A 134,749-nucleotide genomic window follows, 5' to 3' on the forward strand; every position below is an offset into this window, starting at 1 on the left:
GCCAGCAGCTTGTGAGGAGGATCTCAGGCAGTGCAGAGGAGCTGCCCCTGCCCGGCTGCCTCAGTTAATTAGCAGTGCACAGAACGGACCTGAGAGATAATTAGATTACCTGAGGGGTCAAAGCATTCCCACATCGCCCAGTGCTTCACAGCCTGCCCAGAGAAATGAGCCCAGATTCCTGGGGACTTAGGCAGAGCTTAAAAGGAGATAAAATGTGGCACAAGTTCAATTCAGGGTGCAGGACCAGCCTGGCTGAGAGCAGGGGTTGACTGTTCCCTGTTTTCAGCTGGCACAAGTGGCACAAATGAACAGGTACAGATCAGCTCCTCATCCATCTCGAAGGGAAATCAAGAGTCAGAAAAGGCTTTTTGCTTGGAACTCTTTGATCTTTGTTCCCTGGCCTCCTCTGAGGGGAGACCTCCTACCAGGGATATCCAACAACAGCAGTGAGGGCTCCCTGCTGAAAGAACAAGCAAAAATTCCTAAAAGGGGTTTTATATTCTCTTAAATCTGCATTTCTTTATCCCAGAATGGTTGAGAGGGACCTTAAAGCCCATCTCATTCCATCCCTTCTATGGACAGCAACACCTTCCACTACCCCACGTTGCTCCAAGCCACTAAAAATCTAAATTATTTCCATCTCCTGTGTAACTTTGTGAACTCCACAAACATCTAAATCCCAGGGTGAACAAAAACTCCCCCAAAGCAAACAGAACAATATTTCCCAAACTTTACTTAAGCAGCAAGGTCAAAATCTGGACGTGGCCTCGGTGGTGTCACTTGGAAAGAATGGATTTTGACATCCCAATGTGAGGATTCGTTTCCTAACCTGGAAAACCCCACGTGGCACCCGACATGAGTAGTTAATTAAAACAGGGGTCATTAAAAATGCAAACAAATAAAACAAGGAACCCTGAGAATCAGACAAAGGTGTGCTGAGAATATAAAAATAGCAGCTATAAAACCACTCATAAAAACACACACAAATAGCCTGTGACTTAACTTTCTACATCTATAATATACAAATAATAAGGGTTTTAAATTCACTCATGGCTGAGCAATCAAGGAGAAAGCAGCTCCTGAAGACTCTGAACCACCAGAACTCCCTGCTACACATTTTAAAAGCAAGCAGCAATTATGAAGTTGCCCAATCAAAGCTTCTAATGCTGACTTTTCAAAGCAATTTGTAACCATTAAGCAAATGTTTCAGCTCATGGGCAAGGCAAACATCGCTGTGCAGCTTCACTGAAGAGTTAAATTTGAGTAAAAGAGAAAAATGGAACTTTTCCAGGGTTATGCAAAGAATTTGTATCATCTGAACCGGAGAGTAAAGCCCCGATTCCGCCTCCTCTGCCTTAAAAAGGAAGATGCAGAAGCTCCCACCCTCCTTGTAATTGTTTTTGAGATAATATTTGCATTATTTTATTGAGCAGGAGAAGAGTCACACTCTGAAATATCAGCAGCAGTCCAGAAAGCCATTATGAGAAGCAATTACTGCAGGTTACTGATTTGGAGCATCTGGGGAGATGGATTAAGCTTGGGCTTGGATTTAAATTTAAAACAAGAATTCTCTTAGACCCTGCACGTCAGATTAATGCTGATAAAGCCCTGGAGGGGTTTGGTACCTCTGGGCTGGACTGGAGGGTAAAACCCAGAGTTGTGCTGGCTGCTGAGGGGGTGGGCTTGGCCCTCCAGACAGCACCTTATGGAATGCCTGCAGCTCCTCATACCCCGGGAACACCCTGGATTTGCAGGTGTAGTGAATGAAAAGCTGTGGGAAAGGCTTAGGAGCAGCACCCACTCCTAACAGGAAAAATTCCAGTTTACCCAGTGTCGAAGTGCAGGTGACAAAGGGCAGAACTGTTCCAGGGAACTGGGGTTATCTGCAGCCATGGGGTATGTGGGAACAAGCACAGCTCCTTCATCCCCAAACCCTGCTTCAGCCCGAGGATTTGCCATTGTCCTACCCGAATCCAAGGCCAAACCCCGGGAGCTGGGATGTGCCTGCAGGGCTCTCCAAAGCTCCAGGAACCCATTCCCCAGTTCTTGCAGGGGCCGCGGTGTCCCTGCCCTTAGGGAGGGGAAACTGGGCATTTCTACTGGGAACGCTGTCCAGGATCTTGCTGGGGGTGCTGGTACCTGAGGGAGGCAGTGCCAGTGTCCCTGCTGCCCCGAGGGGACACTGCCAGAGCTGTGGGACAGCCCCGCCCGCTCCTGGCACATCTGCGTGGAGCTGCAGGAGATGCTTCAGTGAATCAACGAAATCTGTGAATTATGGAATCATGGAGGCTGGGAAATCCCTCTGGGAACAGCCACTCCAACCATCCCAGCACTGCTAACCCGCCCCTGCCCCACGTCCCCAGGTGCCACATCCACAGGGCCTTCAAATCCCTCCAGGGATGGGGACTCACCCCTGGACAGCCCTTTCCATGGAGGAATATTCCTTAATATCCATCTAAAAGGACACCTTAACCCAGGGTCTGTGTTTTTGGTGAACTTCCAGCAATAACAACCAAAAAAAGAGCTGAGTTTTGGAATAAGGGCTGGAGTGGGAGGGATGTGCCCACATCAGTCTGGAGCTGGGCCTGAGTAACTCCCTGATTTATTAAATTCTGAAATAAGTTATCTTTATCTGAGGAGAACCACGTCCAGATTCAAAGGAAGGTTCTCAGTCACCACAGAGAGGAGAATTCCAGAGGTGGGAACAGCCCTGTCCCAGAGGTGCCCACAGGTCTGTTCCTTGGAAAAGGGGGGAGAATCCCTGGGCTGGCAATCCCACCACGCTCACCAGGAGCCACTTCCAGCATCCATTTATCTGCGAGGATTTTCCTCCTTGTGCTGGGTCCCACAGTGGGAGGAGTAACAACCACCAGGAGTAAAGAGTTATGTGTAGATCACTCCAGAAAATAACGGAATTCCACCTAAATTGAGGGGTGTAACTCGTAAACTCAGGCGTGAGGAGGTGGAGAGATCAGGTTTCTTTAGGTGATACTTCAGGTGTGAACACGTTCAGCTGGAAAAAACAGTGAAAATGAAAAAAAAAAAATTAAAACACTTGGATTTCAGAGAATCCCAGACTGGTTTGGGTGGGAAGGGACCTTAAATCCCACCCAGTGCCACCCCTGCTGTGGCAGGGACACCTCCCACTGTCCCAGGCTGCTCCCAGCCCCATCCAGCCCCTTTCCAGGTCTGGCTGGGTATGAATTTCACAGCAGAAATGCTCCCCTTTTACACTGAGCACACAAAAATAAAAAGGATTAGTGCTTAATGCGTGATCTTTCTCATCATCTGAATTTTAAACGAATTTTAGAGCAGCTTCATTATCTGCTCAGTGGAGCTTTATTTGTAGCAGTGCTTCTCCCAGCAGCCAGGCAAGGGGGGCAGCACGGAGAAAAGGGGCTCAGGTGGAGTTTAATTGCCCGGGAAAGCCAAACAAAGGGAACTGCTGGGGCTGGTTGTGGGGTTTGAGGGATTGGCACCAGCCTCAGAGCAGCCACCACAGAGGGGATGTGGGGAGGGCCAGGGATGGAGGCCCAGCATTCCCAGGGGGAGAATTCCTTTGGGGTGGGGGTCCAGCATACCCAGGAAAGAATTCCTGTGGGATGGAAGTCCAGCATTCCTGGGGGAGAATTGCTGTGGGATGGAGGTCCAGCATTCCCAGGGGGAGAGCAGAGTTCCCCATGCTCCCTGTTGGGAACACAGCAGTGCCCAAATGAACCCACTGGAATAGAGAGGGAAGGGAAAGCAGGGAGGTGGAAAAGCAGCACTGAAACGTGGGCTGGGAGAAGGGAACAGCAGGAGTCTGCACCTCCAGAGTTCGTCTTGGAGGGTAAGTCAGGATCACAGTAAAGAAATACAGAACTGCAGGAATCTCCCCTTTGGAATACACAGGGTTTGATGTTCTTGCAGGATTTCTGTGAATCCAATAAAAGGAATAATGTATGGATACCTATGGCCTACCAGGCCTGCCCTAAACCACGTATGTGCTTTAGATTCTCAGTTTACTGCACACATTGTTTCTCGTTTGCTTTGTTCGGGGTATTCTGAGGTTGTTTTGGGGTGTTTTGGGGTTTTTTTACTAATAAGGGTGATACAGGAGGTGATCACCCCTCCAGCCCCAGCTCCTGCAGCATTCCCAGTCTCCAGGTGGACATATCCACTCATCACATCCCAAAAAAGCCCAATATTCCCCTCAGGTGCCTCCCAAGGGTGCTGGGCACAGCGAGTTCCCCTCGTTTGTGCCCCCAGAGGAGCTGCCATGGGAACACCTCTGCTCAGCCCTGGTTAATTTTGGGAATGGAGCACGTGGAATATCCAATCCCACAGCCTTTGAATCCATCCATTAACAGCCTGCCTGGATTTATTTAACATTTCCCCAGCCACAGGCAATTTCCAGGACGCCTCACTCAGCAGAGCTGATAAGAGGCGCAGTAACCAGGTGTGACAGGGAACAACGGAGCCATAAATGAGGGAACAGCTTTGGGAATTGTAACGCCCGGATCCCAACACAAGTGCTGTTCCTGGACCCTGTGGTGCCCAGGCATCATCCGCTGTTTACAGGCCGGGTGGCAAAATAAATATTGCAACAGATCTCCTCCTCTGTGCCACAAAACTTCGTTGTCTCTGCCTTTCCTGGAGGTTTTATTCCTCCTTTTCCCAGGAAGCTGGAAAAGAGCCCCCTCGAATGAGCAATCAGCCTCATCTCCTGCCCGGTCTGCGATCACACCGGGACTGTTCTCACCATCAAACACTTTGACTGCTCAAAACTTTCCAGCCAGGTCCATTGGTTTGGTTTCTGCCATAAAACCCAGGCTGGAATGAGGGGGAGGGCGCTGACAGTGAGGAGCTGAAATCACTGCAGGGTTTTTTACACTTTTCTCTGGAATTATTCCCGCTCTGTAAAATGAAGCAAGTTTTGCCATCTGCCCACAAACCTCTCTCCATTTCCAGCCTTGACTTTGCTGCTGGTCTCCATAAATCTCAAATTCTGTGGAAATCACAAGGATCCAAAGGATTAAATAAGGGTGGATGAGGGCTGGTGTGGGCTGGGCACTGTCCACCTGCTTCCCGAGCAGCCCTTGGCACATGGATACCCATGGGTGGAGGACATTCCCTACACTGGAGAGTCTTTTTCCTCTTAATGTTCTCTATTTTTCATGGAATCTCAGACTGATTTGGGTGGGAAGGGACCTCAAAGCCCATCCAGTGCCACCCCTGCCATGGCAGGGACACCTCCCAGTGTCCCAGGCTGCTCCCAGCCCCAATGTCCAGCCTGGCCTTGGGCACTGCCAGGGATCCAGGGGTAGCCCCAGCTGCTCTGGGCACCCTGTGCCAGGGCCTGCCCACCCTCCCAGGGAACAATTCCTGCCCAATCTCCCATCCAGCCCTGCCCTCTGGAAGAGACAATGTGGAATGTCCCCTCTCTGCTCACACCTGGAACATGGACTGGGAGAAGAGACAGCAGAGAATGGAGAGAGGAGAAAATTCCTGCTGGAAAAGTGCTCCCAATGACCTGGAAAACAAGACTTCCTTTTGGTTTTTCCCCCTTTGGAGAGGAGGGATGGCTGCAGCTGATAGATGGTGGAGGAAATTGCCTGGAGTTAATTACTTATCCTGTTTATTGCTGCGCTGCAATCAGACAGAGCTGGTTTCTAGACATCCTCTTAAATCCAAGGAAACAAATGGCAACAGCAATTTGGGAAATGAAAATATCCCCAAAATGCACCCAGAGCATCCTGCAAACAGCACAAGGACATGCCCATGGGACACCTGCTCCAAAGTCCTCCTCCCCAGTGAGGAATGCCTGGATACTGATGTGCAATTCCACCCAGCCACGGAATTTTGTCACATTTGGAAAATAAGAAGAAATTGGGGTGGGTTATTTTTCTCTGGCTGTTTTCCTCTGGTTGCCAAGGTCACTCTGTGGTGGATTTAACTTCCTGCAGATACTGTGGTGAAGGCTCATCCACATGTCAGGGAATCTTGGAATGAACTGATGCTAAAACCAAAGCATTTCTTCTTTATTGTGTCCCCTTCTCCACAAACCACCCCACAATTACTCCATTATTGTTTGTCCTGTTTCTCCAACACCAGGAATTTTTCTCTCCTGTTTAGTGCCTCTGTCCCTTGCACACCCTGGAATTATGGCCATTTTCTCTGTCGATCTTTTGTCAAGTGGCTTCTCTCCCCCATTTTGGAGCTGGACTAAGCAGAGCCTGGGCATTGCAGCAATTCCAGAGCAGGAAAATCCCACACCAAGAACCAGGCGTTATCCAGGTTCTTGGAGAAGTGTTTCCATGGCTGTGGCTAAGGAGTCCTGTAGGGCACATTGAGCTGTGGAGGCTGAAATTCCTGCTCCACAACCCTAAATAATAATAATAATAAAAACATTTTACAAACACCCCAAAACCCATCAAAAACCCCTAAAATTTCCAAACAATTTTGTTCTTCCATCAGTTAAACCCCAGATTTCTTTACCCCAGTCTCTCACTTCTGATCCAGGCACTGGTATCAATTTACTCCTAAAAATTAAAAGAACAAACATTTGGGGAAGCCTGACCCCTCCCGGGCACCCCAGTGGCCCCATTTCATCTGCTGCATTATCGAACTCCATTGCAATTATTGGTCTTATTTCATATTTTAATGTAATTACACTTGGCCTTTGCTCTAATAAATACCTGAACCAGGAATTCCGACAAGAAATTCAAACACCCTGAGCCTGCTAAGGAGAAAATGCTGAGAGAAAGGTGATGCTGCTTAAACAGCTCTGCTCCCAAATCAATACAGAATACATTCATAAATTAACAATCACTCCAGACTTAAACATCTATTGCTGGGGGAACACTGCATAATTAAACCATGGGAGTGAATAACTAATTAAAATTTAATTTTCATTTTTGGTTCTTTTTTAAGCTTTTGGTTGAAAAATTAACTTGGCTACCTGGCTTTATTTCTGCTGGAGGTTATGGTGGTCATGACTCCAAACACTGCAGGGTTTTTAACTGGATTTGGGCCATAAATTGGAGGTGCACAGGGCCAGGGGAAAGGAAAGGAATGGAAAAAGGAATGGAATGGGAAAAGGAATGGAAAGGAGAAGTAGAAGGAAGAAGGGAAGGGAAGAAGGGAAAGGAAGAAGGAACCCCAGAGCAAATATTGCATTTGAAATTCCCAAAGGCAAAACTCAGAAAACACCTCCAAGATCGAGTCCAACCTTTGACCAATCACCACCTTGTCAACTAAACCAAACCAGCTTCTCTAAAATCATCAAATAACTCCTCACAAATCTCTTGGCTGTTCTGCTGTTTCCTGGCATAAATTCCAAGCCAAGCCCCTTGCCTTCAAACACCAGACTTTAAATCTCTCTCTTAGCACTCGTGCAGGGATGAAAGGAACAAGGAACAGCCACACAGAGATAAATTTGAAGAAATTAGTTCCATTAGCAGCCCTTCCAGGGAGCTGTAATACAGGAATTCATCCTTTTGGGAAATATCTCAGAGCTATACACTGAATTTGGAGCTATTTTGGCTGGGATTGATCTGGGTGCAGAAGAATGGAAACGGGCCTCTGGTTGAGTTTGGGGAGGTATCAGCAAAGGACATAAATGTCTGTATCAGGAAGGTCACTTTAAAGAGCATCATTATTGGCTCACTTGGCCTTTGCTTCGCAGGTCAATGCTGGGAATCGAATTTCCTTCAGTTCTGCTCGCTGCAGTTAAAAATATCTTTTCACCAGAGAAAGGGAAAGAAGCAAAGCAAGGCAGGCCTTTCCTCACACTGCAGCAGCGTGACAAAACCTCACAGCTCATTTGGGGGCTCCTCCTGTCCTGTGAAAGATTGATTCCAGGTAGGGGAAGAGCAGAGAGAAGTGTCTTGCTCCAGACCAGAAGGTCTGGGGGAGTCTGACCCCATAAACAAGGGACAACCCCATTTGTACAGTCCTCCCCTAATTGTTAGTGATGGCCAACCTCAGAGTGGTTTTGGGGGCTCCCCAAAATCCTCCCATCCCCTGGGTGCCCCCAGCTCTGCTCTCTGCCCAAGCAGAAGGGAAGAAGTTGAAATATTTTGAGAAGTTGAAATCTTTATTCCAACCAATAAGGTTGGAAGTTCCTCAGAGAAATTCCCACCACAATTCCTGACACTGCTCCGACCCAACGTCCCCATTCTGTTCTGACTTATCCCCACAGAATGCTGAATCCAAGTGGAATCCTCAGGGCACTTTCCCACTTTTTAAATGAGATGAGATTGTCACAGATTCCCTTTGGAGCCAGCAGAGACCATTTTGGGCTGTTTGAACTGGGGCACCACACGGGCTCCAAGTTCCAGCGAGCGATTCCCTCATGCAAATCAGGACTCGGAACTGACAGTGTGGAAGAAGGCATTCCAAAGGAAGAAGTCCACATTGTCCATAAAAAGGTCACTTACTCCATGATGGGGGAACCTGGCAGGATAAACACACACAGCACCTCGGTGGTGCCACAACACTCCTCGGGATGTGGGGTTGGTTAAACATTGATTTTGCCCATTGGAAGATTGGGCAGGACAAGGGGGAACCACTTCCCACTGCCAGAGGGCAGGGATAGATGGAACAGTGGGAACGAATTGTTCCCTGGGAGGGTGGTGAAGGTCTGGGATGGAATTCCCAGAGCAGCTGGGGCTGCCCCTGGATCCCTGGCAGTGTCCAAGGCCAGGCTGGACATTGGGGCTGGGAGCAGCCTGGGACAGTGGGAGGTGTCCCTGCTCCAGGAGCATTTGGACAACGCTCTCAGCCACAGGGGGGGATTGTTGGGTGCCCTTTGCAGGGTCTGGAATTGGACTCCATGACCCCTGTGGGTCCCTTCCAGCTCAGGATATTCTGTGATTCCGGGATTAATGAAAAACCCAAAGGAATAAAAATTATCAGTAAAACTCTCCATGGAAGGGCCCTGACAAAGAGAGGTGAAGGATGGCTCCTGCCAGGGTGAGATGTGGACACCAGGAGCACCCAGTACAACCACTCCAGGAGCACCCAGTGAAACCACTCCAGGAGCACCCAGTGAAACCACTCCAGGAGCACCCAGTATAACCACTGCAGGAGCACCCAGTATAACCACTCCTGGCACAGTCTAGGCACCATTTCAGTGTGACTTGGAACATAAGGAGCCTCAGTTCCCTAAAAGGATCTGGTGAAATAGGGAGATGGGCTCAAAAATACCTAAATTAGCTGCTTCAGAGGAGGCTGAGAACTCTTTTTCTTTCCTCGCCTTGTCTCAGATGTGAAATGCACATTTTTAGGGCCAAGGCCAGCCCTTCAGAAGGTCTCCTTTGTGCCATGGGGCCCATCACAAGTCCAGCATTACTTATTTAGATTGTGCTGAGGCTGAGTGGGCTTTTAGCACTTATCCCTCCATGAGGCAATTCCTGGGGAATGTTTCTCGGAGCAGGAGCTGGGAGAGAATCACATAAAGGAGAAGAAGGGAGAGAGAAGGGAAAGGGAAAGGGAAAGGGAAAGGGAAAGGAAAAGGAAAAGGAAAAGGAAAAGGAAAAGGAAAAGGAAAAGGAAAAGGAAAGATATCCCACAGATAATTATCCAGGGTGAAAATGAGTTGGAAAACCTCAAAGCAAAGCCCCCAACCTGCTGTGCACGGGGCCAAAAGCAGGACAGGCCTGGAGCCAGATGTGGATGTTGTTATCCAGATCCAAGAGAAGAAGTTCATGGTGTTCCTTACGCCAAATGTGCTTTATCATAACCCTGGCTGAGTTTGCACAGGTACAAAAAGAGTTTGCTCAATTGAGCTGACACGGGAGGTTTTACTGAGATAGTAAAAGGAACTATCAGGAAAAATAAAAGATAGATCCTTGCTGGAATCAATCAAAAAGCCTTGAAGAGACTGAAAGAGAAGCCAAGCGAGTCTGCCCACCAATTCAGGAGTTTAAAGGAGGCAGAAAAATACATTTCAATTCTGCAATCAAAGATCAGCAAACAATCCAAAGGCTGTAAAAACGGGCTGAAATATGAAAGCAGATAAATCTGAACTAACCCCAAAGACAGGCAGCTCGATGAAGACAACGCCAGTGAGGAGTAATTACAGGGGGAGCACTGAGCACTTTGTGAATGAGTTCTGTGGGCCTCAGTAGCCGGGTTTGTGCAGGGGCACTTTCTTCTGGAGGAATAAAAAGTGCAAGAAAGGAAAAGGCAGTGGAATAACAAGGAAGTTATTACGGATTTAGAAGGAATATTGGTAACCTGTGAATGGGAGGTGTGCCCGATGGGAAGGAGCTTGGAGCATGAAGAGGAAAAGGGAAAGGGCAGGTGAGGTTAAAAGTCATCTCGGGAATTAATGGGAATTAAGGGAGCCCCTTTTCCCTTCATGCAACACACGGAGCCACTGCTGAACAGTCCCAGCCCTGCACACGAGGTTTTCCATCCCACAGAAGCTCAGCAACCTCCTCTTTATCCCACAGGTCCCCTCCTAAGCCCAGCCTACATTTCCCAGCTCAGCCTGTGGTCTCAGCGTTATTCCACCCCAGCCCTGCTCCATGTGAGTGAGGCAGGAATTTAATTCTCCCATAATCAGATGTCAGAACAAGAAAGACAAGTTATCCATGAAATTCCAGCCCAAATGATGTCACATTGGGATAAAAAGGCAGGAAAAGGAAAAACCCTAGGAACGTGAAGTCACTGACTTACGAATAGTGGTGCATCAGCCCAGCTCAGAGACAAGTGTCAGAGACACAGAACCCAGGTTTTCCAAGTTTGTTCCATGACATTACATCTCTGGAAGGCTTTTAAAATAGAAAACAGATTTGTTTTGTCCATGAAGGAAAATCCAGCCGGTGGTTGGAGCTGTTGTGATCCAAAATCCCCTTTTCCAGGCCGGAACCCGGGGCTGTACCGCCCGAGCTGAAGGGAATCCACTAAAGCAGAAACTCCTCACATTTGGAGTAATGAAAATCTGGCTACACTGACTTAAGGCAATTCGCAGTTGTTAAATTTAATTTCCCATCAATAAATATAATTACCTAATTCAATTTCTGCCTCTTAATAAAAACGGTTTCCAATGTCGTTAGAGCCTCGATCCCCAATATCTGAGACTGCTCAGGATTATGGGCTGTGTAAATACCATTTCTGCAAGCAGATGGATTTTCATGCAGATGGAGAAACACAAATTGGAATCAGCGGCTCTGGCAGCTCCCGACACCTCCAACCTGAAAAAAGGAGAAACAATAAAATTACTGAGGGTTTTTTTCCTCTGTCACACTGAGAAAGGAAAAGCTGTGCTTGTGCCTTCTTTAATTTGACCGGGCTTAAGAGGTTCCTTTCCAGGAATTTAATTAGCTGAAATATATCCCCAGCAGAAAAATCAGGAGTGTCCTCAAGGTTTATCTGACACTCTGCAAACACTGGAGCTTCCTCTTCAAAGGGACCATTCCTGCCTGGAATGCTGGTGCAGGTTTTAATGAAGCCACTTGACCCCAGCTCTGACAGCCGGGAGAGGATTCCTCATCACGATCTGTGTGTCACAATCTTGTTGTGATAAAGGGCCTCGAGCTGCACCAGGGGAAGGTTAGAAGGGATAACAGGGAAATTTCTTCTTGGAAAGGGTTGTCAGGCATTGGAAGGGGCTGCCCAGGCCAGTGGTGGAGTCACATCCCTGGAGGTGTCCAAGGAATGCGTGGATGTGGCACTTGGGGACATGGAGAATGCTGACTGTGGTGGGGTGGGTTGGGAGCCCATCCAGTGGGTTGGGAAACCTTCCACTGTCCCAGGCTGCTCCCAGCCCCATCCAACATCCCTTGGGCACTGCCAGGGATCCAGGGGCAGCCCCAGCTGCTCTGGGCACCCTGTGCCAGGGCCTGCCCACCCTCCCAGGGAACAATTCCTTCCCAAGATCCCATCCAGCCCTGCCCTCTGGCACTGGGAAGCCATTCCCTGGGTCCTGGCCCTCCAGCCCTTGTCCAAAGTCTCTCTCCATGTTTCTTGTTGGCCCATTCAGGCCCTGTGAGGCCACAGTGGGGTCACCCCAAAGCTTCTCCTCTCCAGGCTGAGCACCCCCAGCTCTCGCAGCCTTCCCTCCCAGCAGAGCTGCTCCATCCCTCTGCTCATTTGGTGCCTGGCTCCAGCAGCTCCAGGTCCTTCCTGTGCTGGGCCAGGGCTGGGGCAGCTCTGCAGGTGGGGGCTCACCTGGGCACAGGGGCGGAATTCCCCCTCTCCTGCTGCCCACGGGGATACCTGGACTGACAGATCCCTCCTTGGCCAGTTTCCTCCCTGCATCCCATGTCCAAGCCTGTGCAGAAGTTACCACTTCAGGGATTGATTTTGAACCTCAGCTTGGGAAATGCACAAAAATTCCAGCAGAGAATGACTGAAAGGCCTTGATCCAGGCATGAGGTAACAATCCATCACTGCCACCGGCTGCCACCCACGATCCAACCACTCCTGTGCACCAGGAGAGTGGGAGAAGAGGGAAAGAAGGGAATGAAGGCAGCCTTAAAAAAACTAAACCAGAGAAAACTGCAGAATACAAATCAGAGCTCAGCCACAGCTGGTGTGGAGCTTTTAATTGTTTTTAAGGGAAGCAAATCCCCGTGGGCTGGGAAGATGGGACAGCTTGAGGTCTGAAGTCATTTACCAAATCTGTTGTTCTGAGGTGCCTCCAGGCAGAATCACTTCTCTCTCTGCTGGGCTTTTTTTCTTTTTTTTAATATTCTTTAGCTGTGGGAAGCATCATTACAGCCTGCCATGTTCAGATTTGTCTGTGTTCTCCTGGCAATTAGGCCGGTTCTGATGGAATGGGGAGGAAGCTCCCAGCAGGGCAGGGACCTGATGGCACCAGGCTGGGCTGGCCAGGGCAGGGACACCTCCAAACCCCACCTGCAGCTTCCCAGCCTCCAGTTCCACGTTCTGGGAATGCATTTTCCAGCTCAGCAAAAATAGCATTTGCCCCTTTTCCATCACAGGAAGCTCCATGGGGAGTTCCAGCAGGGAGGAAAAGGAAAAATGCACATTTTGCCACCCAAATTCCAAAGAGGATCTTTTTATCCCATTTCTCTCTGTGCACAAACGTTGTTCCCTTCATGCTCTCCCTTCCCATTCCCAGTCACTGGACCCGTATCTCAAATTTTCACTTGGAAAATCAGACTCCAGACTCAGCCTCAAGCACAATCTGGATAAAAATGGTGAAAGTGATCCCAAAAGTCCCAGGAAGCTGGGGAAACAAGGTAGGAGTCCCTCCTAGGGAAGGCTTGGGAATGTGGTGAAGTTATTTTAAACCCTCAGCACCCGGGATGGATTCCTGGAGATCAGAGCCAAGAGAAAACAGCGAGAGCTCCTGAGTTTGTGGGACATTTTCTCTCTGTACTTGGATTATTGGCACTTTCTGCTTTTGTTATTTACTGGCGGAGGTGACCTCTGGAATAAAGATGAGTTCTGTAGGAAGCAGGGTATTTTTCCTGGAATTCATTCTGAAATCATGGAATCAAGGAACGATTACGGTTGGAAAAGGCCTTTTAGATCATCAAGTCCAGCCATCCCTGAGTTCACCACTGAGCCATGTCCTCAGGTGACATCTCTGTGGTTTTTACACACTTCCAGGGATGACTCCTCCCCCACTGCCCTGAGCTGCCTGCTCAACCCTTTCCTTGAAGGGTTTTTCCTAAAATATCCAATCTAATCCTGCCCTGACCCAAACACAACCCTGACGTCTCCTGTCTCCTTCCCAAGGTCTTCCCCTCCTCATGAATATGTAAATGAGGGACTAATTTGCTCTCTCTGGACAGTGAAGAAATTTCAAATAATTCCTCATTTGTGATCACTCTGCAATTAATGGGAAGAGTGTAGGGATAACCCTCGGTGTCCTATTGACCAGGATTAGTGGGAAATGCAGGAAAACCAGGAGTGAACCCCTGCATGTGAATGGTGGAGCTTTGGAAAGGGAGAAATCTCCTTTACAAACCTGCAGCTGCCAACAGCAGCATGGAAAAGGCTGATCCAGGGAAAGGATGAGCAGGAGAACTTTTCCTGAAGTTTTTCATCAGAGGCAGGCGTTCCAAGGAATGGTCACAGGCGAGGAAGGCAGGAACAAAGCACCCATTGTCCCCATGGAGGGCCACCTCTGCATGGAGCTGGGCTTCTGCAGGGCTGGGGACATCAGTTCTTCCTGGGAATGCCCATCCCTGGCAGTGCCCAAGGCCAGGCTGGACATTGGGGCTGGGAGCAGCCTGGGACAGTGGGAGGTGTCCCTGCCATGGCAGGGCTGGCACTGGGTGGGCTTTGGGGTCCCTTCCCACCCAAACCAGTCTGGAAATGCCATGACTCTGTAACAAATCCATCCCAGATGTCCATCGAGGTGCAGAGGGAATTCCCTGCCAGGATGGGCTGGGCACGGGAAGGTTCCTCAGCCAGGAACAAAGCGATTGTAGAGTTTGGCCACGTTCCCCATGGAAGCCCAAAGTGCCTCCTCTCCTGGGAATCTCAGAAGCCAAGGGAGAGCTCTGTGGTATTTTTGCTCTTATGAAGAGCCCGTTCCCAGCTCGCTCCTTCCTGCAGCCCCTCTGGAGGAGCACAGGAGCAATTCCACCACAGCTGGGCAGCTGCTGTCAGCCCTGGGCTCCAGTGGGGCTCTGTGCCCACTGCCACTAAGAAAACAAGCGAAAGAGAACAAAAATAACTGGGAGAATCATGGATCCAGCACTTCTTCTGGCTCTGACACAGTGCATACACAGATTTTTCTCTCTTTTATCACCATTTTCATTACTGATGAGGGCTCACTGCAGCTGGGATCATCAATTAATACACATTAATCAAAATATGCCAAAACTCACATTTTCTGGAAAGTTTTTGTAACAAGGACACCCCTTCCATCTTCCCTTCACTCATCCTTCGTATGAAGGGAACAAACAGTGGCTCAGGATGAGGTGTGTCCATCAATCCCTGAGTCTGAGGACCAGCTGTACAATCCTCCTGCAAATCCTTCCCTCACCAGTCCCAGTTTTCCCCACTCCTCCCTTTTATGCTGTGCTCCCTTTACCTGGGACTGTTTGTCATGGCAAAGCTGATGGACTTCTTCACTCTTCCCTTTTCTTCTTTTTGTCTTTCCCTTTTCCACAATTTATTCTTTAAAGATAACACCACTGAAAATGAAGAGCTGCATCTGAGCTCTGACAAACTTCCCAAAAGCTCCTCAGCTGCTCCGAGGAGTCTGTGATAAATCAGGTGTTTCACCCAGCCTGAACAGACAGGTTGGAAACCAGGCAGAAATAACTGCAAATGAAGTGGCTTTGCTTTAAATGCAGCCGGGTCTGGGCCTGCTGATACCGTAGAAATACTGTTCTCTGAATTTCCTTACTCTCCATAAGTTTCTTCCTCATAACACTCCTGACTCAGTCGGCATTATCTCAGAAAATGGAAATACCTCCTTAATTTGGCTTGGCTGCAGCTCTGCTGTGAGTTTGCCTGGTTTTAGGGAAAACATTGGATTATTCACCTCAGAAGAGAGTGAGGTAAGGGATGAGGCTGTGGTTTTGGTGGGAGAACATTCTCAGCAGCAACCTCTCTGAAGTGGTGGGTGTTAAAGGACATCAGCCCCATCCCCTGAGCAGTGGGGGGGGTTAGATGGTGAGGGTGGGAGGATCTGGGAACTCTGTGCTGCTTAGAGAAGGGAAATGGGAGAAGGGAGGGATTAAACAGCAGCCCAGATGGAGTCAGGGCTCCACCACAGGACCCTCCTGAAGTGTCATGATCTCGTTCCTCACTGCCCCAAACAAAGGCTGGCCCTGAGCCCTGTCCAAGCCAGCGTTTTATCTCAGCATGGCCACAAAGGGGTGACCCAGGGGAAACCAGAGCACAAAACCTTCCCTCAAAACCCAGCTCCCTGCAAGGGCAGTTCGATGGAGATGGGACAGCAGCACCTCCCTGTGCTTCACTAGCCAGGGATGAGCTGATTCTCCATGATTTTATTAATTACCTCTTCACTCTTCCACTTGAGGTATCCTCCAGCAGCTCTACAGTTTAATTAAACGCTCAAATTGCTTTTCTTCTGGGGGTGCTGGGCTGGGCTTTTTCTTTTCCTCCCAGGAATGTCACTGCACAAAGCACAGCATCCCTGCAGGGTTCCTCTCTGAGAGAGAAATTGTCATTCCAAATCCACCTCTTTGCACCCATCCCAGCACAAGAAAGACCTGGTGGAGAGAGTCCAGAGGATTCCTCTGCTCTGGAGCCAGGCTGGGAGAGCTGGGGGTGTTCACCTGGAGAGGAGAAAGATCCTGGGAGACCTTAGAGCCCCTTCCAGACTAACTCCAGCCATAAATACCCAATCTTCATTTTCCTCTCTATCCAGCATTTCACCACTGACCTCCTGTTTCTTCTGAGCAGAGAAAACTCTTTGCAGTTAACCATGGGAACGAGCCAGGTTGTTCCAGGGCTGTCCTTGGATACAATAAGACCATAAATGCAAACGCTGAAGTGGTCAGAATCTGCCCCTTCCACACTTCGAATACAAAGGAACACCAGAAAAAAAGAAAACAGGGATGACAAACTCTTCTTCTCAGAGGGTCTCCGAGAGCCTCTCAGCATTCAGAGAATTCCTGGTATTTCTCCTCTCTCAGGCTGATGTTTTATCCCACACAACCTCCTGCCTGTGCCTTGGCAGGAAGGTGCCCTCACTGAACTGCCCCTGGAGAAGCTGGGCTCAGAAATGCCCCTCAGGAGAGTTTATTGTTATTTACAATAACTGTTATGAACCATCTCGTGGAGCAGATCTGTTTTATCCTGACAGCCCCTCCAGCTGATGGCTCCAATAAAGGATTTCTGTATGAGCTGGGTACTGTGAAATGCACGACAGATTGGGTTGGGTTGGAAGGGACTCCAGCTCCCAGAATTCAAATCTCATTTTCGGGGGGTATTTGATCCCAGCAAGGGCCAGCTAAACAAGGTAATTTGGTCCAAAGCCTGGGAATGCAGCACAGAAAAGATAACAGCAGCCGATTTACTCCCACAGCCTCAGAAATGTTTTTCACTCCAACCGTGCCAGACAAATGGAGACCTCAGCCCAGGATCTCCAGCAGAGCTGTAGAAACAATTGATTTTTCAGTTCAGTAGCCAAATTGGAAAAGTAAATAGTTTGAAATTACCCAGAATGGGGTTTTTTGTTGGTTTTCTGTTGTGAATTGAAACACAGGCTGAGGAGCTGCAGCTTCTCCAGCTGCTGGCCAGGGGGATTTTCCAGCCAACACGGGAATGGTCAGGACTGATTCCTCCAAAAAAGGGTTCCTGTCATCACCCTACAACCTGTGTGGGAGGAGGGTGGTTTCTCTCTCCCTGCTCTTGCTCCCATGGGTTCCATCACCTGAGAAAAGCCAGGACTGGGTGTCCTCCCACCAACCCTCCCTCACACCAGGTGATGGAATTATTCCTGATGGAATTATGGAATTATTCCTGGCACCCAAAACTGTGCCAGGTGGGAGCTGCCAACTGCAGATGAGCATGGGGAGAAGGGCTGGGATGCCCCTGGGAGTGCAGGGAAAGCTCCAAATCCCTGGACACTGAACCTGTCTTTCCCAAATGGAAACAGGAGCTGCTCTTGTCTGGGGCTGAGGCCAGCACTGGATCCCTCCAGAAAGGATCAGCACAGGGAAAGCACGTGCCAGTGTTTGTCTGGAATACTCTCCCAGACTCCAGCCATTGCCAGACATAGTCAGTGCCTATTTAGCAGCCGTGGAGGGATAATTTTCCCAGTGCCTGAGCTCTTCCAGGACGCCTTAACCAGTTATTGGCCATCAGCTAAGGGGGCAGCCTTCCCCTCCTGGGCCTGGAGTGCAGCCACTGGAAGCACAAAACAAAACAGCACAGAAGAACACCCAAATAAATCCCACAGAGAAAACCCAAACAAAACACAACAAAAATTAAAACTTTGCCAGCGTTTCTGATGAGTTGCAGGAAACCAACAGCCATTCAGAGCTCAAACTGCACCTCTGCAGCTGGAGCTGCACCGCAGCATTGCTGAGGCTGGAGAGACCTGCAAGCCCAACCAGCTGGTGACACTCCCCACCTTGTCCCCAGCCCAGAGCCCTGAGTGCCACCTCCAGGAATTCCTGGGTGCCACCTCCAGGGATGGGCACTCCAAACCTCCCTGGGCAGCCCCTGCCAAGGCCTGAGCACCCTTTCCATGGGGAAATTCCTGCTGCTGTCCACCCTGAGCCTGCCCTGGCCCAGCCTGAGGCCGTTCCCTCTCCTCCTGTCCCTGTTCCCTGCCAGCAGAGCCCGACCCCCCCGGCTGCCCCCTCCTGTCAGGGACTTGTGCAGAGCCACAAGGTCCCCCCGGAGCCTCCTTTGCCCAGGTTTTGGTGGGGTGGTGCAGAAGGAAACTGGGCACAGATTCCAATCCCTGGCACCGTCAGATTCAGGAACAGCTGCAGGGATTGGCATCCACACAGATCCAGGACATTTTGCAGGCAGGCTGGAAAACCCAGCAGGAAGGAACTGTGGACAGGGAGTGTTTTTTCCCTGCACAAGCCAACCAGACAGGCAGCTGAAGTGAGACGTCTCAGCCAAAGGCAGTCACAACAATTAACCACAAGTTGCAAGTTATTACTAGAAGTTACTGAAAAAATTCTCTCTGTTTTGAATTAGAAATGCAAAATCTGTAAGTTCTGCTTTATACTTATTTAGAAAGATAATAATCTAAAGATAATAAGAAATGCTTTACCAAACGCTTGGAGATGCTCTTTCCAGTATTTTCTTAAAACTAATCAAGTTCGAAATCCCAAGTTTCCTTTTATAAACAAGGTCATAAAATGCCTTAAAAATCTCCCAGGAAATCCATGGAAATTTATTCAGTCTGGTATGAGAGAGTAAATCTCTGTTATGCTTGTGGATCCTTCCCCAATCCATGTACATTTTAATTAAGCCCATTAATTTTACAGGATTGCTGCTTGTTTGTTGCTGGATTGTTGCTCTGAAGAAAGCAGCTTTTTTAAATGGAAATTAAATTACAAGAGCTTCAAAATAAGTTTTTCTACCAACCAGCACTGAAACCAGCACTGAGAAACACAAAATATTTCCTGCTGCATGGAAAGCTTGGTTTGGTTTTCTTACATATAAAATATTATTCAGGAGATGAAAAAGAATTATTTATTTTATTATGGGCTGAGAAAATCCATGTGCTTCCCCAAACTCTGTGTCATTCCAAAGGATCCTGATCCATTAACTAATATCTAAGATTATTGGAGGAATTTCCATCTGTCATTGTGGCTTCCAGGCCAAATTTCCTACATCTCTGATCATACCCCGACCTGGGTTGATTATTGGCAGCAACTCTTCCACCTCTGACATTTGATTTTATCTCAAGCTTTATCAGCACTCAAAAATCCAAAGCCAATTAAAACATCCTCGGGGAAAAACGTGGTTTTAGTTTGACAAATAGTCCAGAAAACCACTCAGGACTGGGAATGAATGCTTAGAATCCTAAAAACAGGGAATGGTTTGGGCTGGAAAGGATTTTAAGGATCATCCAGTCCCATCCCTTGGGCAGGGACACCTTCCACTATCCCAGGTTGCTCCAAGCCCTGTCCAGCCTGGCCTTGGACACTGCCAGGGATGGATATCCACAATTTTCCTTGGATATTATTCTCACTATTGACACAAAATCCAGGCAAAACCCCTCACACAACAAGTTCAGTGAAGCAGAGTTGAAAATCTTGGTGTTTTTTGTCTAAATTACTGTCAGCCCAGGAAAAAAACCCCAAAACCAACTTGCTTCAGTGAAGGGACTTTTAATTGTCAAAAGAATTCCTTGTGTCTCCATAAAGGTAACATAAATCCTGGCAAAATCCATTCTATATCCAAAACAACTCAGTCTCCAGGTTGTGTTTTCCCAGGCTGCCTCGGGAACCTGTCTGTGAGGAAAATGAAGAACGAGTACATGAAGGAAATTGTAATTTACAATATGTTCCGAAGCCAGGCTGCATTTACAGCTACTGGAATTCGAGATTTGCTTGTCAGGGAAAAAAACCGAACAAGGAAACCTGGTAAATGCTGTGCCTTTGCTTTGTTCCTGCTAAATATGCTGGAAGTGTCTGACAAATCCCCATAATGAGCTCCCATCTCCAAGTGGAAGGAAAGGGAGACTTGTTCAAGGCTGCAGGGAGTGAAGAACAGGGAAAACATGGAAAAGGAGAGGCAGCACCAACAGGAGCTAGGAGTCACTGCCTGTGTTTCCTTTGGAATCCAAGGAATAAACTGATTTTTGTTGGGAAAAGAAATTCATTGTCAAGAGTGGTAAAGTCTTGTGAGTGGTGAGGTTTATGTCCTCTGGCAATAGCATTGCTCCAAGGGAAGCAGATCCCAGAATCCCAGACTGGTTTGGGTTGGAAGGGACATTAAAGCCCAACCCATCCCACCCCTGCCATGGGCAGGGACACCTCCCACTGTCCAAGGCTGCTCCCAGCCCCAATGTCCAGCCTGGCCTTGGGCACTGCCAGGGATCCAGGGGCAGCCCCAGCTGCTCTGGGCACCCTGTGCCAGTGACACAGAACACGGTAAAAGACCCAAAGTAGCAAAGCTGAAGAAAAATGTTTTGAAATATCATTCAAAATAAAAATAAAATTAAAATTCCTGCCAACTAAGAGCAAAGCCAAGCTCCAAAGCCTTGGAGCTCTCCATGGGTGCAGAGGGAGAGCATCCCAAAGTAGATCCAGGCTTGATCCACACAGGAGCTGGACTCGGTGATCCATGTGGGGCTCTTCCAGCTCAGGATATTCCAGGAGTTCTCCTGCGTGGCACTGCCACGTTCACCTCCCACGCTGCACACACCACCCGTGGCTGTTGGCCATCCAGTCCCACTTCCAAAGTGCTTTCTTGTGGCATTTGGATATCCAAGGTCCCTTTCTTGGCTCTCCCCTTTCCTTCACCAGAAAAGAATTTTTTCTCTCAATCTGCATGAGAACAAAAAAAAATATTAAACTGAAACTCACAGAATCATGGAAAATCTTGGACTGGGACCCACAGGGATCATCCAGTCCAGCTCCTGACTCTGCACGGGACACCCCAAAAATCCCACCCTGTGCCTGATAGTGTTGTTCAAACTCAGCATAGTCTTGTCCCCTGGTGAATTAATTAAATGTTTGGAAGACAAAATCTCAGTCCCACACAATTTCCTCTCTCCCACTGCCAGTCCAGGCCTTAGAAATTATGGGAAAATCCCAACTCCTCCTTCCAGCGTCACTCCAAACCCTCCCAAAAATTGCTACTCTCCGTTTTCAGCTCTTTGCCCAAGGCTCCTAAAACATCATGTGGGGATTTGGGAGCCCCATTTGAAACAAATTGTTTTAATTAAAATAGTAATTTCCAGCCTCGAGAGATGTAAACTATTAAAGAGTTGCCAGGAGGGAGAGCCTTTAATGGAGAGCAGTGAGCAATTACAGCCAAGCTGCTGCTGCTGCTGCTCCGGGAAAAGGGGCTGGGAAAGCAGAGCCAAGTGTTGTTTATCAGCACCGACAGCTTTCCCAGAGCCCAGGATTCTCCTTCCAGAAAGACTCAGAGTTCCTTTTCTCAGGTGTCCTCGAGTCCTTGGGATACAAGGGGAGGGATCAGGAATGGAAGGACCAGATCTCCCCTCCATTAAACAGCTCCTCAGAACAACAGGCAGAGGAAGATGTTTTTCCTTGTGGAAGTGAACGCTCTGTCTCAGACAACTCAACTGAGCTTCTTCCACACAGCCAGGATCTCGGGAATGTTCGTTTGGGATGGACCACAGCTCGGGAGAATTCAGAAATGTCAGGTTCATGCGCTCTTTTTCCCATAAAAATGGATCTTAGCCTACCCCAAATCAAATTCTTGGGGGCTTCACCGGAAACGTCAGTGTCAGCCAAAAGAAGAAAAGAAAAGTATTTTTTTCCAAGTTGTAAATGGAAGGAAAACAGGAAGAGTATCCAACAACAATCAGCAATAACAATTTGAACAATTTATCCAAGAAGCACCTGTCTTCTTTCAAAATGAACCTTCCCTATTATCAGTTCTAATTCTGGACTATTCCCAAATTCAAACCGCAGAAGGCAAAATTTGCTTCTTGTTACAAAGGTCAATATGTCTAATCTACACGTGTCCCATGTTTCAGGGCTGAATCCATGCCATAAATGTGGCTGACAGGAATTTTACTCCTGTTCTGAGCTATGGAATGGTTCCTGTTCCAAGGAAGAGTTGCTTTGGGTTCAGAGCTCCAGGCACTCTGCTGTCCCAGAGCCAGTGCCTAAAAGGAATATGTTCAGCTGGAAATCAACCAGAGAGTGGCATCCAAAAATAAATATTTGTATTTTTCTAGTCTGATCTGCTGAAGTACAGAACCAGAGAATCCCAGACTGGTTTGGGTTGGAGGGGCCCCAAAGCCCACCCAGTGCCACCCCTGCCATGGGCAGGGACACCTCCCACTGTCCCAGGCTGCTCCCAGCCCCAGTGTCCAGCCTGGCCTTGGGCACTGCCAGGGATCCAGGGGCAGCCCCAGCTGCTCTGGGCACCCTGTGCCAGGGCCTGCCCACCCTCCCAGGGAACAATTCCTGCCCAATATTCCATCTAAATCTACCCTTTTTCCATTTAGCTGTATTTCAGCATTTCAGGGACTTACCATTCTCAAGAAAACCACCCTACTCCAGAAACCAGGAGAAGAGGTTTTCACTTTTGGGTGCCATCATCTCTCCTGAAATAGTTCAAAATTATCTATAGTTGGCAATACACACACACACAAATTAATTAAAAGCCGTTTTTGCAATGTGGATCGCTAGTGTGGAAAACAATTCAGTGTCAGAGTGAAGAGGAAAGCATGGGAGCAAAATTCCTGAGGGGAAAAAGTAAGAAAAAAACCCACAAAACTTTTTCCAAATGAAATCTCCATCTATTTTCTGTCAATAACATCCATTTTCCCCTGGGTTTCTCTTCAGGAAGCCCAGAGCAGCTGCCTCTGCCACCCTCAGCCCCAGCGGAGCAGCTCATTCCTCCCAGGAATTCCTGTCAGTGCCGCGACCTCCTGGAGACAGCCCGGAGATGAAAAGTGGGATTGTTTTTAGTAATTCCTTCCTTGCTTGACTCGGAGCTCATTAAGTCCCGAGGAATATTAAGCACCCATTTCAGGGAGCGTGTGTGAGGCCCTTTCTCCGTGGCCGATTAATGCCGATGCCAGCCTCAGGTAAGGGACACGAGCAGATAGCGCCGTGTGTCACTGCTGGCTCTGCTGTAAGAGCTAAAGAACATCAAACTGAATTACTGGGGGTGGAATCACAGGCAAATCAGGGCTCTTAAATTCCACGGAAGGATGTTTAACCAGACATCCCGCAAGGGCAAACAGATAAATTAAGGTTTCCTGTTGCAATCCCGAGGACAACGGGAGAATGCTAAACAGCGAGCATGAGGGACATGTCGGAGCAAAATGCTTTGCCTTATTTTTAATTTAAATGTAGTTATAGAGATGAAGAGCCTGGAGGCAGCCACCATTGCCAGTCAAAGCTCACAGAATGATTAAGTCTTCTGAGCACACCGAAATCACCACTGCCCGGCACCGCTTGAGTCATCTGAGGAGGAATTTTTGCAGTACAAAGTTGCTTTTTGCCTTTCATTTTTTAAAACAGTATTTTCAAAAAACATGATTTCTCTTTGGCAAAGGAACCCTTTGAAGCAGCCCAAGTAGCCTTTGAAGTGAAAATAGAGGAGTCATTTCGTATTCATGCACCCATTTTCCCTCCCCCTCCCAAAAAACGAAGGCATAGAACTTGGTGAAAAATTTATATCCTGGAATAGGCGGCCTCAGCTCGTGACAACAGAGGCATTCAAGGGAACAAAATGGCACTAAAATGGAAGTGATCTTTGGGTGCAAATCAAAGACACTGGATAGAAATGCTGCTTAATTAGTGCAGGTGAAGAAGGCAGAAGGTTGCAATGTAGAAAATCCAGGAGGCATTAATGGGCTGGTAAAATGTTGCTGTTTGGAGCTGTCAGCCCCACTTAGAAACCTAAAAAATTTATTAAACCTCAGTGAATGTTGCTTTTCTTAGTCACAAAGGCCATTAAGAACTCCTGGAAGTGGTGGATGCCACACAGTCCATTAGCAGCTGGATCGTAACGCTGTTCTCTCCCTCTTTCCATCCCCATAAATGTATTTCTCTCCTCAAATATTTCCTAAGAGGCTCCTGTGGCACAAATTTTCCCTTGTACATCTTTCCTCAGCCTCAGAAAAAATGAGACTGGCTGGTCTCGCTAAGAAACTAAAAGTTTTCAGGTAGTTCTCTGCGGAATGATGAAAAATCCCACAGGTTCCAGAAAGCAATTGGTAAATACAGGCTTCTGCTTCCATAAAAAGCAATTTATTAAACACAAATGTTCGGCCATGTGAAGTGTTTTACTGCTGCAAATTCAATACTGCTCGAAACACACTCTGAAGTCAATAACCCAGCAGTAAAAGCAGCAGCACACACACAAATGTCTCATCTTATTCCACAATCCACCATTTTCTCCCACGCAAAACTCCCATCAAAACATCAGCTTCGAATCCTTGCCTGAGCTGTCCAGTTGAAGAAACAGCAACCTGCTTTTTTTATTTTTACTTTTTTTTTTTTTAATAATTCCTCAGAACTTAAATCCCTTTTCATGTATATTGGATGTTTAGGAAGAGGGAGATAGTCTTCCTGGGAAAGAAAAAAAAAAAGGGAAATAAATCATGCAACAGGAAAGCTCATAAATCTGCATTTATATTGGAAGTAAAACTGAACTCACCAGAGGTGATTTACTGCCTCTAATAATGAATGTGACTATTGGGTCCTTAGATTTTCATTAGCGCGGTGAAAGAATTTATTTTATGTGCAAATATTTAAATACTCGTAGAAAGCTAATGTAAAAATATTGCAAATATTAAGCCTCCAATTACTTCAAGTTATGTGAAAATTCATTGAAAAATAATTTCCCACCCACAGAAAAATAGATTGTCAAAATCTGGGGTTTCTGCTTTGCCAGGGAATCCGAGGAATTTGATGGCTTTGTTTGGAGACCAAGTGAGGAAATCTGAGCATTTCCCACAGGAACGGGCAGGGAGCAGGTGACACTTTGGACAGGACGAGTTTGGGGATTCCTAATGAATCATGGAATCCTTAAGGCTGGAAAAGATCTCATCGAGTCCAACCATCCCAGCAGTGCCAAGGCCACCCCTGCCCCAGGTCCCCAAGTGCCACATCCACACAGCTTTGAAACCCCTCCAGGGATGGGGACTCACCCCTGCCCTGGGCAGCTCTGCCAGGGCTTAACCACACTTCCAGGGAAAAATTCTTCCTAATATCCAACCTGAACCTCCTGTGGAGAATCTTGACCAACTCTTTCCTCAAAACAAGCAGAACCTTGGACTTGGTGATGGTTTGGAGCAATGTGGAGAGGAAAGGTGACGAGTCCTTGCTCTCACTAAGGGATCATGGCTTTGTCCTTTCCCGATGGATGCCAGGGTAAGGAGGACATGGAACTGTTGGAGTGAGTCCAGAGGAGGCCACGAGGTTGATAAGAGAACTGGAGGACCATCCTCATGGAGATAGACTGGGAAAGTTGGGAATATTCAGCCTGGAGAGGAGAAGGTTGTGTGGAGCCCTCCCAGCACCTTCCAGGGTCTGAAGGGATCACAGGGAACTGGAGAGGGACCCTGCAGCAGGAACTGATGGGACAAGGAGCAATGGGTGGTACAAAGTGAAAGAGGGGAGATTTAGCTGGATATTGGGCAGGAATTGTTCCCTGGGAGGGTGGGCAGGCCCTGGCACAGGGTGCCCAGAGCAGCTGGGGCTGCCCCTGGATCCCTGGCAGTGCCCAAGGCCAGGCTGGACATTGGGGCTGGGAGCAGCCTGGGACAGTGGGAGGTGTCCCTGCCCATGGCAGGGGTGGCACTGGATGGGCTTTGAGGTCCCTCCCAGCTCAAACCATTCTGTGATTCTGTGATGGTGGAAGGTGAAGGAGAACCACAAACACCCTGAGCTACTTCACAAAATGACCAACAGCCGTGCCAAGGGTCCTGCAGGCAGAAGATCCAAGTTCAGACAATTCCCTGCAAGACAAAGCAGAAAACCCTAGAAGTGTTCTCCTATCACATCTCCTGTGGTCACACCAAAACTACCAGGACACAAAAGCCCTTTTTGTCCTCCAGATGCAGAGTTCTGCTGATCTGGAACCTTTCAAGTTCAGCTCAAACTAAAAAAAATCTTAATGGCAATAAAAGTTCAGCTCTTCCCTCTCAGCACAGGAGGATGGGAGAGAATTCCTGTTGGGTTGATGTGATTTGAGTTGATCACTCTGTGCCTACTTACCTTAAACAACCAGCTGTGATGCTGCTTTATTTTTCAGAGCTTCAATAAAGAAAGTGCTGCAATTTTGTAAATTATAGCCCCACCATCGATAGCTCCATTTTCAACGTGCTTATCTTATCTCTCGCTTAAATCAAATCAAACACTTCCTTCACAGCAAACCCTGCAAAAACCTGACAGGACAAAATGCAGAGGGAAATCTGAGATGTGATTTAACCTGATTGCAAAAGGCACTTGCCAACAGAGGATACGAGTACAAGGCTACGAGGGGTTTGTTGCACAGAACTCCATTAGTTCAGCAATCAGGGAGGCAGATTTCCACACCCATCATTTCCCTACATTTGGATATATGACCAAATGGTTTGGGTGGGAAGGGACCTCAAAGCCCATCCCATTCCAGCCCCTGCCATGGCAGGGACACCTCCCACTGTCCCAGGCTGCTCCAAGCCCCAATGTCCAGCCTGGCCTTGGACACATAACATAATGTTATGCTCTGAAATATGATTTTAGAAGCCTCCAATTAACTCCCCAAAGAATTTCCCAGTGAGTGGGGAGTGCACCAGGCACCTGACCAGCCTGTTCCTCTCCTTAAAATGCTGCCTGGTCACAGACTTGTATCTAAAATAAATGTTGGATTTTATGCTCGCCTTCCCATTAACTGCTGTGAGCACCTTAACTCAGATGAATGCCTGTTTATCCATTTTAATGGGATATTAAAGTGTGTTTTGTGGCTACATCCCAAACATCAGTGGCATATTAACTTACATTAGCTTTAACAACTACAAGAAACCCAACCCACCATGGGCACATGGGCAATTATTCTGCAATTATCCAGAAACTACATTACCCACTAATTGCTCTGACAGGTGCCTAATTGCTTCTCTAAATAGGGGGTGAGGCTTTACCCCCGGGGTTTCCCTATTGTTTTGCTTGACCACCTTTGCTTCAGGCACTGAAAATATGAAGCAGCAAGAACCAGTTTCTGTTCTGCTGGGGGATTTTTCCCAAATCCATGTGCTCCTTCCCCCAGCCCTATCCTGTGCGTCCCCCAGCTCAGTACCACTCACCGGGGGACAACCTCCTCCAGCTGAGATCCAAAGGCTTTTCCAAGTTTGATCCTGAGGCATCCGTTGTCAAATTCCAGCAGGTTTTTAAGGAAATGGGGGCTGGGAAGGGGACTTGGATGTGTCTTGGTGTTCTTGGAGGTCTTTTCCAACCTTAATGATTCCATGCCTGGCACATTCCCAACCCTCCCTGTGACCATGTGGGCAGAGCTGTCACTGAGTAAAACCTCCCACACCTACTCCAGGTGTAAATGGTCCCATTCCAAGCACAGATAAATAAATATCTTTGTGTGCGTGTACGTGTGTACTTTATCTCCTCTAATTTGAAGAGTCTCCTTTTCCATGAGGAAAGAGCTACATTAGGAAGACACACATGAGGAAGAGGAGGAATCTGGTATCTCTGAGGGGTCCTGGACACTGAGTGATGGGTGTTGGAGATAATTGGCTGTAGAAATTAAGGCACTGGTGGAAAACGCTGCCCAGAGAGATGACAAAAAGAGATTAAATAGAATTCCATCCTCTGCCATAGGTCTGTCTAGGACAGGACAAACTCATTTCATAGGATCATGGAATCAGTAAGATTGGAAAATGCTCTGAGATCATCCAGTCCAACCATCAGCCACGATCACCACTGACCATGTCCTCAGGTGCCACATCCATAGATTTTTGGAACACTTCCAGGGACGATGACTCCCCCCTGCCCTGGGGAGGCTGTTCTTCCCTCATTCCCCATCCCAGCAGCAGCTCCACAACCTCCCTGAGCAGGTTTGGGGACACCTGCAGGGTCGGCTCCTGGGGCTGCAGCCAAAGCACCCCTGGGGTCTGAAGGCCGGGAGTGACCAGGCAGGGGCAGGAGCACCAGGGGTTCCCATGCTGGGGGAGAGGGAGCTGCTGCAAACCGTGACAAACACCAGGAGAAGCACCAGCCCCTGTGGGTCTAAAGCTCCTCACTGCGAGAACCTTTGTGTAGACTCACGGAGCTTGGAAAAGCCCTCCAGGAGCATCGAGTCCCACTTGTGACTCATCCCTGCCTTGTCCCCAGCCCAGAGCACTGAACTGAGGATATTTTGCACGGCTGGGATCCTCTCCTGTCCTTGCAGAGCCCCCGCTCCAGCCCTAGCCATGGAACGGGGCTGCACACCCTGCAGTACATCCATCCCCCATATGTTCCCACCGTGGAAACGGTTCCCAGGCTTGTTTGCAAACACGAGAACGCTGCAAAAACAACGCCAGCTCCTGCATGCAAACGAGAGCCTTGCTGGGACACGGTGACCTTTGTTTTGCAGGCAGGCGTCCCCAGCTGGTGCCGGGGATTATCTATACATCCTAAGGTGTGTTTCATCTGAAATGCAAAGCGCTCCTTTCTTGCGAGGATGGTGGCTGGGAACAAAAGGAGTTTGTTTCGCTGTGCCTCAGAGCTGTTTGCACGACTTTGAGATCTTTAGAGGTGATTTACAACTCCTGCGTTCGCATCCTGAGGAGAAAACCAGGGATCCTGTACTCGGAATGGCAGTCATTATCCTCACCAGCTGTTTTATCGTGGAATCACAGCCTGGTTTGGGTGGGAAGGGACCTTAAATTCATCTTGTTCCAATCCTGACACCTTCCCAGGCTGCTCCCAGCCCCAATGTCCAACCTCCCTTGGACACTGCCAGGGATCCAGGGGCAGCCCCAGCTGCTCTGGGCACCCTGTGCCAGGGCCTGCCCACCCTCCCAGGGAACAATTCCTGCCCAATCTCCCATCCAGCCCTGCCCTCTGGCAGTGGGAAGCCATTCCCTGTGTCCTGGCCCTCCAGCCCTTGTCCCAGTTTCTCCCCATGTTTCTTGTTGGCTCCTTCAGGTGCTGCAAGGCCACAATTTGCTCGGAGCTCCTCCAGTTGAACAATCCCAATTCTCCCACCTTTTCCTCACAACAGAGGTACTCCCGCCCTCGGATCAACTTGTCACGTTGAAGGCAAAAATTTAGAAAAGCCTTAATGTGAGGAAATCAGAGGACTTGCAGGAATTAGCTGAAGGGCACCCGGATTTCTTGTTAAGAGCAGCAGCTTTGTGGGAATGTCACAGAGTAAGCAGCACAGCAAAGCATCATTACAGCAAAATTAATTCAATGCTACATTACAGCACATCTCATTTGACTACTGTAAATCTCCTTCTGTGCCTCCCAGTAGTTATTTAATGAAAAACAAGCAAAAAATGGTGTATTCCTTTCAGAGCTGTCCCTCCACCTCCCAGAAATCCAAGTGCCACGGCAGCAAGTCTCATTCAAACACCACAAAAACACCATTTCTGCATCAAAGCGGGAATGATCTTCATCAGTCCTCCTGCAGCCACTGCAAGCAGAGAGTTTGTGCTTCTTATGACACATAAATCTTAAATATTCCTGTTCTGGCAAAAATACTCTTCTTAAACACAAAATTAACTCCCCGAGCCCACCCCCATTCAGACAATTGACACCTTCTGTGATTGAGGCCAAACAAATCATCGAGGTAAATAAAGACTTAATTTCCTGGAAAAGCTGTCTAGAAACAGCTTTTGATAAATCTGGAGTTTTCTAGGACAATCCCTCAGAATTTTAAGAGCGGGAAACACAAGTGAGATTATTTTGCCTGCACCTCCTTACTGTTGTATTTTAATGCTTATCTGAGCCCATTTGTAGCTTTGCACTGTGCAGTGGTTACAGTTCCCCCGATGTGGGGATGAACTGCCTGAAAGGAATCCTGTCCTTTGTGGTTAAACCTCAGTCCTTCCGGGCTGTTCAATGACCCCGTTTTATGCACAGGGTACCTGGTGTGTTCATGGCAAATCAAGCATTACCAAGGCACACTCAGCCTCTCACACAGCAGCAGGAGCAGTGTTTATCCTGAGCTAGCAGCCCATCCATTACTGGATTCTTCCCTCCTGTACAGTTTGTCAAGTCTCTCAAATTAGATTTTACACAAGATGCTCAATTTTTGCACAGCAGACCAAAGAACTTGTCTGGAACAAGGCTTTAATTACAGCACTCCAGGATTTCCTCCCCGTGAATGAGGAGTTCTTTTAATGAAAGACTAAGATAGGAGGGGCTGGACACCTGATCCAGGACACTGGGGCTGGAAAAGGGTCACACAACCAGCAAGGAAATAAGGAAAAGTGCAGAGCCCAGCCACAGCCATCCAAAGGGAATCCCTCTTTCTTATGGGATCACCCTTCACTTCCCAAGTGAATAAAAACCCAGCCATACTTGGGAGACCATAGTTGCCTTCAGACTCTGGGAAGATGGAAAACTCCCCAGAGGAACAGCCTAGATCATGACAGGAAAAGGGGACGTGGGATTAGCCCTTGCTTGGATGCACATGTGTGTAACTGGAGCTGGAGAGGGACTGGGGACAAGGCATGGAGGGACAGGACCCAGGGAATGGCTTCCCAGTGCCAGAGGGCAGGGCTGGATGGGAGATTGGGCAGGAATTGTTCCCTGGGAGGGTGGGCAGGCCCTGGCACAGGGTGCCCAGAGCAGCTGGGGCTGCCCCTGGATCCCTGGCAGTGCCCAAGGCCAGGCTGGACATTGGGGCTGGGAGCAGCCTGGCACAGTGGGAGGTGTCCCTGCCCATGGCAGGGGTGGCACTGGGTGGGCTTTGAGGTCCCTTCCCACCCTTTGGAGTCACTCAGCTCAGACTGGAACGAGCCTTCCCAGAAGTTTGTCCATCTGCATTTGGAGAAGTTTATTTACATGTAAATTATCCACAAATTCAAAATGTGTCACTGATTTCATCTGAGACAAAGACAAAAATATTTCTTCTAAACGTTAAAAGTATTTGTGTCAAAACTCTTCAATATCCAAACTGGAGTGAACTGTGAGCTCCCTGACACGTGCCTGAGCTACAGGAAAATCGCTGTCCTCTGCAGAAGGATGAAAAGCATTTAAATTTTGGTGGAAAGTCCTTCACCAAAGGAGTGCCAGGCCAAGAAGAGAAAAACAAAATGAGCAGTTCTTCACCTTCCATGGCTGAAGACAGTGAAGGGTCTGGACAGTTCTCAGGCCTTAAACCCCCAGCCCTTTAAAAGATTTCTCTGAGCAGTGCTCCGTAATTCCAAACTGGAGAGTGGTGAGGGGAAAGCTACAAAACCAGATTAAGGGATTAGAAAAGAACCACAGAGCAAGATCTGCAGAGGTCAAAGCACTTGGTTTATCAAAGAGGGGTGAAAGGGGCACTTTGATCACAGTTTAAGAAGCCAAAAAGGATAACAAAAACCTGCTGGAGCAAGCACTTCATCCAGACAAGAACATCTATCAATTTCCAGGGGTTACGAGAGGAGAAGTGCCAGAACCGCAGAGGAAAAAGCAACTCTTGAAGCAAAGCTGTGAATAATTAATGACTGAAGAAGTTACCAAAGGTTCTCGTGGCTGCTCCACTGCCAGAGGTCTTTAACACAAAGCTGTGTTTCTTTACAAGAAATGTTCCAGTTCAGCCAGAGCTGCTGGACTGGAATTAGCTCAGGGAAATCCCACAGTGCTGGGTACCGATCAAATCCTGACTGGGATGGGCCTCAACTCCAAACAAAAACCAAATTTTTACTAATTTTTTTTCATATACTATTCGAAAATACAAAGAAACACTCCAGGGTAGGGAATATGTCCATTAAAAAATGTTATAGCTGATGGCACAAAGAGCCAGGGAACTTCTTTGCTGCTGCCACAGGAGCCGTATTCCCCTTTTTTTTGTACAAATTCCTACTCCTCCAACTCCACCTCTGCTCTTTCCCAAAGGCCAAAGACCAGAGCTGATCCAACCTGAGTAAGAAAGATAATTAAACCTAAGTAACAAAGATAATTACCATGGGCAGAACCACCCAGGTTGTCAAATTCTCTCCTCTTCCAGCAGCTGCTTCCGTGTCTCTCCCAGAGCTCCTCTGCTGCCCCAGCAGCCTGGCCAGGCTCTTACTGGTTTGTGAGCCCCTCTCCCAGTGGGGGCTGCACAATTGGGCAGCCCCAGCCAGCCCAAATTGCCTTGCCCTTAATTGATTCATTAAGGTAATCACTGCTGTCATCTCCAGCGCTCGTTACAAACAACAACAAATTATTCTGAGCTCGTTCTCCCTCCTGAGCGAGCCTTTCAAGTCCATTAATCAGAGGTTCCTCGGCTGTTTGGGGTGCTCGTTATCCACATGGAATTTCTGGAATAAAAAGCAGAGGAACAAGTGCCTTGCCATCAGTCAGTGACTTCATTTTCCCCCAGTGAGTTCTAAAATTTGTCAATTAAACAAGCACTGGTGCTCCTGATTTATAGGAGGGAGGGTTTGGCCACGAAGATATTTCATCTGTGGGCAAATCTGTTTTACAGCCAACAATTTGTCAGGTTTCTAAACCTCTGCCAAGAGCTGTTATTGATGGGAGAAGGCAAAACCAGCAAGGAGAAGCCAAAATTTTGGCATTGCACACCAGAAAAATCACAGCAGCTATAAGAAAATTGTTGCCTGAGAGGGGAAAAATGCTTGGATATAGATTTGATCAAAATTCAAAAGCAGCTTTTGCCCAAAAAGGGGTTTCATACACCACATCTTCCCAGGCAGGTACAAAATTACCATGTAAATTCATCAGATCATGGAATCATGCGGGGTTTTGTAACTCTCAAAGCCACAGAAATCTATCTCTAAATATATATAAATATTTTATACTATACCTCAAATTTTGTATCCTCAGCCTCTGCCGAGGCCTGCAGACCGCAGAGCAAAGCACTGAGGTGCTGCCACAGCAGCTGAAACCAGAGCAGCTGCGAACAACCCCCAGCCCCGGGTGTGGGGCATCTTCAGGTCCCCAGTTTTGTGTCAGAGCCCTCCTCTGAACCCCCAGGAGGGATTCAGCCCCTCCCAGCAAGGTCTGCAGTGACACCCTGAAAATGAGCCAATTCAACAATGCCGTGAGGGACTGCTCCCCCTAAAGAGGAAACGTTAAAGAGGAAACGTTAATTCTTCACAGGATTAAATCAATGCATTGTTTATTTCTTGCCGTGGCTCTGTTTGTGTTTTCTCCAGGTAGCATTCCGGGCTAGGAACCCTCCTAGAATCCCATCAGGACACTGGGATTTGCTGCAGGTGCTCCTTGTTTTACACAGCTCCTTTTACACCACGCTTTGATGAGTGGTGACGAGTCACCTCCAGCGCACAAGGTGACATCCTCTGGTTCCTTGGGAAGCACTGGAGTGCAAATTCCCAGTTCCTTTGCGCCTTGCAGGTGACAGAAGCAGCTGCACCGGGAAGCAGCGTGTTGGATCATGTCGGGAACACCAGTGGGGATCCTGGGGGCTGTGGGGGCTCTTCTGGATGTGTCAGGGAGCAAAACAGTGGGAATGCCACATTCCATGCCTGGATGTGCCTCCAGGGCTGCTCCTGCTGACCAGGAGAGCTCTGCAGGTGACAGCAGCACAGTGAGGCCTGGCCTGCTCTGAGAAGGAGGAAGTTTGGGGCAGGGAGGGTGGGAAAGCCCTGGCACAGAGGAGCTGTGGCTGCCCCATCCCTGGAGAGGCACCAAGGGCATCAGAGGGATGGAGCAGCTCTGCTGGGAGGGAAGGCTGCGAGAGCTGGGGGTGCTCAGCCTGGAGAGGAGAAGCTTTGGGGTGACCTCACTGTGGCCTCACAGGGCCTGAAGGGGCCAACAAGAAACATGGAGAGAGACTTGGGACAAAGGATGGAGGGACAGGACCCAGGGAATGGCTTCCCAGTGCCAGAGGGCAGGGCTGGATGGGAGATTGGGCAGGAATTGTTCCCTGGGAGGGTGGGCAGGCCCTGGCACAGGGTGCCCAGAGCAGCTGGGGCTGCCCCTGGATCCCTGGCAGTGCCCAAGGCCAGGCTGGACATTGGGGCTGGGAGCAGCCTGGGACAGTGGGAGGTGCCCATGGCAGGGGTGGCACTGGATGGTTTTAATTCCCTTCCCACCCATCCAGGCTGGGATTCCCTGGTCCTGCTGGGCTGTGGGGCTGACAGCCAAGACCCAGCCCATCCTGTGCCTGCCCACAGGGCAGGGCTGGGCTCCTCCTTTCAATGTTATGTTTCCCTTTTCCCAATTTTTGAGGCAATCTGTGGAGCAGCAGAGTTTGAGTGAGGGAGAGAAGAGTCCAGAGGGTGAGTGGGGAAGTTCTGCAGTAAAGAGGGACAAAAGGACACCCTGGGTGACAGATTTGCTGTCCTATCACTGGTGATGGTTTTCCTGCAAATCACCAGAGCTCCTGCCCTGAGTGGGAATAACAGCTCAGCCCTGCTGGCACCCACGATGGCACCCAACCACGCTGGCAAATTGGTGTTGTCTACTGCCAGGTTGTCATCCCCTCTCATCAATTAAGCCGACAATTTGAGGGGAATGAATTACAGAAGCAGCAGGGCAGTGCTGACAGATCATCCCAGTGCTGCTGGGAGCGGCAGCCTGGCTTGGCCCTCAGCTGGCCCTTCCTAGTGCAACATTCCTTTGCCTTGTGAATCAAATTCTTGGGTTTTTGGAGTTACCTGTGAAGCAACCAGATCTAAACTCTATTAACTCCACACCTGACACGTTGTTTATAAAAGATCCTGAAAGCTTCATCCTTTATTGAAAGCTTCCTGGAGAAATAAATACCCCACGAGCTGTAAATCATGTCGTTATAAATGAAAATATCAGGAAATGAAGGATGTTCTAACCCTGTTCACACCATTCAAAGGGAGAACAAAGCAGCACAGATTTGTTTAGAATTTCTTTCCCAGGATAATCCAAAGAAACCCCACACCACCAGCAGGGCCAGGATATTATTACGGAACAGCAGCACCAATAAGCGAAGGCAGATTTACCCCCACACCCTCTTAGACAATTAGGGAAGTAAGAACAGGGGAAATTAGCACAGAGATTCCCTAGGGAATTCTTCAGCATCCTAATTTTTGCAGCAAAGAGATGAGAAGTGGTTCTTTAATTGTCTTTAATAACTCTGTTTTCTTTGCCCTTTAAAAACTGTAATCCTTTGGTGAAAATCATCCTGGGTGAGCAATGGATTAAGTTTCCCCTCCTTACGCAGAATCAGGAATTAAGCAGAAGGTTCACAGTCATTGTGGCCCTTCCTTGGAATAATTAAAAAAAAAAGTCTAATGCCACTTTAGGAATTAGAGCTTAACAGATTCTTACTGTAGGAAAACAGCTGAAACCTTAATTTAAATAGTGAAAACGAGGCAGGGTCTGAAACGAGGAGATTTGCTACAAGAATTAGACAATACAGATCAAGCCTCTTCTACAGAGCACCGGAGAAAGCACCACAAAAGCAGAGTTTCAGAGGGCAAAACGAGGCTGTGCTGGGCTTGGAATCCACTTAAGGCAGAAAACTGAGGAGGAGCGAGCAGCTGAGATCCAAGCAGGACAGCGGGGCTGTTCTCCAGCACAAGGACTCCATTTCATCCACAACTGGCTTGGAAAAGCCCTCTGGAGGTAACTGCACGTGTGAGCAGAGGCAGTCCATCTGTTTTCCTTGTCAAATCCACACCGCAGGCAGGAACTTTTCCGTTTGCTCTGGATGAAGGCAGGTCTTTCACCCTTTGGACCACTGAGAGAAGAATTTCTCTGTTTTTACCAAGTTTTCCATTTTTGTATCATTTTCTAAGCCCAAGAAGCCCCACAAAGAGCATTTACCTGTGACTGCAGGCAGCAAACACTCCCTGGCACAGGTTTGTGTGGTAATTCCAAGCCTAAGCAGAAAATTCCAAGCCTAAGCAGAAAGGCCACACTGGAACAGCCCCAAAATTCTGCCCCCTGTCCCCCCCAGACATTCCCAGCCTGTTCCATGGAAAAAATCAGCCAAGCAAGGATGTAATGATGCAGTTTTGCATTGCTCTCAACAATGCAAGGTCAGTTTGTAGCATCTAAAATGGCAAAAATAACAATAATAACCCAGGAAGCAACACAATTGACATTTAAAAGGATTTGATTGATGCTAAAGCCCATGGGGAAAAAACATGGGGATTCAGATAGGGTAGGAATGCTGCTCACTGAAATAAAGACTTTGAGACTGAAAGGTCTTAATCCTGGAAAATAAAAGGGTGGGGGGGGGGGGAGGGTGGGAAGGAAAGAAATAGATGAAAATAATTCCTTGGACTTTTGTTCCCACAGAACAAAAATAGCCCGACCCAATGACAAAAAAATAAATGTAATGCTATTGAGGATGCAGTTTCCAAGTCCTAAAAGCCATAATGCATCCTGGCTGGAAAACAAATTTTCTCCACAGTATTACAGGATTTGAGAGCAGCAGATTTTGTCAGTGGATTTCGCATGATGAATCAGGTAAATTGGAGACTGAATCATCATTACATCCCCAGGCATCTGCAGGGAAATAGGAAGGAAAGGAGAAATAAAAAATTAGAGAAGCACCTCAAGAATGTTCAGGAAATCACAGGCATGTGGAGTGAAAATCTCACTGGGTTTTAGGGCTGGGGGTATTTGGGAGCTAAACAGAGACACCGAGGGGTTTCTGAGCCTCCCCCAGAGCTGAGGGGAAACCCAGCAGCAGTCAGACACCACAAAGAAAACACAAGGAAAAATGGAATCAAAGAAAAGACCTCTGGGTGTTTAGATGGATGTAACAAACTGAAATCTCCAGAAATTACTGAGAATGAATCTGAAATAACTCCACAAGCAACTGGAACACTGCACCACATCCCCAAGTGCCACATCCACAGGGCTGTTAAATCCCTCCAGGGATGGGCACTCCAAACCTCCCTGGGCAGCTGTGCCAGGGCTGGACAGCCCTTTTTGGATAGAAAATTTCCCCAGTATCCACCCTGAGCCTGCCCTGGCCCAGCCTGAGGCCGTTCCCTCTCCTCCTGTCCCTGTTCCCTGCCAGCAGAGCCCGACCCCCCCGGCTGCCCCCTCCTGTCAGGGACTTGTGCAGAGCCACAAGGTCCCCCCTGAGCCTCCTTTGCTCCAGCCTGAGCCCCTTTCCAGCTCCCTCAGCCGCTCCTGGGGCTCCAGCCCCTTCCCAGCTCCGTTCCCTGCCCAGTTCCTCTCAGAGTGTCCGAACGCTGCGAGTGCTGGGTGGCCCCGGGTAGATCCCGTTTTAGTCCCGGCTCCCCTCGGAAGCGCCTCGTCACTTACCTGGCGCTTCAAGGACTTGCCTTTGGAATTCGCCATCTGCATTTTAGATCTGGATGTCCCCGGCTTACCCCAGGTCTTGTGCAGGGAGTGGCACACGAGGGAGTGCCGGAGCTGGGCTGCTCCTTGCGGCCGCCTGGCCCTGGCGAGCACCGGGAGCCGCGGCTCCAAAGGGGCCGAGCCCAACCCCACAGACCTGAGAGCCCCAACACCACAGACCTGAGAGCCCCAACCCCACAGACCTGAGAGCCCCAACACAGCTACCCCGAGGCTTAAAACAGGGGAACGTGGGGCAAGTGTGCATTTACATAACACAGAGAGAGCGGGAAGGAGACTTGCTCAGATCCTGTCCTTTTAAACACAGCCTTCAGTGCCTCTCCGAAAACGTGATCTGAGGCTGCGGCGCTGTTATGAATGTACTGTGGTATTGGCTTTTCGCAGGATTACAAAATTGTTATGAATGTATTGTGATGTTGGGTTTTGCATGTTACTTATTTTTGGGGGGGGTTTTGCCTAAGTTCTGTAATGTAATGCTGTAGAATGTCTGTAGTTGGGGTGCTCAGTTTGGGAAGGATGGGAGGGGTCTTCACATTCCTGGAAAATCTTATCAGAAGAAAAAAAAAAAAAAAAACGAAACCAGACGGAATGGAGCCAAGGAGGAAGATGAGACTGATGGGATGATACTCCAAAGTATTAATGAATTATGCATGATGGTGATGAACACGAAATAAGCGATGTACTTTTAAAGCCGATCTTTTGGATGTACAGGTGCGCCTTTGGCTCTCTGCCGAAGCACCCGGCCGTACCGCCCCTTTTGCTGTTGTCTCCTAATTGTCCCTTTTCTTCAACTTTCCTTCAAATTTTCCTAAGAGTGAACCTCGTTTTTCACAGGCGCCATCAAAGGGAGCGAAGCACAAGCAGAGCTCCCTCCGTTTGGCACCAACCAGGGTGACACAAGGGGACATCCCCAGCCCCCAGCCTCTGCCCAGGGACATGTTGTGTCCACAGCCAAGCAGCAAAAACAGCGAATCACTTTGGTTTGCAACTTCTCCTGAGCGGCCTCTCAACCTTCAACCAAGGCCCGGCTCATTAGCGCTAGGTCAGAGCCAGGTGGTATTTAACTCTGGATTAAACATCACTCTCATCCTCAGCAGGGAGCCAGGGCATTAACAGATGTCTTGTCATGTATTTCCCCCCCCCCCCCCCCCGCCCCCAGTTACAGCCAATTAATTATGCCTCTTGCCAGAGTCTTTGTGAGGTTTTAGGGAAATGCAAACCCGTGTCAGCGGGGAGGGGATGAGCCTGGGGAGAAAGACAGCGGCAGGGGGAAAACAATTCCTGCCTCTGCCCAGAGCCCTGCCCTCTGTTAGGCTGCAGAGAAACCAAGGGAAGGATTGTCTCTCATTTGAATATACCTTTAACTTTCCTAAACGTTGCACTGATGGCAGGACTTCATTAACGTTAATTAATACAGGCTGAAAACCGCAGGTCATTTCCATATGGGCTGGGCCTGGTCCCAGTCACAGACTGACGAAACACAGAACAGAGCCAGAGAATCCCGGAATGGTTTGGGTGGGAAGGGACCTCAAATCCCATCCAGTGCCACCCCTGCCATGGCAGGGACACCTCCCACTGTGCCAGGCTGCTCCCAGCCCCAATGTCCAGCCTGGCCTTGGGCACTGCCAGGGATCCAGGGGCAGCCCCAGCTGCTCTGGGAATTCCATCTCATCCCTTCTCCACCCTCCCAGGGAACAATTCCTTCCCAATCTCCCATCCAGCCCTGCCCTCTGGCACTGGGAAGCCATTCCCTGTGTCCTGTCCCTCCATCCTTTGTCCCATGTCTCTCTCCATCTTTCCTGTCAGCTCCTTCAGGCCCTGTGAGGCCACAGTGGGGTCACCCCAAAGCTTCTCCTCTCCAGGCTGAGCACCCCCAGCTCTCGCAGCCTTCCCTCCCAGCAGAGCTGCTCCATCCCTCTGCTCATTTGGTGCCTGGCTCCAGCAGCTCCAGGTCCTTCCTGTGCTGGGCCAGGGCTGGGGCAGCTCTGCAGGTGGGGGCTCACCTGGGCACAGGGGCAGAATTCCGCTTTCCTGCTGGGGCTCAGCCCACAATAGTGAGGTTTTTATATTGGGACAGTGAGAACAGAACACTGCAGGCACTTCCCCTTGTGCCTGGCAAATGCAGTTCCCTAAATTTCCCAGTTTCTTGTCTTTGCCCCTTCTCTTTACATTTTGCAATAAATATCGCTTAGCCTGGCGACCGGATATTCCAAAGCTTTTAAAGGAAAACAAACTGCCCGACCATTCCTGTAGCACAGGAACATTCCATTTCTTTCACGTTTCACTGAAAGCGTTTGGGCCAATATTTTGATGGTGAAAACATTGATTTTTGTCTGGAAAGGCGGAGCTGTGGTGGCTGCAGCAGCTGCTGCTCACACAGCACTGTTAGCAGTGACTGGAGCAGAAGTTACAACCTCGGCTTTAAGGTGCAACAGCTTCTTAATGAGGACATCTTCAATGACACAAAATTATTATTTATTTTCATTATACCTACAGAGACAGATTTGTGTGTTCAGTGACAGCTGAGGGAGCTTTGTAGGGCAGACATAAACATTCCCTACATTACCCAAAAAGCATTTGGAGCTGGAGATGTTTGTTTTCATGTTGGTGTGATAAATACAGAGAGAGAGAGGTCAAACTGCTTCTGTGAGACACAAAAAAGGCATTTCAAACAAACCTTTAAGGTCCCTTCCAACCCAAACCGCTCTGGGATCCTGTAATTCTATTGCAGGAGGGTTTCAGGGAGCCACAGCAATTCCCAGCCTCGCACAAATCCAGGTACAAATTCCTTGTGCATTCCTCAGGGAGGCTTTAAGGGACCTTAAAGCTCACCCATGGGCAGGGACACCTCCCACTGTGCCAGGCTGCTCCCAGCCCCAATGTCCAGCCTGGCCTTGGGCACTGCCAGGGATCCAGGGGCAGCCCCAGCTGTTCTGGGCACCCTGTGCCAGGGCCTGCCCACCCTCCCAGGGAACAATTCCTGCCCAATCTCCCATCCAGCCCTGCCCTCTGGCACTGGGAAGCCATTCCCTGTGTCCTGTCCCTCCAGCCCTTGTCCCCAGTCCCTCTCCAGCCCCCCTGGAGCCCCCACACAACCATTTCCTGTGCATAACCAGGATTTCACCCAGGAGTTTTCTGGAAACAGGGTTTGTGCAGTTTGCTTTATACTCCTGTAAAGTGCCAAATGCCAGAGGGAGACAAGGGAGGTTTGTGTCATCAGGATGTTATTCCAGGATTTTTCTAAAGGCCTTTGACAAAGCCAAGATGTGCTCACAGGTGAACAGAGGAGTAAGAGGGGAATTTCTAACCTTACACCATCAAAATAATAACTATAAGGAAATTATTCATGAATAATAATGCAATTCATGGCTGTGAGAGGCTGTATTTTACACCAACCCCACCAAAACACCCAGCCAACTCTCCAGGCTTCCCAACTATCCAGGACTGGTAAAATCCCCTTTTAATTTTGGCTACAAGCAGCCTGGGAAGCACTCTGGCTCTATTAATGGCTCTCATCTATCACTTAAGCCCAGAGCCACTTTCCATCAGCCCTGTGATCAGGGAGGAAATGATCCTGACAAAACAACTTTGTTTTTTATGGCTTTCTAATCATTTTGTGATTATGGAGTTCTGGCTGCAGTGAGGACTCTGTGATGTACAAGTGATTGCTGGGGCTGGGGGATGTTCCATCGAGTGGCACCTACACAATTTCATAGTTATGGGGGTGTTCATATATATCACACATCCTTTTAGGAAGGTGCACGTGGTTGATGAATGAATATTGCCTGCTAAAAATGGGCTTTTCCTTAAGGATCACAGAATTACTGAGGTTGGAAAAGCCCTTCAGGAGCAGTGTCCAACCTTGGATGCCCACCCTGTCCCCAGCCCAGAGCTCTGAGTGCCATGTCCAGGCCTTCCTTGGACACCTTCAGGGATGGGGACTCCAAGCCTCCCTGGGCAGCCCCTGCCAAGGCCTTTCCAGAAGGAAATCCTTCCTGAATTAATTAGTGAACAAGACATTAATTCCTCTGGGAAAACAAGCTTTCCTTACCCAGTGGAGCCCCAGGATCAAGGACACGCAGTCATGTTTTACATACAAATGTGTCTCCTGCCCATTTCAGGAGAACCAAAATATGAACCAAAATGAAATTATTACTAATCATGGAAAAGTCTAAATTCCAGAGGAGAAACTTTAGGGGTTGGATCAAAGCAGCCAAAGGCAGCTGAGGACACAGTGGTGACCATGGTGGTGGTGCTGGTTGATGGCTGGACTTGATGATCACAGAGGGCTTTTCTACCCGGAAGGACTATAATTAAGGATCCCATAATCAGAATTGATTTCCCCCTGTGCACCCAGCAAAGGGGCAGGGGCTGCTGGTGGTGCACAGACCTGGAGAACTTGGGAGGAAGGCAGTGAGAAAGCCAGCAGGGGGGTCAGACACGTGCCCAGCCTCGCGTCAGATCCTGCTGGACCAGACATCCAAGAGGCACCAGTGGCGTCCACAGGAGCTGTGCCAGCTCTGAGAGCTGCCAAGATAAATAATCTCCTCTCAAAATGAGTGACTTCCAGAGGCAGATATTCCAGAGGAGGGCACAGTGAGTTTGGGTTTGTGGCAGGACTATTTTAGGGGTCACTGATCCAATTCTCTAACACTGAACTGAAAGTTTCATTGAATAAATTCCCAAACCCATCAAGCCCTGCACTCCTGAAAATATTAAATTATCCTGCATTTCATTGATTATCCCTACACTGCAGACAGCACAGAGCCCTTTTATCCCTTCTTTAGTGGCAGTACAATTTTAGGACTATCCCTAGCCCTGGGAATGCTCCTGCCTGGCACAGAGGGATCCGTGGCTCTCGCACCCCTTCTCCTGGGGGTTCCTCCACTCACTGGTGCCAGGGAAATGGGAATAACCAGGATCTCAGACAGTCCAGCCGCTCCATGGCTTCACTGGATCCTGGCTTCTGCTCAGCTCCCTGCTGGAAAGAAGATGAGGTCTTTGCTAATGTGCTCAGATGTTGCAGATTTCAAGAGATTTTGGGCCATGTGGCACCTCCGGGCCCCTAAAAAGAGTTTCTCTCATTAAACCTCTGCCTGCAGTGAGCTCTTCCCCTCTTCCCTCTTTTCCACACTGACTTCCAAGAGCTCTTCTGTGCTTTTCCATTCCCATCGCTGCCCCAACGGCTTATCCTGGACCAGGGAACCTTTTCCCTAAGCTCCTGCTCCATCTTTTCCAGACAGCAGTTTTATTTTTCACTTGTGCCTCCTGATTTTCCTCTGTATCCCCTTGAAGTCCAGTTGTGCTACATCCATGGCTTCTGATTTTAAATAATCCCTTCTCCAACTCAATCTAGAGAGGAAACTCCTGGGAGCAGCCGTTTCCATAGCAGCTCCAGAGCAGAGGGGCTGAAGACAGAGACAAAACTGCTGCTGGAACTTCTTTGGTGTCAATACTCCAGCTCCCACTTTTTTTTTCCGGTTCTAAAAAAGGAGAAATTCTGTTGTGATCCCAACACCGATTCCTTCCGTGGTTCTTTTCTGAGGGAGATGAATGTGGATGCTCAGCCAGCTCTGCTGCTGTCAGAAAGTCAGGATTAATTACTCCTCTCAGGCAAAACCATGGAGAAGTCCGTCAGCATCGACGCTCCAGCGGCTGCGACACTTGGGTGGGGAGACACTGATGGATGTCCCTGGATATTCTCTGTTTAATGGCTTAAGGAGCAGCAAACACTCAGAATTATGTAGATTTATGATGGATTTTGCCACAAATCCAGGCTGGGTAAAGCAGCTCTGAAATCCCCGAGCCTCCTGGTGCTGCCTGCTCAGCAGCAGCAGCCACTGGGGTGGGACAGGTGAATGGAAATAAACCTCACACCTGAAAACTGGGTTAAAAGTTAATCAATAGTTACAGGAGAGGGATAAAAATAGAATTAAACTGATCAGTTCAGTGGTTTTGATGATATTGGATCACTCACAGCCCACGGTGCCTCCGAACTGCTCTTCAGCACATCCAAGGATGAGGCTCCTCTGGTGAGGGAATTCCAGCTCTGGGCATCCTTCAGCTCTCCTGGAACTTCCAGGGACACACCTGCATGAGGTTTGAGGATCTCTGATCCCACAAAAATTCCTGATGCTCCCGGAGCAGCACAGGCTCATCCCAGGTGTGGGTGTTACAGGGGGACACCAACCAGAGTTTGAACAGCCAGATGGGTTTGAACTGCTGCTATTGGAAATTTATTTCCATCGATTTTCCTGAAATTAGAAAATTTAGGAAATTAGGGGGAAAAAAGACTCTGTCCCAGGAAATAAATCTCTTATAGAAAAAAGAAGCAAAAAAAAGTTATCTCTTAATGAAGAGGGAAGTCTTATTATTGCAGCATGTTATGACTTGCAGGTCTCCAGCAGAAACTTCTCCCAAGGAGATAAATATCCCATTAAACCAGCCCTGCATCCCAGAGCTCCTGCATTTTAAAAGCACCCCGAAGGCCAGAACTTGCACAGTTCTCTCTGCAACTCCTGCTCTCCTCTGAAGCTCTGTCTCAAAATGAAAGAGTCTTTCTAGTCAGGGTTGCTGTGGCTTCAACACAGGCTCCAAATTTTGGCAGAAAGGGCCCTGCAAAGGAAATTCTGAGGGGTGGGGGTGGGGGTTTGCGGAGAAAGGGAACATTGGATTTTTTAATGTGAATCCTGTTGTAGTTTCATGTTTATCTTAAAATCACAGAATCCCAGACTGGTTTGGGTGGGAAGGGACCTTACAGCTCATCCAGTGCCACCCCTGCCATGGGCTGGGACAGCTCCCACCATCCTGGGGTGCTCCAAGCCCTGTCCAGCCTGGCCTGGGACACTCCAGGGACACTTGGACACTTCCCTGCAGTCCTGGACAGCTGCCCTGGACTCGATGCCCCATCAGCATCCCAGAGAAGATAAATGGGACAGCCCAGCCAGGGATGGGCAGTGACACCACAAAAACTCTGCTGTTACCGTCAGAACTCCTTGGATTCTGCAGGAACCCAGATTTTCATCTGCTTTTATCAACCAGGATCCCAGAAGTGCCTCTTGTTTACAGACACTGCTTTTCTTCAAAGAGCTGCAGAGCTTAATTTTGCTTTTCATCCCAAGGCACACAGACAGGGTCCCCAGACATTCATTAGTGGCACCGAGGAGGCTCTTCCAGCACCCAGTGCTGCTGAAAGAGGGTGGGGAATTTATTTTCCAGTCCTTCCCAGGATCCAGGATCACTGGCACCACCTCAGAGATGCTGAGCTGCAGTTCTAAGGATTAAATTCTGGAGATTTGACTCTGCTTTGTTTACTCTTACTTTATAAATTCCACAAGTCATTTGAAATCTTAACATGGTTCACTATTAATCCCTGTTTAAGTTTTTCTGCCACCAGGTGGGAAATTTCTTATCACCAGATGACACCTTTCCCTGCTTTTTTAAAAAAAATCTGGTGCGTTTCCAGGATTAGTTTCTCATGGAGTTTACAGAGGCAGTGTCACACCACAAATTTTTGGGAGCACCATGGGTGCCTCTGGCACCAGTGCTGGCCACACACAGAGCAAAGCTTTCCCACCTCATCCTTGTTCAGCCCCAAATCCCAGAATCCCAGACTGGTTTGGGTTGGAGGGACCTCAAAGCCCATCCAGTGCCAGCCCTGCCATGGCAGGGACACCTCCCACTGTCCCAGGCTGCTCCCAGCCCCAATGTCCAGCCTGGCCTTGGGCACTGCCAGGGATCCAGGGGCAGCCCCAGCTGCTCTGGGCACCCTGTGCCAGGGCCTGCCCACTTTCCATAAGTGCCTCTGGGTTTGGGGTGAGGAGCATTTAGACCCCACATCAGCAGCAGAAAAGCTGAGTAACAGAACATCTCAGCCATAATTAACCTTTTAATTAACACATCCACAGCAAATCTGCTGCAAACTTGAAGGCATCTAAAGCACAGCTGCGCTGGTTGGGAGCTGGATGTGATTAGTTTGGAGAACAGAGAGCTCAGCTTCCACTCAACAGATTTGCAGCAATTAAATCTCCACCACTGGCACTTATTTTACATTTCTTATCTCAGGAAATGTTTTTTTTGACCAATCGAGCACCTGCTGCTTCTCTGCTGGCCCTGGAATGAAAGTGCAGAAATGCTGTTTGAGTCATAAAGTTAGAAACCATGATCTGGGTTGAGTATTTTGAGAGAGATTGAGTTCCCCAGATCCCCAGAGCTCAGGGATATTCCAGGGGGCTGGAGCAACTGCAAGGATGGATACCCCACAAGCTCTCAGTGTCCATCCCTGGATTTGTGAGCCAAAGATCCTTAGAGAAATCCCAGGTGACTCCAAGCACTGAATGGATTCACCCTCAACAGCAAATTCTGGGATGTGGCAGCTCCCCACAACATCCTAGCCCCACAACAGCTCCACTCCCAACAGAAGCTAATCTCCAGTTTTGCATGAAATACCCCAAAGTAGTGAAATCCTGACATTTCTGTGCCTCCATCCCGACTTTTTCCCATCCCTGGACGCAGGCTCTGCCTTTCCAACCTAAATTAAACCAAGATCTGACAAGTTTTCTTGTTTAAGTAGATGTTTACCCCAAATTTCCTGTCCTCCCTTCACCTCTTCCCCATGACCACCACTGAGCATCCCCTCCGTGCACAGACTCTGATGTTCCTCTTTTCCTTCCCTTTTCACTCTAAATCATTCCCTCTGTACTTCCACAACTCAGAAATGACAGGAACCAGATGCTGCTTTCTAGTTTTCCCTTCAATTTTCAAATTACTTCTAAATTGTGACCTTGCCTACCAAGCTTTTGCCTAAAGCAAGGTTTTACTGCTGTGTTATCAACTGCGGAAAATAAACCCCTCACATTAGAAAAAAGAAACAGACCTTTAATTAACTGTAATGATAGTTCTGGGGGCCATTATCACACATTCCAGCTCCAATAAAAAGCTTTTAAGAGAGTTGACAGCAAGTTCAGCCCTTATTCCTCCCTCCGTCCCAGCACCCAGACTGAAGGAAGGAGGAAAACTCCCAGCTCTCTCTAAAAGGGAAATTTGGAATAGCTCAGACACTTGAGCAGTTGGTTGTACCACAGAAATGTCCTCCAAGTTCTTCCTGCAGCTTTTATCCACTTTAAAAGGAAAGAATACCCAATTATTATTAATTTAGGTTACATCCCAGAGTTTGGTACCATCTACCTCCTATTCCCACCTCCATTGCTTTTCCAGGCACTGAGCAGCAGGAGTTAAGCACAGGAAAATCCAAATTTCCTCCTGGTGGCAAAGCATTCTCTGAATTTTCTATTCCATCCTCAAGTATGGAAATCAGAATTGGTGCCAGTATTCTTCCAGGCTACAATTCCATGGCAGGAAATGGATTTAAATGCTGCATCTGGGAATTTGGTTTTTGCGCATTTAAAGAATCTGTGGCTTGGAATATTGATGTATTTCTACAGTTTCCCTTTGTTTTCCCATGTAATAACTGTTCCTCATGTACTTTTCTGATCAACTGATCAAATAATCGCCACAGTCATTCCAGGTGGGAATGGTGGGATCGATCCTGAATTGCCCTGGTGAGCCCCAGATGTCCCAGCAACACCTTCCAGCACAGGGCAGGACGTGTGACATTATTGCTGCCATCCCAGTAAAAAATTCCAGTCTCAACTCTTCTTAATTTGCATCCAAGCCTTCCAAAACAGAGGGAAAGAAATGAGATTTTTAGCGCTGCGATTGGGCTCTGACGTCGATAAGGAGCAAACCCCTGCTACTCTGGAAATTAATGTTTTCATTCTCCAGCAGCCCCGGCAGCCCAGCTGGGAAAAATAACAGAGAATGAATCTAAACCACACTGCTTGACCAGAAGGAAAGCCTCTCAGCGTTCTGCAGGAAAAGGCACCCAGGGATAGAGCAGAGAAATGGGTACAGAGGAATTGTGCTTTAATGTGTTAACCAGCGCCACAAAAATCAATGGCAGCAATTGCAGCTCGCAGCCAGCGGAGAGGGGCTGGGCTGGGAGAGGGGCCCGGGTGCCCACGGAGCTCAGCAGGGATCCTTGTGGGCTGGATCTGAGGGGATCCAACAAGATCCAGGATTTCAAAAGAGGGGGAGAAGCCAGAGCTGTGCTGGCTCTTTGATCAACCTCGCTTTGCCCGCAGCTGCTCCACGGCATTTTAAAGGTAAGCACCACACCAGGCCACAAAGGCTTTTTTTGTCAACTTTTCAGCTTCATGCCACCTCATTTCACCTCTTTTTACAACTGGACACGTCAAGAAATTATTTTTCACCTCTTGAACTCAATGATCTCAGAGGTCTTTCCCAACCTAAACCATTCTGTGATTACCTTTTCTTGATTATCCAGTTAGAGGGTTTATAAATATTTCTGTTTGAAATTCAGAAGGGCAAAAGATTTTCTTTCTCTCGGGTGCATTTCATTGGGACACGGAAATTATCATTTGCCTTCGATCATTTCGAGATGTTCTCCATGGGAACCACTGATTGTCCTCCTGCTGGCATAAAATCAGACAATCCCAGACTGGGTTGGGTTGGGAGGGGCCTTAAACCCATCCAGTGCCATGGGCAGGGACACCTTCCACTATCTCAGGGTGCTCCAAGCCCCGTCCAGCCTGGCCTTGGGCACTGCCAGGGATGGGGCAGCCACAGAAACAAAGAACAAAACCAAAAAGATGAACTTCCACAGCAAGAGGTGCCACAGCTCCTGTGCTTTTCACCAGCATCACTCACCAGAGGTTTTCGCTGCACACATCTGGGTACTAAAGCCATGAATCAAATCTAATCAGCTTTATTTCAAAATGAAACAGGTGCTTCCCAGTTTATCCCTTCCTGGCCTCCCACACGATGGACTCTGAGCAGGAGCAGTTGGATTTATTCCATGCTCAGGAATTATTGCCCTGCAAGAACCCCCAGTGTGGAGTGATCCTGTTGGAGCCCACATCCCCAGGCAGCCCCTCCAGCATCTGCCCGGTGCAACACAGCCAGGAGAGGTAAATAACTGGTAGAAAGAGCTCATTTGTCATCCTCACAGCTCCCTTAAATCCTTTCTAATGTGCAGCAGAGCATTCCTGGGACACCACAGTGCCAAAGGAGGGGAGTTTTGTTCAGGCAACTCAATAATCAGTGATTAAAAAGTGGATGTTTGAGGGCACTTAGCAACGTGGGCAAAGCTTTGTGTTAATACAGGATCTGGGCAAAGCTTTGTGGCATTTTCCAGAATTACCGTGGGTTTAACAAGCAGGAAGTTGGATCTTGGATCCATGTGCCAAATCAGGAAATTCCTTGCCAAGCTCTTTGTTGAGGGGAAGTTCACTCTCAGCTGGGGCACAGCACGAGGAGCAAGACACAAATACAGCAAAAGCAGTTCCTCTGCTCGGGGGCAAGATTTGGGCTCTGGGAGACACTTGAAAACTTGTGGATAGTGGGAAAAAAAATAAGAACATGGTAAAATATTCTTTTGCTGCTTTTCTATTCCCTTTCTCCTTTGCTGCTTTGATCTCTGGTTAGTGTGTAGTATTACAAAAAGCCACGAAAACCCCCCATCGACAGCAAAAACAATGAAAAATAGGTTAGAAAGGTAAAAGAGGTGAGGGAAGCGTGAAGGCCACACAGAGAGAATCAGGAAGAAGTGACTCAGCAGTGGCAGTTTCAGGAGGGAAAAGAAAAAGGATCAGCCAGACTCTCTGCACCTCTGATCAGCCTCCCCTTCAGAGAGACTCTGGAACAGCTCCTGCATCAGGAATTCCCTCTGCTCTGGAAGGGAGAGGGCTTCGTCCTTCTGAGCAGGAATGAAAAATAAGTACAGCTGAAATGAAATCTCTGAGACTTTTAGACAAGTGAGCTTTCTCTCCCTGCTCCAGCTTTCCTGGCCTGGCAATGCCAGCAGCATTCCCTGCATGCCTGAGGCAAATGCCTCCTGCTGCAAGCAAACCATGGAGAGGTCTAGTGTGCAGTATTCCCGGGATTTCTACACTCCTCCATGAGGCCTGGTCACATGTTTGCCCCCAAACTGAGAAATTCCACCTTTATCAGCTCTGTGAATCAGAGCTCCCATGGATAATCTATTTTGTGCCCACCACACATCTTCCTTCTAAATGAGAAACTGCTCATCAGCCGAGCTCCAAAATCAGATCTGCTGCTCCCAGGGCTGAGGGAAGGAGACAGATCACTCCTAATGGTGCCTTGGATCCTGTTACAAGAGCCCTGGAGATGGGAAATGGATGGAGAGATGTGTAACCAAAGAACACATGGAGGAGTTCACGGAGTTGGAAAGAATTACAGAGAGACTTCAGGATTTATGAGTGTGGGGAGGAGGAGGAAGTCTAAGCCATGAAGCAAAGACACATCAAGTTCAGAGAAATTTAATTTCATTTTCCTGTCTTTGAATGATTGGGAATACCTAAAGAGCCTTTATATGGGTCCCTCCAGCTAAAAACAAAGGATGGGAAGGAAATAGAAAAGAGTTGAAATCTAAACACGGGGGGGTCAAGCACTGGGGGACAAGAGATCACCTGCCCCACAGGGAACACCAGTTAAACCAGTGGTACCAGTTACAGGCACAGAGCAAGGCTGGCGCTGACATTTCCAGATTTACTCACCTGCTTATATAAGTGTGAATCCAAGCAAAGAAGATGAACTCAGGCCTCCAAAAGCCAGAAGTAAAACTACTCAGTTTAGTGACAATTCCAACATTCCTGTTAGGTTCAGAACTGACGAGATTGGGATTATTTCCCCATATTTTCCTTTTCAGATACAGCTTGTCCTTTGTTCCAGCGTTTTGCCTGCAGTTGAAACCATCCTCTTGCCTTTGGCTGCTCCTGCAAGGTGAAAAACAAAGGTGAAAAATCCTTTGGATCTCACCTTTGGATCCCAGCTGAGCCTGGAACTGGGAACAGCAGCAGGGGCAGTGCTCAGGGAAGGGTCCCTGCCCAGGGGGGGCCCAGTGGGACCTCGTGGCCAAGGGAGAGCTGCACTTGAAGGCAGCCAGAACTGAGAGCAGAAACAAAGGGAAACACAAAGCTGCCCCTCAAGAATCAGGCCTGGAAAAAAATAGGTGCTTTCAAGCCTGACTAAAAATAGCTTGCTCAAATTTCTTTGTAATGCCTTCAAAGATAGGAAATGACAGGAGAAATGAGAAATCAGCCTGGCTGTGCTCAAACCACAGCCTGGGAGGTCAAGGGGACCGTGGAGATCACCCCAAACAAATCACCAGCACAGCAATATTTCCTGCCACACCTCGGGTGCACAGGTAGTTACTCTTTCCCTTACAATAACACCTCCAGATCTGGACTATAACCACAAACTGATTATTCCCCTCCTCAATCCCCAATCCAGGCACAAGCTGACTCTTTTTTCATGTTCCCCATGGATGATGGGAGCTCTGTTTGCTGTGGCAATTTAACTTCTGCAGTTCTATTTAGAGTTTTAAAACCTGTGCACTTCTTTGAAGCCTCTCCTTTCTTTTATTCACTGTGCTTTGTTGTCCGTTTATTATTGCAGGTTCAGCCTTGGCATATACACCTCTTATTCCTCTATTTCATAAAGTTTGGATTGTGCCACTGTATCTAAAAACTTTTCTTCCCTCATGCTTTAGAAAACTGCATTTCAGAGAGCTTGCTCAATATAGGATGTGATACAATCACTCCTGCCAAGGCCCCCACTAACCCATGTCCCCAGGGCCACACCTACATGGCTTTTAAATCCCTCCAGGGATGGGGACATCCAACCCTTCCCATGAAGGAATTTGCCCTAATGTCCAACCTAAACCTGCTGTGATAGAAGAATTTCTCTGTGGAAAGGGTGGTGAGGTATTGGAAGGGGATGTTTGGAGTGCCCACCCCTGGAGGTGTCCACAGAATTCCTGGAGGTGGCACTCAGGGCTCTGGGCTGGGGACAAGGTGGGGATGGGGCACAGCTCGGACCTGGTGATCCTGGAATTGTTTTCCAACCTCAATAATTCCATGATTCTGTGATTCTGACACCTCCTGTGTCCTTCCCAGTGAATATTCCCTCACAGCAGCCGTGAATGCTCAGTGACACAAATTCCCTGAGGTCACTGCATCTCCCAGGGCACTCTCACTGAGTCACTGCCCATCCTCCCTCCTCCAAACATCTCTCCATTGTCACTCTGGCACCTCCTCATCCCTGCAGCCCTGTCTCACCCTCCTGCCTTGTGCTCCTCTGCACATTTGCATCCCTGCTAATCAGCCCAGCCTGTTCTCCTCGAGGCTGGCGGGAGATGTACGACATTAATCAGTTGATTGTTATTAACCCAGTTGCATTGTAGCTGTGCATTAATGCTGCTCCAGCCCTAAATTCATGCTCTAATCAGGCATTACAACACACAGCTCATTATGCTGCTTGTGTACTTGGCAATAATCCTGTTATTAAGGGATCGGGGCCTCGGCATCGGAGCTTTGTGGGATTTCAGCAAACCAGGGGTGGGGAGAGGGGTCTGGGTCAGGATTGGGTATCTAATGGGAAAGGCTGCTCAGGATTTAACACCTCCCCAAAAAATCCCCCCAAACCCCCAACAAACCTCATACAGCACATTCCCAGAGGACAGAAAATCACCGTTCCCTGAGCTCTTCCATATCCAGGCCACAGCCAGCACATCCCAGACTGGGTCAGGTTGGAAGGGACCCCAGTGGGTCCAGCCTCCCTCAGAGCACTGGCACAGCATTGTGTCCAGATCCTCTGGAATATTCCCACTGAGGGAGGCTCCACAGCCTCTCATGGAAGGTGTCCCAGGGCTGTCCCAGGGCTGCAGGATGAGGTGGTCTTGGAGGTTCCTTCCAACCCAAACCCTTCTGGGGTTCTGTGCTGACTGTGGCCTGCAGGACAAAAAAAAAGGAGTTTAAAGGGTGGGGAAACCCACCTCTCCCTGTGCTCTTTCCTTATTCGCAGCAGGATTTACGTCTCTATTTATCCATCATTTTAGTGACTTCCCTGGGTTCCTTCACCCTGCAGCAGTCCAGGTCTAGCAGGAATCCCACAGGGAAATATTTCACTTTCCATGCTCACCTGCCCAGGTATTTGTGTGGAATCCCCTCACTTTCCAGGCACTGGAATGCTGCAAACGTGGGACATGAAGCTCACCAATAATTTAAAGCTGGGATGAACCACTGGACCATCAGTTAAAATTAAATCCACTCAATCCTGGCAGAAAATCAATAGTCCACAAAAATAAACAGCACCGTGGGAAGCAGAGCCTTGGACACGGCATTTTCCAGGATTGCCTGGGAGCACAGCCCTGCTCCGAGCATGCCCAGCTGGAAAATACATAATTGTGGTGATTAGCCCATTATTTGCAAAATTGTCGTAAACATGTAAATAATTAATCAGTATCTACAGCATGCCCACATCAGTGTGGTGGTTATTAACATCCATTAATGATTCCAAGACATTCATGGGGATATTTTGCAAATCCTTTTTCCAAGTGCACCAGTTGTTTTTTGTATTTTCGTGGCTTCACAGCAACTGTATTTTTTACCAAAAAAAAAAAAAAAAAAAAAAAGAAGAAGACAAAGCATATAAAGATAATTTCTCTGTAAAATGCATTTTAATGCATCACTGCACATTTTCTTAAAGTCGTTTTTTTGGGACTAAAGATGTGTGGTAGCAAAGTTATTTGTGATCAGACTCGGCACGGTGCAAAGCCTGAGTAGACCTGCAGGTAATAAAACAGAAACAAAAATATTTAAAGCAGACGCTCCCAAACCAGGCTGCTCCCAGAAATGAGCTTTGTGGGATGTCTACAGGAAAGAAAAAAAAATAAAAAACAAATTAAAACTTGGGATGACAGTTTAAATGTATTCTCCCTTCACCCTGTGGTACGAGGGATGAAATCCAACAATACATCCCTGTGCTACAGCTGGAGGTGCCCAAATCTGCCCCCAGCTGTGCAGGCTTGGACCAGGCCCTGCTGAACCACTGAACACGCTCAAATTTCATTTGGGCTGGGCACAAGGATGAACACAAAGTTAATTTGGGCTGAACACCCTGGAAAGGGGCAGGGAATCGCCAGGAGGCCAAACCAGGCAGCGGGAAGAGAGGGATGCCCAGGAAAACCCACCTGAGCATGAGGAAAAACTTCTTTATTTGTGGGCAGCCTGTGCCAGGGCCTGCCCACCCTCCCAGGGAACAATTCCTTCCCAAAATCCCATCCAGCCCTGCCCTCTGACCTGGCAGCCCTGCACCAATTCATTCCCAAGGCCCTGGGAAAGACAAGTGTCCTGACCTGGGAGAACACAAAGAAAGCCTCCCATGGAAAACTGAGATTTTCCTCTCAGCACTGAGCCCAGCCCAGCCTGACAACTCTATCAGATCCCATTCCTGCTGGAAATCTTATTCCAGAGATAGAAATCGGGATTTTGCAAAGCTCTTGGGAAGGAAAAATTGGGAGATGCTGGAACTTAAAATGCTGCCCATAAAAGGGGGGAAAATAAGTTTGGAGCTGGGAGATGCTCTAAGCCCAGCCTGGCTTTCTGAGGGAAGCAAGGAAATAAAAAGCTGGATGGAATAAACAGCTTCTGGGCTTGGAACAGGGAATTATTTTGAGGAAAAGCATGGGTAAGGCTGGAAGTTATGTTTTCCTCTGGAAACATCAGGCAGCAGCTGCTGCTGTGGAAGGATGAAGGGTCCAGGAGTGGAGCAGCCTCAGCTTCCCGTGGTGGGACTTGTGTGTCACTGCTGTGGAACAGGAGTCTGGGAAAATGGGATAAGGGAAAATGTGGGGAACTGGGAGAAAGTGGGGGAAAAGGGGATGGAAATAGGGAAATAAAGGTGGGGGAATAAAGGAAGTAAATAATGAGAGAGAAAAGGGGAAAAGGGGGAGGAATGGGGAAATAAAGGAGGGGGAAGGGAGATAAAGGGAGGAAGGGAAAAAGGGGGGGAAGGGGGAAAAAGAAAGGAAAAGAGGAGGGAAAGAGGAAGGAAAGAGGAGGGAAATAATTTCATATTGATCCAAGGAATTAATAGAAAAGTAGATCTTAAAAATTTGGGAGGGAAAAAATACATCAGTGGTAACTCATCAAATTCAGGGATTAAATTAAAAGGGGACAGGGGCTCTGGTCTGTGTCACTCAGCTCCTGTCCCCAGGGCTGGGTGCCAGAGGTATGGAATTTTTGGTGAAACAGGACTTCAGCCTCCCTGGGGAAATCCAGGCTCCACAGGAACATTTTGTGAAGGGGCTGCAGCCCAGGGGGAGTTGTCAGCACCATGAGGTGAGGTAGGAAAAGGTTGGGATCTGAGCATGAGCAATATCCCTACACACAACTGAGGGTAATGACCCCAAACTCCAGCCCCAGGAAGCGCCTTTATTTCCCAAGGAATTTTTGTATTGTTTTTGTTGTTATTATGAAGCTGCAGCAGGGAAAATAGAGTTCCATCCAAAGCAGGATTTTCATTAAATTCACTGGTGCAATTCCTTTGTAGTGCTTGGAGCTAAACCCAGCAAATAGCCAGGGAGGGAAGGACTTTAAAGACATTAAAGGCATTTCCATGAATTCCAGAATCCTACAATTGCTGGGGTTGGAAAACCCCTCCAAAATCATCGAGCCCAACCCTTCCAGGGCACTGCCAAGGCCACATCCAAAGGCTTTTGAATCCCCCAGGGATGGGGATCCCAGCACTGCCCTGGGCAGCTGTGCCAGGGCTGGAAGACCCTTTCCAGGAGGAAGTTTTCCAGGCTGATCCATGGGCAGGAGGTGGAAGGTCTGCACCCGGATTCTGACAGAATCCCTGGGAATACTGAGGCCTGCGCTGGGTGTCACCGAGCACTCCGCAAGCCCCACGTTTATTACAAGCCCTGTAATTTCCTGGGATATTGTGTTTTCCTCTGGCTACAGCCAGGCCTGCTACATGAACCAATTTGTCCCTCGGAGCATTAATTGTTTAACATCAGATCTTAACGAGCTTTCAGCATCAAACCCAGCAGAGTTCTGCCCCCAGCAGAAATATCATTTACAGGAAATGCTCAGTGCCAGGAGCCAACTCTGAGGACTGAAATTGTGTTTCCTTCAGCCAGTAATTTCCTGAGCTCTCTGAACACGGGGCACGAGGGGATTTTTGTCATTTTCTGCTGCTTTTTGCTGTGCTTGGCCAAAGCCCTGACATCTCCCACCTGGGCAGAGACGTGGCCCTGCTCCCTGCACCAACAGCACCTCCAAGCTGGAATTACATCCCAACTGCTCCTCTGCACATGCACCAAACTCTTTCAGGCATTTCAAGTCATCTAAAATCTGAATTAAACCCTCTGCTTCACCTGGAAGTTCTCCTGGCTGGGCAAGGGCAGGTCACCGCACAGGATTGCAGCCAAGTGTTGGATTGGTGAAATACAGCTCCACATTCCTTAGAGGGGAAAACCAAACAATGCACAGCAACATTTTAAAGGTCTTTTCCAACCCTAAAGACTCCGTGATTCTAACACCTTTTGAGGTGTCAAGCTACTGAAACAGCAGCTTTCATAGAATTCCAAATGGTTTGGGTGGAAGGGACCTCAAAGCCCACCCAGTGCCAGCCCTGCCATGGCAGGGACACCTCCCACTGTGCCAGGCTGCTCCCAGCCCCAATGTCCAGCCTGGCCTTGGGCACTGCCAGGGATCCAGGGGCAGCCCCAGCTGCTCTGGGCACCCTGTGCCAGGGCCTGCCCACCCTCCCAGGGAACAATTCCTTCCCAATATCCCATCTAAACTTACTCAGTTTGAAGCTCTCCCCCTTTCCATCCAAAAGCCCTGGAAAGCCCAAGGTGACCCAGGAATGGCCACGGCATTGGAGGTCTGGGATAAACCCTGATTTAATCCCAGAGGGAATCAGGATACTGGTGTCACACGACAGCAATCCCTGTGTTCCAGCCTCATGCTCCTATTCCACATTTTGCTGCCCCCAAAGGACTGTTGTGGCTTATTTACACTTTCAAAATGAAGGTGGAGGTTTCACTAATAGAAACCACATCCTTCCCTCCCATCTTGATGTTTCTCTTTCCCTGTTCTCCCTCAGCATTCCAGCTGCTTCCACATGCAGACCCAGATCTTCCCTGGAGCTGGGAAAAACTTTTCAGGTGCAGCTCTTTCATTTGGCAAAAACCATTTGGGGCAGGCAAAGCTGTTTAAAAATTCAAATGAGGTTTTCAAATGGTTTTTAGCTCAGGAATTCAGAAACATTTCCTGAAACACAGAAGTTGGTTCTCAGAGAGACTGGAAATGAATTCCAGATGAAAGTAAAACGAGGAGAAAAAAGACCCCTTTTAACACAAAACATGTTTTGAAAATTACCATTTCAGGGCATGAATTTGTGTTGTATTTGATCTGAAGTTAATGAGGTCGGCTCAGGTATCCAGCTGTCACAGAGTCATGGAATCCCAGGATCATTCAGGCTGGAAAACAATTCCAGGGTCACCGAGTCCAAGCTGTGCCCCATCCCCACCTTGTCCCCAGCCCAGAGCCCTGAGTGCCACCTCCAGGAATTCCCTGGACACCTCCAGGGATGGGCACTCCAAACCTCCCTGGGCAGCTGGGCCAGGCCTGGACAGCCCTTTTTGGATAGAAATTTGCCCCAATATCCACCCTGAGCCTCCCCTGGCCCAGCCTGAGGCCGTTCCCTCTCCTCCTGGCCCTGTTCCCTGCCAGCAGAGCCCGACCCCCCCGGCTGCCCCCTCCTGTCAGGGACTTGTGCAGAGCCACAAGGTCCCCCCTGAGCCTCCTTTGCTCCAGGCTGAGCCCCTTTCCAGCTCCCTCAGCCGCTCCTGGGGCTCCGGCCCCTTCCCAGCTCCGTTCCCTTCCCTGGACATGCTCCAGCCCCTCCAGGGCTCTCTGGCCATGAGGGGCCAGAGCTGGACACAGCCCTGGGGGGCCTCAGCACAGGGGACGGGCCGTGCCCTGCTCCTGGCACCAGGGGATTTTTGATACAAACCAAAACACTCCTGAACAAAGCCCCCAGTTCTGTCTCTGCACCATCCCCACTGAGCAGCTGCTTTATCACAGCAAGGTGGGGACAGAAGAGATGTCAAGGAGCTGGTGGAGGTTTCTCACCCAGATTTTCACCCTGTCAGCACATCAGCCACAGGGAGCCCAGAATAGCTCAGGGAGCTGCTCTCCCTCAGGAACAGCCACCCCTGCACATGGGCTCCTGCTGTGTTTTCCAGCAGCACCTTTGAAAGATTCCAAAGACCCCAAAAATGCATTCCATGCTCATGCTGCCAGCCTCTGCAGTGCCCATACACCAGCTAAAGACACGGATCTGTTTTAGACAATTCCTGCACTGTTCAGCATCAGGAATATTGCCCAAATCTCTGTTCAATTCTTTCAGGCATCATCCACATTTCACAGAATCCCAGAATGGTTTGGGGTGGAAGGGACCTTAGAGATCATCCCACTCCAGCCCTTGCCACGGCAGGGACACCTCCCACTGCCCCAGGGTTCCAGCATTTGGAGCTCCTGGCACCATCCCCTGGATCTGCATTGGTGGTGTCACTGTAAATAAAGGCAGAATGTTCTTCATGGGCAGAGAAAGTGCAAAGAATATTCCATGACAGAGCATTCCCTGCTGCTCTCCGAGCCTTGGATCCAGGGAAGGAGCCTCTCTCAGGAACAAACAGTGGGAACAAAGCCATCCCACGGAGCCGAGAATGGGCATTCGCTGCTGGGATCACCCCATGCCATACACGTCCCTGTGCCTAAATCACAGAATCCCAGGATCACTGGGGTTGGAAAAGCCCTCCCAGCCCATGGAGTCCAGGCTGTGCCCCATCCCCACCTTGTCCCCAGCCCAGAGCCCTGAGTGCCACCTCCAGGAATTCCCTGGACCCCGCCAGGGATGGGCACTCCACCAGCTGGACAGCAGGGACAGCAAACACGGCTGCAAACACAGCCCAGCCCCGGCAGCGGGAAAAGATCCCAAAAAAGATGCCGAAGGGAGATGGCTCGAGGAGCTCCCTCCCTGCTGGAGGCTGGGGCTGGTTCAGCGCTGCTCCAGCTCCAGCCCATTCCCTGCTCTCCCTGTGCATGGACAGCATTCCCAGCGTCGGGAACACGCCCCGTGTCCCGGCAGAACCGCGGCTGACGCGGCTTTTGGAACAAGGACAATGCCAATTCCCGGAGCTGCCTGTGCCACCCCTGTGCCGGCACCGGGAGCGGTTTAGGGCACAGGGGATCAGTGCCAGCCCTGAGGGACCGCTCTGCCAGCCTGGACATCCTTTACGAGGCCCCTGACAAGCCCTGAGCAGCCCGGACACGCAGGCAGAGCCACTCGAGGCAAGGAGCGGCAGAGCTCAGGGCCGATCCCATCCCAAACACCCAATCCCAAGGAAAGGCGGAGGTGAGCTCCGGTGCTTTGGGAGAAGCGTCACTGGTCTAAAGTGCCGGAATTCTCCGGGAGCTCAACACCCTCTGGGCAGCCGGAGGGATTTAGAAGACAAAGCGTTTCAGCGTGGCCGATCCTGTCGTTTTCAGCTCGTTTCGATGGAATCCATCAAGCCAAAGCTTCTGAAGCGGTCGGGGCTGCCTGGTGAGCAGGGGCTGCGGGCTGGGGTTGTTCCTCCCTGCAGAGACCATCGGCCCATTCCAGGGACAGATCGGCGGCTTCTCCTGCTCCATCCCTTGCCACAATAACGCGTTTGAACCGCACACAAGCAAAGCACTGAAGGTAGAAAAAAAACTTTTAAGACGAAAATGTCAATTTTTTTTTCTTCTTCTAAACAGTGAATCTTAAATCTCATCATTTTACAATCTGTCCTGACACGCTGGAGGGTGAAGGATTGAATTCACTTTCAGTTCTCCCACTGAAGAGACCAGAATAAAGGGATTCTATCAAACCCACCCCTCTCCCACCTTCCACTGCCCCAGGCTGCCACAAGCCCCTCCAGCCTGGCCTTGGACACTGCCAGGGATGGGGCAGATCCCTTTCTGCACAGTTTGAAAACCCTGGCAGCCCCTTGGGGCAGAGGATCTCCCTTCCATGGGCCCCCTGCATCCCTCTCTTGGAGTTTCCTACAAGAACTCCCCTCTCAGTTCTCATCCTCAGTAAAAACAGAGATATTATTCCCCAAAGTTGTTTGATAATTGCATTTTCTCATTATCCTCCCATCATCCTGGATGCCAGCACAGTGTCCAAGTTGTTTACACTCGGTGTAAAATTGGCAGAGAATAATCGAGATGCCGTGGCTCATCCCAGAACGAAGCTGCAATTCCATCTCCTGTGACACCGGTATTCCATAATCTGCTTTTTTGGGTGCTCTCAGAGGCTGAGGATGTGCTCAGAATGGTGACACCACTCTGCTGCTGCAAGGATAACACTGGCAAGGGCTTCTCACCACAGCAGCACCACCACAGCACTGCCAGCACAGCCACAGTATCGCATAATTATCGTATTTTGAACAGTCTTCCCAAGAAAGACGGCTACAAACAGCCAGACATTTGACGGACAGGAAATCCTGTGCATCCCTGCATGTTCCCAAAGCCACGAGCACAACTCTTCCTCTGCGCATCCTTCAAAATCATGGAATGCCAGACTGGCTTGGGTTGGAAGGAACCTTCCAGCTCATCACATTCCACCCCCTGCCACAGGCAGGGAGTCTTAAAAAACCACTTTAAAAATGATGTGTACAATCGAATCTCTCCGTTCAGATGTGGAAGGGAAACCCCAGGTGACTTTTTCCCTCTGCAGGTGTAAGAAATCCTTCCCCACCGTGTTCTCCCACACTGTCTCCGGTGGTGATGGCATTAACACGATTTACACGGCGCTGCTGGAAGCTCCCGGACTCCTCTGCTCCTGCCGTGCACAGAAGGCTCCATCTAGCGTCACGCAGGCACATTCCCGGGAAAAGGGAGGAAAGGGGAGGAAAAGGCAGTTGCTAATAATTGCTATGGGTTTTTAAGCTGCCCTGGAAAAACACCTGGATTTTCCTGCCGTGCTTTGCTGTCCACAGCAAGTCCAAAGCTGGTGAAGACCAGATCTTCTATCCTGGCTTGGGACAAGGGCTGGAGGGACAGGACCCAGGGAATGGCTTCCCAGTGCCAGAGGGCAGGGATGGATGGGAGATTGGGCAGGAATTGTTCCCTGGGAGGGTGGGCAGGCCCTGGCACAGGGTGCCCAGAGCAGCTGGGGCTGCCGCTGGATCCCTGGCAGTGCCCAAGGCCAGGCTGGACATTGGGGCTGGGAGCAGCCTGGGACAGTGGGAGGTGTCCCTGCCATGGCAGGGCTGGCACTGGATGGGCTTTGGGGTCCCTCCCACCCAGACCAGTCTGGGATCTTGGGATGGCTCACACATGATCCATGAATTCTGCTGCCATCACTTAATTACCCCAAGATCTGTCACCAACAGTGAACCCAAATGGGAGAGGATTCTGTGCCAGCCTCGGGGTGCAGAGCTGGGCAGCCAGACTGGCACCCCGGCAGTGCCGGGCTCAGCACCCAGCAGAGGGATCGGCCCAGACGCTGAGCAGGCAGAAGTGCCAGGCTGCTTCTGCCAGGGCCCCGAACATCCCCGAGAGCTTGAGTCTTCCTGACAGCTCCAGTCTGCCCAGCAGGAGGATTCCCAGTTTAACCCAAGCCTTTCCAGTGCCAGCAAAGCCTTGGCTCCTGCCCTTCCTTCAGAGGCACCTGGGGCACCCCCGGGGCTTCGGAGCCGCTCCCGGGGAACACTCAGACCAAACAGGAATCAGAGCTGCGATTTGCATTATTGTTATTATTATTATTATTATTATTATTATTATTATTATTCCCAAGCATTTGATCTGAGAAACAGCTGAAAAGTCCAGGTTTGCCTTGTCAACAGCAACCAATGAATTTAAGCGGAAAGTTGAAAAAGAATCCCCAACAAAGCCACATGGGCCAGCTCGCAGTGAGAGCAGGGGGTGCTGAGCCCAGGAGCCCCCTGCCCTGAGACCCCACTCTTGTCCCCCTGTTTTCCACCCATCCCACAGCATTTCCTGCCCCGTGCCCCCCGTTATCCTCCTGTTATCCCACTCTGCAGCATTCCCAGCCTGCATATCCCTCATTATCCCACCCCTCAGCCCCCGTTATCCCCCCATCATCCTGTCCTGCAGCATTCCCAGCTCTCCCCCGTGCCTCGACGCTATCCCATTATCCCACTATCCCTGAGCTGCATCCCCAGCCTCACTATCCCGTTATCCCGGAGCAGCATCCCAGCCCCGCTATCCTGTTATCCCGGAGCAGCATTCCCAGCCCCGTTATCCCGGAGCAGCATTCCCAGCCCCGCTATCCCGTTATCCCGTTATCCCGGAGCAGCATTCCCAGCCCCGTTATCCCGGAGCAGCATTCCCAGCCCCGCTATCCCGTTATCCCGGAGCAGCATTCCCAGCCCCGTTATCCCGGAGCAGCATTCCCAGCCCTGCTATCCCGTTATCCCGGAGCAGCATTCCCAGCCCCGTTATCCCAGAGCAGCATTCCCAGCCCTGCTATCCCGTTATCCCGGAGCAGCATTCCCAGCCCCGTTATCCCAGAGCAGCATTCCCAGCCCTGCTATCCCGTTATCCCGGAGCAGCATTCCCAGCCCCGTTATCCCGGAGCAGCATTCCCAGCCCCGTTATCCCGTTATCCCGGAGCAGCATTCCCAGCCCCGTTATCCCAGAGCAGCATTCCCAGCCCCGCTATCCCGTTATCCCGGAGCAGCATTCCCAGCCCCGTTATCCCGGAGCAGCATTCCCAGCCCCGTTATCCCGTTATCCCGGAGCAGCATCCCAGCCCCGCTATCCCGTTATCCCGTTATCCCGGAGCAGCATTCCCAGCCCCGTTATCCCGGAGCAGCATTCCCAGCCCCGCTATCCCGTTATCCCGGAGCAGCATCCCAGCCCCGTTATCCCGTTATCCCAGAGCAGCATTCCCAGCCCCGCTATCCCGTTATCCCGTTATCCCGGAGCAGCATTCCCAGCCCCGCTATCCCGTTATCCCGGAGCAGCATTCCCAGCCCCGTTATCCCGGAGCAGCATTCCCAGCCCCGCTATCCCGTTATCCCGGAGCAGCATCCCAGCCCCGCTATCCCGTTATCCCGGAGCAGCATTCCCAGCCCCGCTATCCCGGAGCAGCATTCCCAGCCCCGCTATCCCGTTATCCCGGAGCAGCATCCCAGCCCCGCTATCCCGTTATCCCGGAGCAGCATTCCCAGCCCCGCTATCCCGTTATCCCGTTATCCCGGAGCAGCATTCCCAGCCCCGCTATCCCGTTATCCCGGAGCAGCATCCCAGCCCCGTTATCCCGTTATCCCGGAGCAGCATTCCCAGCCCCGCTATCCCGTTATCCCAGAGCAGCATTCCCAGCCCCGCTATCCCGTTATCCCGGAGCAGCATTCCCAGCCCCGCTATCCCGTTATCCCGTTATCCCGGAGCAGCATCCCAGCCCCGTTATCCCGTTATCCCGGAGCAGCATTCCCAGCCCCGCTATCCCGTTATCCCGGAGCAGCATCCCAGCCCCGTTATCCCGTTATCCCGGAGCAGCATTCCCAGCCCCGCTATCCCGTTATCCCAGAGCAGCATTCCCAGCCCCGCTATCCCGCTCCGCGGTGCGCAGCGCCGCCCCGTGGCCATCCCGGTACTGCGGCCGGCAGGAAAAACCCCAGGACTGAGGTTTTTCCCCCAATCCCGGACTCTGCACCCAAACCCTGATGTCCAGCACACTCCAGCAAAAAAGGAACATCTTCAGCACCGTGAAAGCTCAGGATCTCACTCACATCTCCTGCAGAACTCCAGCTCCAGTGCCTTTTTTCCCTTTGGAGCAAAACACTTTCCCTGGGATGTGCCCCAGCACAGCTCCCCAGGGACAGCCCCTGCCCGCGATGCCCAAACTGTTCCATTTGCCAGAGCAGCCCAGAGCTCAGCCTGCAGGGCTGGGCCATGGGCAGGGACTGGGAGAGCTCCAAGGATTGGCAGGAGCCAAGGACACCTGGAAAGGCGAGAGGAGAAGCAGCTCCTGCCCTGGAACAGGGACCAAGCACGGAATTCCCACCTCAGCATCCCTCAGCCCACGAATCTCCTCATCACCCCACCAGAGGTGCCAGCAAACCACACCCCACTGCCTCTTCCAGCCAAACTGATCCTCCTGCTGCTCCAATCCCTGCCAGAGGCAGTGGGAAAACCTCTTCCTGTAGAAATTTATCCCAGGCTGCTCCAAGCCTCATCCAGCCTGGCCTTGGGCACTGCCAGGGATCCAGGGGCAGCCCCAGCTGCTCTGGGCACCCTGTGCCAGGGCCTGCCCACCCTCCCAGCCAGGAATTTCCTCCCAGTATCCAATATTGGAATAAATAAAAACGTAAATTGTCAGGAATCAACTGTTATTCCCTGCTGCTCTGCTGCACGTCTATAAATCCATTAACAGGACTCCATAAACCCCAACCAAATTCCACTACACTGAATTCTGAAGGAAAACTAAATAGCATTTGGTATTTAGGATTTAATTAAAGCTTCTAACTCCTAATTTCACCACAGGGATGCTATGCTTTGCTATAATAAATTATTTTTTTCCTACTGACAACTACCTGAATGCATTTGCAATTCACTTAAGAGGATTAATTAAGGCTTGTTTTCATGACAAGGATATTTTTTTTTAGAGCAATTAAAATTGGGTTTAAAGTTATAATATGTATTTGATAGCAATTACTAAAACTAATCCTAGAAAATTAAATATCCATCACCAGGAATCCTCTGACACATGTAGAACCTGCTTCCCTGCAACCAACCTTTCCCAGGCTGGGATAAGCCTCAGCACCAGTTTTGGTTCAGGCTTTAAGACTTGGATCATATTTAGAATTTAAAGAACAAAGCCCCAGATTTGCTCCCCAAACCTCCTAAAGCTGCTGCCTAAAGGTCTGCACCTCGCTCAGGCCTCTTTTTCCAGGCACACTTGGAAAAGTCAGTCCTGGCCCCTCCTAACAAGGATCAACTCCTTCCAGGAGTTTCTGGCCTTGGAATTAACCCAGACTCAGGTGCTGAAACCACGACTGAACCCAAATAAAATCCCCTGGATCTGGGAGTGAAGGGTCCCTGGATCAGGCCAGAAAACCCTTCCAAGTCCCTGAAGGATCCCTGAGGATTCACCAGCACTGCTGGCTGCACTTGCACCACCACGTAAACATTCCCAAAGCCCTGCTCAGACAGGCTGAACAGCCCAAAGCAGCAATTACTGCACCCACTAACGAGGCTGCCGAGGCCAGAGCTGCAGCTCATTGAAAGCTCCCGAGAGCTGCGCTGGCTGAAGCTTTCAGAAGTGCTTTTCTTGTTCACTAGCCATGGAAACAATTAAGAGGGGCAGGAAATGACGATGCTCCGTTAATATTCCCTTAATGAGCCCAAAAAACCCAAGGTGCAATTTAGCCTTAAATAATTCTGGGGTGGACAGGGGTGCAAATAATGAAGTCCCAACACCCAAAATCCTGGAGCACCGAATTTTAATTGACCTTTTTGTGTCTCCAGTGAAACTTCTTTTCATACAGGTAAAATACACAGAATATTGATCATTTCCTGTCTATTTTCACTCCTGATGCTCCTCAGGGCTGAAGCTGTCTGTGGCTCCAGGAGAATCTCTAACTGGATGTTGTTCCAGGGATTTCTCTTCTCACTGATGTCCTTCCCATTAATTCTCTCCCTTCAGCACAGGCAGCAATTCCCCACTTTCCTTCAGCTCCTGAAAGACAGAAACGTGGCAGTTATGGACTTTTTGGGATTATCCAACGGGATTCCACCAGGGAATGCTGGCGGATAAGGGAATACTCCCTGGCAGGCATGGAATGCATTGATGCCTCACTAGGGGTCCCTCTTGGCCAACACACTGAGGTTTGTTTTGTATTTAAATTCTGGTTTGGGTGCATTTAGTAAAAGGGACAAAATGTTTAAGGGACAAACACACGTGGGAAGCACTGGTTGGTACCAGCCTGGAGCTCCTCCCAGGTGTAACTCCGTATTTCAGGCACCCACCAAACTTTCCAGCACCCAAAAGGCCTCCCCCAAAGGACAAAACGCCACCCATGGATGGATTTTGTTCCTCCCTCCCATTAAACCCAACAAGACAATAAAATGTCCTCGGGATTCTGAGCAGGAGGTGCCTGCCCAGTGATCCTGGAGACTGAAATTCAAATTACAGGGCTGGTAACTTGTGAAGAACACCCGGAAACACTGGGAAACCAACATGGAATATTCTGCTTTTCCCACATCTCAGGAGAAACAACTCTCTGCATTTTTACGCTGCATTAAAAAATGAAATTTAAACCACATTCACCCTCCCATACAAGTCAGTGTGAATTAAAACAGCCCAAGGATGCAAACAGAGAAATTCCATTTAAATACCAGTGAGAAAAGGATTTTACAGCATCTCACAATGCCCAAGACTCCTCTTCCTGAGCACTGAAAAAGCCCCCACGCTTCTTAAATTATAGAGATTAATTTTATTTATTTAACCCCCACACTTCTTAAATAAATAAAATTAATATAAATTAATCTATATAACTTAAGCAATATTAATTTATATAATTGAAGCAATCCCTACACTTGTTAAATAAACAGAATTAATCTATATACTTTAAGTGAAGTTAATCTATAGAAATAAAATTAATCTACATAGTTTAAGTAAAATTAATCTTTATAAATAAAATTAATCCCTATAATCAAAGCTATCCCTACACTTGTTAAATAAATAAAATTAATCTATATAAGTAAAATAATTTATAGAAATAAAATCAATCTATATAACTGAATTAAAATTAATCTATATAAATAAAATTAATCTATGTAATTGAAGCAATCCTTACACTTCCTAAATAAATCAAATGAATATCTATGATTTAAGTAGCACCAGTATTTTTTAGAATGAAATGAGGTTTATTGATTGAGCCTTCCCAGGAGTCCCAGAGTCTGAGGAATTGGCTCCAAACCATCGAGGCAGGAATGGGCTCAGGAGGATTTGGGAACTCTGGGGCTGCTCCAACAACTCCAATGAGGTTTCCTTTCTCCCAGGAATGTCTGCTGGGAAAAGCCCCACCCACCTGGCTGGGAAAAAGCAACATCAGGAGCGAAATTAAGGAAGAGAAAAGTGCAAAAAAAGGGGTAAAAATGGGCTTTTCCCAGTCACTGACTGGAGATTTAAAGCTCCTTTCCCTGGAAAAGCATCCAGGGTCAGGATTTGCAGGAATTCTGTGAGAGACAGGCAGAAAAATTCCCAGAAATGGACATTTTATTGCAGATCAATCCAACTCCTACCTTCACAATGTCCAGCCCCCCAACCAGCTCCCCCTTCACGTACAGCTGGGGGTACGTGGGCCAGTTGGAAAAGGATTTGAGGCCTTGTCGCACCTAAAAAAAATCATGGGAATTGGGAATGGGGAATTTCAGCTCTGGAAAAGGCAGCAGGGAAATGAATCCGCAGGGATGGAGAGGTTCTGTTACCTCCTCGTCCTCCAGGATGTCAAATGTCTCGTAATCCACGCTGGGGAAAGGGAAAACATTCATTATTCACCCTGGAGTTGTGAAGAAATGCTCGAAAAACCCCAAATCCCTCAAAATTCGCAAAGAAACGCCTCAAAATTCTCAAAAACCCCACTTTAAAATAGTCAGAAAACACCTCAAAATTCAAAAAACCCCGTCAAAGTTCTTAAAAAACCCTCAAAATCCTCAAGAACTCTCAAGAATCCCTCAAAATTCTAATAAAAACCTCACAGGTTGTAAAAGTCAAACCCCCTCAAAATCCTCAAAGAAACTCTCAAAATTCTCACAAAAATTGCTCAAAAGTTTTCAAAAAGCCCTCAAAAATCTCTCAAAGTTAGAGTAAAAGCCCTCCAAATTCTCAAAAAAAATGCTCAAAACCCCTCAAACTCCCACAAAGAGACCCCAAAATTCTTGAAAAATCATTTAAAATTCTTCAAAAAATCCCTTCCAAATTCTCACAAAAAATGCTCCAAAGTTTTCAAAAAGCCCTCAAAAAATCTCAGAATTCTAATAAAACCCCTCAGAATTCTCAAGGTCTCCTCAAAAGTCTCAAAAGAACCCCCTTAAAATTCTTGAAAGAACCCTCAACATTCTCAAAAAACCCCTCAACAATCTCAAAAAAAACCCCATTAAAATTCTCAGAAAAGCCCTCAACTGCTTCAAATCCTCTTTAAAAATAGAAACTTACACTTGGGGAACGATGCCACTCATATTTTCTAAACTCTTGGTTTATAAAATGCAGTTTTTAAGCCCAAACTCAGTCAAGCCCAGTTACCTACCCAGTGTTATTCATGATTTCTATGATTTGCTTGCTGAAGCCACATTTTGCCACCTAAAATGTAAAGCACCCATGTTAAAATGTCTCTGCTTTATTTAATCCATGGAATTCCAGCCACACTACAGCAATTCCCAGTTTATTGCTGGATCAGCCACTCCTTCATCTCTTCTTCATCCTTCACCTCCTGCCCTTTACGGATTTAGGGAATAAATGTGCTTTATTTTGAGGCATCACTGCCTTGTATTCACCACGATAATAAACTACAGCTAATAAACAAGTGCAGTAGCTCCCAATTCCGATTAATTAATAATTAATATTTAATAATTAATAATTAACATCCACTGCCAGCTCTTCACAGAAGGACAAAAAACACCCAGCAATTTTTAGATAGTGAATATTCAGCAGTCATAAAAACCAGGGACTGTTCTGTGGTTTATAGAGGCACCAAATAAGAAGTTTCTGGCAGCACTGGTTTGAATTAAGGAGAAACAAGGCAAAAATTCAATATATTCTGTAACACTGCCCATTACCTGTTTGCTTCCCTTCATGAAGAGCATCACAGGAGCTTTGTTTATCAAGGATTTAAGCCTACAGAAACATAAAACAGCTTGGTTATCACCCCACACTTTGTTCTGAGAGGAAAACAAAATGCAGAAGTGGAAAGGAAAAATAGAAGTGATAAAACTCCAAGAATTCCAGGCTGGGATGGGTTGGGAGGGACCTTACAGAGAATCCCATTCCCAGCAGGAATCCATCTCCCATGGACTAGGCTGGTTAAAAATGTCATTAAAGCTTCACCAAGCTGGGCCAGAGGTGCTGCTGCTCCTTAAAAACACATTTCATGAACAATTTTAACCTATTAAAACCCTTCAGCAAGCAAAGGGCATTTCCTGTTGCCTTCTCTCCCTAAAAAGATTGTGCCAAGCAAGGAACCCTGTCTAAATGGAGTTGCTGCTTGGGCAAGTTTGCAAACTTCCATCAAGAACTGTCCAAAAAGTGTTTAATTCCTAGAGAAACTCCTTAAAAAGCACAGAAATGGGCTAAAAGGCTTTAAAAAAAGAAGTTTTTAAAGGCCACACTGAGCCAGTCTCATCTTTACCTTCAATTTAATCTCTGCAAAAGGCATTACTTGGGTTTATGTCCTCAGTGAAACAATTTAAATGTAAAGTAACCCAAGCCAGAGGACAAATTTGGAAGGAATTAATAAATCCATAGAATTTGGAGTGCTGAGATTATTATCTATCACCATTTTTTAATGGGATTTATTAAATTATTTCTCCACTGCACTGAGCAGGGAGAAGAACCAGGCAGGGAATCCCTCCAGTGACACCAGAATTGGGACGTCTGCGGCAAATAAAGCTGGTAAAAGCTTAAAAAGATCATTTTCCCAGTTATTTTTAAAGAGTAAGTTCTTAAAAGAACACAAGAAGGAATCTATATCTGTATTTCCATCTATATATATATAGATAACATATATAGAAAAATAGAGATATGTAAATATGCAAATAGATATATTCTTGCTATAAATAAAAATTAAACCACAAATATAGGTAGAGATTCTTGGGCCAGAACAGTTTATATTAAGTGTATAAACCCCAGAAAACATTGAACATGATGCCATGAAGATTTTTGCCTTTTCTTTTATACCCCTCTTGTACCTTTTTACAACTTCTGTATTCTCAGTGCTTTGTGCCTGCATTCTTGGGCTTGTTTGTCAGGCTGAGAGACTCAACATCTCAGAAGCTTCGCAGCCAGGGATCAGTGTGCCCCAGAGCCCAAGGTCCTCTCCAGAACACATTCTGTAACCTGAGATAGAACCATCCAGGGGAAGGCTCCTTGGGGAGGGGGGCTCACTCCAGCCTCTCATTGGGGAATCTTTGATAGATCTGCTAATTAGTAACACCTCTAATGTTCTACCCAATGTTGGGGGACGCACACACTCGGCGGGGTGCATTTCGGTGCATATGACCTGGACGTGTGCCCCTAAGGATCCTTAAATAAATACCAAAGTAAAATCCCTTTTTCCCTCCTAACCGTGTATGACTCTTGATTTTAAGACCAGGAAAAGGCATCAGTAACTGCAGGAGTTCTGTACATAAATAAATTCTGGAGGCACTTCTGATAAAGTAGGAATTTATAGAGGTTTCCCCCTATATGAACAAACACAGAAAAAACCTCAAAAATTGCTGTAATTCACCCACCTGTCCTCCAGCTTCTGGGCCTTTGGGCAGATCGTGTCCAGCTCTCCAGATGCCTCGAGTTCCTGGGGGAATTAGGGAGGAAAAACCAACAAGTGAGACGGAAGAAGCGAGAAGACGACATTTCCGGCAACTCAAAAGGGTGAGAAAAGCCCAGACTGTCACCTTGACGATGTCCAGGCCCCCGATGAGCTCCCCAGCCACGTAGAGCTGAGGGTAGGTGGGCCAGTTGGAGAAGGTTTTGAGCCCCTGCCGGACCTCCTCGTCGGAGAAAACATCGAAGCTGCTGAAGGCGACGCCGTGCTGGCTCAGGATCTCCACCAGCTGCCTGCTGAACCCTGCGCAGCCAAACGGGAGCTCAGCGGGACCGGGACACAGCGGCTCCCTCGCGCCTCTGCTCACCCGCCCGCCTAGAAACGCCACTGTGCTCCCCAGCAGGCTCCAAAGAGCTCTGCTCGTTATTCTTTCCCTTATCAACGGCCTCAAACAATGTAAAAGGGCAAAACCCATTTATTGCTGTTCAGGTATTTATTACTGTTTATTTATTTATTGCTGTTCTCACTAGTTTAGCTTAAAAACTTGACTTTTATAGTATTTTCTACTGTTTTACTTTAGGAGCATCCTTCCCTACTTCACCTAAGAGGCAAATTCCTTTTTATTTTTTGAATTTTTTATGTTCTCCTGAGTATTTAATGCTATTTTACTACCCCTGTGACACCTTCACACCATGTTTTGTTTTCCTTTCTGACAGATTTTCATAGCAACACTCTCAGCAGGATATTAAGCACTGAATATTCTGATTTTACAACCAGATTTTATGTGTTTACAAGTGGCCAACCTGAGGAGAAAAGTTTCTCCCTTTTTGTAACTAAGCATCTTTTTCCCCAGGAAAATTGTCACATTATTTGTAAAGAGTTGTAGCTATGAAAATTTTAATATTATTGAATTTAGAGTCATCTTTCTATACCTCCCAGACAACATAATCACATCGTTTGCAGAGAGGATCCAGGAGAATTTGCCCCTAAATCAATATAATAACAAGGTTTTCTATCTTTGCCAGCTTGGCCTGGTTTGCATTCAAACACCTCTGCAACCCTTCCAATTCCCTCAAAGAATTCCACCAAATGCTGTGCAAATGAAAACCTTTACACAAATATTGAATAAAACAGAGAGAGAGGGAGACAATGCTTAAAGGCTTTAATACAGGAATAAAAACCCAAGGTTTAAATGGGGAAAGAATGGAAGTGGCAGCACAGAGCCACGTCTGGTGTCAGCTGTTAGGGTTTGAAATACGGATTTTTACTGCAGTTAACTTAAGGGTGGAACAGCAGCATTTTTAAGTTGCTTTTCCTTCCTTTCCTGCTGCAGTGTGGAGTTCATGTGGAGCCTGGAGAGAAAGAGGATCCTGAAATTCCCCATCACCTGGGAGTTCATCAGCAAACACCTCCAGGCTCAGTGCTGCTGGTTATTCCAGTATCTGAACTCATTCCTGCTGCCAGGAACTGGGGAAGGGGAAAAAACAGCTTTATTTTAGCTGTAGGCAATTCCATGCAAAGCAGGAGGGTGGATTGGGTGGGTTCACTTGGAATAAAGTGTCCCAACACTTCCACAACAAAAGAGCTGGGTGGGATTTCTGCAGGAGTGGCTGGCAAGGAATAATTCAGTTGCTGAAAAAATGGCTGAGGTGAGGTCTGGGTGATCAGAGATTCCACAGCAGCAAAAACACCCTCGATAAATGAGAGTATTGATGAAACAAATAAACAAGAACTACCAAATAAATCCCAGTATGACCAAATAAATGCACTGATACAGCACAACACCTGCAGGAACCACACACAAGTGTCAGCCAGGGCCCAGGCCTTATTCCATGCTCTGCTCAGCTGCCTTTTCCAAGGAAAAAATGCCCAAAACTGCACTGAAATCCCCAAATCTCCCCTGGATAAGGTCCCCTCCACTTGCTGACTGAACTAAGGGCCCCACCAAGTCTTACTTGCATCAAAATAGATAAAAGTCTAAATTATCTTCACCTTTAAGCATTTCCTCTGTAGCAGAAACACAGGGAATTGTGGAATGCTTTGGGTGGGAAGGGACCTTGAAATGCAATCCTGTTCCACCACGGGCAGGGCCAGCTCCCAGCAGCCCAGGCCGCTTCCAAGCCCTGTCCATGCCACGAACAAACACTGAGCTCCACCAGGAAAGCGCCCCAGTCCAGGGATAACATCACCCATCCCATTTTCCTTGGAAAGCCCCTAATCCATGAGTTCATTCCCACGACTGAACTATTGCAACAGCAGCCCTGCAGCTGCCTTGACCACCATGGCAACGCTTCCACGGACGCCGGGGGAGCACGGCCCTGTGGGGACGCGTCCCCCAAGATGGAGCCAACGGGGAAAACACTGCCAAAGCGGCCAGAAATTCCAGGAAATCCTCACCACAGCGGGGTTCTTTGGGAGAGCCTTTCATGAAGAGCATGCAGGGGGCAGCGTTGATGAGCTTCCTGAGGCGGGCATGGAGCTCCTCCTTGGCAGAGCCCCCGGAGCCGGGCACGGGGGCAGTGCCGGCCGCGTGCCGCTGGACCTTCTGCGTCAGCTCCGGCGCGTGGGCCCCGTCCAGCCTGTCCACCTTCTGGGAATTCTGCAGGGAAAAGCCCCAGCCTTCAGCCCACAGCCTGCACTGCGCTGCAACCACAGCAAACCCACCCTGGCAGGCCCAGGTTTTCGGGGAGCGTGCCTATTCCCAGGCTCGCAGCCTTTTAACGGCAGCAAATTTGCCTCTGGAAGTACTTATCAGAGAAAATATGATCAGTGTTATCATCACAGGCAGATAGCACCCAAACACAATTGTTATTTCTATTTCCATTATTTCTATTATTACTGCATTTACTTGGGGTTTTTTCCCAACTACAACACAAAGAAACACTGCTGTAAATTTTTCGACCCAAGTACAACTAAAATAAAAACTATGTATGAATCCTGAAACAATTAAGGAAGCCCTGAAATATTTCATGTAAAGTGCAAAAACCACTTCTATCTCCATTTTTAGGTTCCACTGGATAGACTTCAATCAGTTATAGAAGTGTTTCCTCACTGAGAAAGTTCTTAAGGCTCTGGTAGAGTATTACAAAAGTATTAATATTTAGAGTCCACATGGATTCCATTTTCTCTTAAATCCATTTTCTCTTAAATTCATTTCCTCTTAAATCCACTGCCTCTTACCTTAAAGAACAAGAACGTTGGAACAGAACTAATTTCATATTTTTCAGACACTTCAGGCACAGCCTCAGCTTCCAGCTAAAAACCAAAAAAAAAAAACCCCCAGATTATTTTCATAATCTTCTTTAAAGTTTCACTGTGGGTGTCAATCCTGTCTGGAATGTTTTCCTCAGCATTTTATACATTTAAACAGGATGTGCTGCTGCTGAAGTTTGGGAGACATTTGCATTTAAATGAGACTCTCTGGGCTGGCGTGGCACCCACTGAACCTCCACGGTGTCAAAACAGGTTCAGAGGTTTTTATTTTGTTGCACATTTCAAAAGACGCCCGGAGGCTGCGAATAAAATTTTTGGTGCACTACTGACCTAGTAAATTCTCAATCCTATGCAGCTCCTGCTATATTGGAATCCATAAATCACTGCCCCCAGTTATGTCAGCATCACAGAGGTTCCTCTGTGCCCCCAGCAGTCCTGGCTGTTTGCTCCACTGCTCTTTGGGGGGCCCTACATCACCCCTGACACCTGCAGCCTCCTGCAAATTAGGCAGGAAAAAGGAGGTGTTCCTTCAGCTGATGGCTGCTGAACTTGATTTTTAACTCCTGCAAGGCTGCTGAGTGCCCACCTTGGGATTATTGCTCCCAGTTTCAACGTGTAGAGATTTGCTATGAAAATTTATCTTCGTTGGCTCCGATTTTGAGTTGCCCCAGCTACACGGGCTCTTAATGAACCCACTAATTACAGAGGCAAACCAGGAGCATCAAAACTGAGCCCAAGCCTCCTCCTGTAAATCACCCCTCCAACAGAACCAACTGAGAAACTACAGCTATAAAATGAAAGCTTACATTCAACTGAAATTGAACTGAAAGCTTATTTATAATTGAAAGAGAAGAGGTAACTCCTATTATTGATTCTTTTTCCAGGGGCCAATGATGACTTCCACCTCTAACACTCATTTTCTTTCCCAGTAAAATTTCCTGCTTGGATACTTATGCTCCACCCTGGTGGGGTTCACACAGAACAGATTTAATTTTATATTTCAGGAACTTGCTCTTATTGGCACAGCTTCCCAAAACGTTGTTTTCATATGTTGTGGGATATAAACACACTCATTTCAACCAAACATCTGAGGAGGTAACAGGTTCCTGCCAATTCAAAGACAGGCTGGATATTCTGGAATACAAAAATCCCACAAGGAACTGCCAAAATCAAATATATTCCTCTTGAGGAGCTCCTCCCCCCAAAAATATATCAATAAAATTCACACAAGAATTTTCAGCAGCTTATTTCCTCCAAGCAAGAACACCAGTTAATACTGGGAGAAGAGTGGGGGGAAGGATGTGCCACTATCTTGGTTTTACAGCCCTGGATGACTTTGGAACCTTGTTATTAAAAAAATAAATTACAGCTGAATAATAAAGGTCATAAATAAATAATATATGAATAATAAAAAGGCAACTGAGAGACCTCAGACTTTGTTGGGCTGACTAACAGCTACTAAACTCTAGATAAATTTAAGCATCTTGAATTTCCAGTATGTTGAAAATTAGTCTTTTGAAGCTCTAAGTCATAAAATACCATCAAAATAATTCTGTCCTGTTTTACAAATACCAACTGAGAGGAATCATTAAAAAAAAAAAACCCCACACACACAACCTAAAGGCTGTAAGAAATCAATTTAAAATACTCACACACAGCTGGCTGCTCCATTACTCTCGGCCCTCATCATCCCACAAGTGCCTCATTAAGGAGAGAAATTTGGTTTAAAACCAACAGCATGTGGGTGAGTGAATTCTCTTTTCCTTGCCCCTGGATCTCAGCGGGATGGGCAGAGGGTCTCACAAAGCAGAGTGACAACATTGCAGGGGCTGAATTCACCTTCCTCTCACCTTCCTGAAGGGTCATTTTAGTGCCACAGGAAACCTCTTGGAATCCTGAGATCCAGTAACATCTCCAAGGTTGAGCAGCCTGGGACAGTGGAAGGTGCCCCTGCCCACAGCAGGGCTGGCACTGGGTGGGCTTTAGGGTCCCTTCCCACCCAAAGCATTCCAGGATTCCCTGTGTGAGCCCATCCCTGACGGCAGCAGCACCTCTGGGATAACAGTTGTGAGGCAGCATTTGAACCGTGGGGCCATACAGGCACTCCAAGAGGAACCTCCCCCCTGTTCTGGGATATTTTCCTTCCCCCCAGGCTGTTCCCTGTCCCCAGGGCGCTGCTGTGCCCTCACCTGGACGAAGGTGACCTGGCTGTGCTCCCGGGCCAGCGCTGCCATCACCTCGTTCATCTGCGCGCACTGCGGAGCCCACGGCGCCCAGAAGTGCACAACCACCAGGGACCTGGGGAGACAACAGCACCCCTGGGTGAGACAACAGCACCGCTGGGTGAACAACAGCACCCCTGGGTGAGACAACGGCACCGCTGGGTGAGACAACAGCACCCCTGGGTGAGACAACGGCACCGCTGGGTGAACAACAGCACCCCTGGGTGAGACAACGGCACCGCTGGGTGAGACAACAGCACCCCTGGGTGAGACAACGGCACCCCTGGGTGAGACAACGGCACCGCTGGGTGAGACAACGGCACCGCTGGGTGAACAACAGCACCCCTGGGTGAGACAACGGCACCGCTGGGTGAGACAACGGCACCCCCGGGGTGAGACAACGGCACCGCTGGGTGAGACAACAGCACCCCTGGGTGAGACAACGGCACCGCTGGGTGAGACAACGGCACCGCTGGGTGAGATAACGGCACCCCTGGGTGAGACAACGGCACCGCTGGGTGAACAACAGCACCCCTGGGTGAGACAACGGCACCGCTGGGTGAGACAACAGCACCCCTGGGTGAGACAACGGCACCCCTGGGTGAGACAACGGCACCGCTGGGTGAGACAACGGCACCGCTGGGTGAGACAACGGCACCGCTGGGTGAGACAACGGCACCCCTGGGTGAGACAACAGCACCCCTGGGTGAGACAACGGCACCCCGGGGTGAGACAACGGCACCCCTGGGTGAGACAACGGCACCGCTGGGTGAGACAACGGCACCCCCGGGGTGAGACAACGGCACCCCCGGGGTGAGACAACAGCACCCCGGGGTGAGACAACAGCACCCCGGGGTGAGACAACAGCACCCCGGGGTGAGACAACGGCATCCCGGGGTGAGACAACGGCACCCCCGGGGTGAGACAACGGCACCCCCGGGGTGAGAACTGCCCCAAGCAAAAATAAAGAGGATCACGGAATCCCTGAGGCTGGGAAAGGCCTCCAGGATCGCCGAGTCCAGCCTGTGCCCCATCCCCACCCTGTCCCCAGCCCACAGCACTGAGTGCCACCTCCAGGCCTTCCCTGGACACCTCCAGGGATGGGGACTCCATAAAAAACCCACCCCCACCACCTTCCTGAGATAAAAGACACCTGATGAGTGTAACCAGGACTCTTCCCTTCCCAGGAAACATTCCAAACCCAGCCAGCACTGCTGAGGCAATGCAACGCAAAACACGTCACACTGGGATGTTACTTTTCTGCTTTCATTAGCTCCAGCTTCTTATCCCAGGTTTTCTGGGATGTGTGGGATTGGCTCTACACAGCATTTAAAGGGGAGGAGTCACAGGTGTGAGCAGAAATCCCATCACACTGTACCAGCTCCCCTGGGATTAAACAGCCTGGGATGACAACAGAGACAAGATATTGGAATTTTCAATTCTGTTTTCCACGTTTGCAGAGGTCAAACCCACCAGAGAATGGGAATAAAGAATTAAAGTTACAACGTACCAATGTTAATTTACTTAGAAAAACAGAGAAATCAAGTCACCCATTGCACAGCAGCCACTTAACGTCCTTTATTCCTAAATAATGGAAGTTCATTGTAAATTACAAATTGTGGGCAGCATAACTGGAGCAGTTACTGCCTGTGTGACCTGACCACACACCCTGACTGCTCTCAAATTCATAAAATGGGTTTTCCAATGACATTCTAGAAAATTCTGGCAGAAAAACAACAGAACAACTTTTCTTTTTTCCCCAAGTCCTCAGTTTAACTCAGTGCCCACAGCAGGACACACCTGGCCACTGGGATGGAACTCAGGACAAGCAGAGGATGAATCATCACAGCATCATTTAATCCTCATCCCACCAGAGCCTGGTCCTTCCTTACCAACATCCAGCTGCAGTACATTTAATTTTTATCTTCATGAAGAACGTATTTTAAATTCATTTCCACCATGGGTTTTGGAGTTGTTTTGTTTTTTGAGTTTTTTTTTAATTCATTCACAGAACAATCCAAATTTTGCAACTGAACTGCCCTCTGGGCACTTCAATTTAACCTTAAAAATAGCCAGAGGAATTGAAAACATTAAGAAGGGAAAAATTAAAGAGTTATCAAAATGAAGCATATAAGTAATTCTAAACAAAGCGTTCCCTGCATTCAACCAAGGTTAAAAAAAAAAGCTCTACTATTAAACAGCAGAGGAACAAAAAGGTTAAGACAAATCCCCAATTTCCTCTTTAAATATTAAAATTTACCCTTATTCTACAACACAAACTTACTGATAACTCGATGCAAGAAAACTTAATTTTCTGAAACAAGAAATCCTATGAAATTAAAGTGTAATTAGAAATGCTCTTTCCAAAGGGAGCAGAGGAAGAGTTATCAGAACTATCAACTCATCTTGGGTCCAAGAACATGGATAAAAGAATCAGTTCCTTTAGAGAGAAAGCCAAATCATGTTCTGTGGACAGAGGCAATGAGAAAATTACTGGTGGGGGTTTTTTAAAATCACCTTAAAATACTGTGTTTGTTCCTGAGGCCATTTTCATTTGGCCACGGGAGTTTCCTCTGTAACATCGCTACAGAATAATGCAGCTGAAGGACAATTCCAGGAGGGAAAGTGGAAGTCCTGCAGCAAGTTTGGAAGAAATTTTGTTTCTTTTTCCCAGAACCATCATTTAACAACGTTTCCTCCTGCTGTCTCTAAGAATGTGATGCTGGTGGTTCCACCGCACTTTTAATCAGTAAAACACCTGTAAATCTCTAATTACTGAGGTGGTTACTGCAGCTCCCACAGTTAAACGTGCACATGGAATACTGGAATAAAAACACTGGAATTGTTCCAGGCCAGGTTGGACAGGGCTTGGAGCACCCTGGGATGGTGGAAGGAGTCTCTGGATGAGTTTCAGCTCCCTCCCAGCCTAAACCAGGCTGGGATTACAGGAAAGTAGAGCCCTGTCATTAATTATTAGAGCACAAAACCAGACTAATGAGGAGATGGGCAGGAGATGAATAATCCAGAGCCACTTCCGTGTCAATGAACAACCGAACGCTGCTGCTCCCACTGAAGTGTCCGAGACCGGAGGACGAACAGTCGCAGCTCGCAGGGCAGCTCTGCTTTATAGCATTTTCCAGCCAATTCACCCTTTCGGCCCCAATCTCCCTGCGGCAGGAGCTGCTGCCGGCGGCACCTCCGGCTGCTGCTCCAGGGGAATCCGGCGCTGGGAAGCCCCGAGCCGAAGCCGAGCCCTTGCGCAGTTCGGGGCTCGCTTCGTTCCCATCTGGGGCTTTTTTAATCTTCCCCGTGCAGCTTTCACCGAGCGGGCGGCAGCACCGGCCCCTCCCGAGCTGCGCCGGGAGGGGACCCGGGAGCGGACCCGGGATGGGAACCGGGGAGGGCACGGAGAGACGGGAACCGGGGAGGGCACCGCAGGGATGGGAACCGGGAATGGCACCGCAGGGATGGGAACCCGGGATGGCACCCACGGAGGGGACACCGGGAGGGCACCGCAGGGATGGGAACAGGGAATGGCACCCACGGAGGGGACACCGGGAGGGCACCGCAGGGATGGGAACAGGGAATGGCACCCACGGAGGGGACACCGGGCCGGCACCGCAGGGATGGGAACCGGGAATGGCACCCACGGAGGGGACACTGGGAGGGCACCGAGGGACGGGAACCGGGGAGGGCACCCACGGAGGGGACCTCGGGACGGAAACCCGGGAGGGCACCCACGGAGGGGACCCCCGGATGGCACCGCTGTGACGGCAGCCGGGGATGGCATCCATGGAGCAGACCCGGGGATGGCACCGCAGGGATGGGACCCCCCGGGGAAGGACAAAGGAACGGGACCCCCCCGCCGTCCCCCCCGACCTGTCCGGGCGCTGCAGCAGCTGCTGGAACTGCTCTGCGGAGCCCGCGGCCGCCACCGCGCCCGCCATGGCCCGGCTGAGGGAGGGACGCGGCGCACGCGGTGTCACCGGGAGGCGGTCACGTGGCGCTGCCGGGGTCACGTGCGTCCGCCCTGGTCACGCGCTTTCCGCCCGCGTCACGTGGCCCCGCCGGTGACACGTGCCGCCCGTGTCACGTGGGCCGCGGTGCTCCGGGCCGGGCCGGGCCGAGCGTCCGGAATGTGCCCGGTGTGAGTGACCTCCGCCTCACAAAGGCTCTTCTGGCCTCGTCCGTCCTTGCCAGCCGGCGAGAAAGGCGGTTTAATCCAGGTCTGATCACTGAGGTGACCTCTCAGTGGTTTCCAGCTGTTGGAATGGCACATGCGGGACTGCCATGTTCAGGGCGTGTTCCAACGGTCCCGGCCCAAGGGCAGGGTAACAAAGCTTGGGAGGAGGATTCCCAGTGATTCCCGCTGATGGTGGGCACAGGGGATGCAGGATGTACAGGCCACAAGGACATACGGCACAACTGCCAGGATAAGGAAGAACCTGATAAAAAGAACTGGCCAGCTGTGCTGGGTCAGCTCCCACTGGGAAAGAAGAAATCCAGAAGGAGCAGATGGCGACCGAACCCAAGAAGCCTGCGACCCAAAAGCAGAGGAACACTGGGAACCAGCCTGAGAAGCCAGAGAACCATTAACGAGGAGACAGAACGCTAATTAATCAGGGAACTGTGTAGCTTGCAGCCAGTGAACGTTAGCGCCCTGGTTCGGTGAATGTATAAACAGTGACAAGTTTTGGAGTCTGCGCTGGCTTTGGGATCTGCCACCCACTCCCCCCTGTGTGCAGAGCTGGAAATAAATCCCGTAACTCTGTGTGAGGATCGGGCTCCTCCACACCGGGAAAAGAGCCTGTTTGGGATAACACTGCCAGGGATGCAGGGGCAGCCCCAGCTGCTCTGGGCACCCTGTGCCAGGGTCTGCCCACCCTGCCAGGGAACAATTCCTGCCCAATATCCCATCCAGCCCTGCCCTCTGGCACTGGGAAGCCATTCCCTGTGTCCTGTCCCTCCATGCCTTGTCCCCAGTCCCTCTCCAGCTCTCCTGGAGCCCCTTTAGGCCCTGCAAGGGGCTCTGAGCTCTCCCTGGAGCCTTCTCCTCTCCAGGCTGAACATTCCCAGCTCTCCCAGCCTGGCTCCAGGGCACTTCTGGAGCTTGTCCAGGTCCCCCTGGATGTCATCCTGTCCTTCAGAGTGGTCACTGCACCCCCAGCCTGGTGTCACCTGCCGAGGTGCCAGCGGTGCCTCAGTCCCCTCGTGTGTCCTCAGTGTCACTGGTCCCAGTACAGCCCCTGGGGGACTCCACTGGTCACTGATGTCCATCAGCTCTCGGAGCTATTGACCCTCTGGAACTTCGGGCTGCTGCTCAGGATGACAAATTCCCGTTTTCCTTTGTGTTTGCCAGGATATTCCATGGAAAAGAACCCGAGATGTTGTCTAAGTGAAATGAGATCCTCAGCCCCGGAGCTCGCTGCCCATAAATCTGGAACCAGGATTACGCCGGTGCTGGGAATGGCAGTGTGGATAAGAACAGCAAATACTTTATTTTGGTCTGTCCAATAATCCTCCTGATGCAGAAACAGACAAAAAATTAATCCAAAACACTCTGATCTCTGTGCTGTTAAAAAGATGGTCGTGAAACAGCCTGAAATTTTACTGTTCAGATTAATTTCATGTACAGTTTTGACACATTAATCAACTATGTTTTATCTGAATTCTCAAAAAGCAAATTAATGCAAAATAAGATATTAACATCTCCATTTACTGTCTTTTCCTATAGACTAAAACACTTGTGAAGAAAACAAAGAAAAAGATATAAAACTATACATTTCCATAAACACATTCTAGTTGATATAAATTGTGTGAGTGGAGAAAATAAAGTCTAATTCTGTTTTTTTCTCTGACATTTTAACCTGACAGAAACCCAGTGGAATAATCAGAAATTCCAGCCTTTAGGAAAAGCATATTTGGGGTTTTATCCCCTGTTTAGCTGAGTTTTGGAGCTTTTAAAAATTATTGTTCCTCTCTCACAAAGCGAGGAAAAACCGTGGGTTTTTTCCCCCATAAGATATTTGTTTTGAGGAAAATAATTTTGTTTCAATCCTGAATTCTTGTGTTACCAATGAGCCCCACAGTTTATTGCCAATTACCAATTGCCAATTATTACTACCAACTGCCCAGTTTTATTTTATATTCCAGCTCGTTATCAAATAAAATCCCACACGGAACAACATGGGAAACACCTGGCTGGGAGGAGCAGACAGCGAGCTGTGCCTTTAGTGAGGGAATTCCACAAAAAAAATCTGTTTTCCAGTGGGAAATCCTTTTGCCTTTGGAGTTCCCCACCAGATTCATCCTTGCTGTGGACATCCCCACTGTATTGAAGCCAGGCTTCCATGGAAAAGGCTGGAATTCCTGCTGCCGCGGATGGATTCGCTCTTGGGTTAGGGATCTTTTTGCTGTGTTTCGGTGCCGTTCCTGATGAGTTCCCAACAAATGGAGCTGGATTTTGGCTGTGGAGGAATTCAGCAGAGGGAATCCCAAGGGTCTGGCTCCAGGTATTATGGGATGGAGGGCTGAGCCCCTCCGTGCTGTCGGCCAAGGCTCAGTGCCACGGCTCTGCGCTGGGAATGAGGCGTGGGACAGATGGAACCCCTGGAAATAAATCTCTTCCTTCTGTGGCCGATGTCAACTCCAGCTCTGCCCCATAAATCAAACCCTCAGCCTTGAAAGAGGTTCACGAGACCTTTTCCAGGTTCCTTGGGAAGGGAGAGACGAGCACTGCTGTTCCAAATGGATAGCCCCACGGAGACGTGCGAGAGCTAAATCTGCCTCCCATCCGGCCGTATTTCTGGGATCCCATATGGAGCCTTGGCAGGAGCGTCCCAGGGAAGCTTCAAGGACTCGGGATTGAACAGGCAGTGGGACAAATTAACCTGGCACGTGCCAGGTGATCCCCTGCTCACCTGGAGCTCCAAGGAGGTGGATGTGGAGCCCAGATCGGGGTGAAAAACCCCTGAGGGAAGAGGCTGGGTGGGTGCTGCTGACTGCTCCCAAATCCCACAGCCGTTTTCCAGTGGGTTTGCCAACGAATCCTGTGGTGCCTTTACGTGTGCTAATTCCCACCTTTTAGTGCCCAGCTGGAGGACTGAAAGCACGCTCCCTATGGACACAGGGTTAGTTTGTTACATTCCAGCTGGGAATTCCCTGAAATATCGATGTTTTAACCTAATTCCTGTTCTAGCCAGTCCCTGATCCCACAATTTCATGCGTGGCAGAAAAGTTACTGGTGCTTAGTGCTGTTAATATTATAGACAAAGACAGAACAGGAAAGAGACTGGAATTGCAGTTGGAAGTAGCTGGAAGTTGCTGAGTATTCAGGATATATCCAAGCTCTGTTTTGACTCAGAAATAGTATTTATTGCAGTGTAAAATAAAAAATAATAACTTCAGAATACACCAAGCAGGCTTTTTCTTATGTGGCTATGTCCTTTTTTTATTCTGATATTATTATTCTGATATCAAAGTAGAATTGATATTAAATTAATATAAATATTAATTAAATAATATAAATATTAATTAAATTTAAAAACAAAATGAAGAAAATAAATTAATTAAAAAAAAAAAATTTAGTGAAGAGCAGTGGGAAAGGGTTCTGGCAGGTCACCAGTTTTCCTGAGCTGTACACATGGAATAGAACAAAATACTGGGGAGTTTTACTGGGAAAACATGGAAATATGGATATTTTCCTCTGGAAAAACAGTAAAATGGACGGCCTGGGTGAAATTCTAAAGACCTCATTCAGCTTTGGCCCCAAAAAAGAGAACAAACAGGTTTGTAATTATAATTAATGTAATGTAATTGTAATAAATGTAATTAATGTAGTAAATCCCAAGGCTGACTCCCAGCGCTCAGCAAGGAGTGCCAGGGAATGTGGGGAAGCTGTGAGAAGTTTGTGGCTCCTAAATCCTTTTATTCAGGGTAAACAGAACACAGGCAGACAAGTTTTATTCTGTGGGGGTGGCCAAACTCTGGAGCAGGGTGTGGGATCTCCATCCTTGGAAGAGGAGTTTCCCCTTGGGACACAATCCTGCTTCAGCAAGGGCTTGGGCTTGAGCATCTCAAGAGGTTCCTTCTAACCCAAACAATTCTGAGAAGTTCCTCTCCTTTTAAATCACCTGGATCTCTGTGAAATGAGGGAGTTAACAGCAGAGAAAGGGTGCAGAAAAAGGGGGAAAGCTGAGAGGAGAATGAGACTTGTGAGTCCTCACTTTCTCAGGATACAACACCAAAGCTAAAAATGGGATTTTGGGGTGGTACAAAGGAATTTCTCTGCAAATCCAGGGCAAAATATGTCAGATAAAAATTAGGAAAGTCCAGTTGATGGCCTGGAGGGCAACAAGCTCCCTCTGCCAGCCACAGCACATCCCTGTTCCCATCCTGGCGAGAGTCAGGGCTCACCTGGAGAAGACAAAGTGCATCCCTTGAACTGGAAATCTGGAGGCGTATCCACGTCAGCATCAGCCAGGCGCACAGCTGGCACCTGCAGGACGGGATCCCAGTGCTGGCACACTGACATGGATGTGGCCCAAAATGCCTGGGGTTTGTAGTGCATCCCGCCGTTCTAACCGGGAATATGCGCTGGGAAGCGTTCCACAGAGCTGTACTGGCAGGACACATGAGCAGGCTCTGGGGGGGAATTGGAAGGTGGCTTGGAAATAATTAAATAAATCTGATTTGATGTGACTGGATTTGGATTTGGTTCCAGCTCTGCAGTGACTGGGGATGTTCTGCAAACTGGATTACCCAGATTTTGGTTATTCTGCTATCAGGCATGGCAAGTGCTAAATGAAAAAAGAAAAACCAGAAGAATATGTGGATTATCTTTTGTGACACACCCTCGGGCCCAGGGAATGTGACAGAGCATCTCCAGAAGTACAACTGGATCCCGAGTGAAGAGTAAGCTCCAGAAGGAACGAATGCCAGGAACAATCCGTGTTCTCCCCTGCAAAAGTGCTTGGTGCAGCAAAGCTGGGAAGACCAGCAGTGTTTTATTAGAGAGGGATGGAGCTTCTTCCCTGTGAAGAAAGGCTGGGATAGTTGGGATTGTTCAGCTTGGAAAAGGATCCGGGGTGACCTCATTGCAACCTTCTAGTGTGTGAAGGAGATGAGAACAGAGCTGGAGAGGGACTGGGGACAAGGGCTGGAGGGACAGGACACAGGGAATGGCTTCCCAGTGCCAGAGGGCAGGGCTGGGTGGGAGATTGGGAAGGAATTGTTCCCTGGGAGGGTGGGCAGGCCCTGGCACAGGGTGCCCAGAGCAGCTGGGGCTGCCCCTGGATCCCTGGCAGTGCCCAAGGCCAGGCTGGACATTGGGGCTGGGAGCAGCCTGGGACAGTGGGAGGTGTCCCTGCCATGGCAGGGCTGGCACTGGATGGGCTTTGGGGTCCCTTCCAAGTGTGGGTATTCCAAGATCCAGGCGGGGCCGGGCACAGCGCTGCGCGATGGATGCGGAGAGGCTGCGATGCCTCCTCCGTGTGTCCGCGTCCGAACCGGGAACGGATTCCCAGGCGGATCCAGGGGGCGGCTCCAGGGGCGGTTCCGGGGCGGGTCCCGGTTCTAGGGGCGGTGCCGGGGCGGTTCCGGGGCGGGTCCCGGTTCTAGGGGCGGTCCCGGGGCGGTGCCGGGGCGGGTCCCGGTTCTAGGGGCGGTCCCGGGGCGGTGCCGGGGCGGTGCCGGTGCCGCCATGGCCGCGGTGCCCGTGCGGGGCCGGCGCGGGGCGCTCGGGCCGGGGGGAGCCGGGGAGCCGGAATGCGTGAGTCGGGAACGGGAACGGGAACGGGAACGGGAACGGGGACGGGGACGGGGACTGGGCTGGGGCTCCGGGCAGGGCTGGGTCCCCTCGCCCCCCCGGCCGTGTCGCGACTGTCGCGGGTGGTGCCGGCTCGGGAGCGCCGGGAGCGGGCACGGCCGGGGCGGGGATTGAACTCAACAGGCTTTGAGGTTTTTCTCTTTTTTTTCGCTTTTTTCCATCGTTTTTTTTCCCGCATTTTCTCTCCCCCGTTTTCTTTTTCCCCGTTTTCCTTTTTATTTTTTTATTTCTTTATTCCTTTTCCCTTTTCCTTTTGAATTTTTCGTTTCCCCCCTTTTTCTTTTCTTCTTTTTCCTTCATTCCTTTTTAATTTTTTTCTTTTTCCTTTCCTGTTTCCCTTTCCTGTTTCCCTTTTTTTTTCTTTTCCCTTTCTTGTTTCCCTTTTCCCCCCCTTTTTGTTCCTTTTTTCTTTTTCCTTTTTTTATTTTTTTTCCTTTTTTTCTGGCTGAAACCCTCTTTACCAGGCAGCCTCCCTAATTCCATCTATTTCTGCTCTCCTGGCTCCAAGATGACAGAGAGGAATCAGAATCCCAGACTGGTTTGGGTTGGAAAGTTGGATTTTAAGGCATTTGGATTTAGAGGAGAATCAGATTTTCAAGGCCAGAGCTCCCAGTGTGTCTTGATTTGGACTGATCTTCAGGCAGAGTTTCCATGTGGATCTGCATGGATCTCACGCTCCCTCTGCTTTCCCAAACAGAGCCATCTTTCCAGAGGGAGCAGGGCCCTAAAAGCAAGGAGCAACTCCACAGGGCCATCATTCCATGGGGAATCCAAGGAAAGCTGGGCTGTGTGGAGACCTGTGTTAGACCTGTGGGACAGGGCTGATGGAACCCCAAACAGGAGGCAGCCTGGCTTTAAAAACGGGGTAAAAAAGCAGAAACTACATTGCAAGAACATACTAAACTCAGAGGAAATCTTTAAAACTTTACCAGAAATACCCCAACAAACAACCAGAACTTTTCCTCCAGCTCCTTGCTCTGGCATTTGGGTTGGTTGGTCAGTGGAGCTGGGTTTTGCAGCAGTGTGATTTCATCTGTGAGGTCTTTATCCTGTCAGCATTGGTGAAAAAAAGTGGGATTTTCCAGGATTTCGCAGCTGGACAAGAAAGTGAGAGTGACTTCCCTGCAGGGGGATCTGTTTCCTGCCTGGTGCTGGTCTCCAGCTCATTTCCCGGCTGGATGGAGCAGATCATTCCCTAACGAAAGCAATCCCTGCTTGCCTTTGGAACAGGAGCCCACTGATCCTTATCAGTCACAGGCTCCCTGCACGATGTTCCCTGCACAGGCAGGGTTGATGCACTGATTGCTTCTTCCCTAAGAGACAATTCCAGAGACTGAACTCTTCCTGGAGCAAGGAGCTCTCCCAGGTTGCCTTGGCATTGGTGTGATGAGTTTGTCTCCTCCATGTGCTGAGTTCCTGACACTGATGCCAAGGACACCAAGCACCTTAAACCCCCCAAAACAGTACCTGGAGTTTCTTTTTAATCAGCCAAATTCTTTCTGATGTGTGGCATCCAGTTATTTTTCCCTGTTCCCCCTCATCTCACGCATCTTCCCGGTTTTCTGCGGCACCACTTTGCCATTCCCTGGAATGAAGGAGGAGTTCTCCAGCAGCAAAGGCAGGAGGATGTTTTCCCAGGGGAGGCAGTCTCTCCTTGGAGGGCCTCCTCAGACCTTTATCCCATTATTCCCTGCCTTACTACAATACTTATTTCACTTTTGGATTCCCTTCCCATGCTGATATCCTGCCTCCCTTCCTGGTGATCCCATCTCAGCTGTTTCCCACCAAGATTCCTGGTATATTGATCCATTTTTGGTTCTTCATAACTTATTCCAACTTTAAATTTAGTTTCTGTGCTTCAGTACTCTGTTAGTCCTGTGCCAGCACATCTTTTTCCTGGGAAATCACGTGCTAGAGAAAGAGATGGGATATTGGGATTCCTTAAACAAAGTTTGTTTGGGAAAAAATGTCCCAGGTGTGTGTGTGTCTCTTTGGGATTCAGACCCTAAACCTGTGTCAGTTTTGTAATTCCCATTATTGTGTTAATTTGCTGCTACAATTCCAAGGAGCCCTGGGATTTGGGTCGTCCTCCCTTCCATGGGCAGTCACAAGCCAGGGATCTTTTTTCTGGAGGTTTCCAGTCGTTGTTTTCCATGGATTTGCAGCTTAACCTTCCCAGTTCCCAACGTGGTGCTCAGAGCAGTACTTCTGGGAATCCCTGGTCTTGTGAGGGATCACCCAGCACTGTGAGGACTCAGCCCTTTGGTTCCCAGGACATCCAAACATCGCTTGGTCCTGGGCAGAGCTCAGGGCAGAGCTTCAGGAGTGGGATGTGAGTGGATTATGTAGCACTGGAAAGCTGGGAAGAGGTGCCAGTGTTCAGGGAAAGGTACAAAACCCTTCTCAAAGGATGCTCCCATCCTGCCTGACTTGGCTGCAGGCTTCTCCTTCTGTTTCCTGGATTTAATGACTCCTTCCACACAACTCCCCTGCTCTGCTCCTTTGCTAAGCAGCATCCCAACTCCTGCTCTAATGGAGGCTGAAGGATGCCTTTTCCCAGTGGGAATTTATGGAACTGAGGGGTGTGAGATAAAGAATTCCCTGCTCTCCCAGCGTGAGGTGCAGTGGGAAATCCAAAATCTTGGGGTCCTGCCCTAATACCTCATTGTTCACTTGGTGTTCTTCCCAATGGATGTGAGATCCCTGGGAGGAAAATGCTGAAAATTTGGGCCCTATGCATCAATGTAAATACTGCTTTTGGTGCTTCCAGAAGCGGGTGTGCAGACTGATGGACACCATCCCACGGGAGGCTGGTACCCAGCTCATGGATTGTGCCATGGATCTGGATTCCAGGCAGAAATTCCTCCCTGACTCTGCTCCCTGGGCTGCAAAGACAAAGCAGAATTCCATGGTAAGTTCCCACTGCCCACGTGTTTGTTACAAGATCACTTTTGAAATACATTTTATAATAAAGCTGCAGATAATTGCCCTCTTTTTTTATTTTTTGATGGATTTGTGTCTGGTTTTGTTCCTCAGATTTTGGAAAATCATGGGAGCAAAGGCACTTCCCAGCCATGTCCAAGATGTGTTGCTGGAGAATCTGTAAGTGTGGCAATTTGCTTTTTGGGACAAAAAAGACTGGGACTTGTTCTTCAGAATTAGATCATAAACCATAAAATTAACACCCCCCACAATTGCATTGCTCAGGAATAAAGCATGGAAATTTGTAAAAAAGGAGATGGATTTAGCATTTCAGCAGAGCACAAATTAATGTTTCCAGCAGCAGCTGGAAAATCTGGAGACTCTCAACACATTTTTCACAATTTCCCTCTAAAAAGCAGAATTTGGGAAGTAACTGAAGCAAACAATAACACAACACTTCCTGTACTCCAATTTTAGTTGTCCTTGGTATACTGGATCATAACAAAATACTCAGGAATTGCATTCTATCTCCTATTTTTTTTTCTGTAATTGGATATTTCCTTTTTAAGCAGTAACTACAGCCCGAAAATACTGCTCCTTGCAGAGCCACAGTGAGAAGAGGTGTGAGAAAATGCTGGATGTTCATAGCAAAATCTCTGATTTATGGAACTAAAGGCAAAGTTCCCATCAGGAGCTGTGGCTGAACAGACATTGATTGTGTTAATTAATTTTGGTCATCTTTAAAGTGGGAACCAGACCCAGGGCTGACTGTGGGAATATGGAAACCACTCTGTGTGGGTCACCAGTTGGAATTTCCCACACATCTCTTCTGCAGAACATCTCAGGGATTAAAACCCAAAAAAGAAAGGAATATTTGGGGATTAAATCCCAAACTGGCACGCGAGGAAGTTCTGTAGCATTCCAGAATTACAGGGACAGCAGAGTCCGTAAAATTCTTCTGTGTCAGCGACCACTTCCTGTGGAGTTATCAAGACTGGGTACAAATATCACCACTCCAAATAATAATGGAATAAAATAACACCATTTCAGCCTGACAGGTTTTTAATGGGTCTGATCATGAACTGGAGATAAAAACTGCAGGAGGTACCATTCACCTCTTCCAGAACATTTATCTGTGGAAGGTCAGGACTGTTTGGGACCTGTTCTTGTCACCTTTAAGTGCTTTTCAGTAGCATCTGGAAGGAACAAGGAAAACAACTGGAATCTCAAAATTAAAGATTTTTCGTACTTTGAGTGCTCAGTCCTTTTAATACAGAAACTCAGGGTAGGACAACAAAAATCTGGAGGCCTTGTAGAGCTTCTCACTAAACTTCTTCCTTAATTAATTTCGGATTGTGGAGTTGAAATGGAAAATGCTTTGCTCAAATCAAGTTTTTCAATTTGTTTTTGATTTTAAATATGTTTCTGCCTGGCTTTCATTGTGGTCTCTTCAGACAAGCAGTTATTTTGGCCAGGAATGTAACAGATAATAAAAAGAAATACATTTGGTAGGAGTTATAATAGTAAATTATCTTCTTAAAATAATAAAAGTATGGAAGAAGGAATAATCAAGTGGTGTTAATTAGAGGGAAACCAGGTTGGATTTGGGGCAGGGAGAACATCACCATCACTGGGGAGATTTTTCTGTTACCTGATAATTTAAGGATTATTTTGGTTCTGAAAGTACGACTGAGAGTTCTTTAAACAGAGACAGCAAATAGAAAATGAATATAAAACCAGACAAAAATATAAATAAACAATATAAATATAGAAAATAGATATAAACAAATGCAGACTCGAGTTTAAAATAAAAGTGCCACCCAAAGGGTAAATTCCTGTTCTATCCTTAAAACCTTTAAACATTTAATGGGAGAAGAGAAGAAGGTGTTCAAGAATGATGCCAAAGTTGTCTCAGTTGTGTTCTCTATTTTAACTTCATGTGCAAAACTAATTTCAGTCATGGTCAAATCAGTCTCTTTATATCCAGGTTTTTTAGGTGTCCACTAATCCCTGGAGGAAAAAAAAAAAAAAAGGAATATTTGTGGTGCTACTTAGCAATTTAAAATAAAATTTGAAAATGAAGACTGAGCTCCTTTGTAGTGACCTGGAATTTTGTCATTGCAGGGCCACTTCAGCCACATCCTGGGCTTCTAGAGCTGCAGAGGAGGCCGAGGAGCAGCTCTGCTTTGCTGCTGCAGTCCTGAGGATGCAGCTGGCTCCTGGATCCTGCACTGCCCTGCCTGGCTCAGCACAGCCACACCGCCCTGCTGCCACTCAGGGCACAATTATCTGCAATTTTACACCTGCTCCAAGTGCTCCTGCTCCTCGGGTAGCTCAGGATTTGTCTAAAAGGGACAAGGAATGGTTGGTTTCATTTTTCGGTAGCTCAGGATTTGTTGAAAAAGGACAAGAAAAGGCTGATTTAATGTTTTAGACTGGTTCAGTTGAGCTGGCCTTGGGCCCAGGCTTCACCTGGGACTGGGCCAGAGGTTGTGTTGTTTCCAAAGGTTTTCCCAACAGTCCTGACTCCCTTGGAATATGCTCCTTTGGAAAATGCTCCTTGTACAGGGCCACAGGCAGGAATGGGAGGACACAAATTTTAGTTTTTAAGTGGCTTTGCAGCTGTGAAGGCCAGGAAAAATCCCATTGAAGCTTACATTTAAATCCCAAAAAAATCTGTTTAAAAAGGCTTGACCTCATCATCCAGCAGGCTTTTATTGGCACAAATCTAATGACAGGTTAATTAACCTCTTAAAGGTTAATTTTGGGGGTTATCAGGCTGCGAAATCCTCAGGCAAAGGATTTTTGCAGCCCTAGAATCCTTCCCCTGTTGTGTATGGAGTTGCAGTTAGCACTGAGTTGAGCTTTTATAAATCAGCTGGGCTGGAAACAAATTGGAGTTTAATTGTCTGCTCCAGGGAAGGCTTTTAATAGTGATATTTTTTTAAATAGATGTGTTTGTACTTTATTTTGTGATTTTCCAGGATCATAAAGCTGGCACAGGCTGGGACAGTGAATATTCCTTTAAAGCAGATTTGTGTCAAATCTGCAGTGGAACCACAGAATTATTTTTGTATGCCTTGCAGAACTCTGAAATTTTGTTTTCTTGATGAAAAAAGAGATAATCTTTCTATTTCCTACTGCTGGGGTTTGTACACAGAATAAGCAGAGTGATGCTTTATTTACCTGTACATAGAGAGAAAGGCCCCTGGCCTGGTTTTAATTCAGGTTAAAAGGATCTAATTGTTATTTTTAACTTTGTATTTTGTAAATTGTTCCTTACAAAAGCAGAAGCATTAAACACCACTTGGGCTGCAGCATGGAATTGTCTGGTTGTGTTATTCCATGAATGATTTCTGAGGACACTGAGGAATAAAGGTAAATCAAACCTCTGAGAGGGTAAGAAGGATATTATTTATGTCCTGTAAAATCTTTGTAGTAGGTTTAGTTGCTTAATTTGATGGTAATTACAGGTCCATTTGGCATCTTGACTGCCAAAAAAAGATGGAAAATCAAAATATTGGCATATGTGGGGTTTAAAGGCAACCTGGATCTGACAAGCCAAGACTTACATGTTGAAATGAATACAGTTAATATATTTAAATTTATTTTTGTTTATTTTAAATACTATAATTTATTGAGTAGATTTAAAATCCGTGGTGTTTATGTCTAAATTAGTTGCTTAAAACCTCAGCAGCTCTCCTGGGAGCGTGATGTGATACCCTGTGTTAGCAGATTCATAGTCACACATAAATAACTCTGGGTTTGCCTTGATTACTGCCTCTAATTATCAAATTAACACTCACACTGGGCATCTTCTCCCACATCAAACTTCCACTCAGGATCCCTGGTGTCCACACAGAGCTGGACTTGGTGCTGTGAGCAGGACTGGGGACGGAGCTTTGACCAGGGTGACTTTTCCTGAGAATTAAACTGCACAGGCAGAGTTTGGAGCCTTTGGCAGCAGCTGTTCCTTCTCTCCCACCTTTCCCAGTGGTGACAAGTGGCTTGGCCAGGGATCCATTGGCTTCCTCAACCCCGGGGACATCAGGACTCAGCCATTTCTCTCCCTTCCTGAGTTGTTCCCAGCTCAAGGAAGCAAGAAAAGCATTGGCCACAATGTTTAAAAACACAGAAAAATAAAAACTCCCAGAAAGACCCAGCAGAGTCACAGAATTGTTGAGGTTGGAAAAGCTCTCTCAGACCATGGAGTCCAACCATTCCCAGCACTGCCCAGGCCACCACTGCCCCATGTCCCCGGGTGCCACAACCACAGGGCTTTGGAATCCCTCCAGGGATGGGGACTCCACCCCTGCCCTGGGCAGCCCTTTCCAGGAAGGAATTTTCCCAATATCCACTCTGAGCCTCTCCCGGCACAGCCTGAGGCTGTTTCTTGTCACAGAATCCCAGAAAGGTTTGGGTTGGAAGGGACCCCAAAGCCCACCCAGTGCCAGCCCTGCCATGGCAGGGACACCTCCCACTGTGCCAGGCTGCTCCCAGCCCCAATGTCCAGCCTGGCCTTGGGCACTGCCAGGGATCCAGGGGCAGCCCCAGCTGCTCTGGGCACCCTGTGCCAGGGCCTGCCCACCCTCCCAGGGAACAATTCCTGCCCAATCTCCCATCCAGCCCTGCCCTCTGGCACTGGGAAGCCATTCCCTGTGTCCTGTCCCTCCATGCCTTGTCCCCAGTCCCTCTCCAGCCTTCTCCCAAGCCTGGAGCTCGTTGTGCTTGGCTCTGATGTTCCAGTCTGTGCTCCCTACCCTGAGTTTCCAAGCCCAGCTCCCAGAGCTGTTCCTCTCCTGGCCCTCCATCCCACGGGACGTGGGATCAGCACATCTTCCATCCATGGGGCTCTTCCTTACCCTCAGGATGGGCTGGATCAGCTCCCATGGCCTCCCTGTGGTGCTGCTGGCTCTGTGGAGGCAGGGGGGGATGTTTGTGTGTGATTATGGCGTTGTTACTGCAACAATCCCGAAATCGCCGCGTGATATTTGCTTGCAACACAGGGTGTCATTCATGAGTTATACATAAATGGCAGCTTTACATATTTAAAAGGAACACGGACTGCTTCATATCTGAAGTATGGTTCCCAGGGGAGAACACCACCATTTGATCTATTTTTGATTAAAATGTAAAAATTAAAAATTAAATCAAATGGTAGTCGAATTCCTCGGGGAAAACATACTTCAGTTATGAAGTATTCCCCACAGTAACCTTGAGAATCTTACAGCTGTATTGTCTCATCTGTAGGTGGTCTTTTTATGTCTCACATAATTAAAATGAATTGCTGTTAGAGAACCCCTACTACTGCATACAGATTTATGAACCTGGAGGCACCTCCACTCCCAGACAAACAGGGACAGCCCCGGCTCCCTCTGCAGCTGTGCCGTGGCCAGGCAGCTTCTGGGAATCTGGGATTTGCTGGGAGTCTGGGCTTTAGTGGGGAGTGGTCCTTTCCCTGCCTCCAAAGGGTGAGCAGGGAGCAGGCTGTGAGGCCAGGCTGCATCCCCAGGAAAGAGTGGGGTCTGAGGAATGGGATGGGCAGGATCACTGAGGTTGGAAAAGCCCTCCCAGCCCATGGAGTCCAGCCTGTGACTGTTCCATCCCCACCTTGTCCCCAGCCCAGAGCCCTGAGTGCCACCTCCAGGAATTCCTTGGACACCTCCAGGGATGGGCACTCCAAACCTCCCTGGGCAGCCCCTGCCAAGGCCTGAGCACCCTTTCCATGTGGAAATTCCTGCTGCTGTCCACCCTGAGCCTGCCCTGGCCCAGCCTGAGGCCGTTCCCTCTCCTCCTGGCCCTGTTCCCTGGCAGCAGAGCCCGACCCCCCCGGCTGCCCCCTCCTGTCAGGGACTTGTGCAGAGCCACAAGGTCCCCCCTGAGCCTCCTTTGCTCCAGCCTGAGCCCCTTTCCAGCTCCCTCAGCCGCTCCTGGGGCTCCAGCCCCTTCCCAGCTCCGTTCCCTGCCCTGGACACGCTCCAGCCCCTCCAGGGCTCTCCTGGAGTGAGGACCCAGCGCTGGACTCAGCCCTCGAGGTCCCTGTGGTGGCACAGGGGACAATCCCTGCCCCGGTCCTGCTGCCACAGGACTCAGTGTCTCAAATATCCAAGGAGCCCTCGCTGCACTAAGCAATGGCTAAATGTCACCAGAACACGATTGTGAAATTGGATTTCCTAGGAAAATGTGCTCTACACAGTCTAATGCAACTTATTTCTAGCAAGCTGCTTTATCAGGCTGCCTTGGAATATGGGAATGTATATTTGATAAGATTAGAGAATCGTGGGGATCAGGAAAAATAAGACTCTAGACTTTGCATTCCCATTTTCACCCAGCTGAAGGACAAACATGTCATTTATTTTGTGTTTGGTTGTGATTCTCGTAGTCCTGTTAATGCACCCACAGCAGTGGCTTGTGACTGTGCATCCTGCTCAAGCTGTGACTAAAACTTCCCTAACAACATTTCCGTAAAAAAGAAGGGTATGGAAGCGAAATGCTGGGATTTATAGAGAAAAGAAAACAATTCTAGCAATAAAAGTATCAAGTCTAAGAGTTGCACAGTGCCTTGCAGAAGCATTTTGTAATAAGCAGCAGGAGCGTTCAAATTTCAGTGTAATACTTGAAAGAAAATGTCTCTGATCTTTGAGTTTCTTTGGAGAGGGGAGTTTTTAATGTATAATCAGACTAAAATCCTCCTGTAATTGCACAGTGAGAGGCCTGTGAAGTTTCGGGAAGGCTGCAGATGGAACACAGACCTACAGAAGCAGGAAGGTTTTTCCTGATCTATGGAGCAGCGCTGTGAAATCAGCCTGAGGTTTCCCCAGGTGCAGATTCCACGTGGGATCTCTCTCCACCAGCTGTGTTGTCACCTCGTGCTGGCCACTGATGGTTCTGGGCAGGCACCATGGTCACTGATTAATCAAATCGTATCAGGACTTGAACACCCACTTCCTGTTGTACTTCCCTCCCCTTTCCACTTGTTCCAAATCCAGCCGTGCTCAAAACTCCATCCAGCTCCTTGGGAAGCTTTTCCCCCTCAAACCATTAACATTTCCCTCTTAATTACACGGAATCCCAGACTAGTTTGGGCGGAAGGGACCTCAAAGCCCATCCAGTGCCACCCCTGCCATGGCAGGGACACCTCCCACTGTGCCAGGCTGCTCCCAGCCCCAATGTCCAGCCTGGCCTTGGGCACTGCCAGGGATCCAGGGGCAGCCACAGCTTGAATCCTAATTTGTGAATTAGCCCTTAATTAATAACGAGATGTCAACACACCTCTCCCTTTGTCAGTGGTGCCCTAAGCCAGGCTTGTCCATGCCCTGGGAATAACAAGACACAGGTGGAATGTGACTATTCCATTACAACCCCTCAGCAAGGCAGAGCACAGCTAAAATCACACAGCTGAAATCCTCCCTGAGCCTCCCAGATCCCCCCCCAAGTCCTCCCTCTGCTCATGAACACCTTCCTGAGCACCAGCCTTCACCCCCACCACCCTCATCTTCACGGGCACAAGGAGAGGGGCAGGAATCCATCTCCAATCCCTCAGCACTCACTACACACACAGGGCGCCGGTTTGTTTGAGTCTTGAACGTAAAAAAGCCTTTAAATAAAAGTTAAGTTCTCTGAACTCAACACCTCCAGCTGGAAAATCCCAGCAAGTGCCAGATGCTTCAGTTCCTGATTCAGTAGCTCAGCAAGGAAAGAGCTTGGGAAGCTTTTAAAATATGCATTTCTGAGCAAAGCTGAGAAGGAAAAGAATTCTGAGTAATTTTTAAAAGAGTCTGTAAGGAAAGGGAAATAGCTGGCTTGAGTTCTTTGGTGAAGAGAGGCTATTTCACTGAAGATTGGGTAATTTAGGGTAGTTAGTAAATAACTTTCCGAGTTTTCTGTCTGGATTTATGGCCAGGGTTACATCACTTGTGCTGAGCACCCTGTTGAAGTCGTTCCAGTTCTGGTAAAAGCTGAGTCACAAAATCCTGCCCTGTCCAGGCTTTGCTTTCTCAGTCCCTGTGAGCAGCAAATCACCTCCCCAGACCAGGGCAGTTACTTTAGGGAAGGGGAGGGAAGTTTTCCTCTGTCATTTCTCGACCCCAGTGCTGCTGTCTGTGCTGAAGAGCAGCGGGGTGGGTCGGGTTTAGTGCCAGCTCTTACAGCAAGGAATTTGGGGGTCTTATTGTTCCTACTTGGGATGAGGGAATGCTCCTGGAGCAGCCTTTGGATTAAGGACTTGATTTCCTTGGGGGGATCCTCCTGAGCCCTTGGTGCCCACTGAGGGCCTTGTCTGCACACCATGCTTGGAATAAAATCCTGGAATGGTTTGGGTGGAAAGGACCTCAAGGCTCATCCCGATCCACCCCTGCCATGGGCAGGGACACCTCCCACTGTCCCAGGCTGCTCCGAGCCCCAATGTCCAGCCTGGCCTTGGGCACTGCCAGGGATCCAGGGGCAGCCAAGTTTGTGTGCTGAAAATTCCTCCTTGGTGTGAGGGGTGGGAAATTGCTGCACCCAGAAATGGACAATGGGCTTTAAATAAAGCTCTGCTGGGTGAGAGGCTTGTTTTGAAAGGAGCAGAACAATGAGTTCATACAGTGGCAATTGTTCAGGGCACTGCCACAAATACAGCACCGGAGTGGAAAGGAATCAATATTTCCATGGGTTTATGCTGAAAATAGAAAATGTCTGGTTTTGCTATCACTACATCTTCAGTAATTCAGGTGTAGCAAAGTCTGAGCCTGAAGGGAAAGCCAGACAGCAAAGGTTGTGTGGAATTTATGGCCTTCAGCTGCAGGAGGGCAGGGATAGATGGATATTGGGAAGGAATTGTTCCCTGGGAGGGTGGGCAGGCCCTGGCACAGGGTGCCCAGAGCAGCTGGGGCTGCCCCTGGATCCCTGGCAGTGCCCAAGGCCAGGCTGGACATTGGGGCTGGGAGCAGCCTGGGACAGTGGGAGGTGTCCCTGCCCATGGCAGGGGGGTGAAGTGGATAATTCTTAAGGTCCCTCCCCACCCAAACCATTCTGGGACTTCACGAATTTCAGACTAACTGGGCCCAAGAAAAGGATCCATGTGGAGCTCCCCTCACGCTGTGATTGGGACTGACTCAAACACAAAACTTGGTTTCCTTCTAGGATAACACTGGCAGGTAAAGGGAGCTCTGTGGCTTTTCAGGTTTTGAGGAGCAGATGATTCAACAGCAGGATGAATAAATAATGAAGGAAAGTGAGATTATAAATTGTACTTCCTCATTTGAAAGGCCTCGTCTCCTGATTCATCATTATAAATGCGTTACAAACTTCGGGTCATTTACAAAATAATAGAGCACTTTAAGATTACCCTTAGCTTTATGTAAATGTAATTTTAATATTCTATCTTCATTAATTATCTAATCTTGGGAGCAAATAAACTCCTGACACAATTCTGTAGCTATTTTGCCAGCAGGATTTCCTTTGAAGTCGGCGGCGGTTGTAAGAGGAAGTGGATGACAGGACTGAGCCTCACCGGCACTTTTAGAAGAAAAGAAACTTAAACAGTAGCTGAAAATCCAGACTTCCTATGGGCACAGAGCTATTCCTGCACTGCCACATATTCATTAGTGCCAGAAAAGTGGCATTTTATTCCCGCTGCTCCTGTTCCAGAAGTGTGGAAGGGGTTTGCTCCCACCTCCTCACGGTCCTGCTCTCCTCCCTTTGCTCTCAGAGAAGAGCCTGGCCCTGAATGAAGACCCAGCGGGGTTCAGGGAGCTGCAGCTGAACCTGGTGTATCTCTGTAGCTCTAGTTTCTCTCTAAAGCAGGTTTATACCTCATCATTTTGGCAGGTGGTGCTGGGTAAGCTCTGCGGAGCAGCATGAGCAGGGCAGCATCACCACAGACATCACAGAATCCCGGAATGGTTTGTCTTGGAAGGGACTTTAAAGCCCATCCACTTCCAACCCCTGCCACGGACAGGGACACCTCCCACTGTCCCAGGCTGCTCCCAGCCCTGTCCATCCAAGCACTGATGCTATGGTGACAGCCTGGACCCAGAGAAGCCTGTTCAGGCTCCCACTGGTGTCCCTCCTCAGTGTCCCATCCCTATGGTAATGCAGGCAAATCAGCCTGGATGTTTTCCACCTTACTTTGAATTTCACCCAGCTCTACGCATATGAAAGCTCATATTAAAAGGGATTCATTAATAACTTATACTGAGTTTCTTCAGAGCAGAAAGAGCAAAATCGGTCCATGGGATAGGAAAGCGCCGGGTTCAGAATCCCCGCCCGGGGCCCAGGCAGCAGCGGGGCTGTAACTGCTCCCCTCAGAGCTCCTCAGCTGAGACAACAATTTCCAAGTGTGAGCTCTGGCATTCCACAACCACAGGGTACTCGTTCCATCCCCCAGCTCCCTGGCTGCTCTGTGCAAGGTAGGGATGGATATTCCAGCTTATCACTGTCGTTGATAATCCCATCCACGTCTTTCGATTATTTTAGTAATTACTTCTCATAAAAAGACTACTGAGTATGATTACAAATATGGCTTTGTTTTGATTGCCTGGTTTCCCGGCGAATAGCAGATGCCTGAATTCCTTGACTTTGTTTAACAATATAAATAATGTTCGCTGTGCTTTCCCGATGCCTGGCGCTGACCCCAGGAGTATAAACTTAATAACACAACACTCTAATAAACTCATCCGCAAACTGCTCAAAGTTCGCAAATTAAACCTTATTTGCATACAAAAAACACATCAAAAGAATATTAAGGGCCGAATTCTGTTCTTTTGATGATCTGCGGGCACCACTTGCACATCGCTGCTGCCGTCCCTGTGGCCAGCGGGGCGGGCAGGACCCGCAGCTCAGCCCATCCATCACCCGCCGTGCCCGGGGCTGGCAGGGCTGGGCAGGGGCTCCCCGGAGCTGCCTGCCCCCCAGATTCCCCACTGCTGCCTGTACCCGTCCCTGTGTGCCACACCGTGTGCCCTTGCTCCGTTCTTCCATCCCCAGTGCCAGTCTGAGCGCTCCTGACTGGAAGATGTGCGATGGCAGGAAGGAAATAACACTGTTTAAGGAATACACAGCTGGCCCAGAGCTGGTTGAGATGGCCACTCCTGTCAGCCTCCGGAGTGTCCTGGAGCAGTGTCCAGGGGGTCACTCCGTCCTGAGCCCACGAGGCACCACAGGGCTCCTGCTCCGCCGGCTGGAGAAGGCGGAGGGTGGATCCCGGGGCGGCTGGACGCGCATTCCCAGGCCGATTCCCGACGCCAGGCTGGTGCTCCACAACGAGTAACTCATCCCTGCCACCACAGGAAGGAGCTCCAGCACTGCTCGTGGAGCACGGCTCGGCTCTCCGGCTACCTGGGCTCCATCTGCCCGTCCAGCTCTCTCTCTCCCTCCGCTGTGCCGATCCCCTCCCCGCAGCCCGGCGCTCCGCGGAGCCGAGCTCCCTGCTGCCCTCGCCGCGAGGGGATGGATGGGCGGGATGCAGCTCAGGGAGGAACCTTGGCTGCTTCAAACCCTGCTCCTGCTGGGAACGCGGGGCTGGCACGGCTGCCCGCGAGTGTCTCAGCGTATCGCACTTCCAGGACTTGCAGTTCTGAGCGACTCCAAAGAAGACATAATGTTCTGTTTTATCCGCGGGGAGAGCTCCCGGAGTAACCTTTGCAGCGGCAGCAGCGAAAGATCGGCTCAGGTATTGATCAGCCCTTCAGAAATCCAGGGAGCGCTCCTGGCACCTGCTCCATCCACGCCTGGGGTGGTGCCGTGTGGATGAATCCTCAGTGGACAGCGCCAGCTGGGGGAGGAATTCCCTGTATCCACGGGAAAGGGAGCCGAGGGCCCGCTGGGGCAGCAGCAGCTGGATTGGAATCAGCTCCATGGGTTCCTTTGGCCACAGCAGTAACTCAGCTTCCCCTTCGTCAGTGGGAATATCCACGGGCAAATCATCCACGGAGCCCAGCCCAGCGGGCCAGGGGCCCCGAAACGCACCCAAAGCCCTCGTGGCAGCAGCTTGGCCAGAAGGACTTCTCAGGAGTGGAAGGGGATAAATTAACAATTCGTGGCTGCTCCGAGGGGTCTCCCTGTGCTTCCCCTCCCTGTTGCTCATGGTTTCACTGAATCCCAGAGTCCCAGGCTGGTTTGGGTGGGAAGGGACCTCAAAGCTCATCCAGTACCACCCCTGCCATGGGCAGGGACACCTCCCACTGTCCCAGGCTGCTCCAAGCCCTGCCCAAGCTGGATTTGGACACCTGTCTTTGCCCAAAGATGTGAGAGGATGAGATCTGCTAATTCTACGCAGCAGAAGGTCAGGGGGAGGCCCTGGGGCTGCCAGGTGGCTCAGGGGCTCCCACCCATTCCCAAATCCCTCTCCCTGAGCACACTCAAAGGCTGCCCCAGCCTCATGCCCCGCTGCCAAATATATTTAAGCATCTTTTTTCAGGTCTGTGTTGAACAAGAAGTGTTATCTCCAGGAAAAAGTGTCCCTTGGCTGCCTTCCAGTCACCTCCTGCCATAGCCTGATACCAGGAATTATAAAACACAGGCAACAGAAAAGGAATAAAAATACAGCAGATAAGTGGATTTTGGATAAAAATTAAATTAAATTAAATTAAATTATGTTCAGAAAATACACGAGTGGAAAACATGTAGTCTTCGGCCCTAATGTGTTACAAAGAGAATTTTGGTTCCAGGACACCCCCAAAGGAGAGAGACCTTTATTTAGGCAACTGAAAAAGCCCAAATGCAAAGCAAATTTAAAAATCAATTACTTAAACCAACGTTTCTCACTTTTTTGATTTAAATCATGATTAAAAGCAGTTCCTTGGCTGATTTCAATCAAACCACACAGTCTCTCTCTGCTGATCTCAAGCTGTTAAATAAGAAACAGAAAATCATCAATAACCCATCTGTGTCACAGATGAGGAGCAGCCCCGTGGGGACTGTTGCTCCCTGGTTCTCATATGGCAATCCCTGGATTTTTGAGGGATGGCAGGAGCCCAGAGGAACCCTCAAAAAGGAGTTTGTCCCCTCAGGTGTGTGAGAGGAGCCATAAGTGAGGGCTCCCACAGCTGGATGGTGACCCCAAAGAGAGACTAAAACACCCTTAAGAGGCACAGACAGCAATTATATTTCACAAGAATTTGTTTTCCTGAGGGTGCTATCCCTGCTTTGGGAAAATTCACCCAGGAATGAGGGACAGGGATGGGGAGACTGCACCTGCAGACAATGGGGATCAGCAGGTCAGGAAATAATTCAGGAAAAACCCTCTAAGATCATCGAGTCAAACCATTCCCAGCACTGCCAGGATGATAAAAGAAGCAGGGAAAAACTTGTCAGGGAGAGGAGGAAGAGCAGGAGAGCCCAGGGAGGGTGGGTGGGTGCCAGGGCTCGCTCGGAGCCGTCACGGAGCCGTTTCCCATGTTGGGGAAATTCCCTTCAGGCTGCAGCTCCCCAGTTGTCTAATTGTCCTTGATGTATTTTCTGTCCCCCAGGAACGCCATCCAGACCTCGCAGCTCCAGATGTCTGAATATTATGCAGGAAGCTGGTAAACAAATTCCTCCTATTTTTCCTGCTAGCAATTAGGAACGTAGGAAGAACACATTGCTGAGCAGGCGAGGGATCCACCACAGATATTTCATATGCATTTATGGCCACTTAACGCCTCTGGAAGGGTGATAAACACCGAGTATTGTAAATCTGTTTGATCGCCCCTTGTTGCTACAAAATCCGGAAAAAGTCAAAATAAGGGGAAAAAAAAACCCCAAACCAAATGTTGAAAGAGTTAAAACTGGGACAAATTAGTGATTACAACTCCTTCCACATTATCTATCAAGCTCTTGGGTGACAGAGCAGCTCTGCCACTTCCCCCCTAGCAGCTTTTTTAAGTGATTTCAACTTTTTACCCCAACTTTAGCTCGGGAGCAGGTCCCTGCCTGGCTCCCGTGCCTTCCCTCTCCATTAATTTCTCTGCCTGCTCCAGCAATCCTGCCCTAGGAGGGATGGCTTAGGTGGCTTCCGGAGTCTTTGGCAGCATTAATTGTTATGATTTTAGAGCCCCACGGGGTGCAGACTTTGAAAAGGAGAATTTGTTCCGAAGATTGGGAGGGAAATGAAAAAACCCAGCGCCGTGGTCGTGCAAAACCAGCACAGGGACAGAGCTGGGAAACCTGGAAAGGGAATTTCAGGGTTCCAGCTCACAGGGTGAATGAAGGGATGGTGCTCCTGGAAAGCACAAGCCACACGGGCACACGCTGGAATTCTACAAGTTGCAGAAGTTGGGGTGCAATTAAATGCATTTTGCTGTGGAAAGGAGCTTTATCTGGGCCAGCTGCTCTGATGTTATAAGTGCCATGGTGTTTTCTGGGAGAATTAAGTTTGTCTCTGTTTCAAACCAAGGACTGAGCTGCGATCTCTTTTCATGGCTAAAAACCCCGCTGCAGCATCTTCCCAGATAAAACAGCTGTGCCACAGTGCATTTCCCATCTTTTCAGGCTGGATTTTGGTCTTAGGACAGATCAATTGCTCTGAAGTAGAGGGAAAATCTTGAAGGAAATGGAGGCAGCTCCTTTGCAGCTTCAGGGGGTTTGGCTTGTGGCGCCTCAGTGGCCACCAGGGCACCTGTCTGAGAGTGCCAGTGGCCACCCAATGGCTCTGTCTGAGCATTCCCCCCACAGCCACCAGCTCCCGAGTCCTTGGCTCTGTGCCTGCTGTCCCTCATCCAGCGCAGCACACGAGGGAGCACTGCCCACCCCTTCTGGAGTCCCCCTGAGCTGCCGCCGTGCCCAGCCCCAGGGGCACCTGTGCGGGTGTGGCATCCACGCCCACCTGCCCCAGCATCCCAGGAACCCCAAGGCCTCCCCTGCCAGGAGCTGCAGAGGCGCTGCAGGTGCTGCAGGGCCCTTGCTGACCATGGAGATGATGCCATCACCCTCATCACCTCAGGGGATCTGACCTTCACTCTAAATCATGTCGTGCCCTGGTTTTGTGCATTTTCGTTCTCATAACTAAAGAAATTCTCCTTTTTGACACTTTTGCCCAAGCAACGAGTCCCAAGAACCAAGAACCAAGGCCACTGCAGCGTCAGCTCCGGCTCCATGGCTTTCCTGATCCCTTTATGATGGTTTATCCATCCTTTACATGTGTCATGGCCACAGTCCAAAGGCAAGTGCTGCACTTTGCAAAGCATATTTTCATCCCATTTTACATTTTTTCCCCTAAACAAAGGTGTTGGTGAGGCCCAGGCTGGCCCAGAGCATCCTGGCCTGGCCATGTTTGTTTTGGAGCCAGGCAGAAAGGCTTTGGTGCCACCTCTGCTTAAGGAAAGGATGCAGGAAACCCGAGCCAGGGCTTTTCAAGCCTTCTCAAATGAAGGTTTAAAATAGCCCCAGGACCTGGTGATCCCATGGTCGGTGACCACAGCAGCTGAGCTGCTCTTCTCAGACCAGAAGTGAGAGAGGAGCACGAGAATGAAGTCACTGAGCCAACTGATGTCTCCATCAAAGAGCACTCACAGGGTGCTCAGAACCTCCCGGTGTCCCCAAACCCCGGCTCTGCAAAGGGTATCTAAAAATCCCTTCCAAATTCATTATCCTTAAGCAGAAATAAACTGCAGCAGTGCAAAATAAGTGTCCATTTGCTGCTTTCATCCCCTCTCCTCTGGCTCAGGTGTGTGCGGAGCACAGACCTGTTGGAGGACTCAGATCGCTCCCGCTCCTCGCTGCGATGAAGGAATTAAATACAAAATCTTCTGTAGGAAGCAATTGTGAAGTGTGGAAGTTTCTAGTCAGGCAAATAAATTGGATTTAAGTATATTACAGTCATAATCTTTTTCTGCCTCTCTCCAGACAGCCTTTGTACATGGAGAAATGAGAATGTATTCTCAGACAAATCTTGACCTGAGGGAGAAGGCTGCGGGAATCTGGATTTTCAATAACATAAGACAATAAAGCTCAGACTTCTAACCTGCCGCAATATGGTAAAAGTATAAAGAGCTTAGCAACTAATAAAAGAAAAGGGTCTTCCAACTCATATTTGAAGATCTAGACCCCCAAAAGGACACTTCATAAAGATCATAATGGGTTAGTCAGTATCTAACAGATACCATGTACCTTGTTGACCAATTGTCTGACAGTTGTCTTCTGCAGGCCTGGATATTAATAAGCCTTGTGTTGATTTCCTTGGGGTATTTTGTCTTCGTAATTGTACATCTCCTTGTTGTGACACTGCAGCCTGCTATGTATTTATTTAATGCCATTCCTGTAGAAAAAAAAAATCAGTGTATGTATGCCATTGTTTCCCTCAGATGAGATGCACACACTGCAAATTTCCTCCCCCTCCGAGGTAGGAGAATCAAAGCCAGGCAGAGGGAGAGCTCCCGGACTTGGGGCAAAGAGGAAATCCAGATGTGTTTTCCCCTCAGGTGTGAATGTGTCTTACTCCCTGCATTACACAGGGAATACAAAGGGATTCAATTATCACCGCATTTTGATTTCTAATAATAACAAAAACTCCTTCTAGAAGGGATTCCATTAAATAATGTTTTGACGGATAACGCTGGTGTAAAGTAGCTGTCAGTCAGGCAGCGAGATCAAGGGGAAACAGATGCACGAGGCAGATCACAGGGAGGCTTAGGGAGTGAAAATGAAGCCTGGTACAAACTCCTCTCACTAACAAAACAAAGGCTGGCTGGGGCCTCATCCTGCTCCCAGCATTTGCTGGGCAACTGCTGAGTAAAATGCAAATATTTGGAGATTGCCTTCGAGAGAGGAGTTGCAGCTCTCGGCAGCTCCTCAGGTACAGGGTGTTTAAAGCACTCCGTGTTTGTCACACCGGGCACAGGGAGGAGAGGTGGCCTCCAGGCTCCCTGCTGGGGTTTTGGGCAACCCATCCCTCTTCCCTGCACCAGTCTCACCCCAGCTCATGGCCAGGACACCCTCACTGCCTGCAAGTCTGAAAATCCCAGATTTACCCAAGTACTGCGTTTCTCTGAACAAAACTCAGCCCCTGTTTGCTGCCTGGCCCCTCTTCCACGGCTTGGAGAAGCCCTGCCCTGCTCTGCAGCGAAATGGGAACTTCAGCCCATCATTCCATCATGGAATCCCAGACTGGTTTGGGTGGGAAGGGACCTTAAAGCCCACCCAGTGCCACCCCTGCCATGGCAGGGACACCTCCCACTGTCCCAGGCTGCTCCCAGCCCCAATGTCCAGCCTGACCTGGAACTTCAGGCATCTTCACTATCTTCACCTAAAAGTTTATCCTGTGATTAAGAATTTTCCTTTTGCTCCACGTCCTGCACATAATTCCACACAAATGCTTTGTCACAAGCCCCTTTCCTCCACTAACTCACCCTGGCTGTGCTGATCCGAATTTTCAGCCACCACGAGCCCCTCAGGGCCATTCCTGATGCTGCTGCCCTTCTCCTGAGGCTTTCCAAGTTCTACCTCCAATGTGGGATTCAAGAGATAAATGGAACCAGAGTGGAGGCAGCCTGCACTGGAAAAGACACGGGAGAGCACTAAGGGGAATATTAAGAGTATTTTGATTTATAGCTGCATCCAAAGTCACAGCAGAGTGTGATGTGAGCCTGATGCAGATGGGGCTGCTCCAATCCTGAGCCTGGCACATCTCAGGATAACATAAATTGTGGGAAATAAGAGAAATAAGAGATGTGTTTCAAGGCATTTGCTTAGGGGCCAGATTAAATTACAACTAATTACAGTCTTTAAAAATAAATCTCCAAACTTTCCATGCAAGATCTGAACGAGCTCATTGAAAACTTTGAACTATATTTAGAAGTCATTCAGCTTTTAAAAAATAGATTTTATTTTTTTCCATTGCTGGTCTTCTCCTGGAAACTGAGCCCAAAGTTTAATATGGGATTAAGAAAGAAAATACCCAGGCAGAAGATTCACTGCTTTTCCTTCTGGAAGGACTTGGGTCAGACATGGCAAATTCCAGCTCCTTCTCCCAAAACAACCCCTCCACCCCAGGGTGCTGTTCCAGGGTTAAGAGATGTCTTAACCTACTCTAAGGAAACCTTCAATTAAAGTGTTTTAACTTAAATTTTTCAAGTTTCTAGGTAAAATTTCATCTGGGGAGGAAAAATAACAAAACCAGTAAAAGTTTCTTGGAGGAAGAAATGAAGTGAGGAAGGGATCTGATTCACCCTCTCCATATTCCTCCAGCACCTTCCCCACCAGTGCTATGGGTAAAAATACAAATACAAATAGGAGGAAATTAGGGGGGTTTATTTTGCAGTGCTGCACGCATGGGAAAGGGCTGCAAATTATGGGATAAGGCAGAGGAATTATCCAGCCAGAGAATCCCAACAAAAACTGCTTAATGACTGTGCAAGAATCTCAAGGAAAATGGGAAATGCTCCTTTTTAAATGGATTATTAATACACAGTGAACTAAAGCTCAAGGCATTGCCAGTGCTTGAGGAAGGGTCAATAAAACCGCATTTTTTGGATACCTGATGTCAGGAATCTTTTCCTTTAAGCATCCAGGATTAGTGGCAGGAGGATGCTCTGCCCTGGAACCCCAGCAAGGACAGCACATGGCCTTGGGCTCCAGGGAGCTGCTTTTTCATTTGGTTTTTTTTTAAGCCCCCAGACAGAGTTACAAGATAAGAGAAGTGGAACTAAACTTAACGAGCAGCTAATTTTATCCTTTGTTTTGCCTGATAAACATCAGCTCGAAAAGTCAGAGCTGAAAACTGCAGCCACCCTTGGGAAGGAAATAACACGGTATATTTATAGTAAATATTCCTATTTTAGTCATTTTACACCAAACTCTGGCTGAAAAGTTTGGCTTCGTTCCCCCACTTCACCTGAAATTGTTTAAATAAATAAATTTCCATCAACACATTTTGCTGAACAAACACTAAAAGGGGTTTATTTAGCCCCCAAAACTCATTTGGACACAAGAGCTCCTGAGCAGCCACCCCTCTCTGGGAAGCAGGACTGGGCACACACAGGTTTTCCAGAATAAATGTATTGAAACATGTATTTTAATGCCACAAAAGTGCTGGAAATGAACAAAATTCTGCACAAGAATTTCACTCGTGGAGCCTGGGATATGATCAAACCTCCTGTGATGGAACTAGGCAGAATTTGGGGAAAATGTCCCATCCCTGGCAGTGCCCAAGGCCAGGCTGGACACTGGGGCTGGGAGCAGCCTGGGACAGTGGGAGGTGTCCCTGCCATGGCAGGGGTGGCACTGGATGGGCTTTAAGGTCCTTCCCAGCCCAAAACAGTCTGGGATTCTAAAAAAATGCTGAATCCTCATCCCCTCCAACCCACCAGCAACTCCATGCAAAGCAGCAACAAGCACACTCCAACGCCCAATATTTATCATTTATAAATTTATATTTATATTTATCATTTATTACAATATTTATCACTGTATTTATCCTTTATATTAGGCACTGTGCTGCAGCAGGAGCACTGCTCCTGCAGCCTGTCCATCATCTCTGCCGTTGTTTCATTGACCTACAACTTTCACATCTCTATTTTCAACCTGAGATTTAACCTGGGACCCAAACCCAGGGTTCGCTGTCCCTCTGAGGATGCCAAACCCCACAGAGGTGCTGCAGTGGCAAAGGAACTGTCACATCCCCTTTTCCTTCTGCATCCCAGCACCAAAGTTGCAGCTGGAACCAAGTGCAGGGATTTGTGGTCCAGCAGCTAAAAACCCTTGCTGGAGGAGACAGAGGGAAGCAGCCTAATGCGCTCTTGCCATGTGGTAATTTTCCAGATAAATGGACAGTTGCTTCAGCAGCTTCCCCGTTGAAGGTCAATGATCCATATAATACGGGCAATTACGGAAGTATTTCCATTGCAGACTCGGTGACAAATTTTCAGTGCAAGACAACAGAGAAACTGGAGCAGCAGCACCAGGATGAGGGGACAAGGCTTGGGATCCCACAGCCCAGCTCCTGTCCGGGGTTTGCTGGGGGAATCAGCTCATTCTCCCCAGCTCACCTGGTAATTCTGTCCCCATTTGCTCCCATTTGGGCATTCCTTAATCCTCTCTTAATACTGAAACCAAGCTACCACCTCCTGGCTTTCACACACCCACATTTCCTGCCTTCCTGGTCAAAGTTCAGCACTTGGCTATTTTACAAAGATTCTCTAGGGCTGAAGGAAAGGGAAACGATATCAAATAAGGGAGAACTCCTCAGCAATTTGAAAACTTGTGCTCCCAGCAGAGGCACAAACACAACCACTTTTAATTGCACTCCGAAGCAGGGCAGAAGGCATTTCTGGGGAGTGTGTACTGCTGATGTTCTGACCAGCTGCACCCAGAGCTGGCTGGAATCACGGCTCGTGGTTTAGTCATTGGATGAACATTCCCAGCAAAACGTGGATTGGAATAAATAATTGTTTTGTGTAATGAGCTGTGCATGAGGGCTCTGGTGACATGACCTGAGGGAACAGCAGGAAGTGGTGCCAGGGGAGGTTTAGGTTGGATATCAAGGAAAGGTTCTTCCCCCAGAGGCTGCTGGGCACTGCCCAGGCTCCCCAGGGAATGGGCACGGCCCCGAGGCTGCCAGAGCTCCAGGAGCGTTGGGACAGCGCTGCCAGGGATGCCCAGGGTGGGGCTGTTGGGGTGTCTGGGCAGGGCCAGGGGCTGGACTCAATCCTTGTGGATCCCTTCCCACTCAAGACACTCTGTGGTTCCATGAAATGACCACTGGCACCGTGGCATGGGTTGTTTCAGCATCCCTTGCACTCACAAAAAGCACAGACCTCCCTGCCCAGCGTCACAAACCCGCCAGGAGCAATCAATAATAACCTCAGAAAAGATTTCCGAGCAGCACCAGCAGCTCCAGCTCAGAGCTTGTAAAGCAAAGAGGTTCCTGCAGCTTCAGCACCTGCTTCTAAACCACCTCCACGCACCAAAATGTAAAACACACGGGTGCCCTCAGCCAGGCAGGGGCTGCACGAGTTTAACGATAAACACATAAGACCCTGAAAGACTTTTGTGATTTCTGAGGGGAATACATTAAACCTGTGGTAGTGCTTCCCTTGTGGATTGTACTTCTGTTTCAGTTTCAGTTTACTGCAGCTTTTACCCATCATGTAAGAGACAGAACTGCCATTTCATTCCACCAAAATGAACGGGAAACATCCGTAAAGAGCAGCCTTAATGGTGGAAGAATTCACCAGGGACAGCCTTTGGAGTTGTTCAAGAACCTATTTCAAAATTTAAGCAGATTTTGCTAAAAAAGGAAAGAGAGAAGAAAGACAGTTGAAATGCAGGATTTTGACCTTCATGTAGGAAATGAAAGGATGTTTGCAGGGCTACCAGCGGCAGAGCCATCCCTCCTCCCTCCCCACCAGCAGGAACACTCTGAAGGAGCCAGGACAGAGGCTGGCTTGTGCAAATAAGTGATTTTGGATGGGAATAATTAATAAAGGGGGTGGGTTTGGACATCATGTGAGGTCAGTGGCTCATTTAGGAAACGTGTTGATAACCCACAGCCATGGAAGAGCTGGATGGCTCTTGAATCACAGACTGGTTTGGGTTGGAAAGGACCTTTAGGACCATCCTGTCCAACCCCCTGCCACAAACAGGGACACTTCCCACTAGACCAGGTTGTCCAGATCTCGCAGGATTCCCACCAGCTTGTGTTTCTCAAGATCAGTAGGGCTGGGACAGTCCAAGGGCTGAGCACCTCAGCTTCCTCCACCCTCAGGTCCCTCCTGCCCGCCAGCCCCAGATTTAAGCGTGCAGGAAAGAGTTCTCCCTACATCACCCCAAATAATTAATGAGTTACATATTTTTAGACATCAGCAGGAATTTCCCCATGGAAAGGGTGCTCAGGCCTTGGCAGGGGCTACCCAGGGAGGTTTGGAGTGCCCATCCCTGGAGGTGTCCAAGGAATTCCTGGAGGTGGCACTCAGTGACAAGGTGGGGATCAGTCACAGCTTGGACTCGATGGTCTGGGAGGGCTTTTCCAACCTCAGGGCTTCTGGAATTCTACCCAGCTGCCTTCTTGGAAGTATCACTGGGCTCCTGAGGCTCTTCCATGACATACAGTTAAATATGTGATGTCTAATCCAGCAGAATCAGGAAGCTGAATGTTTGGCAGACCTGTCATCAGGAGAACACTTGGAATTGCATTAATTCCCAAGCTTAACATGTTTTAGAATCACTGATTGACCACTGACCTCTCACTGCTGTGCAGAGCAGCTACAGCCAGCAAGTCCTGCGTGTGTGCTCCAAACTTTTCAGGAAGCCACATCCCAGACAAAGACACGGAAAGGATAAATTCAGTGTCTTTAAGGTGAGCTGAGGCTGCTCATGGAGCTCAGCACCCTGGGTTTCCCTGTCCTGAGCAGCAGCTTTTTGGACAAACACTCTGTACACAAAAACTCCTCCCCTAAAGTATCCCCAGACCTCTTTGCCCTTGTAAAGATTCTGTAACTCCATGCTGGTTCAGAAATTGCAGAAAAGTTGCCTCTGTTGTGATTAATTGTCCCCACAGTTTCTTGTGAAAATTTTCGAAGTTCCAGCTGGTCACACAGGGTTTGGTTCACAAAAGTGTCACACATTATTAGATTTTCTGATGAAACGGGCTCTTTTGTGATTCAGAAAGCCTCTGCTCCTCCAGACAACTGGCATCCTCTTTATTATTCACCCCAGAGAGGAGGCAGCCAAACTGGAGTGCACTCAGATGGAAAGAGGCATTCCCAATCAGAAATGCAGATGGAGCATCGCTTGTGCAGTGTAAACAAAACAGCACCGACGTTTGGGAATCAGCTGAAAGGACTGGCAGGGGTTGGGTGGGGTTTGCTGCCCTCATCATCACCCCGAGAGCGAAAGCTCAGCGCTGCCCCACCCACAGGATGTGATGCCAGGGAAGATCCGGGCTCTGAATCCTGCTCTGTTTTGGATCTTGTCATGTTTAACTGGTGATAAATGCAGGTTAAGGGAAGCAGAAACATCACTGAGGCTGGAAAAGATCTCCAGGATCCCCAAGTCCAAGCTGTGCCCCATCCCCACCTTGTCCCCAGCCCAGAGCACTGAGTGCCACCTCCAGGCCTTCCTTGGAAACCTCCAGGGGTGAGGACTCCACCACCCTTCCAATGCCTGACCACCCTTTCCGTGAGAAATTCCTGCTGATGTCCAACGTGACCCTCCCCTGGTGCATCCTGAGGCCATGAACAGGAGGGAGGATGCAGCACTGCCCACACCTCTACTGCCCCTGCACAGAATCACCGAGGGGTTGGGCTGCAAGGGACTCTGGAAATCATCTGCTCCAAGCCCTGCCAAAGCAGGTTCACCACGAGCAGGCTGCACAGGATCAAACCCAGGCGGGTTCTGATCATCCCCAGGGAAGGAGACTCCACAACCTCTGTACCAGGACTTGTCTTCACAGCCCTCCACTGAGCCCTCTCCAGTTGTTCCTTTTCTGTCTTGACCTGGGACATGGAAACAAAAACCCAAGCCCACAATGAAGCCATAACACAAGATCCTGAAGTCTTCTGGAGGAACACCCACACGTGCAGACAGGGATGATCCAAGTGATGGAGTCCTCATGCCAAGACACTCAGGAGGGCCTCACACCAGCAGCTGGACGGGAGCTGAGCTCAGCCAGGGGGGAAGGGCAGCTCAGGGAACTGCGTGGGCGGGACCTCAAAGCTCATCTTGTTCCTACACAAGGGGCCAGAAGAGCCGCACGTGGATGGGGCTGGCAGATGCCAATGGAGTCCCACCCAAACCTGCCTGTGCCAACCCACCAAGCTGTGGAGCTAAAGTAATTCATTCCACAACATCAGGCTGCTGGAAATGGTCGGAGATGTTAAGCTGTGCATGAACTGGGGCACACAGTCCTAACCTTATACTCCAGCCATGGTTTCTGACCTCTCACCAGTCAGGAAAAAATTGTGTTTCCATGAAGGATCCAGCCCAGTAAAAACTGGAGCGTTGAGGATTACAAGGAAAGAAAGCAAACAGAAACACTGCAGTTGTGTAGATCCAAGGTGTATCTGCCTGCTGGACACCACCTGCAATTCCAGCTCCTTCCGGTCTCAAAGTCAAGATAAAAAAAGCCAAAAAAAAGGTTTAAAAAGTGCGAAAGAGCTTTCATGGGTAGAAGAGTCATCATGTTCAGGGGACATTTCTTCAGGATGGACTGCTGAAGTTCAGGGGAGAATGATCCACATGGGGTTAGCACCTCAGAAATTCCCAATGCAACACCTCATGTCTCACACCACTCAGGTTGTTTATCCACAGCAACACAAGATTTGAGGGTAAAAACTACATTTTCCACTATTTCCACCTGCCAAGGGATCCCTGTCCAAAGCACAAGCGCTTACTGGTGTCTAAACTTCCAGAAGCACAGTTGTTCCTGAGGATACTAATAAATAATCCAAGTCTCCTCATCTCCTGCTGCCTGTTTTCCAACCCCCCCCCCTCACTTTGCATTATGCAAAACAGCAAAATATTATCATCCTTATAGCATCCTCCTTGAAAGGCAGGCGCTTCAAATATCATAAAGGAGTATTGTCATAATGAGGTTAATGACAATAGGGTTTCCAATATCAAAGAGCCAACACGCAGCTGCTTTATAGTGTGGAGTGATACAGCACAGAGCTCCGTAATGAGGGGAGAGAGTTTTTGGGTTACGCATTTTAATGAGTTGGTAATAAGCAAACGGCGACGAGAGCGGTGATTTGCATTTCACAGCCATTCCGATGGAACTCTCCGAGAGCACTCCCTGCATGGAGGGGGAGCACGAGCCCAACTTCAGGAGGATTTACACTGGGAACGTGCACAGGAGATTATGGGCGTTTAGAGACAAAAGTGCTCGGGAATTCGCTCGGGGAGGGAAAGCTGAGGGGAGGAATGCAATACCTGGGCCTGCTGACCTGTGGAATAAGTAGGAAAAACCACCACGTGTTTCATATCCCTTACTCCTCGCTTGTGTCTCAGTTTGCACCTTGGAGTAGTGAAGCACATCAGGGAGGGTGGGCAGGCCCTGGCACAGGGTGCCCAGAGCAGCTGGGGCTGCCCCTGGATCCCTGGCAGTGCCCAAGGCCAGGCTGGACATTGGGGCTGGGAGCAGCCTGGCACAGTGGAGGTGTCCCTGCCATGGCAGGGCTGGCACTGAATGGGCTTTGGGGTCCCTTCCCACCCAAACCAGTCTGGGATTCTGGGATCTGGTGCAGCAGAAGTTGGGCTGCCGAGGGCTGAGGCCTGTGGTGAGCTCGCAGCATCCCCTGCTCGTTGCAGCTCACTCAATCCAGAGCTGTACCTTAAGAACAATGCATTCCTCCATTAATGTTCCTTATGGGAGACATAATCAGCTTCATTAGGAGTCATTATTATGGAAAAACCCTGGAAAAAGTATCATGTACAGGGAGGCAGCATGATCAATTAAAAACCTAGAATACGCTACTAATATTGACAGATGTTTACAGGAACCACCGTGGGAGGTCTGGCAGCTCCCACAGGCACAGCCCACCCTGTGCCCAACAGCCTTTTTGGGGGCAGCCAGGGCCACCACAGAGCTGGCACAGCAAGGTGTGCCCTTAAAGTGAGCAGCACAAATAGGGGTGCCACCACCAGAAGGTCACAGTGAGCACGTCCAGAGATGTCCCAGCACAGGAGATGCTGTGTCCCCATCCCTGCACCCTCACTGCCACCCCTCCAGCCACAGAGCTCTCACAGCAAACTGTGCAGGAAGATTTGTCTGAAGCCAAAAAAAAGTTAACTGTTGCAGTCAAAAGCAAAACATTTTGAACTGATAATCACGATTTTGTGATGGGTTCATTTGGGTGATTCAAAGCCTCAAACCAACAACCAACAGTGCCCTTTGCTGTCCCTGCAGCCCAAATTTGTTATGGAACAGCACAGAATGGGCAGGATGGGGTGGATGCACCTTTCAAAGCCACACAACTTCTGCCAGCAAAGGCCACGCCCAGCAGAGATGCCCAGGAGAGCCCCTGGGACAGTCCCTGCCCAGCAGCAGGACAGGCACAGCCCTGGCCAATGCCAAGAGCCCCTGGAAGGGTGCAGCATGCCCAGGGCTTGGGGCCTTTGTGACTGGGAGCAGCTTTTTGATGCTCCAGGTCAAACACAGCCCAAGCTCCAGTGGCACCACCCCCTTTCCTGGGACTGAGCATCCTCGCCCTTAAGGCCCAGGAAATTACAGCCTCTGCTTGGTGAGATGATATTTTTAAGCCTCTACAAACAAGGGCTTGATCTTCCTAAGCAGTTTGGATCCTCTCTGCCACACACACTCACAGCAGCAGCTGACTGGGCTTGGGGGCTGTATCTGGCACAGCAGAGCAGGAATTGGGATGGGCAGGAATTCAGGCTGTGGTAGCCACTAAAAGCTTTTCCCATGGCATCTCTGGGGGTGAGAGCTGAGAGCTGTAATTCAGCAGGACTAATACATCAGCGCTGTGCAGTCGATAGCATTGATTTTGGTGGGACCAGCGTTTCGCTCAGTTGCAAAGAGTTGTTCCAGGAAGAGCTGGGTAACGGGGAGAGCTCCAGGAACGCCGGAGCCAAGAGTTCCCAGGGAAGGCTTTCCCATGGGGAACCCAGTGGTGCCAAAATTACAGGGACCAGGGAGAAGCGTTGCTCCTTTTTAAGCACACCCCATCATTAGCCCCACAGGAATTCTCCCTACAGTCCCGAGGAAAAAAGGCACAGGGACCACAGAGGTCACCTCAGTGCCCAGTTTAACACCCACAGCTGGAAGAAAGGCCTTGCACTGGGAGCAGCTGATTTATGATTTAAAAGAAGGAAAACAAAGCACACAGTAATGTGGAGCTTCAGAAGGAAGCAGAGTCTAAGGAAAGGGGTTTTTTATGTTGTTTTCTTATAAAAATCATGTGGCAGCTGGACCAGGGCAGTGATTGTCCCTCTGTACTTGGCAATGGTGAGGCCACACCTTCAATGCTGTGTCCAGCTCTGGGTCCCTCAGGACAAGAAGGACATTGAGGGACTGGAGCATGTCCAGGGCAGGGAACGGAGCTGGGAAGGGGCTGGAGAGTTCCTGAGGGAGCTGGGAAGGGGCTGGAGCCCCAGGAGCGGCTGAGGGAGCTGGAAAGGGGCTCAGGCTGGAGCAAAGGAGGCTCAGGGGGGACCTTGTGGCTCTGCACAAGTCCCTGACAGGAGGGGGCAGCCGGGGGGGTCGGGCTCTGCTGGCAGGGAACAGGGACAGGAGGAGAGGGAACGGCCTCAGGCTGGGCCAGGGCAGGCTCAGGGTGGGCAGCAGCAGGAATTTCCCCATGGAAAAGGTTGTCAAGGATTGGCAGGGGCTGCCCAGGGAGGTTTGGAGTGCCCACCCCTGGAGGTGTTCAAGGAATTCCTGGAGGTGGCACTCAGGGCTCTGGGCTGGGGACAAGGTGGGGATGGGGCACAGGGTGGACTTGATGGTCCTGGAGGGCTTTTCCAACCTCAGGGATCCTGAGATTCTGAGGCTCCACAGCCCAGGGGCAGCTGCAAGTTCAGGCCCTCCCCTGCTGCCACACAGAGACCCAGCTCTGCTTCCTCCCTGCAAACCTGAATTTGAGCACAACCACCCTGAGCCCACCCCAAGGGCCCCCTCAGCCCCGGGGCCACTCCCAGCCTGAGCAGCAGAAGGCTCCAGTTGCCATTGAGCCTTCCCAGAGCCCTCAGGTCCATGATCAAATCAAGATATACAGTCATTTACATCAGCAAGCTGTAATCTCTTTTAAATAAAGAATTATTGCTTCCTCCTTCAGCAAGCACTTGGGTGAGCTGGGCTGGCTCTTCCTGAAGCACTGTGATATCCCAGCAGGGACTGGCAGTGTTAAAAGCACGGGGTACAGTCAAGAAAATGCTCAAGGAGGGCATGGAACACCAGGGCAGGTCGTGCAGGTGCTCCCCACAGTGCCTTTAATCCTCTTTTCCATCAATCCCATCACAGCCTGGTGGGATCCTTGCTCCTGCAAGACATCCACCGAGTTCAGCGAGTCCCAGTAAAATCTGTAACCCTGCACAGGGACAACTACCATTCCCAGGCCCTGCAAAAATAGCAATCCTAGTCAGGAAAAGGGGAATACCGAGTGCTCTGTGTCCCATGGCAGGCTGCAGGCGTAACCTTTCGAGCTGTGTGTCCAGCCCACTGTGGGTATTATTGTCCCTGGGCCTTTGGCTCAGGGCAGGCTCGGGGTGCCAGCAGCTCTGAGGGAGCCCTCGCTAAGCCCACTGTCCACACAGGCTTAAAAATAGTCCAGGGGAACAACTGGTGCCTGTGCTGGCAGGGAGGGGAATGGGGGAGAGTCAGAGCTCAGCCGGGCTGGGAGCAGCACCCGGGGCTCAGGTGAACGATCCCAGAGTGGTTTGGGTGGGAAGGGACCCCAAAGCCCACCCAGTGCCAGCCCTGCCATGGCAGGGACACCTCCCACTGTCCCAGGCTGCTCCCAGCCCCAATGTCCAGCCTGGCCTTGGGCACTGCCAGGGATCCAGGGGCAGCCCCAGCTGCTCTGGGCACCCTGTGCCAGGGCCTGCCCACCCTCCCAGGGAAAGATTTCCTCCTTACATCTGATCTAAATCTCCCCTCTGGAAGTTTGAGAAGTTTAAACGCTTTCACTGAGGACTTGCAGAGCTGAGAGCTTTCAGGGAAGCAGCCGGTAGATGGCAGGGCTGCAAAGCCTGATAACATCCCTGATAACATCCCTGATAACATCCCCGAGAACATCCCCGAGAACATCCCCCGGCTCGCTCCGGCAGCACGAGGAGACAGAAAGAGCCTGTAAACACCAAAGTTTTCATCCCTCAGCTGCCCTAACAGGATCTGCTGGGGCATCCGCAGAGAGATCTCGAAGCCTGACGGCTGGAGGATTACAATTAGCACCCCAAACCACCCGGATCAGGGAGATCCAGTCAAGTCTAAGCTGATTTTCAAAAGCAAATCAAGTGGAGCTTGTGAAAGTGCAGATAATTTCTCTGCAGTGATATCTGGCTCATTTCAGGCATCAGACAATTTATGGCATTGCCATCAACACGTGTGTGGGATGGTAAAGAAAGCCCATGCCAGTGCCTGCTTCCAATCCCACAGAAAATAAATATCCTTTTCCCTACTTTCATTAACTTTTCAGTAAAATAAATCCAGTATTTTTCCCCCCACTGGTCATGCACCTTCTTCACAGTGTGGATCCCACCTTAATGCCCAAAATACCACTTTTAGACACTACAGGAATTTTAAATATCACCTCACAGGAGGAATAATCAGAGCTGCCCACTCCTGGCTGGGCAGCACCAGGTGATGCTCCTGAGTGCAAGGGAAGGACCCATCCCACATCAGCGGTGGCTGAGGACACACATGCACTCAGGGATTTCTCTCCTGAGGGTTTCAGGACATGGCTTCACTCCGCCAGCAGCTCTACTAATTGTACTTTTATATCAGGCAGTTTTAAGAGCTTTAGGGAAATCTTATTTTGAATTTAGTGGTGTTTCTAATGCTACTCTAAGTCAATACAGATGATTTCTGTATCAACTCGTTTCGTCTCAGCACGGTGATTTTTAAATTTTGGATTATTTTAAATTTGGATAATTTTGGGGTATTATTAATTTGTACTATTGTCCTCCACTGTTGCCAGTTCCTGAGTGAAAGCAGCTCCTTTTCCCCTCTTTCCAGAAGGATCTGCAGCAGGGGTTGCTCAGAGCTCAGCCAGGGCTGGAGTGTCCCGGGCTGCTGGTTTGGGGTCTCTGCACTGCTGGGCTCTGCCAGAAAACACCCACAATGGGCAGTTTGGGTTTCTTACAAAGCCCAGAAAAGATATTTCTTGACTTTGGCCTCATCTGCATGGAATTAGAGACCTAAGTTGGCATCCCCGAGGGATTCCAGCTGTACCGAGCAGATACTGACCCGGCCTTGTGGGCACGGCCTGGCACAGGCCCTGCAGAGCACTGCCATGGGGTGCTCTCCCCACAGCGCTGCTCCAGGCATGGCACCCCCCAAACCAGCCTCGGGAAGAAATTCCCCACCTTTTTCTTTAAGTATTTATGAGGAAAAAAGCAGCAGCAAATTGCTTCCTGATTCCCCTGCTTCCCTTACCTTTTTTGTGCATTAATCCACATTGAACCTCTGGATTTTGGCAGCTGTGCCAGGGCTGGACAGCCCTTTTGGGGAAGAAATTTTCCCAATATCCAACCTGAGCCTCCCCTGGTGCAACTTGAGGCCATTTCTTCTTGTCCTGTCTTGGGAAAGAGACCAAACCCCACCCAGACCCTCCTTGCAGGGAGTTTTAGAGGGCAAGAAGGTCCCTTCTGATCCTCCTTGGTGGGTCCCAGCTGGGCTGGTGGCTCCTGGGCTGGGATTCCTGTGTGCCAACCTTGTGCTCAGGACACTGAGGGGGCACATGGAGAGTCCCCTTAAATTGATAAATACAGTAATTTTAATTTTGATTGAAAGTTCCTTCTAAGCTGGCACCTCATCTGTCCAAGCTCGGGCACTTGGAAGCTCTTCTGGTTTGTGCTTGGATCCAAAATCCATGACGAATTCATTCAGCAGCAGATCCCACTGGCCAGGGCAGTCAGAGTACAATGTCCAGCACCAAACAGTGAAGATCTGATCCAGAAAATAAGGAGGAAATCGCATCAGTAGGAATCATTAATTGCTGGGAAAAACTTACCGAGACTTGCTGTGCACTCTCCATAACTCACCTTTTTAATATCAATATTATAAGTTGTGCCCACATCCAGAGAGGGTTTGGTGAAGCCCTCAGGCTGTGTCATTCCAGGGATCGGGTGTGGTGGGCTCAGTGTTTTATAGGGACTCACTGAAGCGACCCCAAAGCCCGTGGAAACGGCAGCTCCCAGGACTGAAGCATTAAAAGGAAGTGTGCTGTTACGTGTAACAAGTGATTATCTGGCACTTAAACAGGAAATCGGATGCTCCTTGCAGTGCCGAACGTGAGGAGAAGGAGTGAGGTAATGGGCGAGGTGAGAGGTGGTTAATGCCGGAATGTTCCCCTGTGCGCCACTGGCGGGACCATTCTGGAATATTGCATACAATTCCTGGCATATCCATACAGGAAAATGGCTCATATGTAATGCTCATGGAAATGTGGCATGAGGGAGTAAAGGATCACTGCCTGCTCCCGTCTGAGAGGTGATAAATACCCAGGGAGGGGGGGGTTTGTGCAGGTGATCAGACTTGACATAATTGTGAGTGGTGGGATTACCCGGGATTCCGGGCCTTACCCGGATTTACAGGAGCTGCAGTGTCTGAGGGAGCTCTCAGCTTCCAGGGAAACAAATACATAATTACTGGCCTTGCTGAATATTTAGGGTAGTTTGGAAATACCAGCTTGAAGGAAGAGATCCCAGAGTCCCAGAACCCTTCAGATTGGAAAGGCCCTCCAGGATCATCGAGTCCACCCTGTGCCCCATCCCCACCTTGTCCCCAGCCCAGAGCCCTGAGTGCCACCTCCAGGAATTCCTTGAACACCTCCAGGGGTGGGCACTCCAAACCTCCCTGGGCAGCCCCTGCCAATCCTTGACAACCTTTTCCATGGGGAAATTCCTGCTGCTGTCCACCCTGAGCCTGCCCTGGCCCAGCCTGAGGCCGTTCCCTCTCCTCCTGTCCCTGTTCCCTGCCAGCAGAGCCCGACCCCCCCGGCTGCCCCCTCCTGTCAGGGACTTGTGCAGAGCCACACGGTCCCCCCTGAGCCTCCTTTGCTCCAGGATGCCAAGGGACAAATAAAGAGCACCTTGCAAATCGTATTTTTTATCCCTTTGAGTATTTAGTCAAAAAAAGTTTTAAGATGCTAAAAAACCCAAATAACTTGAGGAATGTGTGCTGGAGCCTGCCTTGGGAAGCCACCAAAACCCCCTTGCCTGGATCACCTGAACCTGGGCTGGACAGAGCCCTGACAGGGCAGCCTGGCACTGCCAAAGTTCTCCAAGGGATAAAATCAGATTTTTTTTCCCCCATCCTATATCTATTATTTTGCTAATTTTAATTTATTAAATTAATGAAATGAAAACCCAGCACAGGTGAGGGCTTGGTGCCTTCCTCAGGAAGGGATGCACATGCAGATGCTGCTGATGCTGCTGAAGTTGATGCTGCAGAAGCTGCCTCACACCCCATCCCTGCACTGGACCTGGCTCCAGGAGCATCAGATCTCCAGGCTGGGAAAGGAATCTCCCCTCCAAAGCTCTGTTTAATTGAAGCAGTGTGAGGGCAGCTGTAAAAGCTGACAGCTTTATATCCACTTTTTAAAGACAGGACAGAAGAGTTCCTCAGCCACTCCAATCAATTTCTGCCTCTTTTTGTGCATGAAGAGTTCTGGATAAATTGCATCGAGGTGTTTTAAACTGCTGAATAGCTCCAGGTAAATTTTACAGGTGTCAGCTGCTGTCTATAAACTGTCCAAGAGTCCTATAAAAGGCTGGGAAACAAGAGCAAAATTAGGAGATAAATCTATCACTTCAAAAATAAGTAAACAAGTGAAGTGTATTTGCAGTGTTACTTTTGAGCACATCATTGGGATGGAGCACTGCAGGTCACAAACACCTTCTGGCACTGCTAATAATCAGGATGCACTAATGAATTAATGGAAATATCCCCCAAATTCTTCCTTTCTGGGGTTTGTGATATCAGCCTGACCAGCTTCCCTTCTGTGCTGATATGCTGAGCATTTTCTTATTTTATTTCATGTTTAAATTTCACAGCTATTACACTACAATAAAAGCAATAAATAATAAATAAGCTCTTACCTACATCACACATAATTTCTAGAAGTTCAACAGATAAAAATCTGAGCCTTATAAAAACTGAGCACCTGATTGTGAGCTAAATTCAAGCAGCAAAACACGGATTTTGCTTGCTAGAAATGCAACAGAAAAAGCGATTGTGGGTATAATTCCACTCAAAACAAAGCAGACAAAAGAGAACCCACTAAAATCCATTATTTAGTGAGTTCAAACCATACCTGGGCAGGTCTCCGAGGTGCTGACCCCTGGGATCACTCATTTTACCTTAAAAGAAACCAAGGCCTGCCTTGGTTTTTATCTCGTTTCCCGCTTTATTTGCTGTTTGTGTTCAGCCAAAGTTCATTTCTTCATGAAGCTGCTCAAACAGGAATTCCAGCCCTGTCCATAATTTATGGGTAACGATACATGACCTGGATGGAAGGAGACAGCCATTGGAACAGTGGGGTGCACCTGGGTGCCTCCCTGCTTTGGGATCTGGCTGCAGAACGCGACCCCTGATCCACCAGGACCCAGCACGGGAAGGGATGAGGTGTCCGAGCCTCGGCATGCCCCAGCCCTGGTGAGATCCAGTGCTGGGATGAAGAGCACGGAGCAGGAACTGGGAAAGGAGGGATTTCTTCAGCCAGTGCCAGCATTTTGATGGACACAGGTGGGATCCAGTGGAAGGTGTCCCTGCCTGTCCGTGTGGTTGGAACTGGAGGAGCCTGAAGGTCACTCCCAAGCCAAACCAGTCTGTGATTCCAGGGTTGATTCTCTGATATGAACTTCCCCAAACCCTTCTCCCATTTCCGTTCTCGTGCCAGGAGCTCACAACCAATTCTCCCTCATGGGCATATCCCAGTGTCCTGTTGGATATTAAGACACCGCTGGCTGCAAGTCAGCATTTCATATAATATTTAACATTTCATTTCCTATTTCATTCCTCAGGAATATTCACAGTATTTTACCTGGTAACTTCTCTTTTTCATACTTCACGTGAGGCTCAATGGGAGCTGAGTTACTCAACTCAGTTACAGGTTTGGAAAAAACTGGTTTATATTTATTATTCTCATCCTTTGCCAGGACAGGGACACGGGAAGTGCCGTAATTGAAGCAGATAACTCCGACTTTCTCTCCCTGCGAGCGCATTGTCATGCACATACATCTTGATTAGATCATTTGCCTCGTGAAAAGGAGGCATTTTTGTGCCGTGGTGTCTCAGATAATTTCCAGCAGAGTCTGCTGGTGGAGTTCTCCGCTAGCAACATTTAAATTCGATATTCTTCTGGCTGCTGTTTATTTTTCCCGAGCCATCACGTTCCCCCCCCTCATTCCACCTGTCTCCATCAGCAGGTCGCAGCACTTTCGCATCGGCAAACAGGCCTGGAGGCAAACATTCCCTGTCGCCGCTGGTTTCTCCTGGAATCCCTGGGAGCGATGGGGAAGCGCCGCGTTCCCGCTCGCCTGACAGCCCGCCCGGGCTGGCGCACGAGTCGCTGGGATTTTGGCTGCCGTGGTCCCTGCTGGGAGCTGCTGCCACATTCTCTCTTGAACTCGTGGTCACACAAAGAGTGACCTCCCACCCCACGCCCCCGCTGCCAGGAGGGCTCCGAGCCGGGGGATTGCGGCCCCTGCACAAAGACAGATCCTTAAGGAAGGGGCAGCGCTCCAGTCAATGTCCTCTTACATCCCTGACACTTCCCACTAAAGCATTTAACCCCAGCACTGTTGGTTTAAAAGGCTGGAGCAGAACCAACCTTTCTTTTCCGAGGAGCACAAGCAGCACGTGAAAAACACAGGATGTTTTTAAATGTTTATGAAGTGGATTGGTGACGCTCCTCGCGACAGGAGAGGGGCACAATTAATTTCCAAGCCTTACAGCTCTTCTGAGGGGTGTAACAAGAGCGGGAGGAAGGAGAAGGTTTTGGGGAGAGCATCCCCTGCAGCCTCGGGAACATCACGTGGCTCTGGAGGAATCTGCTTGATAAATATTTTGTGGACACCGATTTGTCTCAAAAAGACACCACCACCTCAGCCTCCAAGCAGAAGGGAGCTGCTGTGAATGAAAGCAAGTTCCCTGCTGTTTTCCAGCAGAACGTTCCTTGGTTTGTGGCGAGGTGTTGGGCTGGGTGGAATCCGCAGGGCTCGGCCTGGAGCACCCAGCTCTCCCTGGCTCTGCCTCCTGATTTCATCCCTGCTGGCTTCTCAGAGCCCACAGAGACATTTTATCCTTCCCAGTCAGGAGCACTTTTTAAAACGTGTGCATTTCCCACAATTTTCTAGGCATCTATAAATTTCCCCGAACTGAATGGCCCAACCCGTGCACTCAGGATGCTGTAAAACAATTAAACTCCAGATCCCTCAGTTATCCACGGGACCTCCTAGGACCTCTTTGGATGACTCCTGCTGGGTCCCCAGACCTCAGGTCCACCCTCCCAGCCCCAGACCAGGCATGAAACCCCTTTCCCAAGCCCTGAGCTGGCGCAGCTCCGTGCCTGTGCCTGTGGCGGGGATGCCTGGGGACACTGGGGAGCAGGACCAGAGTTGTGCTGTCTTTTCCAGGGCTAATCCCAACTTTCACCACCTGCAGCACATCTGGGCAGCTGTTTCCCAGGGGCTTAAGGCAGCTGAGCTTGTCCATGGGTGAACACAGCAGGATAACCCCTTGAGGTTCCCCTGACCGGACGCAGCTCCGTGGTGGTCACCTGTGCCTGGGGTAGCCTTGCCCATGGTCACTGTCCCCCTGCCCACCCCAGACATGGCTCTGACATCCTCCAGACACCACATCCAGGCTCCTGCCCCGCTGCCTGCAGCCTCCCTCCTCTCCCAACTGCTAAAACCCTTCATTGTACAAATTAAACCCAAACCAGGGAGTAGCTGCCGTCAGAACCAACCTGGGGGTGAATGTTCCCTGAATTTATAACCAAGGCCAACAGCGATAGGTTTATTTTTCTATAAATGTGGCTCCAGTCCTAAACGCCGGCTTCACTTCCCTGCAGGAATCTGCTTGACTTGGAAACCGCTACTTTTTTTTTCTAAATACCTTCACATCTTGTAGCTGCACATCCCTCACAGAGGTGCTGGAGCTCTAGGAAGTATCCGTGGTAGCGGAGAGCTCGCTAAAGATCTCAGCAGTTGTCCCTCCTCGAGGATTAACCAATGCTGCAGGAGTTCCTGGGCTAAACTGGGAGAGGGAGGGGAAGGAAGAGCAGAAATAAACAAAATAAAACCTCTCGCAGCCAGTCGCATTCTTTGCGCATCGCCGGCACGGCCGCCCGCGCTTCTAATCAAAGCGCAGAGCAGCCGACAAGTTCTGGGACCCCAGTGCCGCCAGTACCGCCCCAGTATGGCCGAGGAGGTGGGCGCTGGGCATCGGCTCCGGCCGGAGAGGGGGAATTAAAGGAGTTGGAAAGATGTGAGCGGCGCCTCGGCGGCAGCTCGCGTCCCGCAGAGCCAGGAGCGGTGAGTTCCCACGCGGGACATTCCCGGGGGTCGCATCCCCGCGGGACAAACTGTTGCGTTTCTGGAGCGTTTCGCTGCGCGGACGCGGGGCCGGGCGGCCGCTCCTCGGGCCGGGGCGCGGGGCAGCCCCGCGGGAGGCGGGAGGGGAATCCGCGGCTCCGCGGCGTCCCGGGACGGAGCGGACGGGGCGCGGGGCGGCCCCGGGGATGCGCAGCGGGGGCCGGGGCGGCCCGGGACGGCCGGGACGGGGCGAGGTCGGGGCTCTCCCCTCTGCGCTTCCCCCGGGGCCGCGCCGCCGATTCCGCCCCCGCGGGCGCCCCGCGCCTCCCGCCCGCCCCCGCCCGCGCAGCGGAGAGCGCGGGGGGGCGCTTGCGCACTGCTGCGCCCCGCGCACCGCCGGGCCCCCCCGCGCCGCGGCCGGGCTGCGCTGGGTGAGAAGTGTATTAAAGCGCGGGGAGCTCCGCACACTCCGCCGCGTCCCCCTCCGCCGTACGCGCTGCCCTCCGCGCGCCCCAGCAACGCCCGCGCAAGGTAAGCGGCCGCCCGCGCGCGGGGCTGCGGGAAGGGGCGCGGGCGGGGGGCGCGGGTGGCGGAGCGCCCGCTTACCTGGGACGGGCCGGGCCGTGCGCGGGAGCAGCCGCCCGCGGTTCTGCGCGCAGCCTGCGCGCCCCTGCACGGCCGCGTCTGTCCCGCCGCACGGGGGCTCGGCTGCGCCGGCGGCTTTGCGCGTCCCGGCCGCTTGCGCGCAGGTAGCGCGGCGGGGATGCTGCGCGGCCGGCAGGAGCGCGGCCGGCCCTGCGCGGGGTCTCGGCGGCGCGGAAGGGTCTCCGGGGCTTTTTTCCCCTCCTCCCGAGCGCCGAAGGGGAGAGCCGAGCGCTGCCGGAGCCGCCGCGCCGAGGTGGCCGGGCTAAAAGGCAGAAAGCAATTAAAACTCCTCCTTTCGGATTAACAACCAAAAATTGATCGATCTGTCAGGAATACTGTTGATTTATGAAAGGTGCTTATTTCCTTGGTATGGAGAATTTTATGTTCTCTAGGTGAAACTGAGTTCACCCAGCTCCAGAGTAGATTGATGTTTTAATAAAAATAAATAAAGGGAAAAAGCTCGCCCGGTCTTTGGGGACATCAAGTCTCAAATCGCGGAGTTAGACTAACAAATCAAAGCGCATTATCTTTACATTTCACATCTTTTAATCTAAAAAATAAAAATTAATTAATTAAAAATTTGCGGGCAGCGCCGCAATCTTTATCACCGCAAAGTTTTAATGCGAGGTTAAAAAAAATTTTAAAAGTTGAAATAACAAATATTCAATGGTTGCTCGCGGATGTGGCGGGGGGAGCGGAGGCGGCGGGGCCGGGGGCGCGGAGCGCGGCCGCCCGCGCAGTGTCCTGTAGATGGCACACGGTCCCCACGCTACAGAGCCTTGGCGGCGGCGAGAGGGGATCTGCCGAGTGAAACGGCCATCCCAGCACTTGTTGTTTGCTCAGACCGGGGCGTTCGGAAATTCAGTGGAAATTCAAGCCCGAGGGGCGCGGGGAGCGCCCGAGCCGCCCGCCGGCCGCCCGCGGCCGCGGGACTTGCGCGCCTGGCGGGATGCGGGAGCGCGGCTTGCGGGAGCGATGTCGGGGGAGCGCGGAGCGGGGGAGCGGCCCGGGGGGCCCCGGTCGGGCCGGGCGCCCCGACACGTTTGTCTTTGCAATGTAAATCGCGGCGGGACAAATTGCTTATTAACAGTCGGGAAGAGGCGGCGGTTTCCTTCTTTCTTCTTTTCTTTCCCTGTTTTCATTCCGGCATGGCCCCCAGCTACGCTCGGGGCAGCCTCACCGCCCAGCAGTTTTCCCTTCATTTCAATATCCTAAAGAAAATGCAAATCACCACGCTGTGGCCTTTTTAAAAAGTTAAATTAGCAACAGCTTTAAGTGACTCCATTAGCATGGAAAACATACAAATGTTTAATGTGGGAATAGCCTGGGTTTTGGAGCTCTGCGAGAGCGGCGAGGCGGTGGGCTGGCGCCGAGCCCAGCTCGGGGTCCCCCGGTGCAGCACCCCGGGACCCGCACCGGGGCCGCTGGCCGGGGCAGGCACCGGGCGGGCTCCCCCCAGCTCCCCGCGCCGCCGCCCCGCTCCGAAGGCTTTAATTATTTACAGGAGCGCTGTGGCTTGCGGGGAAATTGCGAGGCAGCTCGGGGGCGAGGGGACGGGGACCTTCCCCCGGTGCGTGTCCCCCTCGGGACGTCCCTGTCCCGCCCGCCGGGCGAGCGCGGCGGTGCCTGGAGCCCGGTACCGGCGCCGCGCCCGGGGCTCTCCCGCAGCTCCGCCGTGCGGGAGCGGGCTGTGGTCACCCGACCGGGCCGGGGCTCCACCGCCGCTCGCCTCGGGCACAAAAGTGCTTGTGACAGCGGGAAGTTTTGCTCCGCGAGCGCGGCGGGGAGAGCAGCTCGTTCCGCGGGGCTCCGCCGGTTCCCCGCGCCCGGTCCGTGCGGGAGCCCCGCACCGCGGGTATTTCCCGTGCGCTGGCGGAGGATGTTCCCGGATCCCTGCAGGGCAGAGCGAGCCCTGACCACGAAAGAGTTAAGGTTTCTATTATTCAGCCGAGGTCTTGTTAGGATGTAATCTGCATTTTCTAACTACTGCGTAATAAAAAGTGAGAAGTTTTGAGACACCTTTCTTGATTATACCTTTGGCGATACTTTAGGTTTTACATTTAATTTGCATTTTGTTCTTAGCGAATATTGAAGTCTTGAGTGGAGGATTGAATTTTATTAGGACATCTGGACTGACAATATCAAATCAGACACCAACGTCCCAAAGCATGCTAAAATTTCAGAGTTAATTAGAACGAAGTGTGTTTAATTAAAGCCAATTATAATATCTGAAATTATCTGATCGATCCTTGTTTGTTCAGTTGGAGTCAGTTTATATTGTTCCCGCCGCACGATGGGACCTGTCCGGCCGCCAGCTCCCCGCGGCCCCGGCTGCGCGCCCGCGCTCCTCCGCGGGGGCGGCTGCTCCTCCGCCTGCGCGGCTCCGGGCCGCCCCAAGCCCCTTCCCGCGGCCCCGGGGGACAGAGACACGGCGGCTCCGCAGCGTCCCCGGGCCGCGGCCCCGGCATCCCGCTGGGACCGGGAGGGCAGCGCCCGCGCCGCGCCCTCGGGCCGCCGGGAGCTGGCCAGCGCCCGCAGGGAGTTTTTTCCGAGGAAAAGCTCCCGTTGGGGGCACGGCTACCAGGGCTGGCGCTCGGGCATGGCGGAAGTTTAAGCCTTTTTCCCTCTTGTTTTTTCCTTTTTTTTCTTTTTTTTTTTTTTTTAGAACTAATTTTGGTGTAACAATATCGGGGCGCGGGGCCGCGGGAGCGCGCCGGGGGGAGCGCAGGGCCGAGCGCCGGTTTGGGTAAAACAGCCCTGCGCCCAACAGGGAGTTCCGTGACCCCGAGCCGGGCCCACCACCCCGCCGCGCAGCCTGGCCGTGAGCCGCGCAGGGGCGCGGGAGGTGCGCGGCCGGCCGGCCGCGGGGACCCAGGGCCACCGGGCACGGCCAGGGGCAGGGACAGGACAACCTCCCCGCGCCCTGCACCGAACCCGCGGAGCCGCTGGCTGCCCTGCGGTGCCTGCGCGGGGCGCGGAGCAGCTCAGCCCCTGCCCATCCCCGAGCCCGGCTGCACCCCGCGGGGCGGGCGGCTGGACCGCACCGCTGGCCCCGTGCGCTTTGCAGCGGGGCCGGGGTGCTCAGGAATGTGAATCCAGGCTCTGAAAGGAGCCCAGAGCAGGCGCATCCATCCCGAAAGGTGGGCGGCCGGACGCGCGGGGGTCCCGGCCCTTCCCGCAGCCCCTGCCCGTGGCGGGGTGCTGGGGACCTGGGCTGGCGGCCGCGGGGCCGAGGAGCCCCAAAGCGGCGGCAGCAGCGCCTGGCCACGGCTCCTCTTCGCTCCTGGGCCGCGTTCGGCCTCTGCCCCGGGCCAAGGATGCGCGATCCCCCGCGCAAGGGCCGGGCTGGGCCCCCGCGGCGCTGCGCCCCAGCGTTAATCAGCGCCTGCCCGGGAATGAACGCCCTGAAGCACCGGCCGCGGGGCCGCCGTACCTGAAAACACACGAAAATACCAATTTACCCGAAAACACCAATTTCTCCCTCCTGCAGCACGGGAGTTGGCAGAGATTTGCTTCGGTTACACCGGGCATAAATTACGCCCGGTGTGACCCAGAGCGTTGGTAATGAGGGCGCCTTCCAACAATAACATTGAAATATGGACCTTGACGAGCTGCGGGGGCCCGGCCGAGCCCCCCGAGAGCAGGGCCGGGGCCGCCGCTCCCCGCTCCCACCGCAACTTCCCGCTGGGAAAGTTTGTGCAGTGGGAAGAGCGGAGCTGGGCAGCTCGGGGCCGGCCCAAGGCCGAGGAAATAGCGAAATTATCAAAATCACGCTCTCCAGCTTGGGTGATTTAAACCGTGAAATGAGAAATAAATAAGAAATAATAATAGCTAAAAAAAAAAAAAAAAAAAAAAAAGAAAAGAAAAAAGAAAAAAAAAAAAAGTGAAATGATTGAGATAATAGTCCCGAGGGGATTGTCCCGAGGGGGAAAAAAATAAAATAATAAAGTTTCGGGGAATACTCTCAGGGCGGTGGGAATAAGGGTATCAGTTTTAACCCCCGCACAGCGCGGAGATCCGTGTCCGGCCGCCGTGCGGGCCAGGAGGACGCGCTCCGGGGCGGCGGCGGGGGCTGCCCGCCCGGGCGGTGCGGGGGGCGCGGAGCGGGGCCGGGCCGGGGGACAGCTGGGCTGCGGCCATCTGAGCGGCTCCGCCGTGACATCTGGGAGCCCGCTGGTGTGTGGCACGCGCATCGCTTGATGTCGCTATTTAAATGCAAATTTGCGGGGGGATCACTGAAGCCTCACCCCGTAAATTCACACAAAAGGGAGACTTGGCGCCGGAGGAGGAGGAGGAGGAGGAGGTGGAAAAGGAGGAGGAGGAGGAGGGCCGCGGAGCCGGGAGGGCTCGGGCCGCCCCCCGCAGCCACGCACACCCCCTGCCCGCCCGGCGCCGGCCGCGGCCGCGGCCCCGCTCCGCGCCCGCCGCCCCGCGCAAGGTGCGCCAGGGCCGGGGCCGCGCTCCCGCAGCCCGGAGCGGGTCCGGGGCTGGGGAGGGGGGCCCGGGACGCCGCTTTCCTCCCTCCCGGGCCGGCAGAACAGCGAGAAGCTGTCGGGGGCCGGCGCCCCGCGGGATGCCGGCCTGGGAGCGGTGCGGGGCGGTGCGGGCAGCAGCAGCAGCCCGGGCGCGCTCCCGGCCGCCGGCAGCTCCAGCCAGCCAGAGTGACAAAAAAAAAAAAAAAAAAAAAAAAGATAAAGTTGGTGAATGATAAAGACCGTATTTTCCACGCTTTGGGTGCAAGACCAGATGATCTAGAAAATGAGCTGAAATAGATTCAGGCTCAGAGCCTGTTGTGAGGAGCAGCTGATTCCCCCATTCCTGGCCAGATGGCTTCTGAACACAGATTTGCATTCATTTTCGCTTAATATCGTCCAAAATAGTGGGGCAGCTGCATTTGTTGTCAAAAAGGTTTAAAACTCCCTTTCTTTCTGGGGCAGGATCGTTACCTTATGTGATGGGCTTATGGAACTTTTTTTTTTCCTCCCCTCCTTAGTCAACAGTATCAGATTTAAAAGGATTTGTTTTAAAACCTTCTAATTTGGTAATCAGATTTAAATCGCCTTGGCGCGTGTAATCTGAATTAAAGATACTGTAAATGATTTTAAGCTTTCGTTAGCGGAGGGGAAGCACCAAGTTCGGCGTTGTTCATTTGGGGAAATATCTTACAATAACAGCGATGTTGGGCATTTTTTACCTTATTTTTAGGAGGGAGGATTTTGCGGGCTGGGGGGACCCGAAGCCCCCGGTGCCTGCTCCAGGTCCCCAAATGTCTCCGTGCCACCAAATGCCACCGCGAGCATGGCATTGTTTGGGAACTTTGGTATCTCTCTCTGCGTGATAAAACTGTTTGGGTTTGTAATCTGCTCTACTGTACCTCAAAAGCTCCGGGCTGATTATGAATACAGGAATTTTCTTTTAATTTCTCATGAATAGTTTCCATACACTTTGATTTAAGGTTATTAACATTCTATAGACAGTGGCATCTTTAATATGTGGCGATCGCTTCTAAAGACTAATCTCATTACCCTCAAATAGTCATAAAATATGATTTTATTATACTTACGTATTTAATTAGACGGCCAGCAATGTAATGGATTTTGAGATCGGGTAGAGCAACAGCTTTGATAATTCACTTATCTTTGGCAATAGTCATTAACCCCCAACACCAGCAAAATAGATTGCTTTCTAACACATCCTTTTTTTTTTTTTTCCCCTCTTTTCCCTCACCCCTTGGAGAAAGGGGATCCTGATAACACAAATCGGACTTTCGATTTTCACCGATTCATTCAGATATGAAGGCCGATTTTCCCCGACTTAGGGAAATATTAACGCGGAGACATGGGATATTCACAAAAATAAATACCAAAAAATAAAAAATAAAGTTAAAAATAATAAGAGGAAGTCTGGGAGGGAAAGACTCATCACTTGAGGAGAAGATATATAGATATAAAATATAAATATAGAAAAAAAATCAATATATATCAATATATAAATATATATAAATATATAAAATATATCAATATATAAAATATATCGATATATAACATATATCGATATATAACATATATCAATATATAAAATATATCAATATATAAAATATATCAGTATATAACATATATCAATATATAACATATATATCAATATATAAAATATACCAATATATAAAATATACCAATATATAAAATATATCAATATATAAAAATAGATGTAAAAATACAGAAAGAGAGACATATATTTCTACGGAGCTATATAAACATAGATGGACAAGGCGGACCTACAGCTGGGGCTACATTTGCGTGCGCACACCAAGTCTCAAACACAGGTATTTCTGGCCGCGTCCGCTCTGCATTTATAGCGCGGCGATCACAGAGGGGCGCACCCAGCATCCCACCCTTTGTCCGGCCCCGAGCACCGCCGCGACCCTCCACGCGGGCCGGCTCCGCGCGGCTCCGCGCCCCTCCCGCGGCCGTGCCGAGCCGTGCCGAGCCGTGCCGGGCCGTGCCGAGCCGTGCCCGTGCCATGCCGGGCCGTGCCGGGCCGTGCCTCCGCCACCGCGGGGAGGGGGAGGCCGGGCCCGGGCGGGCGCGCCGCCGGACCCCGCGCTCCATATATGGGCGTGGCCACGCCCCCCATAGCGACGTCATCGATGACGCCACGTCTCCCGCGGCGGCGGGGGCCCGGCTCCCGGGGAAGGGGCGCGCTCCTCGGGGAGGGAGGGCCGGGCTCTGCGCGCCTCCGTCCATTCCGCGAGCCGCCACGGGCCCGCGCCCCGTTCTCCCGTGTGCCCGGCAACACCTCCGCGGTAATCAGGATTTTTTTTTTTTTTTCCCCCCCGTTTATTTGTCTTTTGGAGCAGGAGAGCCTTGCCAGAAAGTGGTCGATTCAGCAGTGTCCTGAAGCTTTTTTTTTTTTGCCGAGCCGGTTTTTGCTAGGATGACACCACGTTGAGCGCGTCTGCAAACAACAACAACAAAAATATTTATTCTTTTTCCCCCCTCCCCCCCTAAAAAAAAAAAAAAAAGCCACCTCGCAGTGTCGCCGGCTGCAGTTATACTTTTTCCTTCTTTTTTTTTTTTTTTCCTTTTTTTTTTTTTTTTTTTAAACCACCAAACTGGAACGCCATCCAACTCGCCGCACAGAAGTACTCAGTAAATTGTTTATGTCGTGCCAATACAGGACAGATTGAAGAAGGAAGCAAGACTTGAACTGGGCTTTTCTCCTACTGATCACAGGGAGTAAAGTCATCTCTTATATTCCAGTCGCCAAGGAGAGAGAGAGAGAGAGAGAGAGAGAAAATCAAGCAACAACCAACCCACCCCGTATCTGACATTTCCCTCAATTTTAACCCCTTTTGGTTAGGAGCTGGTTTTGCCCAAATTTGTTTTAATGTTTGGGATTCAGGAAAATATACCAAGAGGTGGGACGACCATGAAAGAAGAACCGCTGGGCAGTGGGATGAACCCCGTCCGCTCATGGATGCATACTGCTGGGGTAGTGGATGCTAACACGGCCGCCCAAAGGTACGTCTGCCAAATCCTCTCCCGGCGGTTTTCTCCTCCTGTATTTCTCATCCCGGCCGTAAATCCCCCCCCCCTTAACTCCCCCCCCCCCCGCCCGCCCCGTATCAGTTACAGCCTCCCCGCTCCGCGCCGCTCCGCGCTCCCCGCATCCCCCCGCATCCCCCCGCGGCCGCGGAGCCTGCGCGCCCCTTCCCGCCGCTCTCACCCACGCCTTGTCTTGTTTTCTCCCGCAGCGGCGTGGGGCTGGCTCGGGCACATTTCGAGAAACAGCCGCCTTCCAATCTCAGAAAATCCAATTTTTTCCACTTCGTCTTAGCTCTGTACGACAGGCAGGGACAGCCGGTGGAGATTGAGAGAACAGCTTTTGTGGACTTTGTGGAGAAAGAGAAAGTAAGTCTGCCAGTTACCTTATTCTTTTTTTTTCTTTTTTTTTAAAGTTTTTTAAGCGTAATTGAGTGGAGCAGAGCTCATTCCCAGCACGGCCGCCCTCCCGGCGCTCCAGCGGCGCCCACGCCACGTGCGGCTCCCCCCGGTCTCACGGCCGCTCCGAACAGACCCCGGGGTTAGAAACTTAGCGCCGCGGCCCCGACTTATTTAAAACACCGGGAAAACGGCAAAACATGACATATTTGCACCGAGCTAATGACATCATCAGCGCTCCACACCAAAAAAAAAAAAAAAAAAAAAAAAAAAAAAAAAAAAGTGACCGTGGGCTGAATTTTTGCAAACTGTTAATTCCGAGCCGCTTCAGGGACGAGAAAAATGGGCAGCAGGAGGAGGGCGTTATTTTTCATGCTAAATGTAATTATTTATCGTTACTTGCAGGAGCCAAACAATGAAAAAACTAACAATGGGATTCATTATAAACTTCAGTTATTGTATAGCAATGGTAAGTTGTCGTTCTCCCATTTTTGAGCGTCCGTGTGCCGCAGAAAAGTCTGATTTTCCTTCCGAGGCCTTTTTTGGGGGGGAGCAGGGGGATAAAGGATATAAAGATTTCGAGATTAAAATTACACGCGTGTAAACACGGCTCTTTCCTTGGCATATAAGGAAAACAAAACATAAAGGATCGATAAGTCAATGGTACTTCACATGATTAACCGGTTGGGCTTGAAGTGGAAAGTAAAAAAGGGGATCGATGGCTGCTCGGCCACAGCGGCACTTTTAAGGGACTTTTTTTTCAGTTTTGGGAATTGCTGGTAATTATTGGGATGGGGTGAGTGGGCAGAGAGGAGCCCCGGCCCGGCGGAGCCGCTTGCCCGGGCGCGGAAAACCCGCGGGGGGCTGCTCAGCGCCAGCGCCCGGGGTCCCGCGTGTTCCCCGGGGCCGTGGGGCCGCAGCGAGCCCGGCCGGGGGGGGGCTGGCTCGGCCACGGCTCCCCGAGCGCCGGGCTCAGCACGACTCCGTCACCGGCTGATTCCTGGCTAATTTTTATCATTATTAATTTTTTTTTTTTTTTTTTTTTTTTTTTTTTTGAATTTTGAATTTTCTCCTGAAGCCGGCGCGGGGCTGATCCCTGCCCGCTGCGGTTAATTGCCTGACCTCATCCTTTCCTTGTGGGATTGGGGTGGTTCGCTACCGAAATCCTGATCGGAATTTGTCTCTACTTCCCCTCCGCAGGAGTTAGGACAGAGCAGGACCTGTACGTTCGGCTAATAGACTCCATGACCAAACAGGTGAGAAAGTTTATGCTTTTCTTGCCACGCGGGTTCCTAAGTTTGTATTTTGCCCTTGCTTGGAGGGGTGGGGGGCGAGCAAACCGGCGGAGCGCGCCTACTTTTAATTTACCTGAGCGACTACATCAGGTAGCTGCTAACTGAGATCCCCATTACCGGAGGATATTTGGGAAAGCGAAAAAGGTGTGTTGTTGCTCTTCGAGGCAGCGTTGAGATCATTCAGTGGTGTGTGTGGCATCGAGGACAACGTCATGGGAACAGATGTTTGATATAATTAATTTAGCGAGGGAGAAAGGAAAGGGGAAAAAAAATCCCGCCGAATTACCCAGATTTATTTTTAAATGCACTTTTCCCCTTTGTAACTTTTTTTTTGGCGATATTTTTTCTCGCTGAGGAAAGGGCAGCCCCCTTCCCCATGCTCCGAAACTGGCCGGATTAGTCCTTTTTCTTTTATAATGCGACCATCCAGTAATGCGAGACGTTTATTTGGATTTAAAAGTTAAATGTGCTGAGGTGAAAAGTCATCTTGTTCTCCTCTAGTCCATATTCACCTCTCAGCCCCCCATCTCCATAATTCAAACTCCATGCTCCAGGGGTCACCCAAACCCGTCCATTTCCCTGAGATCAGCTTCTGTTTCTTCCTCAAACCTCTGTCATACCTTGTAAATAACATAATTACAAGCAGTTCCTTATTAAATT

The 134,749-nt window shown here is 49.7% G+C and overlaps 3 protein-coding genes and 4 long non-coding RNA genes across 18 annotated transcripts in view; 4 read left to right on the forward strand and 3 right to left on the reverse strand.

Annotated features, from left to right (window-relative positions):
- Positions 1-40,543: 40,543 nt before the first annotated feature.
- Positions 40,544-52,725, reverse strand: LOC125329062. The gene is made up of 3 exons (XR_007205027.1): positions 52,503-52,725; positions 50,078-50,296; positions 40,544-43,735 (listed from the first exon to the last, which is right to left on the reverse strand). It is a non-coding gene; the product is annotated as an uncharacterized LOC125329062 (long non-coding RNA).
- A 12,133-nt stretch (positions 52,726-64,858) lies between these two features.
- On the reverse strand, positions 64,859-79,361 carry GLRX3 (glutaredoxin 3). The gene is made up of 11 exons (XM_048311652.1): positions 79,230-79,361; positions 75,318-75,426; positions 73,096-73,170; positions 72,313-72,514; positions 70,046-70,218; positions 69,884-69,945; positions 68,213-68,270; positions 67,684-67,736; positions 66,866-66,905; positions 66,680-66,772; positions 64,859-65,111 (listed from the first exon to the last, which is right to left on the reverse strand). Exons 1-11 carry the CDS (start codon positions 79,295-79,297, stop codon positions 65,061-65,063), a joined length of 984 nt encoding a protein of 327 aa, XP_048167609.1. The 5' UTR covers positions 79,298-79,361; the 3' UTR covers positions 64,859-65,060.
- Positions 79,362-79,409: 48 nt separating this feature from the next.
- LOC125329523 lies at positions 79,410-81,234 on the forward strand. Of its 3 annotated transcripts, none has more exons than XR_007205193.1 (2): positions 79,410-80,122; positions 80,710-81,234. It is a non-coding gene; the product is annotated as an uncharacterized LOC125329523 (long non-coding RNA). The 3 variants fall into 3 exon arrangements; XR_007205195.1 differs by having other exon boundaries at positions 79,410-80,087; XR_007205194.1 differs by having other exon boundaries at positions 79,410-80,018.
- Positions 81,235-85,044: 3,810 nt separating this feature from the next.
- C8H10orf143 (chromosome 8 C10orf143 homolog) lies at positions 85,045-91,418 on the forward strand. Its single transcript, XM_048311920.1, has 4 exons — positions 85,045-85,119; positions 87,947-88,087; positions 88,213-88,278; positions 90,223-91,418. Exons 1-4 carry the CDS (start codon positions 85,051-85,053, stop codon positions 90,250-90,252), a joined length of 306 nt encoding a protein of 101 aa, XP_048167877.1. The 5' UTR covers positions 85,045-85,050; the 3' UTR covers positions 90,253-91,418.
- A 2,357-nt stretch (positions 91,419-93,775) lies between these two features.
- Positions 93,776-111,228, forward strand: LOC125329671. The gene is made up of 3 exons (XR_007205232.1): positions 93,776-93,825; positions 97,309-97,312; positions 111,177-111,228. It is a non-coding gene; the product is annotated as an uncharacterized LOC125329671 (long non-coding RNA).
- Positions 111,229-131,719: 20,491 nt separating this feature from the next.
- On the reverse strand, positions 131,720-132,948 carry LOC125329559. Its single transcript, XR_007205208.1, has 3 exons — positions 132,782-132,948; positions 132,580-132,692; positions 131,720-132,101 (listed from the first exon to the last, which is right to left on the reverse strand). It is a non-coding gene; the product is annotated as an uncharacterized LOC125329559 (long non-coding RNA).
- EBF3 (EBF transcription factor 3) overlaps positions 132,096-134,749 on the forward strand; it is a 121,627-nt gene continuing 118,973 nt past the window's right edge. For all 10 annotated transcript variants that reach the window (XM_048311715.1, XM_048311705.1, XM_048311709.1 and 7 more), the window contains exons 1-4: positions 132,096-132,374; positions 132,608-132,764; positions 133,200-133,263; positions 133,995-134,050. In XM_048311715.1, coding sequence (XP_048167672.1) covers positions 132,241-132,374; positions 132,608-132,764; positions 133,200-133,263; positions 133,995-134,050 — 411 coding nt within the window. In that variant the 5' untranslated portion in view covers positions 132,096-132,240. The remainder of the gene's footprint in view (positions 132,375-132,607; positions 132,765-133,199; positions 133,264-133,994; positions 134,051-134,749) is intronic.

This window comes from Corvus hawaiiensis, chromosome 8, assembly GCF_020740725.1.
Source record: "Corvus hawaiiensis isolate bCorHaw1 chromosome 8, bCorHaw1.pri.cur, whole genome shotgun sequence".
Taxonomy (NCBI): domain Eukaryota; kingdom Metazoa; phylum Chordata; class Aves; order Passeriformes; family Corvidae; genus Corvus; species Corvus hawaiiensis.

Excerpts from the sequence above, each read along its gene's own strand:
- GLRX3 (XM_048311652.1), bottom strand. The coding sequence starts at position 79,297 with ATGGCGGGCGCGGTGGCGGCCGCGGGCTCCGCAGAGCAGTTCCAGCAG. Across the intron at positions 73,171-75,317 it reads GCCAGGTCACCTTCGTCCAG|CTGGAAGCTGAGGCTGTGCC; the intron begins GTGAGGGCACAG and ends TTTGGTTTTTAG. Across the intron at positions 70,219-72,312 it reads TCCCAAAGAACCCCGCTGTG|GGTTCAGCAGGCAGCTGGTG; the intron begins GTGAGGATTTCC and ends TTGGCTGCGCAG.
- C8H10orf143 (XM_048311920.1), top strand. The coding sequence starts at position 85,051 with ATGGCCGCGGTGCCCGTGCGGGGCCGGCGCGGGGCGCTCGGGCCGGGG. Across the intron at positions 85,120-87,946 it reads GAGCCGGGGAGCCGGAATGC|AAGCGGGTGTGCAGACTGAT; the intron begins GTGAGTCGGGAA and ends TGGTGCTTCCAG. Across the intron at positions 88,279-90,222 it reads GATGTGTTGCTGGAGAATCT|GGCCACTTCAGCCACATCCT; the intron begins GTAAGTGTGGCA and ends TTGTCATTGCAG.